This window comes from Mytilus edulis, chromosome 2 (assembly GCF_963676685.1).
Source record: "Mytilus edulis chromosome 2, xbMytEdul2.2, whole genome shotgun sequence".
Classification (NCBI taxonomy): domain Eukaryota; kingdom Metazoa; phylum Mollusca; class Bivalvia; order Mytilida; family Mytilidae; genus Mytilus; species Mytilus edulis.
The window spans coordinates 66,811,991-66,938,726 of NC_092345.1; the positions used below are offsets into that span (position 1 = coordinate 66,811,991).

A 126,736-nucleotide genomic window follows, 5' to 3' on the forward strand; every position below is an offset into this window, starting at 1 on the left:
CGAGTATCCACTTGCGTCTTTAAACGCAATTTGATAGTTGGGGCTGACTCTATAGTCAGACTGTTTCCGTTACAATTTTTTTCTCGAAATTTACAAGCAAACGACTGACTAGGTATTATTCAAACGACAGAAAAAGACTGAAAAAAGCTAGATCTTGAAATCATTTAGATTTTATATTCATGTTAATTTACGCTTGCATGGGTATTCTGTGGTAGTGGTTTTTTTGTTGTTGTGTGTTTTGAGTCGGAAATAATGTACATGTACAAGTTGGGAGACAAAACGAATTTGCCTTTTGGGGCCCTGAGGTGAGACATACTAGGAGTCGGGGGGGGGGGGGGGGGACCCGAGGAGTTTCAAGGTCTTAAAATGAGTTTTTAGAAAAAGTGAATAAATATACAATATATGTACATTGTCGGAAAATATAATAATGTATTTGTGCGAGCCTTAAAAAAAAAGCTTAAACCTTTCCGCTTGTTTGGTAGTACTAAGTAAGTACAAATACATTTTATATATCTGACAATGTACATAAATTGTTATATTGTTTATCCTACAATTTTTACCCCCTCCCTTTTTTACCCCTAGGATGACTGGGGAATAGAAATATGGTCACTTGGTCTTCTTCCGACCGGCAGTAAAATGCTTGCCAAAGTGGGTCGTCCGTTTGGCTGTGCGAGTGTATCAAATTTGCAGCCACGTTCGGGTCAGAATTGGGACATTAAATTCGATGCCTCGTGTAAAGAGCGTGCAATGCACGCTCTTTAAACATTAAGAACCCTTGTAACAATTCTTTGAGGGGTCCATAGGTAGCCTGACTGTTGCAAGACAAAATGTCTGTTCCTATCTAATATACCCTCATTTCCCAGTGTCTGACAGTCAAAATTTCTCCGACCATCATCCCGGATGCCATCTTTAACAAAACATGCCTATTGTATTTATTGTTAACTTGTTATCGTCCTGAACATGCGTAAAATATTTGCCACTGGGAGTTAAGAAACCAATAATCAATCAATCAATCCTACAAATTACACCCGTCACTCGAAAATTTAGTTGTTAAAATTTAATCATTGCCTCTAATTTTTCAAATAAATCGGCAAGGCAGACCGCGAAGAGGATAAAAAATAAACAGTTACGCAAAACGAAATATCTACGTTACCGCTTGCTCATTATGGAAGTGGGGTAACGTGAGACGTTATTTGTAAAAGTACAAGTACAAATAAAACAAAAAATATTTTTGTAAATGTTATTTGTACAAATGTTGGCTCATAGAATGATAAATGGAGATATGCAATATGCAATTTATAAAATAGCAACATCTTGGCATTTATAACTACATCAAAACCAAAGACATCAAGAAAATCGTGACTAATGCAAATAGGACGAATATCTTGTTTCTTCTAATGTGTCGTTTTAGTAAACGTTGGTCCCCTAAGTTGGAAAGTATGTGTACTTTAATTATCACAGGAACATATTTGTTTTACTTTAAGTCTCAAAACTTTTGTTCTTCTGGAGAAAATTCAAACTGTAATGAAATAAGGAGAGGTCGAAAATTGCCAATTAATCAACTTTCAACCAAAGACGAAATGACGGAAATATAAGCTTGCTTACATAGGTACTACATTTTAGATCTCCAAATTACCAATTCCATTATATAACTGCATTTTCAAAAATATGTACTATTGTCACCAAATTCCTAGTAGAGCACGTATCATCATATTGTTAAACCCGTGTCCGTTTGACCCTCAATCCCGTACTATAGGTAGTATATAGGGTTTAAACGACTTATTATTTAAGACTACAGTCTTTTTGCTTCTGCTTCTAAACTATGTACCTGGTGTTACTACTCATATTTAAGGTAAGCATCTCGTCTGGTTTTTCTTTTTAATTTGTTCATAACAGGTTGCTGGATTGGGTATTTTGAGAAAATATGAATGCACGCAGGGTATAGACTCCGGCTTACATCTTCTACCTTCATATTTCGCAGTTTGTTTTACTTATATAAAGAATGCATATGTCATCTCAAGATCAGTTTGTGCAATTTTGCATACAGTTTGGAAGGTTTGTCCGACTTGCTGAGCAAAAACTCACACATTTACACCACGCAGAGTACACTATATATACTAATGTATGTACCAAGTCAAGAATATGACGGCTGTTTATCCTCCTTATGATTTCGTCATTTGACAAGGGACTTTTTCGTTTTAAATTTTTCTTGGAATTTTGTTATTTTATTTTTTAGAACGTGTATTTTTCATACATGTGATGGAGTGTGAATCTCAGATCAGGAGATTTGGAAATTTTGGTCAGTAGATTAGGACTCAGATCAGGAGGTTTTTTATCGACATAAATTTTGTTGTAAATGTAACCGTATGATGTAGAAATTGTGTTTTTTCTTCAAATTTCCATCAAATTGTAATATGTTTATAGTACCCTTATTGCCTTTCTATTTGAATGGAAAAAAAATATTAAGAAGAATCTGTTTCTTGTTTTGTTATGTTTTTGATAATTGATTGTTCACTGCTTGCAAATAAATCATTATATGTATTTATCTTATCTGTACAGATTTGTGTTCATGTCTCCATCTCCTTATCATTGGTAACTGTATAGACAAATAAGAAAGAAATATGCTATACATGTATATTTGCAACATGATAAATTAATTAAAAAATAACAAACACATACAATAGTAATAAATGCATGGCTTTTAAGCATTATGAAAGTCATATCTCGAGAAAACTTTTAAAAGACTCAAACAGTGTAAAGTGTTTTGCTATCTTTAGCTTTAACAATAAAAATTTTATCAGGATCATTATGTCCCTACATAATTTTCACAACTAACCGAATGTTTAACCTATTTTGACTGGTGCATAAAATTTGTCTTTTATAAACAACTGTTTTCAAAATTGCATTGTATTGTCCCGAACATACATGAACTATTTGCCACTGGACGTTTGAGAAAAATGGAACAGGCAAAACAACAAATTCGCTTTATTGCCAGTAAAATTGCAATGTCTATAGAAATATGGTAGCTTGCTGGTTTTAATTAAGTTTTTTAATCAGAGCCGACAAAACAGCATATTTTCTATTTGGGCTTTTTTTTTGCCGTCCTCCTTTTTCCAAAATCCGTAATAATTCTACATTTGTACATAAAAATAGTAAAACAACATTCGTACACCAGTTTATTACACCCCCTTTTTTTAGTGAAAAAATGTGTTGCTTGTATAGGGAATCACTGAAGCATGACTAGAGCGGCCCCCGGCTTATGTTAGTCACGACCCCCCCCCCTTTTTATGAAAATTCTGGATCCGCCACTGTAATTAAAAAGCTTAAAGCTAATGACATGTTCGTACTAACTAAGAAGCAATTTTAAAAAGTACTTCCTTTTAATATTTTCCTATACAGTTTTGTGGTACTAGGATATACCACAATATTTCCCTCCAAAAATAGAACTACACGTGGTGCTGAAGAAAGAAATTATGGCAACGACAGGACAACTTGGTATAATTTATAAATATATTTGAAAGTTGGACATAACACATACTCATATTTTTTCTAAAACAAACCTCTGTTCTCTCAGAATATTAGAAAGAAGGCGGGTCTGAAAGTTGAAAAAAAAACATAAAATTATTTTCATCTAATTAGATATAAAATTTATAACAGGACTATTGGGATTCATTAATTAGTTTCCAAAATTTAAAAAAATATTGTGAACTCCAATCTCAACAATTAAATGTGTGTGTAGTAAGTCATAGGAGCCACCAGTAGCACAGGTAAATTGGGACATTGACCACTAGTAGCACAGGTAAATTGGGGACATATTGACCCTCCCCCTTTTTTGCATATAAAGGCTTTAAAGGTAAAATTTTCTAAAATAAAGTGTTTTAAAAGACATATACAAATCAAAGTACTAAGGCAGTCACCATTTGATTTTCTGGGGGGGGGCTATGTTTTTTTTTTCTGGACAATTTTTTTTCATCTTTCAAATGACCATTTTTTATGTATGAAGATTTTTTTTTTTTGTTATATTGTTTTTTTTTTCATTTTCTTTACCTTATGCTTAAAATTTATTAGCTTTAAAAGGATTTTTATTTATATAATAATCGGATTTGTAAGAAATCTTGATCGATTTATTTAACATAACTACCTGCATTTGTAAACAAATGACCCCCCCCCCCCCCCCCCCTTTTTTTCTCCAAAGACTGTTACGCGTATTTAAATCATATAATTATTTCTCAAGCATTGACAGACAAAAGATATATCCTCTGATTTTCTTTTTTTTGTAAACTGTTCAATAAGTCGGATACATAAATCATTTGGAAATGTTATTTATTTGTGGTGGAGTCGACAATATTCTACTTTCGTTTTTGACCTTGATTCTCTAAACACCACGTGGGCTTTGAAAATGAACTTCAAAAGATGCTGTTTTCCAGATTCTGAACAACGTGATCTACAACACTTTCTTTTATTTTACTGATATTATTCCATAACATAAAATTGTCATCCCATCTGATTGTCTTCACGTTCTAAAAGCCAAAACCAACGAGTTAATGACCATCGGAACGTCTCTATAGTTATCGTTTAATGACCACCGGAACGTCTCTCTTGTTATCTTTGAAAAGAAACGAAGTATTCTGACTTTAAATAGACAAGGTAAACACTGTCACTGATTTTGCGACAATACGTCTCATAGCTGCCTGTAAACATTTGAAGAAGATATTTTTTTCTTTTTTTTTATTTATATTTTTGTCAGTGAAGTAGCCGGCACTTGAAACCACCGTAAACAGCGGAAATCCACCATCTACTGGCTTCAATGGAAAGCCCTGGAATGATGAATAAATGACAGGAAATTCAACTGCACCGTAATAACTATTATATTGTAGTGATACAAATCAGTATACCTGGGACTATTATACTAATATAATAATAATAGTCCCAGAGTATACACTGGTTTGTTGTTATATCTATACTATTAAACGAGAAGACCTCATTTTGTGTGTCTTTTCTCTTCTTTCCCCAAAAAAATAATCAACATGCCTCTGTGTCCTTTAGGTTCAGTGCATAGTCGGATTTGTCATCCATTCATATGATTATTCAGATTTATTTATTTTGGGAGAAAAACGAGAAAAAAGGCATCCAGATATTGTTTCCGTCATTGGACAAAATTTTAAGTCAGATTAAACTTCCGGTTTGCGTTTTTCTGTATACTTTGAACATAAAATCTACTACAAATAAAGTGTATTTTCAGAATTCTATCTTCTATCATTTTCAAGTTTATCCACGGCGGTCACATAGTTTATTAAAAAGAGAGGGTCTGTATGATATATCAATGACCACCGATCGATTAGTAAACTTTATTTATATAGTAATGAATGTTCATAATATACAAGATCATACTGATAAGTACTAAAATTATTCATGTGAACTTTTGATACCTTTGCTGAAATTCTCCAGTCATTAAATCTTTTACAAAAAATAATTGATTACAAAAAAAAGAAGATGTGGTATGATTGCCATGTTGAGACAACTCTCCACAAAAGACCAAAATGACACGGAAATTTACAACTATAGGTCACTGTACGGCCTTTAACAACTAGCAAAGACCATACCGCATTGTCGGCTATAAAAGGCCCCGAAATGACAATGTAAAACATATTCAAACGAGAAAACTAGCGGCCTTATTTATGTACAAAAAAAATGAACGAAAAACAAATATGTGATACATAAACAAACGACAACCACTGAATAACAGGCTCCTTAATTGAATGTTCCTATCATTCATGTCATACAAAATATTGAAATTAATAGACAACCAAAAATTGGGAATTTTGGAAATAAAGGAGGGCTAAAAAACACAACATTTTCCTGTTCCCATGTACCTATGACTTTTGATACTTTTCCTGAAATTCTCCAGTCATTCAATATTTTACAAAATTCTTCCAACAACACTTTCAACTACGCTCTGAATGCCCACGATTTCGCGGGTGTGTTCTAGTATTATATAAATATAACAGTTACATGTTTATGTATATATAATTTTCATCCATATGTATATCATTCTATTCTACTATTCTAATAATAGTGCAGTGCAAGTGCATGGTGGATACTCTTCTGTAAAAATATTGGATATGATAAGCCGTTCATATTTTCCCACAAAAACAATTGCAGAGTTACTGGTCCTTGCCGGGAGTGTCGCAAACGTTCTTGAGTTATTCTTCCGCAAGCTTTAACACAAGTTTTTGGTACATCTGTATAGATATTATCAATGATTTTTTACTCTTATATATATATATATCTAATGACAACATTTTCATATTATTAATTTGTGTTTTAACCCTTAGACTGCTGCATTGATTTCTATTGTACTTTTGTGTAATGCTGAGTAAAATTTTAATCACTGATGAAATAAACATGTTCACTTACAATTGCTGTATCTTTGTAAATATTGAATATTCATCAATAAAAGTTATATAATAAAGTATTGTTAGATTCTGTATTTTTTATTTATTTTATTTTTGTGTGAGTCTCCGGTCATTTTTTACCTGTACAGGTGTGAATAGAGGTAAACAAAGGTAAACTTATGTTTTCATGTTTTATTAACGAATCCATCAATGTAAAAGTATCCATGACTTCAGAACTGAACCAATATAGTTAAAAATCTCTTTTAAGAACTAAGTTCCATTGTGATTATCAAAAAATAAAAGTTTCTTCTCAGACCAACGGCCTTTTTTATGCAAATATTTTCCGGTATTTCCCTCCAACTTTCACTGCGCCGACTTTTACTTCCATGTACAAATATATTTATACGACAAGTTCATTGTTAAAGCTTTCATCAATATATAATCTTGACAAACTTAAAGTTCGGGTCTATTGATGTGAGTCAATATTGATTCACATTTGAAAGGCGAAATGATAAACATCGCAAATCCCGTTTCATGTCATCCATTTTGAACAAGGTCTGGGAATCCCCGTAATTCTCGCTTTAAAAGTCTCCTGTTTGCAGTTTTGATAGAATGTTTCTATTTCTGTCTATTATATCTTCAGTTCTCGTTCAAATCCTTTTAATCGGCCGCCGCTGTTGAATCGTTATCATTGAAATACTTCTGAACGTGTTGGCCATTTCTCCAAATAATGTCCGCCATTTTGTCACTTTTTTCATCAAAAATTTTCACTTTCGGTTTATCGCTTATACCTCATTAAAAGTCAAGAGACATTCGAAAGAACGCAGATTTTTAACCAATCAGAATCCATACAAGTCGAAACTGCCGCAATCTCATGAATATTGACTCCGCCCATTCCATGGTAACTGTGTAAACAAACAAGTACGGAAAACGACTATAGTCGCGAGTAGCAGTAGCGGACTGTCTTATCGGAACGACAATAGTCGCGCGTAGCAGTCTAAGGGTTAAAAAAAATATTTATAGGAGTATCCATTGAAAAAATGAATTTAGAAAAAGTAATAAGGAATGTTATTTTGCACTAGGTAATGTCAGCGGATCTATAGATTTTAAACTAATACATGTATGCCCAATGGAAATTTAGTTGAATGCAATACATCAGAATGACCTCAAGGTCATCCCCATGTAAAATGTCTCCTTAACCCATACATACATGTATAACCAGCTGATTACAATACCTTTTCTCCTATCCCAAAAAAAAACAAAATTAAAAAAAGAAATAAAATGTACAGACATAACTTATAGAAATAATTTTTTTTATTGCTGATTTCTTTTTTTCTTTTTTGAAGATTTATGTTTCATCTGACATCAGATTGGGAACAATCTCCCAAATGAGGGATGGATATCATTTTAATAAGACTGTACCTAAGACAAGGGATTATTTTGCTGTTGTAAAAAAGAATAAGTTAGCATTTTAATTGAAAAAGGGGAGGGATTTCATTATGTTTGGAAAAAAATTGTAAAAGAGGGGTAGGGTCCTCTTAATTTCAAAATTAAAGAAGATCAAAGTCCATGAATATTCCAATGTATAAATCCAGTCTAACAATTTTGAATGTTCATACTAAAGTAAGCATGACATATTGTATAGACATGCTGTCTATTGTCGCAGCCATTTGTTTAACCTGTCTTTGGTTTTTGTATATTTAGATTACTTTCTCATTGATGTATTACCCCTTCTTTATGTAAAATAAACATCTAGTTTGCATTCTTCTGTTGTAAAATACAGTTGGTAGGAGTGACCATAAGATTAAGAAAGGATTTATCCACATGTAGAATTCAATAAACCTTTACTTAATGCATTTAGAATTGGGGCATACAAATATAAAATTAAATTAAATAATGCAAATGGGGACTATGTCACAGAGGCAACACCCAAAAAAAATTCCTGCACTTGGTGGATATTTATTCTGCAATGTAAACTCGTGTCATATAATGTATAATAAAAATTAATATTGTAGCTTTGTTGAGTGTATCAGATAAAACAGGCTTGGTAGATTTTGCCAAGAAGCTATCTTCTCTTGGATTAGAACTGATTGCCTCTGGTGGAACTTCTAAGGCTATAAGAGATGCTGGAATTCCAGTTAAGTAAGTACAGTAACTGTGTCAAGACTCATTTGTAGAGATTGGTGATCTGTAGTGATGCTCCAGGATGATTCTAGAAGGCCTACGCTCATTACTCAAGTCATTAAAACAAAAATGTGTGATCCCATATTAGCTTCATCAAAAATCTTTCTAATTTTAATGCCAAATTAGATTTTTTACCCCATTTTCATGGTCCACTGAACATAGAAAATGATAGTGCAAGTTTCAGGTTAAATTTTTTAGTCAAGATAGTTTTTGATGAAGTTGAAGTCCAATCAACCTGAAACTTTTTAGGGACGACATCAAAAGATCAATGTAAGATAAAAAAAACTTAATTCAAATAGTTTGGAGGTTGAACTGCTGCAAGATTTGGTTATCCGACATTGATTTTTACATATATCCATATGGGTCAATCAATTTTTCCCAAATTGAGTTAATAGGGGGGTAGGGGGGTCAGTGAAAAAACTATTTGAATTAAGTTTTTTATCCTTCATTGAACTTTTGATGTCGTCCCTTACATATGTTCCCTATGATATGATCTTTCTAAATTTAAATGCATCTGTGTACTGTGGACACATTCTTGTTTTTATTCTGTTTTGTGACTAAAGTTTGCCTCAACCAGTTAATGAATTATTTATGCACAATGCTAATAACCACAAAACTCAGATCAAGTAAAAAATTTGGGTGGCCTCAGTTTTACCATTCTTGAGTTATGTCCCATTATAACTTTAAATGTAAGCAGGGGTATCATCAGTGTCCCATGGACAAATTCCCCATTTATTTAATAATTTAAACATATTTTATTGTTTTAAATGACAAATGAATCAAGACAAGGTTTACAACATCAATTTATTTAATGTTTAATTTTAATTATTCGACATTTTCCAGGGATGTATCAGAAATTACAGGAGCTCCAGAAATGTTGGGTGGACGTGTCAAAACTCTTCATCCAGCTGTACATGCTGGTAAGTAGATACATAGACAGCTTAGGTCATCAGAATTCAATAATCAGGTTTGCCTATACACATAATATGTGTCATATTTTAATGTAGAATGTTGTAACATATATATTCACCAATTTTGTTTTAATATATTACCAACTGAACATTATTTTAACAAACATTTACCAACAGAAATCTTAATAACAATTTTTGATAAGCAAAGATAAGATGCAATAAAGACTTTTATCTGCTAGCAATGGCTAATAGAAAAGTGGAATTGCACAGATCGATAACGACAGTGGATTTGCATATATTCTTTCTAAATGACACTAAACACTTAGATTTTTGTTACCATTGACTATTCTTACAGGAATATTGTCAAGAATAACAGATTCTGATCAGGAGGATATGAAAAAACAGAATTATAAAATGATCAGGTAATTAATGGCTTCTATCACCACTATCAAATATTTTAATTGAAGGCTATAAACATGATAAAGATAACCTTATATTTTAAACACGTGGTCTGAGACAGTCACTTAGTTCACCTAAACCACCCCTGGCCTAGCTGTAACATGCATATGGACAAAAAATAGTTTCTGCTCAATAAACTATAATTTGATGCAAAAGAATTTGCACAAGACGCAACACCTTATGTCGATACTTCAGTGAACTAAGAAACACTTTAAATGCAGAAATAAAAGTTTCTATATATTTTTGTGATTCTTAAACTGACAACAATCTAAGAGTGATTTTGAATGCAATTCCTGATCAGCAGTAGAATATGTTGGTTATGGTCATTGGCCATTCTATCATTATTGAAGTAAAAATTGATAAAAACATTCTGAATCAAAAATATATTGTATTGTGAATGAAAACAGAACTAGTAACTTATCATGAAAGTATCATATGACTTTATTATTTATTTTAAGGATAGTGGTCAATAATTTATATCCCTTTGTGAAAACTGTAGCTGATCCAAGTGTACTTGTAGAAAAAGCTGTGGAACAAATTGATATTGGTATGTACCTATAATCATATTAGTAGTTAGTGTTTATGATTGCAGAGGAGTGATTTTGATACTAATATTAAAAGATAATGAATTGTCATTTCTCGATCAGGAAAACCTACAGGCTATTGTTCTTAAGCACAATGAATATATGCAAGAAATATTTATATCATAGACTTAAAAAATGGCACCAATTTTTGAATGACATGTCTGGTTATCACTTTCATACAAAGATGGTTAAGAATTTTTGGCATTTTATTAAATTCTATTGGATTAAAAACAATCTTTTGGACTCATGTTTGCGAAAAAAATTGAAATTTTTCAATATTTGGAATGATTTTGTTGCACTTCTCTCATAGCCTTCTGAATAGAATGACTATTTTGTCAGCAACTTGACATATGTCAAACACGTAATTCCAATGTTTATTAATTTCAACAGAGATCTGCTCAGAGGTCAACTTTTGAACCTTTCATGAAGAATATTTTTGAGGTGCTCCATGCATGTGCAGCATGAATAAACCATGTCTTTGTGTCTGTTTTTAAGTAATTAAATATTTCACTTGAAGGTGGTGTAACACTATTGAGAGCAGCTGCTAAGAACCATGCAAGAGTGACTGTAGTTTGTGATCCAGAAGATTACAATAGGTAAGATTATTGTGCCTAGCTCTATACTCATACTTGTATGCTCCTGCCACAGCCAAGGGGGTAAGTATTATCCTTGTCTGTACATACCATCCAAAATAAGTTTCCATTCTCTAACTGAAGTTTGCGTCAACAATTGTTTTGAAATTTAAATACCATGCAGCTGCTTATTATCACAAGACACAGATGAAGTTCAAAGTTGGGTGGTGTAACTTTTACTGTTTCTGATTCATGTCCCTTTACATTCTTATATGCAAGCTAGGCATCATCTATGTCCCATCGACACATTCTACAATTATTTACAAAACTATTTCTGTAAAAAAAAAATTATGGTTTATTAATATTCAACTGAGGTCCATTCCATCAAAACTTACATGGTTCACAGGAAAGGCACTTTGAAAATGGGGTTACCATCTATAGAGAAAATTTCAGAATTTTGCTTTACACTCGTCAAAAATTGAAAACCCTAAATTTCCTTCTCTATGTTTGATGTATGTATTTTTTGAAACAGACCTGAACCTGTGAAACCATAAATAATCGTACCATATGTTGGAAGAGATACTACAGCTTTAAATGATTATAAATTCATTGTTAATTTCATTCTATCAAAGGGTAATTGATGAAATGAAGAGTTCAAGTGACAAGGACACATCTTTGGAGTTGAGGAGAAAGTTGGCTGTGAAGGTATATATCATGTAAATTGATGAGGTCTGGTCAAATTTTTGCAAAGTATGCTTCATGTTTGTTTTTTCGTATGAAAATTAACGAACCTTGTTAATTTGAAAATTGGTGATATATAAAAGACAAAAAGATTGGGGAGTTACAATATGATTTATAGCAGCATACATAGGATGATTCCTTTACAGTTAATTTGATTAATTTAAAACCAGGCTATAGAGCTGTTGCTTTTAGAATTTTTGAAGGTTCAGATACCTGTATATAACTGATGCCGTTCTTGTCTACATTATATAAATAAACTCATCATAGATACCAGAATTGAAATTTTGTATTTGCGCCAGACGTGTGTTTTGTCTTCTAAAGACTAATCAGTGATGCTCGAATCAAAATGATAAATAAAAAAGACCAAATAAAGTACGAAGTTGAAGAGCATTTTGGACCAAACATTCCTAAAAGTTTGAATTATGCCTTAATTGATCATGTTAATTGTAATATTTATTTAATTTAAAAGGCCTTCAATCACACAGCAGAGTATGATAGAGCTATATCAGACTACTTCAGAAGACAGTATAGTGCAGGTGAATCGCAGCTAACATTAAGATATGGTATGAACCCTCACCAGAAACCTGCTCAGTTGTTCACTAGTATGGCCCAGTTACCTCTGAAAGGTAAGTAAATATCAAATGATCACAGTACATTTGTAGTACTATATCTCGGTTAAACCATTTCTAACAGAGTAAAATGTTGTAAAATGTGTTTGGTCTTTTATAATTGTGTTTTATTTACAATCATCCTTCACAGATTTTTGATACAAATTAAGCCAGTGATGATTGATCATGCTAATTCACACATATCTTTCATAATTTTAGTTGTTAACGGATCTCCAGGATTTGTTAACCTATGTGATGCCCTGAATGGTTGGCAGCTGGTGAAGGAATTACGAAAAGCCTGTAACAGACCTGCAGCTACATCTTTTAAACATGTCAGTCCAGCAGGTAAGGTTATAAACATGTCGGGTTAAGTGTGTATTTTTGTGAGATTGTGTTTTAACACTTCAGTTAACACAATCAAACATTTGAGTCAATCGAATTGAAAGATAAATATATTGTAAGCCACCCGAGAGCATCCTGTCCTATACTCGGTAGTTTACTTTAATAACACTTAAATACAGTGTGTGACTCATGTAGCAACTCTACATTTGTATTAAACTTCCCAAATTACTTGTCAGGTATGGTCTTCGGAATGTTTAATATGTATGTATTGAGCAATCCCTTGTATTCGAGTGTTACTGAGCTAATTTTGTTCCTAACGGCTTTCCATAGTTTTTATGTTTGAACGAGCGTCCTCCAACATCTATTGTTTTCATCAGTGTAAATTCATGTGCTTTTTGTATGTGTCCAAGTTCAATAAAATAAAGTTATCTTTCCAATGTTAACAGTTTTTATTTGTTCACTGTTAAAAGTATGTAACATTATAACATCGTAAAACTATATAAATAAACAGTTGCGTTCAAGTGTACTGAATCATAAATCCTTAAATACATATTTGTGGTGTCCGACGTGGTGGGAGATAGCTTACTGTACAAAAGACGGCTAATTAAATATCATTAAACTTCATTATGTTATCCTTATTCTCACCTAAAGGTTATTGTTGCTTTATTTGTTTTTCCAGGTTTGAACTTGCCGCCAGCAAAACTTTGGGCTATCTGCCATTGCTGAGTGCTCGCGCGTTTATATACTAAATTGTAATTGTCACGTGACATACTAATCCAATGGAAACTTGTCCTTTCCGGGAAGCCGGAACTATAAAAATTTCAGATAATGAAAAACATAATATACATATCATCTTAAGTTGTCCGAACATTGTCCTTATACATAAAATATCAAAACAAAGCTATAGCATCTAAAATATCGATAAAGAAGCTTGAAATAAACAATCGGACACCACTGCGCGCGCATTGATTTAGCAGACGATCTGCGTTATTACATAATACGTAAATAACATACAACATAGTTCATTTCAACCATCTAAATATTTACAATATATTTGTGTCCGGCAGGGTATACTTATTAAAAATCTTATCTGTGGTATTAAAAATACAATATTAGATCAAATGTCCAGGGGACGAATTGGTATTTAAAGACATCAAAACACATGTTTCGGTCCCCACAAAATGGCAGACGACAAAGTCTCCGTAAATAAACAATTCGATTGAAGTATTTCCCTATGTATATCAGGCATATTAGACGTTTAAATATGAATATTTGGTTACAAGAAATGATCCTTAATACGGGAATTACTTGATATATAGCATGTAGAAGGTAAGCCATGAGTAATTACATACATTCCCTGCCGTAACACTTGTACAACAAAAAATGTAAACAAATGAAAAATTCATTTCACTTCCAGTGTTTTACACATTAAAAATTTGATAAACTTGATAATTATCACCCTAGTACCAACATATGTACACACCTAACTTGTAAAACTATGTTTTAGCTAATGAAATGCTTCCCCCCTTTATATTTGGTAAACAACAAAATGAAACTTTGGCCTGTGAAATCCATACATAAAAATAGTAAATTAATGCCATATCTTTGATTAAAAAAATGTTTTACTTGCTCGTGCGAGCCAAGTTACTATGCGTAAGAACACAACCGTTATGTTTAAAAGAATAATATTTCCTTTTTCTGAATTTATAATATCATAACAAGTACTTCCAATGCCTTACACTTCCCCCAACTTCAATATATATTAATTCTCCTGAATTAAAAAAACCAGTATAACTATGTTATTTAAAAGAATTGTTCATAAATTGTCTTTCTCTTCATTGGTCTTCACCAAGTCTAAGTTGTACACCCACTGCATCAATTTTGTTCAAGATAATGTCTGTTGATGTGTCTCTCTTTGATGATGATGCTTCAATCATATCAAGCAATTGTAAGGTGGTGGGATCGTCTGTTTTACTCTTAATGATATTGGCAATTGCTTGGTACAGATAGTATCTAGACTTAACTGTCATTGTATTGCCCTCTGTTGATTGTGGGGTTTTCGTGCCTGGAAGTGCCAAAAAGTGATACTTTAATAGAAGCTCCTCCTTTGAAAATTGAAGCTGTTTCCCGGTGTTTAACTCCAATGCAATGCTAGCATACTCCCAATTGAAATATCTTTGTTCAGGGGTCATGTTTTTCCAGTTCTTCGGGGGCCATTTCACTTCAGCTGGTATGGTAATCAAAGTTACGATTTCTTCTTTTTCCCATTCCCTCCTCCCAGCTGGGAAAAGTGGCATCCCACCTCTCCTTAAAAGTTTGTCTGCTCTTTCACTGGCAGTGTAAAACTGTTCACTTTGCAGGTTCTCTCCTTCCTGTAGTCTCATTAGTTCTGCTTCATTTGACCTGGTTTCTTCTGCTAATCTCTTGGTTTCTGCCTCCTCCTGTCTCCTTAGTTCTTCCTCTTTCATTCTAATTTCCTCATCCTGTTTCTGTTTTTCCTGCTTCTTACGTTCTTCCTCCTTCTGTCTGATCTCCTCCTGTTCCTGTTTTTCCTTTCTCTTTTGTTCTGCTTCCTTTAGTCTGACTTCCTCCTCCTGTTTCCGTGTTTCCTGCTTCTTATGTTCTTCCTCCTTCCGTTTGATCTCCTCCTGTTCCTGTTTTTCCTTTCTCTTTTGTTCTGCTTCCTTTAATCTGACTTCCTCCTCCTGTTTCCGTGTTTCCTGCTTCTTATGTTCTTCCTCCTTCCGTTTGATCTCCTCCTGTTCCTGTTTTTCCGTTCTCTTTTGTCCTTCCTCTGTTAATGTCATTTCCTCATCCTGTTTCTTGTAATCCTTTCCTTTCTTTATTTTCTTTGCCTTCTGTTCCTGGTGGTTAGTCTTTTTCTTTCTTTTCTCTACATATCTCTCTTCTTCTTTCTCGGTCGTCTTTCTACTCTTCTTCTGGCTTGTTGGTTCCTCTAAAATCTCTGGTTCTTCATTGTCGCTGTCGTCTTCCAAAATGATATCAGATGTTGATGGTGTTTTCAGTGGTGATAGTTGATTTGTGGCGGCTTTTGTCTGTTTTCCTGGGAATAATTCGCATGATGTTTTTATATCCGTTATATACTCCTCCTTTATTGATAATTTCCTAGCCACTACAGGAGTCACTATAGATTTTAGTTTTCCGTCTATCGAGACAGAGAAGGTATGTGAGCCTGCGTACTTTGTGTTAACTAGTGCTGTCATCCTTCTAATCAGAGCGTCAAGCATTTTTTGGTCTCTAAGAACGGAGTCATTCAAATGGATCATATAAAATCTTATAGAAACTCCAAGGTCCAATTTAAAAAATGGCTGTAGAGTCCCCAAGTCCCAAAGTTAGTTGCTGGAGGGCCAGCCCTTCATAAATAGTGGGGCGTGTTGGTGAGTAAGATCCATTGGGTTTCTCCGACTCAACCTCTTCTTCTTGTGTACCTTTTACCATCTCCTTCGGACACTTCCACCCTAGAGTCCATTCCTCTTTCTTTCTGTTGGTGTTGTCCACCCTGTTTAAAAATTCCAGAACCTCAATCCTGGCTTTCATTGCTTCTTGAGAATTCTCATTTGATGGTAGGATTACCTTAGCATATGTCTCTGGGTAGTTTGCCATCCAAAACCCATTGTTTTCGCTCAGGAAGCTATAAGGCATCAGTTCTATTTTACTGCGGTGGTGAGCCATGACATGCTCCTTAAGGTCAACCATCCTCCTGTAGGACTTCTCTTCAGGACACCAAACACAAATGACCGAAAGCCTTTTGTGTGGGGCAGCTGCCAGATGATTTTTCAGTTGTCTCCTTGTCCTAAACGTCATGGGACACAGCCAACACTTTGCCTCAATTTGGGATGATGGTCTCATTCTGAAATTGAATCATCAATTATAAATCCCTCCACCATACAACATATATTAATACAATACATAATATCATGTAGTGTCCTGTAGTGTGACTATATTTGTTTGTGTGTTTAAAATCCTCCCCCCCATATGGCATATGCTGGTAGTAAATGGATCAAGCTAAGTTTCAGTCTAAAAATATGATATCCACCCCCTTGGTCTCCCTATTTCAAAAATCTCAAGCCTCCTCAAGACAGTAAGTTGTCGTTAATTGCTTTCCGCCGCGCAGCTTGCGCATACAAAAAAAAAACGCTTGGCAGTAGTTTAATCTGCCATTCCCCTGGCAGGAAGATTCATCCTTCCCTTACAGCCAATAATATGTCCTGAGAAACAATGGCCATTTGTCTCCCTTACATATTCTTCCAGAGTGGATCCAACTCTAGGAATTCCATCATGACTTTCTCCAGTCTGAGAAAAGTCAAACAGTTACTCTTAAACATAGTAACTCATCAAAACAATTAAAAACGTAACAACTTGTACAACTAATTTCGGCTATTCAAACAACGTTGAAAGGCATCTCAAACCTTCCTACTGGAGAACCAAGTGGGCGGATTCCGTCCTTGATAGGGCAGTAGTCTATCAATGTGGTAGACCTTCCCTGGCTGTTTCTTTGACCTTCTCACAAGGTAAGTGATGTCGTCAATTTTCCTTGTAACAACATATGGTCCTTTCCATTTTGATGTCAACTTATGACAAATTCCCTTTTTCTTCGATGCATCATAAAGCCATACAGCTTGACCTACTTGTAATTCGCGCTTTACTGCTTTCAAGTCATAGTGACGTTTTTGATACTCAGAATTCTGCTTAAGATGTTTCCTAGCAAGTACATGTGACTTTGACATTGCGTCCTGTAATTCATTTACATATTTATCTGTTTCAGGGGAAGTGGATTCGTTTGGTCCATCAGGACGTGGAATAACAGCTTCCATAGGAAGAAATATGTTTCTGCCAAACATCATCATGTTAGGGGTCTGTCCTGTACTGGCGTGAACTGATGATCTGTATGCCATCATAACCTGTGGCAAAATCTCATCCCAGTTTCTCTGATCATTTTGACAATAAAATGTTAGCATGCTTAGGAGTGTTCTGTTAAATCTTTCTACGCTTCCGTTGGACTGGGGGTGTTGACTTGTACTTCTAGTTTTGTCAATTTTAAGTAGATCACACAGATCTTGAAACAGCTTTGCTTCGAAAGACCTTCCTTGATCAGAGTGGAGCTGTAATGGTGAACCAAACCTACAAATAAATTCATTCACGATGGTACGGGCAATGGTCAGGGATTCCTGGTCCGGAATAGCATATGCTTCAGTCCATTTAGAAAAGCAGTCGCAAAGGACCAGAACATAGCGGTTTTGTCGTTTTGTTAACGGAAGTGGACCAAGAATATCAATCGCCACACGTTCCATAGGCTCGCCAACCAAGTATTGACCCAATGGAGCCTTGTTCCGCTTCAGTGATTTCCTAGCAGCACACTGGTCACATTCCTTGCAGTACCTTGTGATGGAGCTTTTCATAGCTGGCCAGTAAAAGAGTTGCTGGATCCTACTTAGCATTTTATCTGGTCCTAAATGACCTGCAGATGGAACGTCATGAAAATACTTGAAGACTGTCTTTTGGTGTGATTTTGGTACCAGGAGCTGCAATTTGAAGTTGTCTACATTGTCTTTATCAGAACAATAAAATTTTCTATAAAGCATGCCATTGTTTATTGTTAGCCTATCCCATTGTCGCCATATTGTCTTCTGGAATGATGTTCCTTTTGATACTTGGTCCCAGTCAGGTTTATTTTTCTTTTCTTGAAGATATGTCACAATGAGTGACATGTCTAGGTCTTCCAATTGGCATTGTCTGATACTATCTGGGTCCCATCCATCAATGCAGTAACCACTTGGTGTAGCACTATACTGATTTCCTGTCTGACTTCTTGTACATACTCGTACTATTTCTATTCTTGGTGTTGGTTCTTCATTTTCGTGTAACTCCTGGTTAACAAAATCAGTTTCTTCAAGTTGGATTTCGTCTGTTTCATCGTCGCTTGCGTGGTTTCCAGATTCTTGTCTCTCGCATGATTTACAAGGTCTTCTGGACAGAGCATCGGCATTTGAGTGTTTCCTTCCAGCTCTGTGTGTTACTGTCAAATTGTAAGTTCCCAGTTCTTCGAGCCATCTGGCTGTTTGACCAGTGGGTTTCTTTAGATTTTTCATCCATGATACAGCTGCGTTATCTGTGCGCAGCAAAACTTCCTGGCCATATAGATAATGATGAAATGTCTTTAGTGCTATAATTACAGCAAGTAGGTCTTTTCGGGTTACACAGTATGCCTGTTCATGTATGTTCATAGATTTGCTCATGTATGCTATAACTCGTTCAAGACCATCTTGAATTTGTGACAACACTGCTCCGACAGCCTTATCACTTGCATCTGTGTCAAGTATGAATGGCAAATTTGGCAGTGGGTAGGCAAGTACAGGTGTACTTGTTAAAGCGCTTTTCAACTGTTGAAATGCCTTTTGACACTCATCATTCCAAGCAAAACGGCTATTCTTTTCACAAATTTTGTGCATTGGTCTTGCAATTGCTGCAAATCCCTTAACAAATCGCCTATAGTAAGAGCAAAGTCCTAAAAAGCTGCGCACCTGTTTTGCAGATTTAGGGACAGGCCAGTCATCTATTGCTTTTGTTTTCTCTAGATCAGTGGAAATTCCCTCCTCGGACACGATATGCCCAAGGAACCTAACTTGTTTTTGAAAGAAAATGCATTTGGCAGGTTTCAATTTAAGATGTGCATTTTGTAGACGTATAAAGATTCTTTCCAGCCTCCCAAGACCCTCTTCAAATGTCGAACTTATTGATATGATGTCGTCCATGTAGAGTAATAGTTCTTTCCACTGTAGCCCTCTGAGAACATTTTCCATCAGACGCTCAAAAGTAGATGGTGAATTTGCAAGTCCAAAGGGCATGACAGTGAACTGGTATAACCCTAAACTTGTCAGAAATGCGGTCTTTTCCTTGTCTTCAGGAGCCATGCCGATTTGCCAAAATCCTGAATTTAAGTCCATTGATCCGAAGAATTTTCCCCCAGCGAGCGAGTCGAGGCACTCGTCTACTCTCGGAATCGGGTATGAATCTTTTTTCGTGACGTCATTCAAAATTCTGTAATCAACACAGCACCTAGGGCTGCCATTTTTCTTCATTACAAGGACTATATTTGATGCCCAAGGACTAGAAGATGGTTCGATGATTCCTTTGTCCAACATCCGATTGACTTCTGATTTTTCCATCTCTTGCTTTCCAAGTGGCATACGTCTAGATCTCTGCCTAAAGGGTACTGCATTTCCTGTATTTATTCTATGTGTTACAAGGTCTGTCCTCCCTATGTCATCATCTGTCCTTGAAAATACATTTTGGTACTGTGAAAGGAGTCTGGAGAGTTGTTGTCTTTGGTCCTCATTTATATAAGTTGAACTCCTTTTTAATAAGTCAGTAAGATGTTCTGGTATTTCTTCACTAGCTGTAAAGCAATCTTTCTGTAGTGTTCTAATCTTCTCTGGTTTCAAATCATGCTCAGTATATGATTCACATGTTCCTATTGTTTCCTTTTTATACAGTTTAACTTCGTCGTCACCATAGTTGACAACATTAACAAAGTGTACTTGGTCTTGTGTATTTATAATCCCAGGTATGGTTAATGTAGACTTGGCTGTTCCTGTCGTGCCCTCTATTAATCCGTATTCTGTTAAATGATTGACTCCCGGTATTTCTACAGGCATCATAGTACTCGTCATTGGAGGAATTGTCATGTTGTCCTTAATTTCTACTCTGCAAATCATATTTGCCTTCCCTCCAATCCAACATTGTATTTCCTGGTTGTGGATCGTGTGCAAGACCATGCGCTGATAATTTACTTTACTAACTTCCTTTAGTAAGAAATCCTGTCCAAGTATTCCATCCTGATTGATATTGCATATCATAAAATTTTGACTGAAAATTTCTTGACCAAGCATTAGTTCTAAAATGATCGATCCAATGGCAAAAACCTTATTGCCATTAACGTCAAATATTTCGGATTTGTTTGGTACTAAAGAACACCAAACATTTGAAGGCAATTTTTCGTAAACATCAATAGATAATATTGACGCTGTTGAACCACTGTCAATTAAAAAGTTGACAGGAAACCCAAAAATTAATCCATTTGTATAAAACCCGTTATCCCAATTATCATCTGTTTCCCCTATATGTCCTGTCCGGACATGTTTTTCTCCCTTCATATCAGGCCTTTTATCTTCTGTCACTAGCTCACGACCTATTGAGCCAGCGTTCTGTCGTTTCCCTGGTTGTGATTAAAAGAGGTATTTTGTCTTTGGTTGCCCTGGAAATTCCCTCTAGCTCTTTGGTTGTTTTTGTGTGGACAGTTCCTCATAAAATGGTCTGGGGAGTTACATCCGTAGCATCTGCCAGTATTTGCCCTCTTTGATTCCCGACTTCCATGTCCTTGTTCCAGCTTTGCTATCCTATCTTGTAATTCCTGCAAATTGCTATGGTAATCCTTTTCACTCATGTGTCCTTCGGTGTCCTTGGATTCCACAGCTCTGATCATTGTTGACTTCTTTTTGTCTTGATCCCCCAATATTGATTCATACCTCTCTATTACATCAACAGCGTCTGCTATTGTGTGGCATTCCTTGTCAATACAACGACATTTCATCTCCACAGTTATTACCTTGAATAACTGGTTTAATGCAAGAGACTCCTGCGCTGCTAGGTCCAGGTCATAGTACGCCTTTTGCGCTAGTTGCCTTATATCATCCCCCACCTCAGCTATGCTTTCCCCTGCCATGCGCCTGCGCATCTCTAACTTTGAGAGCCAACGATTTTTGTGTTTTGAACTCCCAAACCTCTGATCTAACTTTTGTGTTAGCATTTGATATGTGCGCCTGTCGCCAGCAGACAAGCTCATGTAGTATGTCCTTGCTTGGCCCCTTAAGCTAGCTGCCAAAAACAACAGTTTTGTACGGTTTCCCCATTGTCCCAATTCAGCGCAGTCCTCAAAATGCGACAAGTATTCCTCCCAACAATCCTTACCAGAGAAGGGCTCAGGTTTAAGTGTTACCTTTGGTGGGCCAATTGGTTGCATATTATGATTACCCCTACCATTCCTATCGTCAAAATCATGTCTCTGATATTCATCCCGTCCTTTATGTCTCTGATCTACTTCATCACCATGACCTTGTAAAATTGATTCCCTATCAAAGTCGTCATTGTCATCAGTGTGTATTTGATCCCCTTGTCCTAAGTCATCTAAATTTAAATCCCTTTCCATACGGAAATTTATTTCAGGGTCTGGGGAGTTCCTACCAGCATCAGCCATATTCTAAATAAAGACTTTTTATTTTATTTGTTGTTTCATATTTTATAGTTATAATAAATTTTTGTACAGTAAATCCACCACGTCGGGCTTAAACCACGTTTTTAAGTTGACAGGTTATTCCAAGGTTCGTATCCTGGATGCTAATTAGAATTTTAGCATCCCACCGCTGCCACCAAATTGTAAGCCACCCGAGAGCATCCTGTCCTATACTCGGTAGTTTACTTTAATAACACTTAAATACAGTGTGTGACTCATGTAGCAACTCTACATTTGTATTAAACTTCCCAAATTACTTGTCAGGTATGGTCTTCGGAATGTTTAATATGTATGTATCAGGGGCGTAGCTAGGTATTCAGGCAACTGTAGGCACAAATCGGCAGGGGGTCTTGGGGCCTCTTAAAGGCCCAAGCAGATCCAGGGCGGAGGCCTGGTAGGGGGTCCAGGGGGGGGGGGGGGGCGAAGGCCCCCGACGGAAAACGGTTTTCAGCGTTTTAGCTGCAAAAATTTTATGTACAAAAATATTAAATTTAAATGCATTGCGCGGCCAACAAAAAGGAGGGTTCCAACCCCCGAAACCCCCCCCCCTGGATCCGCCAATGAAGGATGATTATAATTTATCAAATCCATTCCGTTCTGATTGATATTTACGTTTTACTTAATTAATAGTACATGTTGACGATCCTACATTAAAAACAATATTCATGTAAACACTGTTACTACTATATAATAGAACTATCCCTTTGGCTAGACATCAACAATCAATCTTTTGAATCTTAAACCTTCACCCTAGCAACACAAACACATACAGACAAAGTCGATGTCTAACAACATTCAAGAAATTTGTATTTCTTTATATCCTCTACTGTAAAATCCCTAACTTCTTAGGAATTTTGAATAATTGTGGCCATTACACGCAGATTTGAGAGTACTCAAAATTACTGGAAGCCAGTTGATTGATTGATTTGTTTACCTCCAGGGGCAAATATTTATGCAAGTTCAGGACCGTTATTTTTTTTTACAATCAATACAACTTGGAGCTCGGTCCTGTTATAGGCGTCGTCCAGGACGAAGGTCTGGAAATTTAAAACTGCCATGCACTGGAAAACGAGGGATCATTGGATCGGAGCAGAAATTTTGCCTTTCAGTAGACCAACTACGAACTCCTCAAAGAGTTGCATTCTCTCTACAACTAGGCATCAGATTTAATGTCCCCATTCTGACTAGACGTGAATGCGTATTTATACATCCTGTACAGCCAAACGGGCGACCAACATTGGCAAGTCGGGTGAAGACAAAGTGGAAAGCTAGTTGAAAACTAACAACTAATTAAAAAAACTCATGTGTCTAAGTTGAGGTTCATTCAAGTTTTTGTTGATAGAAGTGAAATGATCTGAACCAAAGTTCTAGTTTATAGTTTCTATATAAGGTAAAATCGTAAAAACATTCAATTCTATCCAATATTCCATTCACTAAGGACGAGAGACTAGTGTACACATGACATTCGATAATTAAAGAGTTTTGAAAACTTCACCGGCTTCCATCTACAGCCTATGATAACGTTGTCTATTATTTTTTTTTAATAAAAACAAATATTTGTGAAAAAATTATGTGTAGGCACGTGCCTAAAGTGCCTAACGGCAGCTACGCCCCTGTGTATTGAGCAATCCCTTGTATTCGAGTGTTACTGAGCTAATTTTGTTCCTAACGGCTTTCCATAGTTTTTATGTTTGAACGAGCGTCCTCCAACATCTATTGTTTTCATCAGTGTAAATTCATGTGCTTTTTGTATGTGTCCAAGTTCAATAAAATAAAGTTATCTTTCCAATGTTAACAGTTTTTATTTGTTCACTGTTAAAAGTATGTAACATTATAACATCGTAAAACTATATAAATAAACAGTTGCGTTCAAGTGTACTGAATCATAAATCCTTAAATACATATTTGTGGTGTCCGACGTGGTGGGAGATAGCTTACTGTACAAAAGACGGCTAATTAAATATCATTAAACTTCATTATGTTATCCTTATTCTCACCTAAAGGTTATTGTTGCTTTATTTGTTTTTCCAGGTTTGAACTTGCCGCCAGCAAAACTTTGGGCTATCTGCCATTGCTGAGTGCTCGCGCGTTTATATACTAAATTGTAATTGTCACGTGACATACTAATCCAATGGAAACTTGTCCTTTCCGGGAAGCCGGAACTATAAAAATTTCAGATAATGAAAAACATAATATACATATCATCTTAAGTTGTCCGAACATTGTCCTTATACATAAAATATCAAAACAAAGCTATAGCATCTAAAATATCGATAAAGAAGCTTGAAATAAACAATCGGACACCACTGCGCGCGCATTGATTTAGCAGACGATCTGCGTTATTACATAATACGTAAATAACATACAACATAGTTCATTTCAACCATCTAAATATTTACAATATATTTGTGTCCGGCAGGGTATACTTATTAAAAATCTTATCTGTGGTATTAAAAATACAATATTAGATCAAATGTCCAGGGGACGAATTGGTATTTAAAGACATCAAAACACATGTTTCGGTCCCCACAAAATGGCAGACGACAAAGTCTCCGTAAATAAACAATTCGATTGAAGTATTTCCCTATGTATATCAGGCATATTAGACGTTTAAATATGAATATTTGGTTACAAGAAATGATCCTTAATACGGGAATTACTTGATATATAGCATGTAGAAGGTAAGCCATGAGTAATTACATACATTCCCTGCCGTAACACTTGTACAACAAAAAATGTAAACAAATGAAAAATTCATTTCACTTCCAGTGTTTTACACATTAAAAATTTGATAAACTTGATAATTATCACCCTAGTACCAACATATGTACACACCTAACTTGTAAAACTATGTTTTAGCTAATGAAATGCTTCCCCCCTTTATATTTGGTAAACAACAAAATGAAACTTTGGCCTGTGAAATCCATACATAAAAATAGTAAATTAATGCCATATCTTTGATTAAAAAAATGTTTTACTTGCTCGTGCGAGCCAAGTTACTATGCGTAAGAACACAACCGTTATGTTTAAAAGAATAATATTTCCTTTTTCTGAATTTATAATATCATAACAAGTACTTCCAATGCCTTACAATATGGTGTGTGTTCTAAGTATTAAAATGACACATTTTGTCTGAACCTAGTTGATCAAAGGCCCCTTTAATTTTTAGCTTGCCTGACCAGGAGGGTCAAGTGAACTATTCTCATCTCTTGGCATCCTGTCTCTTAAAGACTTTTGCAAGATTTCTTCTCTGAAACTATAGGACCAAATGGAACCAAAAATAGTTTATGTACTCTAATTTTATTTTGCCTCAACCAAATGTTCTGAAACTTATACACAATGCTTAAATTACCACCACACTTTTACACAGACTAAGTTGGAATTTGGGTGGCGTCACTTTTACTTGATATGTACTTTTACAAATTCAAAAATTGCTGAATTTTACATTTCGACACTTAACTTTACCTTGCCTCAATTAAATGTAATGAATTTATACATAATACCTATTTTCACCAAACATGGATCAGGTTCAAATATGGGTAGTGTTACTTTTACCGTTCTCCATTTATGTCCCTTTAGAAATAGAAAAATTGCTGAATCTGCCATACATTTACAAGCATGGTTTCTTCTCCCAATGGACATATTCTTTTTTTTTTTTTTTTTATTATCTTGAAAACTATTAAAGATAGATAGAAACTATAAAAAGAAGAATATTGATCAGCAAGATAAAATCTGCTAATAAATCAACATGGTTAATACCAATTTTACAGGTGTTGCAGTGGGAGGTCAGGGACTATCAGAGGCCGACAGGAAAGTCTGTATGGTAGAGGACATGGACAATTTATCTCCCTTGGCTGAGGCCTATGCAAGAGCCAGAGGTAAACAAATATTGCATGTTAAAGGGGCACTAGCTGTCAAATTTATGTTCACCAATTTAATTTAAAATCTCATATTTTATTTTATAATAATAATGTAAAACATTTATCAAAGCTATCAAAAGTCTAAAATAAATAATAAACAGGGCATGATCATGAAAACATGTAGCTTCGTTTTGTGTGTATTTTAGTCCAGACGCCATCTAATTAATTATCGAGTTGCATCTAATGTCATGTGATGCCCATATAAGCGATGTAAACATAAAGATAGTTATAAATAGATTAAGCAAACTCTTGCTGTTGGATTATTCTATTTAATTTCATTTTATAGATGAAAAATAAATGTTTATCATTGTTTTTACCTGTATAAAAATATTTTTGTGTGGATCGAATCAAGTCAATCAAATGATTTACCTTTGTTTCACTTTCAATGTTGACATTCTTTTCCTTTAAATAACTTTACACATACAATTCACCCGAGATTAATACAGGAACAAAAAAAGCAACAAAAAAAATATAGGTCAATGCGCTTGTTTTTGAGATATTAGCCATTGAAATTTTGGGCGGGAAAATGTGTTTTTTTTTATTTTTCATAGCTTTTATCATTGACAAGTTTTAAGTTCTCAAAAACTATTAAAAAATAACAAAGATTTTATAAGACTTTTACAGATGGCTGATATAATTATACATGTAAAAGATTTATAAAAAGAAAAATGGTGGTCAATGGGCAAAGTTTTTTAAGGCATTCAAATGGATAAAACCAGAGTATTCCAAAAATCTGACAAACCTTCAAAAACATGACAAGCGAACATCCCTTAGTTACATGTTTTAATGTGAAAATGACCACTAGATAACAGGATATTTTTAGTGACAATTTTAATGCATTACACAAGATTAAGTACAGGAGTATTGAATTAATGGTATAAGGGTTGTATGACTGAATATTTGTATGTTATTTCTCCAGTTTTCCATATTCTATCTAAATGTGAATTTAAGGAATTTAAGAATTGGTTTATTTGTATAATACAGAGTAAAAAGTTTCAGCTTCAAATTACACATTAGCCTAATGAATATTGTAAATTGTACAGGTGCAGATAGAATGTCATCATTTGGAGATTTTATAGCCTTGTCTGATACGTGTGATGTTCAAACAGCTAAAATAATATCCAGAGAGGTTAGGTTTTCAAACAGTTATTTACTGAAATAACAAATTTATTATTTTATGTTTTCTGTTTAGTAAACAAAACAGATTTTCTATTGGCTATTTCTGTAAATCTTAATTAGGGTTTCGCCTTTAGGCGGGTACCCTATAGTGATCAGTCTGTCCGTCCATCCGTCTGTCCGTCCGTCCATAACACTTTTGTGTCCGCTCCATATCTTGAGAACCATTATGATTTCATACTTTATACTTTACATGTTTATTAACCACCACCAGAGGACATGTCATGATGTATGTGCAACTTCCTAGGTCAAAGGTCAAGGTAAAAAAAACTTTGGTTTCAGTTGACAACCCTGTGTCCTGTGGTGAAGATCGTGTCCGCTCTATATCTTGAGAACCGTTATGATTTCAAAGTTTATACTTGACATGTATATGAACCAACACCAGAGGGTGTGTCATAATTTATGAACGACTGCCTAGGGCAAAGTCCAAGGTCAAAAACTTTGGTTTCAGTTTACAACCCCATGTCCTATGGTAAAGATTGTGTCCGCTCTATATCTTGAGAACCGTTATCATTTTGAAGTTTATACCTGAAATGTATATAAACCAATATCAGAGGGTATGTCATAATTTATGTACAACTTCCTAGGTCAAAGGTCAAGGTCAAAAACTTTGGTTTTAGTTGACAACCCCATGTCCTATGGTAAAGATCGTGTCCGCTCTATATCTTGAGAACCGTTGTCATTTCAAAGTTTATACTTGACATGTATATAAACCAACACCAAAGGGTGTGTCATAATTTATGTACAACTTCCTAGGTCAAAGGTCAAGGTCAAAAACTTTGGTTTTAGTTGACAACCCCATGTCCTATGGGAAAGGTCGTGTCCGCTCTATATCTTGAGAACCATTATCATTTCAAAGTTTATACTTGACATGTATATAAACCAACACCAAAGGGTGTGTCATAATTTATTTACAACTTCCTAGGTCAAAGGTCAAGGTCAAAAACTTTGATTTCAGTTGACAAACCCATGTCCTATGGTAAAGATACAATTTTTTAATGCACATTATTCACAGGGGGGCCCACAGAGATGGCTCCCATCTCAATGATATCTAGTTGATTATAAAATGATAATAAAAAAAAAGTTTCAGAAGCTTGAGGTATTAAATGCTTTTTGGCTCAGATGTCAGTATATTTAATGCACAAGACAGAAATTATGCTAAGAGCCATTATTTTACTCCTAATATTATGCTGCATTTTATACCAAAATAGATAGGATGTCGGGTATATACTTGCAACATTAGTAGTTTTTGGTGTAACTGAAATTCAGAAACATGTTGTAATTGACATATTTGACCAAATCCAGTTGAAAATTTTGTTGAAATTTCAGATAAGACCTGGTATTTTTCAGTGTGGGTAAAATTCAGGTTTAATTTATTTCTGACTCTTTTGTGTCTAACTCAATTGATTCTTGTGTTATTTGGGACTCATCCCAAATCAAATTCGTCCGTATGCATGGTATATGAAAAGCATACTTAAGAAGACATTAGCCTCATGTTTTCTGCGATGATAATATGTGTGTTGTTCCTACATTTGTTTGCTGAGAAAGTCAACAGTTATGAAATGTTATGGTTTCTAAAACTAAAAGCTATAAAACAGAATAAAATAAAAGCTACTATTACATTGAAGGTATCTGATGGGATTATTGCTCCAGGGTATCTGCCAGAGGCTCTAGATATCCTCAAGAAAAAGAAAGGAGGGAACTATTGTGTTCTACAGGTAAAGTATTTAAAAAAATAAATCACTCATTTTACAAAGGGTACATAATAACTTTCCGTTGTGAATTTTCAAAAACAGACTAGGAATACCAAATAATCAGATAAAGAGTACTGTGAAAGTACTTTTATTCTAGGGGAACCAATTTTTCGTGGTTTTTGTAAATGACCTTATCTATGAATTTTAGTGTGCAATGAAATAAAACAACCGTTGTCCAAATCAAGACATGGAAAGATCCCCATGTATGTTTCACTACTGATATGATCAAGAGATTATATTGAATATCGCCAAATCTAAGAATACTATAATAGTAAAGTCACAGGGCAAACACACTATGAACTACAACTGCAGGCAGGATTTTACCTATTTAATCTTTAAAAACCTTAACTGTACAACTTTTGATTTTTATGCCCCATTTATGGGCATTATGTTTTCTAGTCTGTGTGTCTGTTCGTCGGTCCATTCATTCATCAGTTCGTCCGTTTGTCCCACTTCAGATTAAAGTTTTTGGTCGAGGTAGTTTTTGATGAAGATGAATTCCAATCAACTTGAAACTTAATACACATGTTCCCTATGATGTGATCTTTTTAATTTTAATGCCAAATAAAAGATTTTCACCCATTTTCACATTCCACTGAACATTGAAAACGATAATGAGGATGGGGCATCTGTGTACTGGGCACTATCAAAAGCAAGCCCAGCATGAAATTATTATTTCCCATACTTACAGAATATTGAGGATATAAAATGAACACTTTATGAAATAATATCAATACATGTACTGGAAAGAATATGTCCCCAGTACACGACAAGAAATGGAAGTTTCTTACGACCTTGACTGGCTATACAGCCCTTGCATGGTCAGTACTCCAGTACACAAATGCCCCACCATTTCATGCTGGGCTTGCTTTTGATAAGAATTATTTTACAATTCAAAATACATTTATATAACAGTTTATGTAACAGTTTTCTTTAGGTTTTAAAACACCTTTGATGGTCTTAAATCTGTTGATCACTCTATCTCAGGTTATATTTCAGGTTTATTAGTGTGATCACTACGATTTACACAGGTCAATGTTTACTTTACAATTGCCTTCGATCAAGACAATTTGTAACCTTCGTTTGTAATGGCTTCAATTTTTCTTTTTTTTTTTAACTAAAATCCACAAGTTTTAAAACCCATGAACATGCAAATGTTGCTCAAACCATAAAAATTGATACCCACAAATTAAAGTACTTTCACAGTAGATAAACAATTAAATAAGTAAAAAACTTGACTTGTTGAAAATAGTCCGATGATTTAATTTGAGGAAAAAGGCATGAATTGAACAATAGTCAATTGGTGATAAAGTATGTGGATCATGTCTATCAATATTAAATAGTCTAGCAGGTTGAAATTTTAATTTTAGGTTTTACCCCCATGACAAAATGATTGCCATACCATTAATGCCGAATGTTAATAAAATAAAGGAGGCTTAGAAATTTGACCGAACAAACTTCCCTTTACCTTAAATTTTGAGGAAATCTTAGTTTGTACTTGGGTATGAAGAGGGGTAAACGTTTTACTTCAGCCCACAACTCGTATACATAAGGAAGTTAATTTTAATATGGTCTTTCTTTCTTTTTGAGGAATAAAAACAATTTTGATGACCTAGTAGCAGATATTCTGATATAGAGAATTCAATTTTATTTGATTTACAGATGGACAGTGAGTACGAACCTTCTGAAATGGAGACTAGGACACTATTTGGTTTACAAATGGAACAGAAGAGAAATGATGCAGTAATCAACTCAGATCTCATGAAGAATGTCGTCTCTAACAGAAAAGAGGTTAGTGGCTTGTATTTTTAAATTATATATATTTTTTCAATGAATTAATTTTTCAGTATTAAATTATTCGTGTTGTTTTTTAAAACCATGAAGTTTATAAAATAAGTTTAAGGTGGTACCTGACACTACAGGGAGATAAATCTGTTAAATCAGCTAAATGTTTTAATCCCATTGTTTTGTTAAGGGAATATAAAGCTTCTCAATGATCAAAAGTAGTGTTTGTCAAACTGCTATATAACCAGTGTATTTTTTCTGATAAAACGTTTGGCTCATTTTTTTGAAATTTTTATATTTGTGTCAAATGGTCAAAGTAAATACTTTGTCAAAATTTTATGAAAATTAAACGAGCCAAATTAATTTTAGTGAAAGTGTTGGGTACCACCTTAATAGACAATATTTTGACATATCCTGTGACAAATCATATGTGAATTTCCTTTAATTGTTTTATTCTTGAAGAGATAATTGTTACACTAGGGTCATACATAAATAATAATGCTCAAGGTATTTTTTGATGAAGTTGAAGTCTAATCAACTTCCATATGATATGATCTTTCTAATTTTAATGCTAAAAAAGGTTTTGACCCCAATTTCACAGTCCACTGAACATAGAAAATGATAGTGCCCACTTCAGGTTACAGTTTTTGGTCAAGGAAGTTTTTGATGAAGATAAAGTCTAATCAATTTGAAACTTGGTACACATGTTTCTTATGATATGATCTTTCTAATTTCATGCCAAATTAGTTTTTTCACCCCATTTTCATGGTCCACTGAACATAGAAAATGATAGTGTAAGTGGGGCATCATTCAGTGTGCTATAGACACATTCTTGTTTAATGTGCATTTTTAAGATCAAGCTAAAAATTAAAAGACGCTTTAATGCTCAGGAGAAGCTAATACATAATTTTGCCCACTTACCGGTATGCTTAAAGTTGATAGAACATGACAACCTTCTAATAACCTTCTATCAATATTACCTAAAAAAGATTTGTCAAAAAATACTCGGCTATAGTCGTTTAAGTTTTCTGATCAGGGGAAATATTATATAGAGTTACATAAGTTATTTATTTTTCCTGTAGCTTACTAAGGAAGCTGTTCAGGACTTGATTGTAGCCAGTATCACACTCAAGTATACCCAGTCCAACTCTGTGTGTTATGCCAAAGGTGGACAAGTAATTGGAATAGGTGCAGGTCAGCAGTCCAGGATTCATTGTACAAGACTGGCTGGGGACAAGGCTAATAACTGGTTTGTTTCCATAACAAAATAGTCATGTTTTTTTGTTGTTGCCATAATAGATTCTTCAATGCAAGTTTTGACGCCTCTGCGGTCTCATAATAGAATATTGACCTGGAGTATTAGAGATCATGGGATTAATCTCAGGTAGCAATACACAGTTAGGATTTTTCAAATATGAAAGTTATGGTGTAATAAAATTCATTTTTAGACAGCTGAGTACTAATTTAGCCTTTAAAGATGGTTTATAAGAACATCAAGATTATTTTTACATGTTTTATTGGCTGTTTTTTGTTTGACTCTCAGTATTTTCACAGCTAGACCAGCCATCGGTTCAGAAATTAATGTAATGTTTAAAAACACTTTTTTTCTACACAAAGTTTTTGACGCAATTTTACCAAAAAATGAGACGAAAGACATGATTTTCATTGGATTAACTGAAAGTTATATGTTAACAAATTCAGAAAAGGTATTACTTCAAGCGATTGAAATTCTACTTTTAGCCAAATTTTGGAGAAATATGTGACATCTTTTCCCCCCTCTTTGCAATATTTTATAGCAAATGAATGCAGATTGTTGCCATGGATACACCCAAAAAAAACTATATTTTACCATTTTTAACCGGATTTTTGTGACAAAAATGTCGGTTATTGATTTGGGGATGTACGGCGGGCGGGCGGTCGGTAGGGCGGGCGGGAATCAAATGTTGTCCGTGCATTAACTCATGAACCGTTCAACCAAAGCTTTTAAAATTTTAATATGTTGTTACTGACAACTAAATGAAGGTCAAGTTCAATAATGGCGATTTTGACTTTTACCGTTCAGGAGTTATGGTTCTTGAAAGATTGAAAAATGGAGTTTACAGTCGTGTCCGTGCATTTACGCATGAACTGTTCTACCTAAGCTTCCCAAATTTTAATATGTTGTTACTGATGACAAAATGGAGGTCAAATTCAATAATGGCGATTTTGACTTTTACCGTTCAGGAGTTATGGTTCTTGAAAGATTGAAAAATGGAGTTTCCAGTCGTGTCCGTGCATTTACGCATGAACTGTTCTACCTAAGCTTCCCAAATTTTAATATGTTGTTACTGATGACAAAATGGAGGTCAAGTTCAATAATGACGATTTTGACTTTTACCGTTCAGGAGTTATGGTTCTTGAAAGATTGAAAAATGGTGTTTCCAGTCGTGTCCGTGCATTTTCTCATGAACCATTCAACCAAAGCTTTTGAAATATTTATATGTTGTTACTGATGGCAAATTAAAAGTCAAGTTCAATTATGACGATTTTGACTTTTACTGTTCAGGAGTTATGGTTCTTGAAAGATTGTGAAATGGCGTTTCCATTCACGTTGTTGCATTTACTAATGAACCATTCAATCTAAGCTTTTAAAATTTTAAGATGTTGATACTGATGACAAAATGGAGGTCAAATTTGATATTGACGATTTTCACTTTCACCATTCATCAGTAATGGTTCTTGTGATATTGCTAGGACACAAATAAATATTAATAAATCTGGTTTGCTGTCGTTGTGACAGCCTCTTGTATATACTGGATATAAGATCTATGGAAGATTCTGATTATATACATATGCACATATTTGACACAAATAGTAAGCTTAATATTGCAAGAAAGCAATGGAAAGGGGATGGTAAAATTTTATGAGGGGAAATTGTTTCTAACTGTTTATTGCTACCTCAGGAAAAGGAGTAGGTCCAATAAGGGTTGATTTTGGTCTCAAAATTCAGGTTCATCTGATGTAAGATTTTGGACACTTATGACTTTTTAAACACTCAAGTGTCTTCTTCAGTCTATTCAATTACTTTAAGTGAAAGATTTGAACTGTTTTAGTCAAATTCAAGCTAAGATATGAAAAATCTATTGAATATGCCATAATATGTCACTTTTCAGATGGTTCTTGTCAAAAATGGAAGTGGCCACATCGGTGTTCATTTTCAACCTCTATATATGTTATGTATTATCATCAAATTATACAACTTGTATTTAAATATCAAGAATGAACACAAATGCAGCCACTTTCATTTTAGACGGAAACTGTCTAAAAATAAACCAAAATGCTAAAATTTCAAAGATTTTAGGAATTTAGCATGGCTTAATGATGCTAGAACCTGATACATGTGCATTGTATTGTCAAAAACAGTCCATATTTATGTAACAGAAGTATTCTACTTTCCAATAAATAGCTAAAGTTTACATTTTAACAATTTTGTATACAGTTATATTCTTGGGCCAAAAAGGGGTCTTACTGGGCCTTCTCCTTTAAAAAATGTATTAGTTGTTTTTCTGATGAACATCCAAAACTCCAAAACATTAAGGTGGAATTGCAATAATGAGGGGGGATGGAACTTCAAGAATGTTTATTAAATGGTCACTTCTAATTGTAAACAGATTTGGAATATATTTTTATCCCCCGCAAATCATGTTGCAGGGGACATGAAAATACAGAGCGTCCATCCAGCTTTGTTAGTGCTATCACAGGTACAGTTGTTGCCAGATATTAATAAAACTTATACTATAGGTTTATATCACCAATATTTCAGACAAGTATTTTCCTATTTCCATGTTACTAATTTAATTTTTTTTTAATTTATCTGACTACCGTCTTTTGATTTGTATTATGCGCATTTGTGTATAGTGCACACCCCCTTTGTGATCCAAGAAACGAGAGAAAAAAAGTTTATTGGTCATATAATACTAAACATTTTCGGAAAAGTTACAGCTCCAAAATCGGCAAACAGGAAAGTTTTTAAATGGACACCAATGTCGGAGAATTCCATACGAAATACGTAATTAATATGAAATTGAAAGTATTCTAACAAATGAATAAGAATTTGATTAGATTGAGATAAATCTTTTAATCCAAATTTAATAAATTGTTTGACTATCAAGGACAAGATTAAATGTCCAAATTATTGTTCTGATTCAAACAATAAAATAATTACGAATCAGTCTATTAATTATAATTAATGGCATTAGTGCTGTAATAAATTGTTTTAAAAAATCTCATTGTTTTTATTTTGATGATTCTAGCTGTTAATCTGGATTATCACACCTCAATCAACGGGTCTAATCGATGTCAAAACAAATCAGTGACAGGTTGACCTTGTTCCTAATTAAATTCGTTCAGGTTACAATTATGGGATTATCATGTTTTCAATCATAATTTCTTGAATGGTTTTAAACAGTTGTTTAAAAGTTGAAAAGTTACAAAGTAAAAACATATTTTTCCTAATAAATTTTTCATGGAGTAAATCATCACTTTACAATATTAAGTCACATGACTGACCCACATGACTTGTGATCACCTGATCAATACATTAGAAAAAATGGCGGTTTATTTTTTCAAAACGAGCGTGGTTTATTCAATTTTCATACACTTTTCTTCAACTCTCTATGATGAACACATACAAAAACAGTAAGTTATGACAACAAGGAACACAGAGGCTAATTTAATCGACAGCAAAAGCTTTATTAAGACTTGGCAAATTTCCGTATTCCAAAACAGATGGACAAATTTACACAATAAACGTAACAACAAAGATATAAAATGTATTTTATTTGAATAAAACGTAACAAATTAAGAACAGTACGATACATATTACAATTATAACATGTAAAACAAAAACAATTGAGGTTTTAGGAAAAATATTCCGTACTCTTCACTTCACTTGGAAATTTCTTTGTCGGAGTTTGGACCTGAAAAAAAGATTAAGAAATTGTTTGTAGTCATGTAAAACACGCACCCCTCTAACAAGAAACATGACCTAGGGTATAAATGTGCACGTTATCAGGGGCGTAGCTAGGCAATTTTGATGTGTACGCAATGCCGGAGAAGGAAGTCATATGGCAGGGGGTCTGGGGGTCCGCTCGAGGCGCCCTGAAGCTCGGGGGTAAATGGTGCAAAATCCTGCATTCTCGCAATTTCCAAGGACCGTTAAAATGACCTCACAGAAATCTTACTTTCAGGAGAAACGAGTCAACTTTGGAAATAAATAATCAGAGAAAAACAAAGAAACCCGTTGGCTTTACCTTAACAATTTGGTTTTTTTTCCTTATGTGTAGTGGGTTAAAATGGTTTGATTAGGAATATTTTATTTGTTACCGAATCATGCTGAACCCACTTTACGTTAGAAAACAAACTAATTTCTAAGCCAACACTGTGCAACTTATTTAAATGGGTTTTTTTTATTAAGAAAATCATGACATAAATAAAAATTTGAATCACATGTTTTATTTTATGAGTGAACAAGCAGTGTTTTTCTGCTTTTTTTTCTCTCTGAATTCTGAAAAAGCAATGCCCATTTCCTTTCTTTTTTTCTACTAAAGATGTCCAAAACCGTGTCTGCTTTCTTGATATATGTTTAAAAGACCGAGTCCAGATAAACGATTCGTTTTCATTGTATTCCTCATGTAGGTCTTCACTCTTCTCATGGTACTAAAATACCGGCGTTCTGCCGTCGCCGTCGAGACCGGCATACATGCATATACATTAGGTATCTGAAAGATTCGTGGGTATAAATCGGACGGATGCACAGACGAGAAAGCACAATGCCCATCTATTATCGTAGGTAGGACATAACAAAGTCAAATCATTTTTTTTCTTCAACAATATTAAATCAAATTTAAGATAAAATTTCTAACAAAATGCTAGTTAGTAAAGGTTAAAATGGTGGCATAGGGTGGGATGGGATGGTGGATCAGTACTTCGCGAAAAAAAGTTTTTTTATTCAAATTAGGATTACGGAAAACAAAAACTTTAAAACTGAAAGCATTGGAAATACGCACTTTATTTAAATATTTAAATTTGGGAACATGTAACTTGTTGAACGAAAGAGGCACCCGTCTTGCACTAAAATTAAAATAGTGAAAACACATTGAACGTCAAATGAAAAAAAAAGGTGAATACAGTTGAACGAAAATCGCCCTTTACCACCTCCGTTAAACTTAAGTTGCAGTAGACCGTGTTTAAGAAGACTTATACATACCTCACAGGAAATTCATAAGAATGAATTGATGTCCATGGCCTCTTAAGAATGTTGTATCTTATTTCATAAGTTATTTTGGAATCTTCAGAAAAGATGTCAGGGTAAGGAGGCATAGAAGACGTGACAATTGTGTTTTGACACACGGAGGACTCAGCCATATGCATTTTTAAATAGTTTGCATTAGCAACAGAATCACGATGCTGGTTTCGCAAATGAAAAGGGAAGACTAGTTTTCGAAACGGAATATAGCTACAAAGTTATCATTAACATATTTGTATATTTTTTTTTATTAACTTCATTACTTTAGTTTTATTCTTACTAGATTTACCATATTTTTATTTTTGTGAAATTTTCGATGTGTACGCAACTGCGTTTTGCGTACGGGTTGCTACGCGCCTGGTTATACATACCAAAAGACGGTATATATATAAAAAAAGTTAGAACTCTATGACCAGTACATGAACTGAGTTTCTTGTTATTTTTTCACATTTTTGATATCGAGGAAATAGAAATTGAATTTAATTTTTTTAGGGGGGGGGGGGGGGGGGGGGACAAAAGATGTGGGGGGAAATGCTGTTATATTTTATTTCAGTATGAAATTTTTAGAAGTAATGTTATTAATAAATAATTTAAGAATTATATTGCATCTTGACTTTACATAGGTGGTTAAGACAACATCCAAAAGTGATGAACATGAAATTCAGAGATGGTGTGAAGAGAGCAGAGAGGAACAATGCTATTGATCAATATGTTTTAGGAACAGTAGGAACTGTAAGTAACATTTAGTATATGAATCCAATTTTGTTATATCCCACCCAATGAAATTTTATAATGTTTTTTTAAAATTGGAAAATATTTATTTTGTATGCCCAACCTAGGATATATAGGATAGGGGCATTATGTTTTCTGGTTCGTTCATCTGGTTCGTCCACCTGTCAGGCTTAAATTAAAATATTGTTTGTTTGCAGTTTACCGACCGACCCTTGAAAATCCTCCCGACTGTGAAAATTTTATTGCTTTAAATTTGAAGAATTTTTTTTTAATACTTCTATTGACGCGATCCGGAACTTTGGGTCCTTTCCGGAAATGATTTAAAGTCTGGGTCAATTACGCATTTCAAGTTCGGTTTGTCTTAGCTTCCCGTCAAGCGTTCATGTGACCTTTTAATGATAAAGCACATGGAAATTGTTTACAGGTATCCATGAAGTCACGGAGGAGTACTTTACGCTGTCGTCTCGTGTCAATTTTAAGACAAATAACAAACAATAAAGTTTATTAGTATACTGTTTATACAGATTCAGGCACATGTAATGATGTGAGATGATATCATTGACGATGATGCAGCGGATATTCATAACTGACACGATAACCATTCTGTCTCAAACAAATCGGGTACAGAATCTGTGGAGCCTGACTTTATGGAACCAATTTCAGTGGTTAAATAATTCGACAGCAGCTTGAAGTATGGCATATTTTCTACAAATCGTTGTGAAGACTACAAAGATGAAACCACTCCTCCGTGACTTACATCTTCATGGATATCTGTAAACACGCCTGTACGGAGGAAGGGCTCATTTGAAATGTTAATGGATATAGATCATGCCAAATCAATAAGAAGCAACATTAACTACACAAAGATGTAGAGAAAATGAATGGTTAGCTTGAAAAATAAATATACTCTCTCTATATTAAATCTATCTTCGATTGCAATGAGTATGCTCCTTTTTGGATAAGGGGGGATGCCCCACTCATTGCAATTATTCTCTTTCTTACAATATTAAATATACCCAAACTGTGTGGCCTGTGTGAATTCAATTAAAACATGTCCTTAGGAGCTATGCTGCCAATTTTTTTTATGCATTAAAAACATTTCAGTACAGACCATTTACTTTTAATGGGGTGCTATGGATTTCACCCCAAACTTTAGATTTCTTTGGTTTTCATTAAAGCCTGGCAAAAATATAACCTTATCACATAATATGAGGCAGGCATAACCTGTGAATGGGGACGAAGTCTGTATTTTTTTATTTTTTTTTAAATTCAAACATGTTGATTAAAGAAACGGAAATACGGTAACGTTTCCGATATTGGTTCTGTTGTTAGGGATTTAGTTGTGACGTTATTTAAGCTATGACGTCATATTCAATGTAAACAAAGAAACTTTTTTTTCAGGTAACGTTTTTTCCATATCAAACAATTATTAAAAATGATTGGTCGTTAAATTCCTTCCTATATTTGTTGATATGTTGATAAATATACATTTTATTCAAAGTCTCATGCAAACAAGACCGGAAACGGAAGTAGATCTGAAAAAAAAGTTAACGATTTTGAGTTCATTAGTAGAATGAAAAATTCGGGAAGTTTTCCCGAATTTTTTATTTTTTATTTTTTTTATTTTTCTACCGTAATTGGGGACTTCGTCCCCATATAATTAAATATTGTTAGAAATATGAAAACAGTCGAATGTCTTAATACTTTTTTTCAAGTTGCCTTTTTTTCAATTGAGGAAGATTCAATGGTTATTTTTTTTATTAAAAATACACTCTTTAATACATTGTCTTATAAATCTTTAATATCTACATTTTTCTGATGAAATTACTCTACTCATGAAAACATTCTAGTCAAGAAGCATACATGTCTGAATATATTTCTTTAAAACAGTTCTAGTCATAATGACATTCCTTGTTTATAAGTGTTCCAGTATTTAATAATTATACCATATTTTATGTCATAAATTGGATAATGACACTATGTTAAAGTTTCAGTTTTGGTTAAAAAGTTTTTTATCTGAAAATGCCTGTTCATTTGATGTTGGTTTTCAGCATGTCCAGTGTTTGTTGTTTTAAAATGTTTTTTTTACTTCACAAGAAACTTGGTTTAGTGTAACTGCTTGTTTAAACTGTATTTTGGCTGATAAAATAAAATATTTTTCCTACCTACCGACCCTCCAGTCTGAAGGTACAGTCGGAAAACTGCAAACAAACATATTTTTAAGGTTGGCCTCACACTTTGGGTTTTTAAGTTTTTAATGAAGTTGAAGTCCAATCAACTTGAAACTTAGTACACATGTTCCCTATGATATGATTTTTCTAATTTAAAGCCAAATTAGAGTTTTTGTCCCAATTTCACAGTCCACTGAACATAGATAATGATAGTGCAAGTAGGGCATCCATGTACTAAGGACACATTCTTGTTTTTTAATAATTTTTAGAAAAACTGTTTTGAATATACATGATTTTATTTACTTTTAGCTGACTTAAGTATATAAAAGATGAATTTGAATACTTTGATATAATGAAACACAAATGGATGAACATCTAAAATTTTTAAAAATTTGCATTTTCCTGTTCTACTCAGTGATCATCCAAAATTAATATTTCTATTTGTCATTTTTATATCACTTAGTGGGTGGTACTTCATGCATTCAGTTTTGATAAACTTAAAAGATAAACCATATTTAGTAGCTTTTTATAAGCCCTTCAAAATTTTGACGGGACGTATTATGGTATTCAAATGTCCGGTGTCTGTCCGTCTGTCTGTCCGGTGTCCACATGTGGCACATTAACTTGAGAATCGCTTATTTAAATTTCATGAAACTTAACAGTTGTTTCTTATGATGGGCAAATGATATGTATACTTTTTGGTAAAAATAAGATTTAAACTTTTTGAGTTGCAGGACTTTATAACTATAACAGGGGTTTTTTGTCACATGTTGCGCCGTATCTCAAAAAGGATTTATGATTATTGCTTAAAACTTTTCACACTTCTTAGTTATGTTAATCTAAAGATCTGTATACTTTTTGGTGATAACTAAAATTTATTGAGTTTTTTATTAAACAAAAAGGGGGGTTTTCTCAGAAACTATTTATGACTATTGCATAAAACTAAACACACAGGATGACGGGCCTATCATGCGCCCATGGCGCAGCTGTTTATTTCATCTTAGCACTTCACTTGCTTGTTTCTTTGTACAGGACCAAGATAAAGAATCCTGGGATACTATGTTTGAAAGTCCTCCTGCTCCTTTGACAGAGGTACGAAATTTCTTTCTTTCTCTTTTATGTATCACATATTTTTATGTTATGACCACATTGCAAGTAAACTTAATTTGCGACCATCAAATCCCAAATTGATGATGTCTGAGCTTAAAATACAATATCATTATCTCCATTCTAATGAAACTGACAGAAAACAATGTCAAATCATACATTTAAAATTTGACATACGTCGACTGCGCATGCATAAAAGTTTTCATAGCATCAGTGGTAAGTTGATTCCATGAAATTTGGTGACATTATCCAATCAAAATGAACATTACAAATGATGTTGCATTAGAATGGTATTCAATATAGAAATAGTTTATGAAAAACAATATTTTTAAACTACTTTGCAGTAAAAGCCTTATTTTAAGTTACCTGTAGTGCAAAATTTTATAATGACTGCAATCATTTTTACTTTACAAATTTAAAAGTCTCTTACATACTCTTAGGATTTGAAGGAAGGGTTTGAAATCTTGAAAGAAGACTATATAAGGTTTTTTATGTTTTGTATTTTTGTTGGAGCTAAAATGCATAAATTTTTCCATTCCCCTTTTTCCACCTCCTAAACTTGGCCATAAATCCTGGAATTGTCTCTATTTAAACATTCAGGAGTACAGAGTATGAATAAGTTTTGCCAAAATTTTGACCCTAAAGAATGAAGAAAATACTTGTTTAATATTTGATCTCAAAACAAAAGATGTTTTTTTGTCGAGCCTGTGACTTTAGTTGCAGAAAGCTCTACATAGGGATAGTGATCCGGCGGCGGCAGCGGTGTTAGCTAACTTCTTAAAAGCTTTATATTTTAGAAGGTAGAAGACCTGGATGCTTCATACTTTGTATATGGATGCCTCATGTTACGAAGTTTCCGTCAGTCACATGTCCGATGTCCTTGACCTCATTTTCATGGTTCAGTGACTACTTGAAAAATAAGTTAAGATTTTTTGTAATGTTAAATTCTCTCTTATTATAAGTAATAGGATAACTATATTTGGTATGTGCGTACCTTACAAGGTCCTCGTGCCCGTCAGACAGTTTTCACTTGACCTTGACCTCATTTCATGGATCAGTGAACAAGGTTAAGTTTTGGTGGTCAAGTCCATATCTCAGATACTATAAGCAATAGGTCTAGTATATTTGGTGTATGGAACAATTGTAAGGTGTACATGTCCAACTGGCAGGTGTCATCTGACCTTGACCTCATTTTCATGGTTCAGTGGTTATAGTTAAGTTTTTGTGTTTTGGTCTGTTTTTCTTATACTGTATGCAATAGGTCTACTATATTTGATGTATGGAATGATTATAAGGTATACACGTCTAGCTAGCAGGTGTCATCTGACCTTGACCTCATTTTCATGGTTCAGTGGTCAAAGTTAAGTTTTTGAGTTTTGGTCTTTTTCTAATACTATATGCAATAGGTCAACTATATTTGGTGTATGGAAATATTTTATGATCTATATGTCAGTCGCACAGGTTTTATTTGACCTTGACCTCATTTTCACGGTTCATTGCTAAGTGTTAAGTTTTTGTGTTTTGGTCTGTTTTTCATAAACTATAAGCAATTGGTCAACTGTATTTGTTGTATGGAAGAATTGTTAGCTGTTTATGCCTGCCTGGCTTGGTTCATCTGACCTTGACCTCATTTTCATGGTTCATTGGTCTTTGTTTAGCTATCTTGGTTAATGTTAAGTTTATGTGACCGTTGTAATAAAGCTTTATACTTAGGACTATCAACATAATATCAATGATTATTAAAGAAGGCGAGACATTTCAGCGTGTGCACTCGTGTTTTTCTTTCTTTTGAAAATGCTGATTATGTATGTTGACAAAACAAGATCAATTTGGCATGTATTTTTTCACTGATGATGATGGAAGTGTTTAACGACCCTGACTGGATATACATCCCTCGCACAGTCAGATTTCACTGATTTATTTTTGGGCCATGAGTATCAAACAATAGTACTAGCAAAGACTTCAGGATGTAATTAGGTGAAATTTTAAAATCTAAAATTTAAAGATTAATACTTCCAGTCAGAAGAATACATAAACTCAAAATATTGATATGTTATGACACTCCTTTTCAAGATATTTGATATTTGAAAATTGGTGGGAAAAGTCTGGCTCAAACTTTTACTGTATATTTAGCGATTGCATTATATGGGCCCAAATTGTAAGAAAAGAAAAACTAGAATGTGCTTAAATTTTGGAAATTACCTTTTTATAAGCTGTTGAAGTCTTCTCTGAAAAGAGAAGTGGGTGATATGGGGCAAAATATTTTACCTTGTATCCTAGGAAAAAACCTATATATATATGGAGTCTGAACATTTGACAAAAATTCATAAACCTGAACCCAGTACATCTTTAATCGAAAATAATGAAAAGTTTATGATACTTCTCAACTTGTATGCACCCTGATGTAAAATGAGGGGGAAGCTCCTTGAAGTTTTAAAGAAAGTAAAACATTTGAATAAACAAGATCATTTTCATGAGACCATGTCTATTTAAAGGGAGATAATACATTTACAATATATTTTTGGGTAAAGATTGCTTGAAATGCAATCAAAACCCTAATGTATTGACGTGCTATCTAAACCTTCCAAGGTTTATCACTACATTTAAGATACACAAAATAAAGTGCATTGAGCATCATAATTTATGCATCCTAGGCTATCCAAACCAAACCAATTAAACTTGTACAAAGTGTTATTTAACAGCGCATATAGTGTTGGAAAAAGGGGAAGCCTTTTCTGATTTAATTTATATAAGAAATTCGGGGGGAAAATGAGGTAAATGTATTAAGATATGATGGTGTTTTGGTTATGGTAAGCATATTCTGTTTTTATAAATTTAATTTTCAATCAAAATTGGGCCTCCTAAGAATGAGCCTGTAAGTATCTTTGGTCAAAGGTCCAATGCTTAAAGTTAATTTTGAACCCTTTTAAAATTGTTTGCCTGATCTGTTGATCTATGGTGGTATAACTATCTGTAAGATGTTCCTTTGTCAGTCATGACACTAATCTCTATTTAACATAACAATATTTTTGTCTTTATTTGCAGGAGGAAAGGAAAAACTGGATTTTACAACTGAAAGGGGTTTCTCTGAGTTCAGATGCTTTCTTTCCATTCCGAGATAACATTGACAGAGCAGCTTTGGTAAGCATTATTATGATACTAGGAAAAGGGGCAAAATTGAATTCACCATGTCAGTGTTCGTTTAACAAATATTTCCATCACACTTTCATCAGGTACTTCTGTATGCCTTCATCAGCAGCTTAACATTAGTGAATAGTAGCTAGTGAGCACTTTTCTGATCTGTCCAATACTTGCTTACTGTTTGCAGGTACTTAAGATCTTTAAATATCTTTAGTGAACCATTTTAACTCTTCTCAAGTGCTACTGAACAGAATGACTGTATTGCTGTTCTTCATCTGAAAGTTATGTTGGAGCCTTCCATATATAGCTACAACTCACCTGTCTTTAAGTTTAAATTATCAGTAAAAACAGTTTGAGCTGAAATTTTAGCTTGATGTCTATCATGTTTCACCTGAGCCTTGAGTCCCAGCTTTGAAGCACAATTAATAAATTATATCAAGCAAATAAATTCAACAAATACTTTCATAAATTGCACAAACATCTCTTTGAAAAATCTTTAACAGTATAATATTTAAACAATCATGGAAAACTTATCTTTACAGGAAATAACATGAATAAAGCATCCAAATTATTTAAATATTGTACAAACATTAGAATTGACAAACTGACAAAAGCCAAAAGAAATTTGAAAAAGAATTTGTATCTACTTGTTAACTGCAAAAATGAGAATAATGAAAAAGAATATTGTAAGAAACATCTACTCCAATTCTAAAAAATTCCATGAAGGTTTGACTTAAGTTATTGATGATAGATTGATTGATTGTTGGTTGCTTTACGCCACATTAGGATAGATTGATTGATTGTTGGTTGCTTTACGCCACATTAGCACAACAAGGTAATATCGCAGCGAGAGCTTATTCGAATATTTTGTTACAATTTAAATCATATTCTTAAAATCAGACCAATTATTGATGATTGAAAGGTTTAATTGTATGTACTATAGTTTTATTTGGTTGAAAGCTTAGACCAAAGAGGATGTCGCAAAATACATGAAGACAACTCTTCAAATCTTTATCAGTTTAATGTAGCCTTGTAAAAAGTACATATCTAAGTAATTCAACATATCTCAATACTAACTTTACTTTTTGGAATTTTTTGAAAATTTTAAATTATCAATGTTTTCTTTTCAGAGTGGAGTGGAGTTCATGGTCTCACCTGCTGGATCAACCAATGACGGTGGAGTCATCCAAGCATGCAATGACCACAACATGGTATTTGTCCATACCAATTTGAGACTATTCCACCATTGAGATTTAAAATATTTATTTTTGTTTCAGTTTGGGACCAGTCTTATTTTCTTTGTTAATGATCTCAGTTTACAAATGCATTCTAATAGTATGATAATCTATGTAAAAATAAATATAATACTCCAATGTCTAGCACTCTAACTTCTCTATTAATTACAGATCAAAGTGTAGAATTTGATACTTTCTTTTACATTATCAGGTTGTTTTGGGAATGACCATTTAACTTCAAGGGGGGGTTATGCTTTTCTCCAAAAAATGTATTGATCCTATAACATGTATAACTAATGTGATAAAAACATTGTGGTCAAGCAGATAAAAAAAAAAATATTCCTCATACCTAAAAGTGTTAAATTTTGAAAAAAAAAATAATGCAATTGGTAGTAAAAAACTGAAGAAATGTTTGTTTGACCAAAACAAATCACCATCCCTCTTTTGAAGTTAAATGGTCGCCCCCTTAAAATATGAATATCAGAGCCCCTACAGGGCATTGTATATTCTGAATTAAGGTTGTTCGGTTACAAATGATTTGTATATATTTTGGAAGCAATATTATTTATGTAAGAGCTACATTCCTATTATGGGAGGAAGTTTTTGTCTAAATGAAGTAATTATTTCTATTCTATTTGACTGCCAATAGCTAGCATGCTCAAATAACTATGCATCTGATCTTCTGTATGTGCCATATTTTCAGAAATTTACTAGATGATATTTTTTTTATGAATTTTTGTATACAAGAATCTCATTTTGTGTATTTTGGTGCTCAATTGTAATTTTTTGATTTCATATTTTTATATTTAGGAAGTGCTAAATCAATTATACAATAAAAAGTTCAATTAATACTCACTGTTTCTTATTTGTATGCTTTATATTTGAGTGAATGGATTAGTTTGTACAAGTTTTTGGTTGAAGACTTGCAGCTTCTGAAATCCAATAAACTGTATCCCAATAGTATTGCAGCAGGCCCCAGTGATTTAAAATTTTATAACTTTCAATGCCATCTCTTGACACTGATGTGTATACATGATTCAGATTGGTTATCAGATGGTAGAATAGGATCTGAATAATTTATGAAACGAAAACTGAGAAACAAATGTACAGTTTGGTTTAAAAAAAATAATCATTAGTGTTCCTCTAGAATTTATAAACAAAAACAATTTAAAGTTCATCCATCTTCAGGCAATCAAAACCTTATATTGGCACTCACTTGATATCTATAATGTTCCAAACTTCCTGGAAATTTACAGACAGATGTGTTGGGATGTATGTATATAGAATTATAAGAAGATGTGGTATGATTGGAGACAACTCTCCATCCAAGTAACAATTGATTAAAGTAAACCATTATAGTTCATTGTATGGTATCCAAAACAAACATCAGGCTATATAGGACTGCAAAAAAGACGTGTGTAAAACTATTCAAACAGGAAAACCAACAGTCTAATCTATATAAAAAAACAAGGAAAAGAAACACTTATGAACCACATCCCTCACACTTTAGGACAGGTGCAAACAAATGCAGCAGGTTTAAACATTTTCATTGGTACCAACCTTCACCCTTACCTGAAACAAGTGTCACATCACAACATAGAAAGACATTCTGTGCATTCACTGTTTCAAAAAAATCAAAATGACTAGGGTTTTGTTCCAATAGAATTTGGTAAGGATGCCAGTATACAGTATACGTATGGCCAGGTCACACTTATTCCAGATCATTTGATGATAAAAATTAGAAATGTCAGTCCAAATGTCTGAAACAAGGACATGATTTCTGATATAAAATTTTGTGTTTTGTCTTGATAAATTTGAACATTTATAACTGGCATATAAAGGGAACCACAAAAAATGTTTATAATGAAACAAAGAACAAAATCATTTACACCAACTCCTGATTGATTGTTTGGTGTTGTTTACATCCACTCTCATCACACTTCTAAATCATAGTGGCCAGTTGTCTGCTCTATGGTCGGATTGTTGTCGCTTTGACACATTCCCCATTTCCTTTTCTCAATTTTATTGGTGTAAACTGCTTTCATTGTAATTCAAGTTATCCTTTTATGCATCTTCTTTCACCTCCGAGCTATATATAAACCCCTTCATTTTATGTTTTGGACAATATTGAACAAAAGTGTAAACAGAAAAAATTATCAGCAATACCAGATTAACAAAAAAGAGTTTTTGTCATTAATTATATTCTAATTCACAATGTTGGAGATGCACACGGAGCTAGGGGAGAGACAATCTCCGGCGCAGAGTTCATATCCGTTCCATACATGCTTTGCAATACTGCACTCAATATGCATATTGAGTGTAGTGTTACAAAGTATTGAACGGAACGGATATGTGATCTCTGCGCCGGAGATTGGGGGAGAGACACAGGATCTTTTGCCTCGAGTATCAGATACTATTAGATGTGGGACAACTTTATTTTGGTGTACGGAAGGATTGTAAGCTTTAGATATCTAGTTGGCAGGATTCATCTGACCTTGACCTGATTTTCATAGTTTATTGGTCAATGTTAAGTTTATGAAGTTTTACACATCTGTCTGCATGTACCTATGTCCCTAAAATGGTTTCTGTTTTTGTCTAGCTGGTAACGTAGACATGAACTATTTGTATCAAGCTTTATGTTTCAGAAAGAAAACAACCTGGAGGTTTATTACCTTTCATCTGACTTTGACCTCATTTTCATTGTTCATGAGTCGATGTTAAGTTTCAGTAGTTAGGAGGTCCTCTTACAAAATACTATAAGCAATAGGTCAACTATTTGATGCATGGACTATTGTTAAGTGAACATACCTGTCTGGCAGGGTTCATCTTAACTTTACCTCATTTTCATGATTCATTGGTCAAGGTTAAGTTTTCATGGTTTGGTCCGTTTCATGTACTAGTATACAACAAGCAGTTTGATGAATATATTTGGTTTATAGAATGACTAATCATTCCACAAGAAATTAATAGAATCTGGAAAACTGATAAGAAATGCATGATGAAAAGTAACCCAACTTTATAGGGTTAGTCATACACGCATGGCTAAAGGGGTTATAGTTAGTTCATACTGAAATATCAGTTCAAGTAAAAGCAACTTTATACTACCGTATTTAGTTGTTAGTTTTCATCATACTTTTCATTTCAATTTTCCAGAATTCTAAATTATTCCAGATTCAAATCATTCCTCATTTACATAGATCATTGTGATACTTGTATAAAACCTTTAATTTATCTCAGACTTTTAATATAACGAGCATTCTTTTTTACATAGTCCCCTACTGTCAGTGTCGGATCCAGAAATTTTCATAAGTGGGGGCCCACTGGCTGCCTAAGAGGGGGCCCGATTTCATCACGTCTCAGTGATTCCCTATATAAGCAACCAAATTTTTTTCTCAAAAGGGCCCCCCCCCCCCCTAAATCCGCCTCTGACTGTTTAAAAATTCATTGTTTCTAACTTGATCTATAAATTGTCATGGTGTAAACTATATGCCAATTTTCAAATCAATATCTTCAAGCATGACCAAAAAAAAGTGTAGAAAACTGATTATTTGAGTGTATTTTTTAAGTCCTAGAATCAATGGTTAATGTTGGTTGCTGTCTACCATATTAGTTTTTCATAAAAAAGAATTCTTTTAAGTTATTTGACATTTTGTAATGAATGCATTGGTCTTTATAGCTTGCTATTCATTACAGGTTTTATTCTCTTTTTGACAGTTTTAACCAGGTGCTCCGCAGGGTGCAGCTTTATACGACCGCAGAGGTCGAACCCTGAACAGTTGGGGCAAGTATGGACAAAACATTCAAGCGTGATACAGCTCTGAATTTGGATTGTGATCAAATTTTTTTACACAAAACAAATGTCAAGATTTTACAAATCAATTAAAGATTTCTTCTTCAAACTTTTTAAATCTAAAATTAAATAGTTGACACAGCATAGGTTTTTGACACAGAATGAATGTGGTCTAATGAACTTAAAATATTTTTTTTGCCTTTGAGCAATTCACTATGCTGTTGAATATTAATCCTCTCAAAAAAATGTTTGAAGAAATTTTCTTTTTATTTATGAAATCTGAAATGAGAAAAATTTAAACCCCCCCCCCTTTTTTTTCACATCCCCGTTTCCCTTTTCCAAAACTGATATCAACTCAAATTTCTAATGGAGTTTGCAACAATAACTACTCTTTTAAATACATCATAAAATATTAAAATGTAAAATAAAGTGCTTGTTATCACTGAATGGTAAAGATTGGTTGGTAGTAAAAGTGAATATACATTGTTTATTGTATAAAACAATAAAAAAAACTTCATCAGCAACATTTTATATTGGCAAATTTCCAATGAAGTTATTTACATAAAGTTATTGGCAAATAAAAATAGAAAATGACATCATAGTCATGTCTGGCAAATGTCCAACATACATTATCTAAAAACATTTTAGATAAGATAAGGAAAAAAAGCTTCATCAGCAACATTTTATATTGGCAAATTTCCAATGAAGTTATTTACATAAAGTTATTGGCAAATAAAAATAGAAAATGACATCATAGTCATGTCTGGCAAATTTCCAACATATATTATCAACTTCTATTCTATACAAAGAAAGATAACTCCAATTGAAAATTAATTGCTATTGCACAATATTGTGCAATTAGATATTTCTTGCTATTGTGCAATACTGTGCAATTGAAAATTTCTTGCTATTGCACAATACTTGATATGGAATCCTGATTTGGACCAACTTGAAAACTGGGCCCATAATCAAAAATCAAAGTACATATTTAGATAAAGCATATCAAATAAGCCCAAGAATTTAATTTTTGTTAAAATCAAACTTAGTTTAATTTTGGACCCTTTGGACCTTAATGTAGACCATTTGAAAACTGGACCAAAAATTAAGAATCTACATACACAGTTAGATTTGGCATATCAAAGAACCCATTTATTCAATTTTTGATGAACAAAGTTTAATTTTGGACCCCCATTTGGACCAACTTGAAAACTAGGCCAATAATTAAAAATCTAAGTACATTTCTAAATTCAGCATATCAAACAACCCCCAGGATTCAATTTTTGTTAAAATCAAACTAAGTTTAATTTTGGACCCTTTGGACCTTAATGTAGACCAATTTGAAAACGGGACCAAAAAATTAAGAATCTGCATACACAGTTAGATTCGGCATACCAAAGATCCCCAATTATTCAATTTTTGATGAAATCAAACAAAGTTTAATTTGGACCCTTTGGGCCCTTTATTCCTAAACTGTTGGGACCAAAACTCCCAAAATCAATCCCAACCTTTCTTTTGTGGTCATAAACCTTGTGTCAAAATTTCATAGATTTCTATTAACTTAAACTAAAGTTATAGTGCGAAAACCAAGAAAATGCTTATTTGGGCCCTTTTTGGCCCCTTATTCCTAAAATGTTGGGACCAAAACTCCCAAAATCAATCCCAACCTTCCTTTTGTGGTCATAGATTTCTATTCACTTTTACTAAAGTTAGAGTGCGAAAACTAAAAGTATTCGGACGACGACGACGCAGACGACGACGCCAACGTGATAGCAATATACGACGAAAAATTTTTCAAATTTTGCGGTCGTATAAAAATGATCACTTCATCACAAAAACTTAATATGGAACTGATTTATGTCATTTATTACCATTAGATATAATTTGCCAAGGATTGTCTAGTTCTTTTTCTTTTTCTAATACAAATTGATTATGCAGCTTCCACTTGATTAGCTTCTATATAGCTCGCTTAAATTTTTGTTTGTTGCAGACTAAACAAAAATGAAATGAAACCACCTTTAACTTACACAGGACAATGTTTTTATAATAAGATAATATGGGGACGAAGTCCCCTATTACAGTAGAAAATTCAATAAAAAAAAAAAAAAAAAAAAATCCGGAAAATTTCCCGAATTTTTCATTGTACTAATGAACTCAAAATCGTTCAATTTTTTTTTGTCGTGTTTTTTAATTTCCGGATCTGCGCAGAACACATAACTCTACTTCCTTCTTCCGGTCTTGTTGTCGTGAGACTTTGATTAGTCTAGTAAAATATAGGAACTCGAGGAACACAATACCAATATTTAATTTTTAATCATTCTTTGTCTTTGGTATGAATAAACGTTAGGCCTACCTGATGCATTGCATTTCTTTGTTTACATTGAACATGACGTCATAACTTAAATAACGTCACAAGTAAAATCCCTAACAACAGAACCAAAATCAGAAATGTTACGGTATTTCCGTATCTTTTTTTTTAACAAATATTCAAAATACAAAAAAAATAATTTAAACAAACTTCGTCCCCATTCACAGGTAATGCCTGCCTCATATTATAAAATAAGACTGATTGGTGAACCAATGCCTGTGTGAATACTTTTGATAGATAAGATAATATGTCAACATCCTACTCAGGATACTGCCACAATGAAAGTATATTTAAAGTCATAACAGCAGCATTTGAGGAATCATTTATTCAAGTTCACTCATCATGTTTACATTCATATGTTCCAACCTGTTGAAACTATTTCAAAACAATTTTATCACACAAAGATAGTTCCATGTATCGCACAAACTTTAAACATGAATATAATGTCATTTGTATTTCCGCTATGTATAAGGAAGAAAATGTGTCTACTGTTGTACAATATTACAAGTATGGTTTCATAAACATTTTACATAATATTTTCATTTTTTACATGAATAACATAATAACTTTACATACTTCTGACAGTAACATTTTTTTTTTTTTTTAATAATTCTTTACATAAGTACACGTTTGTTTTTAACTTATAACTTTTTCAAAGTTTTACATAAACATACTACACAATTGCTCACATTAATTGTAATATCATGAAATTTGATCAAAAGCTCACAAGTTTCACATATTATTAACACATTTATCCCATATGACATCATGAGTTCCTCATTTATTTTGCTATTTTTTTTATCATTTTTTTTATATTTTTCTTTTTTTTTTTACACACATTCTACATTTAAAATGTCAAAGTAATATAATTCCAAGATTATTTATTTACAAAATCTTTATTAGCAAGAAAAACAGACTGTTTTTTTTTTTATTTTGACTTAAAAAAATACAAAGAACTTAATTAATCTTAGAATTGAGTTGTAAATATTATTATTTTTTTTTTTTTTTTTATTGCTGAAATCTAACAAGCCCAGATCAAAATAACCAGCATTGTTTGTATTCCGATTTTTTGTTAATATCATTTTCCGTTGGTCCACATAAGTTATATAAATATGGGTGTGTATGTGAAATGTGTGTTTTTTCTTTATAATTTTTTTGAAGTCTTAGTGCTTATTTTTCTTAATCTTTCTGTTTGTTTTTATGGTGTGTGTTCTTTATAAGGCTGTTTTTTTTGGTTTTTTTTATTTAGTTGAATTTTTTAAAAGTGCATATATTCTTCTTTTTCTCTGTTTTTTTTTCAGTTAATATATATGCATATTTATTATTTGAATATTTTTTTTTGGTAATTTTCTAGAAGGTTAAAAGATTCTAAATCTTTGCCAGTGGTTTTCCTTAAAAATGCAACCTTTTTTGGACAAATATGGAGATAGCAAAAAATGTGTCTTTTCTTATCTTCCTAAAATTTCAAACCCCTACTTGACATTTTAAACTAAATTTTCTATTAATCATAGAAATTCTATAAAAATTAAGAGTGAAATTTTAAATCCATATTTGTTGAAAAGTTCAATTACTCTGCTAAATAGAGACACAGATTTCTTACAACAGTTAAAGTTAATGTTTACAGCACTTACTCTACCAATTTGCATTTTAGTTGTAAGAAGAATTTTTACTACAAGATTTTGAAGACAAGAGGATAGCAATATTTGTGTTGATAGGAGTCTGTTAACTATTCAATTGGTGGGATAGTTGAGTGTGCTGTCGAGTTTTCATGCATGACCTTTTTGCTGGAAATGGAAGATGCAAATTGTGTACATGTATCACTTTTCCTGCTAAGAATGTCAATAACTTTCTCCTGTTGTTTTAAATTAGTATTTTGATGTTGAATATTTTGAACCATCTCTTCTCTTTTCTCCTTAGAAAGTGAACTAAATGTATCTATAATGTTGGTTTGTTGTAGTTTCATCAATTTCCTTTGTAGATTGTACTGTTCAATCATACATTCTGAGTAATCTAACTGTGTATTGAACCCCTAAAAAAAGTACAAATTTTTATTAAAATAAGATAGTTATCACTTTTGTACACATGATTCCAGTTCAAACTTTCCAAGGCAAATGTGTATGATGTTCATCATATTCTACAGAATAAAGATTTCTTTAGATATGGAAATGATAACATGATTGTTTAGGTTTTGTTAGAATTAATAAATCAAATGAATAGTTGACAGATAAATGAGGTTTTCACAAGTTTAAACTAGTCACATGCTTTTTTTAACAGGTACCCGTTATCTGATTGATTCGAATTGAGAGAAAATCAATAAAGGATCATAATCAGCCCTAAATAATAGCTACATTATTAGGAATCAGTATAACTAAACTTTACCTCTCAGTAAAACATAGAATATAATGAAAACAAGCATTCTGTGAATATTGCATGGCAATACATAGTACTTGTCATGGTGTTAACTATATAACAAATATCAAGTCAATATCTTCAACATGTTCAAGCATGACGAACAAAAGTGTTCAAAACTATTTATTTCAGTGAATGTTCTAAGCCCAAAGAACAATACTCTGCACAAAATCAAGAGAAAAACATAATTTGGACTTGATCTGTAACTTGTTGTGATAAAACTATATATCAACTTTCAAAATAAATTCTTTAAGCATGACAAAAAAAGTGTGGAAAACTGATTACTTGAGAGAATTTCAAAGTCCAAGGACCATAACTCTACACAAAATCTTCAGACCAGAACAAAGTTTTAACTTGATCTGTAACTTGATAAACAATACACCAAATATCAAATCAATATCTTCAAGCATAAGGAAAAAAGTGTGGAAAACTGATTTTTCAGACTGACGGATGGACAGACAAACAGATGGAGAGAGCTCAAACCTAAATTGGATGTTGGAATTTGTACGGATTGATAATTTAGTCTTAGATGCATGATTTTTTAATTAGTTGTTAGTGGCTTTGAACTAGCCGTCAGTTAACTGCGAGTACCTTTCAGATCTGTTCCTAGTGTCTTTTTGTTGTTGGGATGTACAAGTACCCGGCCATGTCCACTTGTATTTTTGTCCATCTGATAAGTTAAGCCTTTTTCAACTGATTTTTATAGTTCGTTCTTATGTTGTATTGTTATACCACTGTGCCAGGTTAGGGGAGGGTTGGGATCCCGCTAACATGTTTAACCTCGTCACATTATGTTTGTATGTGCCTGTTCCAAGACAGTAGCCTGTAATTCAGTGGTTGTGGTTTGTTTATGTGTTACTTATTTGTTTTTCGTTCATTTTTTATATATATAAGGGTGTACAGTGACCTATATTTGTTAATTTTTGTGTCATTTTGGTCTCTTGTTGAGGGTTGTCTCATTGGCAATCATACCACATCTTCTTATTTATATCTACAAGCCACACTAACTGTTTACTTATTTTTATATAAGGTTTATGAAATAATATATTTTTATAGATACAATGTATTGTAGATTCATATATTTTCTTGGGTTCCAATTTCAGTTGATTTAGGAAAACTTACATTTTCGTAGAAATTTATATTCGTGGTTTGGCATATTCTACATATATTCCTGTATAATTTAATAATGCGTTGAAGGCTTAAATTTGCAGTTCTCCTGAACCACAATATGCACGAAAATTGGTATCTAACAAATAATAATGAATCTCAGAGTAGCACATATTTTCATTTTGTGAAAATATTAATCTTAAGTTACCTGTACTAATTCTTTTCTTCTTGGAATTGCAAATGAATTCATGTCAATATCCTGCACACTTTCTGCCTTTGATTTCTCTCTTTCTTTAATATAACCTTAAATTCAAATATAAAGGTTTTTTTTTTATCTCAAAAACTAAAACAGTTGTTATTTACAGAGAAGAGATGAAAATATAATGACCCATAGGCATTCTTTTCAAGTGTAAACTTAACATATTTAAGTCTGTGTTTTTTATGTTTAGTCCACACATGTAGATTAAGTGACCTTAAACAGATTTTTTAAAACCATAAAAAGGACACTGGCCACCCTTTCTTGACTTTAAAAAAAAAATATAACTTTAAAACCTACATCAGCATTGATCACAAAGATGAGACAGGAAAGAGAGTTAAGGTAAACAAATAGAGTTATCCCTCTTTGTACTGGCTCTCTCCTCTATAATGATTATTCTTATCATTTTTTAAATATTTAAAACCATCAGTATGTTAGATTGCATGTGTTGTTAGTATGGATATTTTAAGAATTTTGTGATTTGTATTGATTAATATACACTAAATTGGTCCTTTAGGGCATGAGATACAGTTTCAGGGGACGTAATGACGTTGCTGACATAAAATGTTATTTTCCAACTCCAAATTGTGACATATCGGGAAAAGATGCATTTTTCAACTGATTTTTATCATATTAACTGATTTAAATTTTAAACGGGTTAATCCACCCCTTTTTTTTTAAATGACATTCGGTTTGATTACATTTGAAGATTATTTTTACCAGTTTTCATGAGAAAGTCAGTAGTGCAATTTTTTTTTTTTATAAAAAAAACAGCGAAGTATGACTTTTTTTCTACGATCATAAATATTTGATAAATTTAAGTTATTCTAAACAAAAAATTACATAAATTTATAGGATACTTACATAAAAGAGAAATTATAAATAATTTAACAAAAAACAGCTTGTGTTTGTCTTTTAAAACAAAAAAGCTATGCATTTCTGTAGGAAGGAAAATTACGTCCACAAATCATAATTTTTAGCAAATATTTGAAATTTCAACCTCATTTTACTCAAAAAGTAGCACAAGAAGGTATATTTTTTACTGCATATTTGATTTAAGCATATAAAAAATAGCCTATTTGCAAATTTTCATCAAAATTTCATTAAGGGATTAAAAATGTATCGTATGCCGTTAAATTAAGAATAAAGAAATTTGACTTCTGGCATTTTATGCAATGGTGAGCCTGAAGCATATCATTTCTGCAAAAATATTTTCAAATTAATGAGAATTAACTAGATTAAGAATTTTAAAGCCCTATATACTCCTTACACCTCCACAGAATTTTTCAAAGTATTTAACATGATATACTTACGATATATTTCACCGTCTGTCTCTCCACCTTCTGCTCCATATACTTGTGTACCATTTTTCCTCATACATCCAAGTTGGTTTGATATATCTAAAATTGAAAGGAAAATAATGAAGAAACATGCATTACTGGTTGTAAATATATATTAACTCTTGAAAAATCAATTTTATAATAGTTCACAATATCCCTTAAATTTCAAAACTTATTATTAATGTAATTAATCTCCATTACTAGCTTCTAACTTCTGATATATCATTCTCAAAATAAACAAGCACTCAGCATATGTGCAATATAATTTCCCCTACCTGATATAACATTTACATTGGACGAGTTTACATGTATTTGGGACAAGTGTTTAAAAGTTGTTACTGATGTAGTTGGGAATTTGCATCTTAAATCCCAATCCATTAGTGTGCCTTTATATCAATGTAAAGAGTGCCCTTAAAAATGTAGTCCTTCCCGCAAAGGGTGTACTTAAAGTGTAGCCAGCTACCCTTAGAGTAGAGTGCCTTAGATTAAAAATTGCCCTGCCCTATTTAAAAGCTGCACCATTTAAAAAATCTTCTTCTCATAAACCTAACTACTGAACATCTTTAGATTTAAAACTATCCATCATGCGTAATAAAGACCATGGCATATCAGCAAAGGGACCATCACAATTTAGAGTGGCCGTCTCAATTCATTGCCTGAGTCACAAGTTTGCTAAAAAAAATGATATTGACTGTCTTACCCTTTTCTAGACATTGTTTAATATCCAGTAAGGTCATTCTTTCATCAGGATCGTGGTCTAGCAATTTTAAGATGATATGCCTTGTGCTACCTTGGACCACTTCTGGAATCTCAATTTCTTTTAGTCGCAAGCCCTTTATAATTGGTTCTTTCTGTTGCTCTGTTGTGTTTTGTGGAAATGGATGTATAAGCTCATACAAGATGAATCCTAAGCTGTAAAGATCCACTCTCTTGTCATATCTGCGACTGATTAACTCTGGTGCACTGTATGGTAATGTGCCTATGTAATCTGTCATAACATCCTCCATTACTTTACCGCCATTCATATTTCTACACAGTCCATCTTGGTACTGAACTACATTTCTAGCACTCCCAAAATCACCAATCTTGATAGTTTCATTCTTCAGGAAAATATTTTTAGGATTTAAATCTCTATGCATTACTCCTGCCTTGTGAATATATTTCAGTCCTTCTAATATTTCATTGAAAAATTTCAATTTTAATTCTTTTGACAAATCGGCATTGTCAATTCTTTGTCTTAAGGTTATATTACAAAATTCCATTTGGATGACTAAGAGTTGATTTCCATCTGTTGAATGGCTTTCTTCATCTTGCTGTTCACATTGAACATGTTGACCATCCTCATCTTGTTCAAACTGGATTCCACCATCTTCTTGTTCAAACTGGATTCCATCATCTTCTTGTTCAAACTGGATTCCATCATCTTCCTCTTCTTGTGAGTTTTCATCCTCTTCATCTGCTGCAGAAACTTCCTCTGTTAATAGCCAGCTAGCATTATAACGTACTATGTTTGGATGGTTGAATTGGCAAAATACTTTCGCTTCTTTTGATATCAATTCTCGATCTTTGCTATGATGAGGGATTACTTTGAGAGCATAAAAGTTGTTATCAACCTTATGTTTGCATTTAAAGACTGCTCCAAATCCTCCTTGGCCAAGTTCTGAAATCACATCAAAATCTTTTTGAATCCTTGCATTATTGGCAAATTCTTCAAGTGTTGGCAAATCCAAGCTCTGACTGCTGCTTTGGGAATCAGTATTGTTAGAGTTGTAAGTTCCATTGTTAGAACAGTCACCATTGGACAATGACTCTATAAAGAAAACCATATACATGTTAAGTTGAAAATATGTCTTAAAGTCATAAGAAACGAGTGACTGGTGAAAAGTAATGTTCATCCAATTCTTGAACCAATGCATGTATATATCATAAACTTAGTCCTCTGTGCACAATTTTATCATTTTTTACGCAAATATATCGTATAACCATCAATTTTTTTTCTATCTGTCTGTTATGATTTAACAAATATGGCTACTCATTAAATGCTGTGTTTTGAAGCCGAAGTTTACCGATTGTCACCTTATAGTAAATAATCAACAAAAAGCATGGGTATTTAGCACGTGTTTAACATATACAATCAGGTAATTGTTTATTTAAATGACAGATTTATGCGTATTGCTATCACTGGATTTTTACGAGGAGGGTCACGCTTAGGTCACTATGCATACGGAAAATATGTTGGTGAATTGCTTCCTGGCAGCAAGCAATTAAAAACGAGTAAACTTCTTCTAAATGTGGACAAATTAAAGAATTTTCCTCAGAAAAAAGTATATGTTCATAAGTTGTATAATCATGATAATGAAAACTATCCATTTAGTTTTAAAAAACATATGCATATTTTTTTTTTAATTTGAGGTTTCATATGACTTTAATAAGAAAAGGAATAAGAATAGTTTTATTTGTCAATCAAGACACCCACAAAGAGCAGAATAGTTAATACAAATTATGATATATACATATGACATTGATGTTATTGATTACAGTGAGGAAAAAAATATAACAAAAAGAAACAAAATTTATTATTGTCAAGAAATGCCTTAAAATCATATAAAATGTCCAGTGTCAGTGACCTAATTTTTGGATACAGTCTCCTTTCATGTTGTCTTTGTTATTTTAAAAACTAAAGAGTTTATATCTTATAAATATAAAATACATGAATCATGTATATTTGTTAATAAACTATATCAAGCATGCATATATGCATGTCTTAAGGTAACACAATACCGAATGGCATATCTCCCGATTTCCAAACTTTTTGGCACACGTGTTCTTTGAATTGAGTTACATCGGAATATGTAATAAAAAATGGGGGTCACCATTTTTGTTTTCTTGGTATTTTCATAGGAAAACGTCAATTTTGGCGACAAATTTACCTAGGTATATAGGGGAAATGCCTTTTTTCGGCTTAACTTTTTAGATTTTCCAATGGATGGCTATGATCTTATATACGGAGAAAAACAAAAAACTAACATAATATCCAGAATTGCATACTGAATCCATACACGTATAGAAACTCATATGTCACCATCCTTGTTTTTGAGATAAATGGCTTCAAAGTTGATTGATACCATTAGAATTGGACCGAAAACGTGTGACGTTATTGAATACAGAATGTAACGTTACGGTATTACTACTCAGAGATATTGAAAACAAAATATGTGTCGGGATCTGAATGGTGTTTATTTTTATTTTTATTTCCGCTGTCGGGTTTCGTTAATTTCCTAGTAATGAAATACACAATTCTGCTGATATAATTTATTTCGTTCTGCACCTGGAAATTTCACTCACATGAATTAACATTAATCTCGTCTGATTTTCATAACGAGCATATACTTGAAACTTGCTTGAACTGGTTGGTTCCACGTGAATCATGCATAAATCAGGTACACGTTGAATTCACGTAAATTTTCAAAAAAAGATTATTAAAAAATTTAATTAAAATCATGAAAAATACCTTCATATTTTTGTAAAGTTTACGTGAAAATATCATGAAAAATTTCACGTGGGATTCATTTGAATTACTGAGTTTTTAACTCCGTCATTTAAGACAATGGTGGTGTCGTTGCTTCATCCATGCAGAAATAGAGTACTTTTAAAATTTGATTGTTAACAGTTTTATAATTGATCGGTTTTTATAGTTTTATAATTGATCGGTTTTTGATGGTTCTTTAATGTTCAATGGCAAATAGTTCATGCATGTTCAGGACGATACAATACAATTTTGAAAACAGTTGTTAATAAAAGACACATTTGATGCACCAGTCAAAAAAGGTTTAACATTCTGTTAGTTGTGAATATTATGAGGGAAAATAATGATCCTGATAAAATGCACATTCTAAAAAATAAAATAACAAAACTCAAAGAAAAAATTCAAAACTTAAAAGTCCCTTATCAAATGACGAAATCATAAGCTCAAATACATTAAAAAAATGATAGATAAACAACGCCATATTCTTGACTTGCTACACACATTGGATTAGCGTGGTGTAAATGTGTGAGTTGGCTGCTCAACAAGTCGGACAAACCTTGCAAACTGTATGCAAAATTTCACAGTGTCATTTGTGGAAAATTATTTACGAACAAATCTTGAGATCATATGATATATGCATTCTTTATAAGTGAAACAAAATGCAAATACGAAATATAAAAGTTTCAGCTTGAAATTCCACATGTAGGAGATGTAAGCCGGAGTCTGCGCATCTTCGCTAGCCAAGGGTTACGATCAACTCCCGCTCTCTTGAAGAGAGCGGGGGTGGATCGTAACCCTTGGCTAGCGAAGATGGAGTCTGCGTGCCTTTTATATTTTATCAAAACGCCTAATCCAGCAACCTGTCATGAACAAAAAATAAAGAAAATCCAGACGATATGCACACTTTTAATATGAGTAGTAACACCAGGCACATAATTTAAACCTGAAGCAAAAAGACTGTAAACCCTATATACACCAAGTGCGGGATTGACGGTAGAACTGACGCGGAGAAAAAAAACATTCTATAATAATTCCGAGTAAATTTTCTCCAGAAGAACAAAAGTTTTAGGAATTAAACACATATGTACTAGGAGACTGAAATGTTACTGTGATAATTATACTTTCCAATTTAGGAGGCCAACGTTTACTAAATTTACAAATTAGAAATAAAAAGATGCTCGTCCAATTACAATTAGTCAAAACTTGCTTGATGTCTTTGGTTTTGATGTCGTTAAATGTCCAGATGTTGATATCTCATAAATTGCAAATTCCATGTCTCTATTTATCATTCTTTGAACAAATGACATGTTCCATATATTTTTTTCTTTTATTTGTACTTTTATAAATAAAGTTTCATGTTACCCCACTTCCATACTTAGCAAGCGGAAACGTAGATATTTCTTTTTGCGTAAATATTCATAAACTTTGTTGATTTCTTTGAAAAAAATAGAGGCAATGATTTAAATTTTAACAACTGAAGTTTCAAGTGACGGGTGTAAATTGTAGGATTGATTGTTGGTTGCTTAAACGTCCAGTGGCAACTATGTCATGCATGTTCAGGACGAGAATAAGTTAACATTAATACAATAATAGATAGGTTTTGTAATAGAGGCGATCCGGGAAGATGGTTGAAAAAATTTGGACTGACACTGGAAAATGAGGGTATATCATGTGAGCAATATGCCACCCATGACCTAAAAAGGCAACTATGTTAATTATCTATCAGTCATTTTGTCTCCGAACTTGTACATGTACATCATTTCCAACTCAAATCACACAAAAATATTTATAGATGCAAGTGGATACTTGGGACTGGCTTTAATCAGACTCTAACGGGATCTGGTTTTAATTTTTTTTAACTTTTGCCGAATCAAGTTCCCATGTATTTCTCAGCCTATGGTAACTTTCTCAGGCCTCATTCTGATGTTGCTGTCTGTCCTGTGTAGACTTGGTCTATGATATTACTAAGCTATCACTTTATTTTTAAAATGTTTCCGAAACTATATCAGATTTACTCTGTACAGCCAATGAGAATGTTTACATTTGGAACATTGGAAATGTTATTCGGCAAAATAACCAAGTTAAACCACTTTTCTACATTCCATACTAACAAACTATTTTCTGTATGAGTTTCAAAGTCTGCTTGTATTGTGCTTTTTTGCCTTATTCTATGCGTATTCTCATCCAGATAAATTTCCTTTTTCCATTTTGCCCGAGCGGTGTTTTTGACGACCATTTTAACACCAATTAATAGTTGTACAATTCCCCGTTTTTATAGACAAGATTTCTATTTTCAAAACAAAATTTCATTGGGATACGGCGTGCATCATGAAAAAGTTTTTATTGCAAAAATAAACTAAGAGTAAAATAAAGTGAAAAAACTCAGTCTATTTTGCATAAGAACATATATAGATAAATCGTGCAGATGCTTAAATATTAAAGAAACAGAATATGAATTAAAAGTAAAAGTAAAGTAATACATTTTTAAAGGTTAACAATGAGCAGAAGAATTGCCGGAAAACGATAAAACAATCTATGTCGAAAAGTTAACCGTTACGTATTGCATCAAAACTCTCGGCACTCTGCATCTAGAAAAAGTAACCGTTAAAAATGTCACATAGTTATGATTATCAAAAATAATTTTTTTTATTATGTAATCACAATGGCTTGTATGTGTGAACGTTATTCGATAACGTCAGGAACGATAACTTGTGGCGTAACGTCATTCGGTATCGTGTTACCTTAACAGAAGATGTTAATCAACATGGTGAACAGCTGTCCACCCTATGTTTCTTGATTTGAATACCAGTATGCTGAATTCAGTCCCATTTGCAGCATTTAACATGTTTAACTCAAGAAAAGTGTAAGACACTTTGATCATGCTTGAATTTATGTCAGGAGTCATGGGTGTTACATGCATTGGTAGGTCTATTATAATAATAACTTGATTTCAATGTTTAAGATAATAACTGTTTCATTTAGATACCATAAACATGTATACAGTCCTAAGTATGAAATTGTTCAAATTATTACGGCATATTGTTATTCTAAATTATTTCCCAAAATTGATCGCCCTGAAGATCATAAAAAACATTTTATTAAAATTAAGTATGTCAATAAAGGCTTTGATTTTGTAAATATTGCTGGTATATTTAACGTATATTTAACGACCATTCTGTTAAAGAACAAATTCCTGGATATTTTGACAATACTGAGCTACCTCTCATTTGTTATATTTACAAGAAATCTACCTGGAAATTTGTGTTTAATTATAGTCAATTGTGTAAAGATGTTAATATCAGTGAAAATACACCTACTTCATGTAATTGCAGTAATTCCGAATATATTTATGCACCCATTTCCCATGTTATAACAGGAGATCTTAACATCGTTCAAGACCGAGAGTTAAAATCATTCCTCAGTAAAGGACCTAAATATCGTCCCCCGTCAATTATTAATTGGAATGAGTGTCGTAATATCATCCACGACTCACTCCATACTTACTGTATAAAATGGATAAAACGGGAAAAAGCTGACAAAAAATCTTTGGATTCTTTTTTTAATTCAGTAATGAAGATAGTTGATATACGTATTCAACATTTTAAAGAACATTTTACTATAAACAATAACCACAATAAACCTATTTCTCGTATCAAACATAAACTAAAAGAACTAGCCAAGGAATTTGTTTTTGTCCCGGCAGATAAAGCTGCTAATAATATTATTATTGTTTGACGTAAATTTTACATTGAGGTTCTGAAAAAGGAAATCACCAATTCACCAACATTCCAACTGACTCCATTTTCAGAAAACGAAATCTGTAACAAACATAAACTTTTAGCCACCGCTTTACAAGCAGAGCCAAATACAATGAAAGTCCCAACTATGTATTGGCTTCCGAAGCTACACAAAACCCCTTACAAATATAGATTTATTTCGTCTTCAAGCCATTGTTCAACTACTAAATTGTCTATTCTTCTTACCAGCACACTTGGTACAATTAAAAACCTGATAATAAATTGTTCAAATAAGGCCTTCGAAAATAGTGGAATAAATTACTTTTGGAGTGTCAAGAACTCGTTGGAAGTACTTGATAAATTGCATGCTTATATTGGTGATTTTGAATCTGTTCAAAGTTTTGATTTTTCTACCCTGTATACCACATTGCCTCACATTCTCATTAAGAAAAAATTCACACACCTAATTAAATGGGCATTCAAAAAATCAGAATGTGAATATATATGTTCAAACTCTTTTAGGTCATTTTTTAGTAGCAATAAACAAAAAAACTATGTTAATTGGACATGCTTTGATACTATATATGCCCTTGAATTTTTACTAGATAACATTTTTGTTCGCTTTGGAAATTCCGTATATCGTCAGATTATCGGAATTCCAATGGGGACTAACTGTGCACCACTTATTGCGGACCTGTTTTTGTATTGTTATGAGTTACAATTTATGACAAAAATAAGCAAAGACCCATCGAAACAACATCTGATAAACAAATTTAATAATACTTGTAGATATTTGGATGACATTTTGGCTCTCAATAATGACGACTTCAGTATGTATATTAATGAAATTTACCCTGTTGAACTTACTTTAAATAAAGCTAATACTAACAATGACCACTGCCCTTTTCTAGATCTTGATATCTATATCACTAATGGAAAGCTGAATACTAAAATTTATGATAAAAGGGATGATTTTTCATTTCCTATCGTTAATTATCCGTTTTTAGATGGTGACGTTCCCTTGTCACCATCATATGGTGTTTATATATCTCAACTTGTACGATTCGCTCGTGTATGTAACAATGTTTTAGATTTTAACGAGAGAAATTTATGTATTACTGAAAAATTATTACACCAGGGTTTTTCTATATCACAAACTAGTCAAAACATTTACTAAATTTTATCATCGGTATAAAGACATCATTCGTAAATATAGCTCAACATGCAGACTTCTAATACGTTCAGGTATTTCACATCCAATTTTTTATGGTAATATTCTTTATAAAGCACAAAGGTGTCAGTATTCACCTCAGAAACTTACAAAACCTTTGAATAGACTTATTAAGAAGGGATATAATTACGATACTGTTGTCAAGTCATTAAAGATTGCATATTTTGGCGTTAATATTGAGTCACTGATAAGGTCTTTGCATCGGAACTAAACACATTTATTCTAAAAACAGTTGTTGGCATGACACGGGTTATGTTCTTCTCATATATGTTATGATGGTATGATACTAAACCCCTAACGGGAAGGATTGTGCCTGATGTTCATATGATGAAATCATAATCTTTCAGTCAGTTTAATTGAAGTCTGGAGCTGGCATGTCAGTTAACTGCTAGTAGTCTGTTGTTATTTATGTATTATTGTCATTTTGTTTATTTTCTTTGGTTACATCTTCTGACATCAGACTCAGATTTCTCTTGAACTGAATTTTAATGTGCGTATTGTTATGTGTTTACTTTACTACATTGGTTAGAGGTATAGGGGGAGGGTTGAGATCTCACAAACATGTTTAACCCCGCCGCATTTTTGCGCCTGTCCCAAGTCAGGAGCCTCTGGCCTTTGTTAGTCTTGTATCATTTTAATTTTAGTTTCTTGTGTACAATTTGGAAATTAGTATGGCGTTCATTATCACTGGACTTGTATATATTTGTTTAGGGGCCAGCTGAAGGACGCCTCCGGGTGCGGGAATTTCTCGCTACATTGAAGACCTGTTGGTGACCCTCTGCTGTTATTTTTTATTTGGTCGGGTTGTTGTCTCTTTGACACATTCCCCATTTCCATTCTCAATTTTATACAATGAATATATATATATTTATTATATACTTAGTAGTAAATACAGATAAATTGTATGTGTAATACAATCAATGGCAAGCGTGCTGTATCAGCCACCCATGATGATATCGATATATATATCAGCACGGTTGCAAAAGCTTTATCACACCTTTAATCTGTATGACGTCACGCCATCGATTGCAGTCACTGTTGCAAAGGCTTTATCAAATCCCTAATATGTATGACGTCATGTCAAACCTATAATCTGTATGACGTCATGTCACATTATAAAAAACATCTACTTGAGGTATATGTATATAATAAAGTGTATATGATATGGCTTTTTGAACATCACACACCGTATCAACCCGAGACACCAATATAATCCCAAGAGCAGAGCTCTTGGGATTATATTGGTGTCTCGGGTTGATACGGATGGATATTGAAAAAGCCATATGATATTCTCTATATATATATATATAATTTAATACATGTTCAAATTTTATTTACTTTGTTTATTTTGAAGACTGTATTTAAATATTTCTTGTGGCTGCCATTGGAACACCAAATGCAATGGTCAATCAAATAACGTATTATGGCTTTTTGTTGTGTGAGCATGGTATGTGTTCTATACCAATACCTGAATTCCATTGACATATGTAGAAATGACAATCACATCAACTTGAAACTTGGTACACATATTCATCAATGTTCATTTCTACATGTAGATACATTGTATGTCATGTATGTACATTGTACAATTAATACACTTACCTGAAGAATCATTGTCTAGGTGACAATTCCTGCCAAACTCCACATCAAAAGAGAGAGGAATCTCCTTTCTTGATGTGGAGTTTGGTAATCTTGTGTCTTCTGTGTGTTCTTTTAAACCTATAAGAAGATTGGTTCAATCAATACATAATGTGTCATGTACTCCTTATCCAACTAAAAAGGGACATGTCTGTAGTGCAAATTTTATTTGTGAGGCACAGATAGTATTAATTAGTAGTTGGGTGTTAGTTAGGGCCAATAAACATTTTGGAAATTCGTAGCTGACAGATAATTTTGGACAAAATAAATCATTTTAAAATAGTTATCATATTATACCTCTGTACACAATGGGTCTCATTGGGGTCTAAGCTTGTCTATGAATTGGCTGATTTTTTGTAAGCATGACATGTGAAAGTCAAACTATTTCCAACAAAGTGAAAACAGGAAACGATATCAGGCAGGACACATGAAATCAAAAGTGATATTTATGCAATGATTTGCAGGATACAGGATTCTGACAAAACAATTGTTAATTTAAGCTTCAAATGTTTTTTTTTATTCATAACTAGCCACTCCAAAACGAAACCCCCACAAAGGTACATGTATAATGGTTTAACTTTACTTTTATAAATTGTTATTTGGATGGAGAGTTGTCTCATTGGTACTCATACCACATCTTCCTATATCTATGTACATATCAGATTTAATTGATGTATATATCTGCTTTTAGAGGCCATTTTGAAAATTCAATATTTAAATTGAACATAATATTGTTCATTTCCAAAAAAACAAACCCAATATATAGGTAATTTCGAGAAAAGCTCTGTGATAGTCGAGTTTGGTAAATTTTTACCCCGTTATTGATAGGATTAATCATTTCAAACTCCTGTGATTTCCCTAGACTAATTAATCTTGCTAAAGTGAAAGTAGAAATATTTGTACATGAATTTTACTAAATAAACTCTGCAGTTAAAATTATAAATTAGATGAAAAAACATATAACATGGAACTTCAAAGTAGAAACTTGATAAGCTAAGAAAGAAATGTTATCCTGTGTGATCGTTTTACCTTCTCCGTCTCTATCGCCTTTTTCCATATTCAGACTTCATGATGATGCTAAATATTGAAAACGAACGAAACGAAACGTGGAAAAATTAAAACGAAACGAAATGAAAAATGAAATGACAAAACGAAACGAAAATGCGTAATGATATTTACAGTTAGTTTTTGTGTAGGTGACATCAAATAATGTGAATAAAGAACAGAGTTCAAATGTCCTCCAAAATGCACACATTTCTATCCACGTGTTTCTATCTACCCCAGGGGATAATATTAACCAAAAAAATGTGTTTACATTGTAAGACTAAATCATTGTTGAAGGCCGTACGGTTACCTATAGTTGTTTAAACACAGGCACTTGTTTCAGATTCCCCCTATATACCTAATTAATTTGTTAAAGTATATAGCATGTATTAGGGGGTCAATTAAGTGCCTGTGTTGTTAAAGGGGCACTAACTTTTTATAGCTGTCGAATTTGACTCAAATCTTCATATTTGACCTTTCAACATCCTTAAACGTATATCCAAATAAAAAAGTATAAAATAAACAATTTACGATGCATAAACCGAGTCGAAATTATGTATTAGCATTTCGTACATGTATTTCAGTCTAGACACAATCTAATTATTTTTAAAAACATATAATAGATTTTTAAAATAGATAGCGAATTAGTGCAATTGGATTTTTCTAGGTCTGTTTGATTCCATATTATAGGTCAAGTTAAAACAACATGCATATGACATGTGCAGTGGCGTAGCTGGGTCATTTTTACGTGTACGCCCGAACCTTGGCGAGGGATATGACAGATGCCACCCGCTCAATGTTAAAGCACATGCTGGTAGTTGGTTCGAAAGGGACTAAGCCCCCGAAAACTATCGAGAATGAGATACCATAATGATTCTTGTCAGTAAAAACCATTGATAGCAACATACTTTTGAATCTAAATGGTTAATTTGTTTTGGTTAAATTTTGTAATATGTTAACGTATTCATCGTATTAAACTGGAAGCTAGCCTAATGGTGATTGGTTTTAGAGAAAACGTCCAAACCAATATTACTTCTAAATAAGTTTAAAGGGTGACGTGAGTGAGCATACAATCGACAAAAGAACCTTTTAATAAACACTAAAAAAATAATTCTAAGAGGTGCAATATTTAAAATGTTCTGGAACACCTAGGATTTTTTTCCCACAAAAAGTGAATCAATTTATCATTCCTTTAAAGGGATTTAAAAAAAATCCAAAATTTTCTTTTTATACTTTCTTCTTGATCTGGGATATTTCACGACAATCTATGAAGGTTTATAAATTGAGCATGTAAAACAATTAATTGCGTAAAGAAGAGTCCGGCTATCTTTCTATCAGAAAAGAACAGAAAAATGAACGAAAACAAATGATTTCAAAATTTTAGCTTTAGACATTAGTCATCGAATAAGCTTCTTCGGCATGCATTTTTATAAAATTCGATGAAGGTTCGACAAGTAGTTAATGTAATTGAGAAATAACAAAATGTAAGCCCAAACTGCGACCACTTATTAATTACAGAAAGAAATACATTTTGTCCTTAAGATACGGGAAAATTAAAGGTATACTTGCATTATTATTATTGCTCTGAATACTCTTTTATCATAAAAAGTTTCTGTCCAACTCTCGTAAAATTTCACGGAGAGTCATTCAAAAGACTTTATGCACATTCGGAACCAAAATATCGACGCCGCTTTGTCTCGCTTTTGGGACATAAATCACAGGCTCGACAAAAATACAAACAGCATATCGAATCTGAGCAGGTAGTGAATTGCTTTAACTATAAGAAAAGTACGTAGAATTCATAGTAGATTCAAACTTTTACAAAAGATTCGAACACATATATTAAATGTTCTATTTTAGAAAATTTAGTCCCTTTTTATTCAAAATTACAATCCATTGAAAAAAGAAGCACAAGTCTGATGTGCATTTGACCAGTTTTTCTTATTCTATGTCGAAGATTTGTTTTATTTTCAAAATTTAAGTGTACGCCCGGGCGTTTTGACGTAAACGTAGCTACGCGCATGATGTGAATATTCGTTTTGACCTGTATAAGAATAAGTTTTTGTGGGTCGAATCAGTCAATTAAATGGTTTACCCTTATTTCGAATTCATGCGTAACATTGCAGGGTTAATTATAAGAGATTCAATTGAAGTCACGAGTCACATGAATACGAATTTAATGTGGTAAAAAAAAATCACTTGTAAGTGAAAAATTCATTAGAAATGTTTCTTTGCTAATTTTGACAAAACTGAACCAAAATGCTTGTTAAAATCGATAATTTTATCTCGCTATATCAGTAATTTACTTTCGTTAATGATTGAACAATATAATTTTTCGTAGCTAGTGCTCCGTTAATTTCTGTGTCATGTTGTCCCTTGTGGAGAATGTCCCATTGGCAAGCATTAAACATCTTCTTATTTTTATATTTAGGAATAAATACAATGCAATTTCCACTGATCGCCAATATAACTCATTTCAATATTTCACAGGGGCATAACTTGCTCTCTTAAAAATGATTTAATAGGCACTGATTTTCAAACTTGTCTGAGATATTTGTGATTGAAAATTATAATGATATATTTTTTTTCAAAATCTGGCAAGAATTGTGCACTCGAGAGCCCTATGAATAACATTTTTCATGTCATTAGTATTTCTAAGGACATAACTCTTTGAAAAATTGTTCAGATGCACTGATTTTATAACTTATCCGAGTAATTCCTGATAAATGCTATGATGTATAGTCTGAACAGGTCCTTTTACAACTTTCTTCATCGGTCAGTATAGTCTGAACAGGTCCATATAGCGTATTGACCTCGTCTCGTTCAAATGATAACACAAAAAACAACACATTTGTGTATATAAATATACACATTTATTATTTGTATAAGATCAAGACCTTTGGAAGATGTGGATTTTTTAAGGAGTTCAATCTAGCATCTTATTGATTTTCTGGCGATCTCCACAATGACAAGAGAGAACACGTGAGAATTTACAATCCCAAACAGACACAAAAAGAGACATGAACATTTGAGCTGGTAATCAGTTCTTTGATGCTAACAAACAAAGTTGTTGCGAATTAAAGTCTTTCTTCCCATCGCTCAATTTATAACAGTTGAATGAAGGCTATGGAAACGCAGAAACACTCCAGAATCACAAGACAAAATGGCACAAATCCTATCGAAACACATTTTCGGATCTTAAAATAATACGCCAGGTAAAACGAAAACATACTTCTGAAGTTGAAGATAAGTAGCCGATTGAAAAAAAAACGACAGTAAAATAACCAGTCCCAGTAGATTTATGTTGAATTAACAAGAACAACGACTGCAGTGTATTTTTTTCGGGCGATCTTCACGATACATCGTCATTTTGCAAGTTCGAGAAAAGAGTGCGTAACTGTGTATGCATAAGCACTAATACACTGTTCTCTAGAAGCCAAAATAAGTACTGCAGATGTAATATCACAGGAGGTCAAGTATCACACTTACTTTTTTTTCATAAAACTTGACAACATGGCAAGTAGGCAGAATCCAAAGACGAAAAAAGAAAGCAAGCTTTAAGCCAGGAATCTGTTATCAATGGAACTGTGCTTGTCGAAATAATAGAATCCATCGACGACACACTGTCTGGAACTGATTTCGTGCCAATTTTCAATCTTGCCGATCGCGCTAAATTGAACCCCTTATACAAAACATGGAGTTGTCATGCATAGAGGGAAGGATTGATGCAACGCATCTAAATAAATTGGAAACAAGCTGCCATTGCAGATCTGCAAAAATAGAAGCAAGGTAGATTTGTTTTCCTGCTTTTGAATGATGTTGATGAAGCTTTTAAACAGGCAACATCTCAAAAGCGTGAAAATAAAGACGTCATCATAGCAAAAAGAGTTAAAATAGTTTGATGATATATATGTTATGCTAAGGATAACTGTACAGGGACATTCAATAAGATCGGTGATTCTAGTGGGGCTAAACATCAAGACACAGTCCAGTTATATCATCAAGTTGAATCGCAGAACGCACTAACAATTTCGCAGCTATAACAGTTCAACTGTGCAACTCGTCGTTGAAAGGATACAACTACAACTTGTCCATCCCCAGCTGAGAGCCATTTATCTTGGTAGTTGCGGCACTGATTTATGTTGAAAGCCTTCATTGCGTGCCCCTGTTACGTATAATTATGTTTTATTACCAAGCATTACTCTTCAAACTGTTCTAGCAGGTTTTCTATGATGTGGCCTTCATCGTCATGACTATACGTCATGACTTGCATCAGAATGTCCCCAATATACCCGATGAAAATCAGGAGAACCACACTACCTTTCTAATCTGCATGCATACCTTCTATGGCAGCTAGTATAAACAAAAATCAGAAGCGTTTTATTAATCATTCCTTCAATGACAACTCTAACCTTAAGTTGTTCAAGGCGTACACTGTAAAATTAAGGGATATAGGCACGCTCGAAGATTGGCACAATAGCTATTCTAGACTGAGCCGTCGTTGTATTCTACTGTTTCGGCATACACAATTCGATTGATATCAGTTTCCAGACTTTCTGTCCGTGTCCTATGATTCTTTCTTAGTGCCTTATTGTGCAGTTTAAACAAACATTCAGCATGATACCGTGGCGCCTGTGAAATTAAATCTCCAGCACCGAGTTTGGCTTAGAGAACAATGGTTTGTAGTCAAGCACGTACTCCTTTGTTGATTATAAATGTCGATGCTTCGGGGAGATCGTCACCCCCACCCCACCCCCCAAAAAATAACTCCCTGCAGTCATTGTTCTTGTTGATTTGTCACATTAATGTGTCTGGTTATTTTACTGGAACTTTCAATTGGTTACTCATCTTCAATCTTAAAAATGTGTTTTCTTTTTTCCTGACGAAATATTTAGGGATCTGTTGCCTCGTGATGCCGGAGTGTTTCTTCAATCCATGACCTTCATCCCAAATTTCCAAGTGCATTCATGCGAGAAAGTAATTCAGTGTATTCTAGCATCAATTTGCCAAAGTGCTTATAACCAATGCCAATAACTTTGTCTTTTCTTTTGGTATCTGCCAGGAATTGCAAATCCTCACGTGTCCTCTCTTACCGTTTCATAATTCTTTCCAGTCTATTTCTGCATTGGATTTTTCAGCTCCTGTGATTTCAATATCTACATTTTTTATCCGTTTTGACTTAGTGTTGTCATAAATTATATTGTCTATATGTAATTTTCTATGGTTTAAAGTTATTTAAGCAAAACTGTTACAAAAGGAAATAATGTAATAGATACATTTATTTTGTCAACATGTACATGCCTGATTTGAAAACTTCGGGAATATATAACAATGATTTGCTAAACGAGTTGTAAATGCATCAAAACGTTAGTATAAATGCAAATATCAAATTATTAAAAAGGCGAATAATGATATATTGAAAATTCTTGTTTTCAAAATGTTCACCATTCAAGATGGCCACGATCACTTTAATGTCTGAAGTTCTCAGATGATAGTCTTTGTCATCAGTGGTTTTGAACCAAACTATTATCAAATTTAAATAAGGTCATTTATTATTAATTTTTTTTTAAATGATTACCATTGATTTTATGCCCAGAGCAGTCATTTTCATTTTTTATATTGGGTTCATTGCTTAAAATGTTTGCGATGACGTACTTGAACTAAAACTCTGCAAAGTGTGATGCTTTAACCACAGTCGGAACATTTGTTTCACAAATCAACTGGGCTATATTGAAAAGGAGAAAGATAACTAGACTATAACAGTCTCGCAAGTGAATAGTGGGAGCTGGTTTTAATCAGAATGAGACTATGATGACGTAAACATAATAATGTATATGATATGTATTCTAAACTATTCTTTTACATGTCATGGGATTTTATTGTAATGTGTTTCAAAATCCCAACAATGTTAAAGATCGTTAAAGAGATCTCAAGATTTGCATCCGCATATTTTTATTCTTCACTTTTCGAACCCATGTGAGACATCATGCAAGGCCCCTGAAAGCGTTGACTGAAGTACATGTTGTACAATTCGTCATCATTTAAATTTTATTTACGAATGCAAAACATACATTTGTCACAGTGGCATCAGGCAAACAGTGTGTTTTACAATACATGGAAAGTAACCAACATCACATACACAAATAAATAAAGGCAGTGGCTATTTGACCAGCACCGTCAAAATAGCAAATTTGCTATTTAGCCGGCATTGAATAAAACTGTTCATTAATGTGATTAGTAGAAAATAAAAAAACCTTAATAATAATTTAAACTAATTTTATCACAATATCAAGCATTAATAAAAATACAGTACAATAAAAAATACAAAAATGTCAGTATTCACCTCAGAAACTAACAAAACCTTTAAATAGACTTATTAAGAAGGGATATATAGTTACGATACTGTTGTCAGGTCATTAAAGATTGCATATTTTGGCGTTAATATCGATTCACTTATAGGGTCTTTGCATCGGAACTAAACACATTTATTAAAAAAAAACAGTTGTTGGCTTGACACGGGTTATGTTCTTCTGATATATGTTATGATGGTATGATACTAAACCCCTTACGGGAAGGGTTGTGCCTGATGTTCATATTATGAAATCATAATCTTTCAATCAGTTTAATTTAAGTCTGGAGCTGGCATGTCAGTTAACTGCTAGTAGTCTGTTGTTATTTATGTATTATTGTCATTTTGTTTATTTTCTTTGGTTACATCTTCTGACATCATACTCGGACTTCTCTTGAACTGAATTTTAAATGTGCATATTGTTATAAATGCGTTTACTTTTCTACATTGGATAGAGGTATAGGGGGAGGGTTGGGATCTCATAAACATGTTCAACTCCGCCGCATTTTTGCGCCTGTTCCAAGTCAGAAGCCTCTGGCCTTTGTTAGTCTTGTATTATTTTAATTTTAGTTTCTTGTGTACAATTTGGAAATTAGTATGGCGTTCATTATCGCTGAACTAGTATATATTTGTTTAGGGGCCAGCTAAAGGACGCCTCCGGGTGCGGGAATTTCTCGCTATATTGAAGACCTGTTGGTGACCTTCTGCTGTTGTATTTTTTTTCTCCAATCTTTATTCTCATAAACCATAAGGTACAGTGGTACAGAGATATACATACATATAGCAATGAAAACAAACTTATTTATAATAACATCTTATACACAAACATACATACACACAGGCATACACTATGTATCGTTAAATACACACATACACATATATCAGTATGTACAGAATATACAAAATGGGGGTTATGTTATTGCCTAGAGAACAAATGATTTATTTATTTGGCGTACAAGTTTTCATTTTATCCACATACAATAGTACAATGGAACCTACTTCTTACATCAGCAATCCTTTGTACAACAGTTGACGGCTTCAAAGACCAGATTTCTATATCTACTCTTTCACAAATATTCTAAAAACTGCATAACACACTGGGGTAAAGCTGATGACCGTAACTGCATTCACGGTCATCCCAAGATGTCGGATAAAAAATTAGGTCAGTTTCTGTATTGTCTGTTTAAGTGTTTCTATATCATTTTCTTTTCAAATCATACATTGAAACGATGTAAATTTATAAAAGAATCACTCGAAAATCACTAATTACTTCCGAGAAATGTGCATGAAACGGGAAATTCCATTTGAAAAAATCGTTAAGATGACCGTAAATCATAATCAAAATATTTTCAAGATGACCGTAACATAAAACAAGGATGACCGTGATTGGTAAAAAGATGACCGTAACTTGTAAAGGATGACCGTAATTTGTAAACAGGGCCGTAACTAGCCTCTTCAAATAATGAGGCAAAATATATCGCCGAGCGGAGCGAGGCGAAAAAATTTTGGTGAGGGGACTGGGGCTGCTCAAGGCCCCCATAAGCTCTGAGAAAACTAACGCAAAATCGTGTATTCTGAGCGTTTCCCAGACTCTTTCTGACATTGAATTGCAATTAATTTTTAGCTTTTTTTCGACAATATTCTGGTCTGAAAGCAAAAACATAAATTTATTGTATTTTAAGACTTTAAGGTTTTATGGTCAACATTAAAAGACCGATATGTAGGACAAAGCAAAATTCATAATTCTCATAATCATTAATACCGGATCTGTCTGTCTGTTTTGGTCTTGTATTGTGATTAGACTTTGGTGATATTTTTATGACTTGATTGAAATATAGTGACAGTGCAGTATTATGCCTTAAATACTAGTACTGCTAAAAGTCGACACTAGGGACACTTGACCCTGTTTTACGGTATAAATGATTCTTTTATTGTTGAAGACCCTCCAGCAACTTTGACCAAATGATTGATCATTAGTATTTTTTATGCATTGACTTTGTGTTCGATTAGGTTTCGTGCACATTTACTCCATATTCCTTTATTTTCTGTAAAAGGGTCTGAACATGACTTAATGCAAGTTTAACCCATCAATGGAAATGGTCATAATATTATGGCAATACATTATTGCTTTTTGTCAAATTATTTGATACCGGAAAATTGGTGACCTTACTTTCATTTAAACCATGTAAGCTATCTAGTTTTATCAACCAAAAGTAGCCAGTTGTGAATTCTTTGATATCAAATTCAATTCTCCATGCAGAAACGACCATTTTTTTCTGTGTCTTGTATATTCTTAAAACATTTTCTCGCACAATATCTGGACATCGATGGGCATGCAACATTGCAAAACCACATGTTTACAAATGAAAATCAACACTCAAACTATTGTCATAAAGTACGACAATAAATAAGCAAAAGACAAACCCGGGACACAGAAGTTCAAACAATAGACCATCAACTCTGAAAACTAAAAGTAAAAAAGAAACATGGATCACGAAAAACATGCAGGGACGACACCAGATAGTTAAGAGAACTTGCTTCTTGTTAGACACTTCTGTGAAATCAATTTGATATTAAGACAATCTTTTGTTTCATTTTTTTTTTTTTTTTGAAATTTCTAACATGAGGCATTTGCCTCATTTGCCTCAATGTAGTTACGGCCCTGGTAAAGACTGACTGTAATTTATATAGGACGACCGTAACTTTTATAGGATGACCATCAATTCTAAGAAATATCCGTATTGTATTCAAAGCTTTTTTGTTGAGTTTGTCGATCGCAATAGGGGCTCGGTTAGCGGATATAAATATGTTTCATAAATTCTTTTTTTAAACTATAATATAATTGGCCATATTTATGATTTATAACAATGATAGTAAATTGCATATTTCTCGTAAACAATGAAATATTTATTGATATCGACGTTAAAATTTTAACACAAATTGACAGCGATACGACGAAAATTTGAAGAAACATGAATGTGTCCCTAGTACACGGATGCCTCATCTACACTATCATTTTCTATGTTTAGTGGACTATGAAAATGAGATAAAACTGTAATTTGGCATTAGAGTTAAAAAGATCATACTATAGGGAAAATGTGTACTAAGTTTCAATTTTATTTAACTTGAAGCTGGACAAACAAACAGACGAACGGACGAACGTACGCACAGAACAGAAAAACATAATGCCAATAAATGGAGCATTAAAACATTAATAATACATACGAATATTTGGTAATCGAGCCCATGTGTATGGTTCCAGAGGAAGCAGATTAAAATCTTAATTTGTCTTGATATATGCAGGCGGAAACACTTTTGAAAGAACAAAAGAATCGAAGCTCTGTGTGTATCGAGAAAGCGATAAATGTTAACTGTAATGTTTGATATAGTAACAAAATTTTAACAAAAGTTAATAGAAACAAATAAAACGGCAATTTTCTTATTTTAAAAACACCATTTGCATAAGTTTTCAATGTATCTATTACATAGTAATGCAAAACAATAAGATATCAAGTCGACGACATGGTTCTTATCGGGGCCTTTTATAGCTGACTATGCGGTATGGGCTTTGCTCATTGTTGAAGGCCTTACGGTTACCTATAATTGTGAATGTTTGTGTCATTTTGGTCTTTTCTGGATAGTTGTCTCATTGGCAATAATATCACATCTTCTTTTTTTATATATAGTATCTATAAGTTGGATGTAGAAAATGCATAACCTCCGATTTTTTTTTTTTATCACGGACGGAGAACATATCAATCTTTTAGTTCAGAAATTTTCGTGTCTGCCCTTCCATTATGTGAATCAAGAAAAAAAATCCCCAAAACAGGTAACGATTGTATCGAAAAGAGAAAAATCGAGTGCACCTTTTTATGTTAGGGCATGTTTGTGTGTATATTTTGTCTTTAAAACGTACAAAGCAAGAGTATTTTATATAGCATCTCGCTTCAGATTCTATCATTATTATATATCAAAGCTACAGGTTGACTTTATAACGTAAAAAAATGACAGTACGAAAAGATGAAATATATGAGTCAAGTGAGATACCTATCTAATGAATCACAAAAACAGAGTAGGTGTGTTCGAATAGCTATTTTTTCTAAAAGTACTTGTCGACAGTCTTTTAATTTGGATGATGAAAATGGATATCTTCGAAAAAATATGATTTTCTTGTTTGTGATAACTAGGGTTTATAATCTTCAACCACTAAAATTGTTTAGTCTGCCCTTCCACGAAATATTTTATTAGAATTTTTTTAAATGCTTAAGAATTTTCAAAAATTCCATCTGACATCCGAACAGACAATATTTTTAAGTTGAATCAATGCAGACAAGATCATTAACTAATGCTCATTAGCTAGTGGATACATTTGTCTTTTAAAATATAACTGACATATAACGATCGATCGTAATGGTGCTATGTGGATAAATTTATCAGTTTTCAAGAGCAAAATTGGCAGAGCGTCATCCCTACAATGGCTTCCATTTCTACGATTGTGAGCATGAACTCGCGTAATGGGGAGATAATTTTGAAGAAGTGGAATCCTGACTGTATGAATAACATTTCTGTATACATTGTATATACAAATTGACAACGTTCCGCCTTGTGATACGCTTTTCGTACAATACTATTTTAAGGATCTACTTTGCTGGAGCTCACCTTCACTGATAAAACTCTCATATTAATATGTGTATACCAACACGATTAATCATTTGATACAAAAAGATAGTTATATAAATACGGATATTTCTTAGAATTGAGGGTCATCCTTTAAAAGTTACGGTCATCATTTACAAATTACGGTCATCTTTAAAGCAGTTACGGTCAGCCTTGTTATGAATCGCTGATTCTGTTACGGTCATCTCGATTGTGATTTACGGTCATCTTGGCGATTTTTTCAAATCGAATTTCCCGTTTCATGCACATTTCTCAGAAGTAATTAGTGATTTCCGAGTGATTCTTTTATAAATTTACATCGTTTCAATGTATGATTTGTAAAGAAAATGATATAGAAACACTTTAACAGACAATACAGAAACTGACCTAATTTTTCATCCGACATCTTGGGATGACCGTGAATGCAGTTACGGTCATCAGCTTTACCCCAGTGATAACATGTACATAGTTTTACCAAGAAATATACATAGGATAATAATCCACAAAAAAATTTAATTAAATCACTGTTTTATTTTTACTTATTTATTTTTGTTTAAGCACCAATATGCAATGTAACGTAATATTACGGCAAACTTATTTCTTTTTAAATTCATGAAATTGTAAATAAGCCACGCATGCAACGGCACGTAATAGACAAAGTTGTGACTGAGTGCGGAAATATGAAGATAGATAGATAGATAGATAGATTGGACATTAGACATTATTTTATTATACCAATCATGTCCACTTGATACAAAAACATCATAATACAATGATTATATAAACATTAGTGAAATACACAATAAGTAATACACAAATAATAAATTGATAATATGAGCAATGTAGGATATAACTATGGTAAGAGACATTGAGTGTAACGAGGCACATGTATCCCTTCACTGACCAGTTCACTGGCTTCAGTTTTGAATATAGACTAGAGTAGAGACTAAATGTGTACAAACCTGACATCTAACTATGTTGTAGAAAATGTTATTATCAATTCATCAAAAATATATACACAGAGAACAATATATTTCACAATACATATGCATTAATCCAAATTTACATCTCTTTGTACGGTCTCAATAGAAGAATTTCCCGCGGAAATGTCATGTGATATAAACATGGAATTGTCCACACCGATACAGGTGAAATACGTAGAATAACAATTGTGGACACAGCAATAAAATCAGATATAATGACCTTCATGAGCTCGGTGTAAAGTAAAGAAAAAGTAAAAATCAATTATTAGATAAATTTGCTCGATTAACCTTGAAGTTAAGACTAATAAAAATTTGCTTCTATCGAGTGAACCCCCTAAATAAAATAATACTGTGTTCTTGATGACTTCCCAGCGGGATGATCGATAGAAAAGATATTTTATTATATAGTATGTTAATAAGTCTACATAGTTTTTCTAATTTAAACTTGTTAGTACAACTCATTATTTCTTTGAATTTCAAAATATTTGACCTTTGCCACAAATTTTTATCAATTAGTTTTTTTCTGTTATTTTCAAATAATTTACATTCCAGAATATAATGATATTCGTCACCAATACAGTTATTATTACATTTCAAACATTTTCTTTTTTCCTTTTCTATACCATTCCACCGTCTTGTTTCTATAGGAAGTCTATGATTTGTGGTTCTAAACCTGCACAGCGTATAGATATCTTTATCTTCCAATATATTTAAAAAAACATTCAAACTGAAATGTCTCCTTAAATAATCTATAATTTATAGATTTCGGTGAATTTAACATAAGTGAATGCCATTCCTGTCTAAATTGATCATGTAGGCGCATCTTTATCGAAGGGATAAGCCAATCTGAGCTAGGAAAAAGCTGAGTTGTCCAAATATAGGAAAAGCCAGTATCATCAAACACGTTTCTTAAAAACTTTAACCATGGCGATTCAAAATGATTGTCGACCGACAATTTGTATAATAATTGATAAGATAAATAAGACAGTTTTGAATCCTTTCCAGATAAAAGTCGTGTCCAAAATGCAATCATTTTTAGTTTGATATCTAGTTGAACAGGAAAAATGCCAAGTTCACCATAAATCATAAAGTTTGGTGTGGATGATTTTAACTTAAGTAACAATTTACAAAATCGTAATTGTACCCTTTCAATACATTGAATATTTTTACAAAATCCCCATACTTCTGAGCCATACAAAAGAATGGGCTAAATTTTCCATTTTATTAAAAAGTTCTAGTTGACATTCAATTGCTAAATGATGAATGCGACCTCTTTTTAAAACCTCATACATTGCTTTTGTTGCCTATCTGCTTGCTTTTTTATTGCCTTACTAAAATTGCCGGTCCTGCTAAATAGTATACCAAGATAGTTAAATTCATGAACTATATCTATATCTGCCCCATTTAAGGAAAAATTTTAATCTGCACAAGGCCTTCCCCTGGAAAATACCATGACTTTGGTTTTGTTAACATTTACCTTCAGTTTCCATATATTACAGTACTCTCCAAATTTGTTTAATATTTTTTGTAAGTCTTCTTTTGATTCAGACATTAGGACCGTATCGTCTGCATATAGCAGAACAAAAAGTTTCAGGTAAATGTTTAACTTATCTTCTAGTAAATCTGAAATCACGTTAAGACCCTGAAGATTTTCCGTTTCTAAAATATCTTGCAAATCGTTCAAAAATAAGGCAAACAAAAAAGGCGACAAATTCTCACCTTGCCGTACACCAATAACACATGAGAAATAGTCTAATTTCTGTTTATTATATGTAATACAGGATTTAATATCTTTATACATATTTAAAATAACATTATATATTTTCCCTTTAATACCATTTAAAAGAAGTTTATACCAGAGAGCCTCTCTCCAAACCGTGTCAAACGCCTTTTCAAAATCGACGAATGCACAAAACAGCTTTTTATTTATATATTTCAAAATTTCAAAAAATGAGTATAGAGCAAACAAACTATCAGTTGTCGAGCATGATTTTCGAAATCCAAATTGATTTTCATTTAGCAAGAGTGTTTCTTCAGAGAAAAGACATAATCTTTCATTAAGTATAGCTGTAAATAACTTACTAAGGCAACTCAAAATTGTTATCAGACGGAAGTTTTTTTGGATCAAACTGGTCGGGTTGTTGTCTCTTTGATACATTCCCCATTTCCATTCTCAATTTTATTTCATAAATAAATAAATTATAACTTTATAATAATAATTAAAAGCACAATTTGTAAATTACATTATTAAATATATTTTTTTCTAAAATATTTATAAAATAGTTGATTTTCAAATCTGTGTAAAATCTATGGTTTAAATATCCTGCCAGTGATAAAAATAGTGTTATGCAAAACTACATCATAAAACAGACATGACATACAATATTAATAGTTGCTTGCTTGGTGTTAATCGTGAAAAATCCTGCATTCTCACAATTTCCTGGGACTTAAAATGACCTCACAAAAGTCATATTTTCAGCAGATAAAAATCAACTTTTGTAACTCAATATATATATGATAAATAAATTTGAAGAAAAAAATAATTAGAGAAAAACAAATTTCTAATGTGTATTGGGTTAAGCTAGGTTAATAAGGAACAGCGTCTGTGTAAATTCCATGATATTTTTTAAATGAGAAAATACAAAAATAAATACAATTACAATTTTAAGTTTTAATCTTTTTTTTTTCAACTTTAAATTCTCAAATATAATAATAAAAATCAAAGGACCATTTCCTTTCCTTTCTTATACTGAAAAAAAATGTGTCTGATGAAATTTTTATTATTTCACGGTTTATGTTCAGAAGACCAAGCCAGACAACCGCTTGATTATAATTGTATTACTCAAGTCTTCTCAAGGTACTGAAAGCTAAGACCATTCTGCCATTGCATCGTCAACACAATCACAATGCTGGTTCCGTAAATGAAAAGAGTATACTAGTTTCCAGAATGTAGTATAGCTACAAAGTGGCTATTATCATACATGTATTTGTACTTTTTACTTTTAAATTTATCTTATTACTTCACTTCTATTCTTAATAGATTCACCATATTTTTTATTTTTTTCAAATTTTCCATGTGTACACAAAAGTTTTTTTTAAATTTTTTTAGATAAGAAGTTTAAGTGTTTATATGAGCAACAGTAACAAAAGGTTTTGAATAAAAAAAAATGATATTTAATCATTATTCTTACATTTTAATGCCAGTGAGATTATTGAGATACAATTTAATCAGTGCTGGCTAAATAGCAAATTTGCTATTTTGCCGAAATTTGCTATTTTGCCGATGCCGGTCAAATAGCCACTGCCATAAATAAATGTTTGATTTTATACACATGAATCATAGTCTGGTGGAAGAAGTTGATTAAAAACTTGATTAGTTGAGTGACTTGATGTCTTAGCCTCATCTTTTGACATCTGTAATGTCCCTGCAAGTTTTTGCCAGAATAATTTCTCGGAATATTTTAGATATGTATAGGTTTGCAGGAAAAATCTAAGATCATAGTCTAACAAACTAAAGTCAATGTCTTCGATGAGCAAAACTAATAAGTGGCGTCGGTGTTTCAATGTTTGATGAAAAGCCTTCTGAAATTCCATTTGGCACCATTCACTTTCGATGAAATTTAATGACAATATAAGCAGTGTGTACCTGCTATTCTCAACGCTGTTGATGATATTCTCTGCTATGCATGCACCTGGTATAAAATCTTTGTGGTGCAGGCAAAGATTGATATCTGGTAACAACGATTTCAGTTTCGTGCACAATACATCGTACACCCATCGTTCATCTGACGAGCTGTATGAAATAAAAGCGTCGTAACATTTTGGATTATCTGGACAATGGCACTGATCGGTAGTTTTCACTCTATACAGTTGCTTAATTTTATATTTGTACTTAGAAAATAAACACGTGAAGACAATGGTTAGTAAAACTAGCGAAAATCCTATGAAAGAACATTTGTATCTTTCAAATGTTCCCTCTTTGACACACACTACACTATGAGTTTTCTTACACATGCCCTCGAAGGAAAATTCAGATATGTTTTTCAAGTTTCTATCGCTTTCTTGATCTAAGCACTGCATTGATTTAAGATATGTATATTGCCTCCATTTCTTGTCATTAATCTCTGCAATGAATTCGTAAAATAATTTTTGGTAGCATGTACATATAAGCGGATTTTCTCTTATGTTAACCTCATTTCTTAACCGAGAAAACGATTTCAACTTGTTCGTGTCAAGATTTGATAGTTCAGTTATTCTATTCCTTGTCAAATCAACGTTAAGATTACCATCGAAATCAAAATATTTGTAAAGAAAGCTAATATCCTCAATATTGTTCCTGGAAAGATCAACGTTCGAAAGTCTATCGATAGTTTGGTACATAGAGTCTGTGAACAAACTACTTGGTACCCGTTCTAAACCATTATTTGTCAAGTTGATAACACTTAAGGAGTTGAATATGCCGTTCTGTAATAAATCGTTAACCCTTACTTCAGCGGAGAATCTGTTAAGAGAAGATATTTCAACATACGTGAGATTGTCATGAGAACATTTCCTAAGCAGTCTCAGTTCATTATGATAATCCGATTTCAATTTCAATTCTTTTCTGGTATATTTAGGTCGCCGTTTCGGGTAATAATCGATAGAACTATTTTGAAAAATAAAAGTACGTAAAGTATTAGATATTTGACATTTCTCATATGCCAGTAACTTTCTAGAATTTTTCTGAACGTGGTTCATAAAAACTAAGCTTCTGTATTCTATTTTGCAGTTGGTAAATTTCAAATTTTGCAGTACCGACTCGATCGACGAAACTTCTTGTGAAAAATCATAATCATAATAATCGGTAATATAACAGTTCCTTACGGTTAATGATGTCATTCCCGGTAATTTAATTGGTTGCCTTATACTTATATTTCCACCACCATGACATTCTATTTCCAATGTAAATTGATCGTCTCCTAAGTAAGACTTCTTTTTACCGTTCATAAGTTCACGAAAACTGTCCAGGCACCATGTATCTCCACTGGTCACATCACAGATTACACTTGTAGGAGAAATATCATAAAAGATCTTACAGGATTGACTGACAAATCTTTGTCCATTTCCATACTGAAAATTCACTAGAATTAGTATATTAAAAATATGAATCCACGGCATTGTAAGTGTTCAGCTAGATTTTAAACGACAGAAAAAAATAAACAAATGTTTGTTAGACATTTACTTATATTGTCTCATCATTTTTTTTCAAACATCATCTCCCATTGTTATTGTTTAGCAGTGATCAGTATTCGGAAGGTTTATTGTCAACAAAAGCTAGCAAATGTCAGATATTATTTTGTATTCGTTAATATTAATATAATACAGAGGAAATGTATGTAACAATAAACAAGAGGTTAATTTCCTGTGTAGATACATTACTAATTCGCTCTTGTTGGTCCGACAAAAAAATACAAAAAAAGATTTACAAAATATCCTAGCAGTTTTATTTTCAAATATACATGTGATGTATTGATGACTTTTATGATTATATAGATTTCTATCCACTTACACACGAATTATTAATTATATTAAAAATGAATGCTTCTTTTTGAGATTTTATTTGAGATGTAAAAGTGTTTACCGAAGCTAATTTCAAATCGCCGCTTTATATATACATGTATATATATATATGAGTCTAAAAGATTGTGTAACAATACCGATAAATAGATGGAAAACAAAACACTAAAAAGTGTTGAATATCATCGCACAAAGATGGAAAAACTGAACAGATGATATAAATTATACAATAATTGCAAATATTTCGGCTCAACGAATGGCATATCAATTTTCATGTAACAATAAAATACTCTCGCTTTTTCACGTTTCGCTTGATAATTAAACAACGCCTGTTTGATTGTCTGATGCAAGATTTTAAATAGCAGATTGGATGATTTAGTTAAATCTTTAAGTGATACATATTTGGTTCAAAATGTTTGTTTACAGTATCACTTAATATTCTGCAATTCCAAGAAGTAAAAGACTGTAGTTTTTGTAAAAATGATATTGAAGATGAGTGGAATTTCATTTTAAAATGTCCCACGTTAAGGTCTTAGATCTTATTTTATTTTACCAGATTATTGGAGAAAATCTGATATATATTTCAGTATTGTTATAACTTGTGACACTTGAAAAAGGCCATTTGTTGAGCCGAAATATTTGTCAACACGATTTAATAACAACATTTTCGTATAATAACATCTTATACCAGTACCGTTGTGCAAATTTTTAGACTGATATATATATATATATGTATAAATATATAAAATTAACTTAGTTTCGAGCATGATAATGATAAAAAATTTCCTGTCGCGTTTACTACTAGATTAACAGACTAATCTCTCGGTTAGCCGAGTGACGACCGTCCGTGTAGGTGGCAACTCAATACAAAGCCATGCACAAATGATGTCAGAAGTCAAAATACAACACACAACAATGGAAACGTGTCTCTATAGTCAGCAAGCCGTTAGTTAGTGTGGACTCTGAGGTTGTGGAGGTTAGACAATTTAAATTATCACCCATGCATGCCATGATATCATACAATTATCGCCCATGAGTGCCATGATATCGTACAATTATCCCCCATGCATGCCATGATATCATACAATTATCGCCCATGCATGCCATGATATCATACATCCTATAGCTAGTCATGCATGCAATGATATCATACATCCTATAGCTAGTCATGCATGCAATGATATCATACATCCTATAGCTAGTCCTGAAAGTCAAATTATTGTGTCGTGAAAACGGGAAATGAGGTCTAGCGGGACCCGGGAAATGACCAAATAAAAAAAAGAGAATTGCTTACGTACATAGTGTAGGCGGTATACGGGAATCTGACAAAACAGTAAGCGGAATCCGGGATCGGAACCCCCAATGAGACGTCCTGTTTAATTGACATCGATTTTATATTTATCCTTATTGGTCAATCATTTTTTCCAAATTAAATGCAGAGGGGGTGTAGATGGGAGTGAAAAAACTGCCGTGTGAATTTTTTTTTTTTTTTTTATCCTACATTGAACTTTTGATGGCGTCCCTACTAGACGTTGATTTTAAAAGTATCGATCGTAAAACTATCAACTGGGTAAAATAAAAAAAAGTCAACTAGTTATAACTTGTATTGCCTGTTATACATATTTTCTAAATGTTCCAAAACATATTATATAACCAAGGATGTGTATAGTAAGTAAGATCTAACTATACAAATCCTTGATATCTATACTATTAAACCCTTCCCAGATAGCAAACATGTGTTGGGCCAATATTGGCGTTCCGTTGGCAACATTGTTGGGCCAATGTTGGAAAACTATGTTGGGCCAACGTCATTTTGCTCATCGGCCCTCAGTTGGCCCAACATGTTGGGTCTTTGTTGGCCCAACATGTTGGGTCTTTGTTGGCCCAACATCAGTATGGCAACAAGGTTAACTATTTGCCAACAATCTGCCAACAATGTCGACCATTTGCCAACAGTCTACCAACGTCGTCTAGTTTTAAAATTATGTTGGACCAATGTTGGTCGAACAGCAGTATGCCAACGATGGCTTCAGTCTGTCAAACATGTTATTCATGCATTTCATGTTATGTATTAAGAAAAATTTATCTCTAATATATAATAATTAATGTATCTTATATTGGCAGGTCAATATCGGCTGTCATGTGGAGAGTGTGATATTACACTCGTGTCAAATGAGCAGCTGAGTTCAGTTGATTAGTTTAACAACTTGCAGAAACTATATTCAAATTCTATTTGTTTTTTTGGGCTGGTTTTAAGTATTTTTTGTTTGTGCATAAAATTATTCAATCATTAAGATAAATACATTTAAATGACTACACAGATTTGAAAATATTAGATAAAGAGAATGAAGAGCACATTTTTTGGTTTGCACTTTGAAATAATATCTAAAAAAAAAATAAAAATCTGTGGTATAATATGGGGAGATAAGAACTTAATACGTTGGCATATTGTTGGCACAATGTTGGCTCATATTTCAATATTGTCATGAAATATCAATGATATGGTTATTTTTTTTAAAACAAACGACAACCACTGAATTACAGGCTCCTGACTGGGGACAGGAACATACAAAAATAATGTGGCGGGGTTAAACATGTTAGTGGGATCCCAAGCCTCCCCCTAACCTTGGACAGTGGTATAACAGTACAACATAAGAACGAACTATAAAAATCAGTTAAAAAAGGCTTAACTCATCAGATAGACAAAAAAATAACACCATAAAGGAAAAACATAGAACTCCTTTTGTCATAAGACACTGTCAAACATCCAAACATACTATCCACACTCATCTGTGTCCACACTTGTTTTTTTATAAATATACTGTTTTAAAAACTTTTGAATTATTCAAAATACTAAGAATTTTCTAGCTCTTGGCACAGACGGTTTAAAATAGCCCTATTTGGGAAGACTTTATTATTTGATTTTTTACTAAGTCCTCAATGCCCTTCAAACACAATCTATAGTGTCTATGATAACATAGAATCATTCAAATAAAGTTCGAATAAAATTGGTTCAGTAGTTTCAGTCAGAAAATCTTACACTGAACCAATGGATAACGTAAGTCAAATATCGTTGGGCAAGCTACTTTAAAAATAACAGTTGGTAGGAAAATGTTGGGCCAACATTGGGCCAATAACACCAAAATGACAGTTGGTGGAAAGTCGTTGGGCCAACAGGGGGCCAATAGTGTCAAAATAACTGTTGGCTGGGTTTTGTTGGGCCAACAAGGGGCCAATAGTGTCAAAATAACTGTTGGCTGAGTTTTGTTGGGCCAACGTCGGTTTCTTGTTGTGCTGCCAACGCCAACTATTTACCAACTGTGCCAACCAATCACCAATGTTGGCCCAACAAAGTATTGCTATCTGGGTTGATATCTTCTATACTATTAAACGAGAAGACCTCATTTTGTGTGTCGTTTCTCTTCCTTCCACAATAAATCAATCATCATGTCTCTGTGTCCTATAGGTAACATGCATAGTCGCATTTGTCATCCATTCTTATGATCATTCAGATTGAGTTATTTTGGGAGAAAAACGACAAAAAGGGAGTCCGGATATGATTCCGTCATCAGACTGACTTTTAGTCATAGTTAAGACTTCCGGTTTGAAACATGCACAAACACAACCAATCGTATGATAGATAACAAAAAAAAATGAAAAATAAATAAGCCAATCAAATCGTTCTCCATATCATGGTGTTTAGATCGCAAGAACCAGAACTATTATACCTCCTTAAAGAGGACAATTATTTTTCGCGTTTATCTACATGTAAACTACAATTATACTACTTTAATATATAGAGACTATGTATTCTGTCTACTGTTTTCTTTCAATTTACTATTTAAGGGGTCACACCAGTTGCATATATATTAAAATAAGTAAAGCATGTGACACATTTAAAAAAAAACAATCGTATGATAGATAACAAAAATGAAAAATAAATAAGCCATTCAGAGCGTTCTCCATATCATGGTGTTTAGATAGCAAAAATAACAATTATTATACCTCCTTAGATAGGACAATTATTTTTCGCGTTTCATTTCATGGTGTAAAGATCGCAAGCATGCGCGTAGCTACGTTTACGTCAAAACGCCCGGGCGTACACTTAAATTTTGAAAATAAAACAAATCTTCGACATAGAATAAGAAAAACTGGTCAAATGCACATCAGACTTGTGCTTCTTTTTTCAATGGATTGTAATTTTGAATAAAAAGGGACTAAATTTTCTAAAATAGAACATTTAATATATGTGTTCGAATCTTTTGTAAAAGTTTGAATCTACTATGAATTCTACGTACTTTTCTTATAGTTAAAGCAATTCACTACCTGCTCAGATTCGATATGCTGTTTGTATTTTTGTCGAGCCTGTGATTTATGTCCCAAAAGCGAGACAAAGCGGCGTCGATATTTTGGTTCCGAATGTGCATAAAGTCTTTTGAATGACTCTCCGTGAAATTTTACGAGAGTTGGACAGAAACTTTTTATGATAAAAGAGTATTCAGAGCAATAATAATAATGCAAGTATACCTTTAATTTTCCCGTATCTTAAGGACAAAATGTATTTCTTTCTGTAATTAATAAGTGGTCGCAGTTTGGGCTTACATTTTGTTATTTCTCAATTACATTAACTACTTGTCGAACCTTCATCGAATTTTATAAAAATGCATGCCGAAGAAGCTTATTCGATGACTAATGTCTAAAGCTAAAATTTTGAAATCATTTGTTTTCGTTCATTTTTCTGTTCTTTTCTGATAGAAAGATAGCCGGACTCTTCTTTACGCAATTAATTGTTTTACATGCTCAATTTATAAACCTTCATAGATTGTCGTGAAATATCCCAGATCAAGAAGAAAGTATAAAAAGAAAATTTTGGATTTTTTTTAAATCCCTTTAAAGGAATGATAAATTGATTCACTTTTTGTGGGAAAAAAATCCTAGGTGTTCCAGAACATTTTAAATATTGCACCTCTTAGAATTATTTTTTTAGTGTTTATTAAAAGGTTCTTTTGTCGATTGTATGCTCACTCACGTCACCCTTTAAACTTATTTAGAAGTAATATTGGTTTGGACGTTTTCTCTAAAACCAATCACCATTAGGCTAGCTTCCAGTTTAATACGATGAATACGTTAACATATTACAAAATTTAACCAAAACAAATTAACCATTTAGATTCAAAAGTATGTTGCTATCAATGGTTTTTACTGACAAGAATCATTATGGTATCTCATTCTCGATAGTTTTCGGGGGCTTAGTCCCTTTCGAACCAACTACCAGCATGTGCTTTAACATTGAGCGGGTGGCATCTGTCATATCCCTCGCCAAGGTTCGGGCGTACACGTAAAAATGACCCAGCTACGCCACTGGCAAGAACCACAACTATTATACCTCCTTAGAGAGGACAACTATTGTTCGCGTTTATCTACATGTAAACTACGATTATACTACTTTAATATCATATAGAGACTCTCTGTATTCTGTCAGGGACTTTCTGTGTTAGTATAGAAAGTCCCTGATTCTGTCTACTGTTTTCTTTGAAATGTTTACTATTTAAGGGGTCATATCACTTGCATATATATTAAAATAAGTTAAACATGCTCAACATCATCTAAAACTACCTCGACCAAAAACTTTAACTTGAAGCGGGACAGACGGACGACGGAAGAGGGCCCTCATGGGGTTTTTGATTATGTGATTACTTGGCCGTTTTTTTAATGATTATTTGATTATTAAGCCAAATATTTCATGATTATTTGATTACCTAGGACTGTATTTTTAGTTTATGATTATTTGATTACTAAAGATAAGCAAATATTTAATGATTATGTGATTATATTGGCAAAAAAATGGTGATTATGTGATTACTAGGACCCCCCCATGAGGGGCCTCACGGAACGAACGAACGCGCGGATGCACAGACTAGATATGGCACGCCGTTATTATATTTATTCAATTTCGAGATATCTTATTTAGTTAAATAAGATATCTTATAAACTAATTGAGATATCTTAATAACAAAATGAGATATCTTATGTATTAATTGAGATATCTGATTTATTAAATAAGATATCTTATATATTAAATAAGATATCTTATTAAAATGTTTGTAAAGATATCTTATTAAATATATAAGATATCTTATTTAAAATATAAGATATCTCTATTAATTTATAAGATATCTTATTAACTATATAAGATATCTTTTATATAGTTTATAATAGAGATATCTTATTTACTTAATAAGATATCTCCATAAGTTAAAAAGATATCTCTATTAGTTTATAAGATATCCCTATTAATTAATAAGATATCTCTATTAGTTTATAAGATATCTCTATTAATTAATAAGATATCTTATAAAGTATGTATTTAAAAGATATCTTTATAAAGAAGTAAGATATCTTATATACTTTTTAAGATATCTTATTAATTAATAGAGATATCTTATTGACTTATAGAGATATCTTATAAACTAATAGAGATATCTTATAAACTTTTAGAGATATCTTATTAACTTATAGAGATATCTTATTAACTTATAGAGATATCTTATAAACTAATAGATATATCTTATAAACTAATAGAGATATCTTATAAACTCTTAGAGATATCTTATTAACTTATAGAGATATCTTATTCAATTGGTTATAAAGATATCTTATTTAATATATAAGATATCTCCATAAGTTAATGAGATATCTCTATTAGTTTATAAGATATCTCTATTAACTTATACAGATATCTTATAAACTAATAGAGATATCTTATAAACTAATAGAGATATCTTATTTACTTTCAAATTAAATAAGATATCTTATAAAAATTAAAGATATCTTAATACTTAATAAGATATCTTAATACTTAATAAGATATCTTAATACTTAATAAGATATCTTAATACTTAATATTGTTAAATAAATAAGATATCTTCAAATTTGAATAAATATAAAAACGGCGTGCCATTACTAGATGGGGCATTACAATTTATTATTGAAAGTGAAAATAGTGATTTGGCAAAAATGAAAGTAAAGTAGAGATTAGAGGGAGGTATGACCTTTTTCGGGGCGTCGGGATCGGGTGTTTTGAAGCTCGGAATTTGGGGATTGATCCTTACGGAATCCGGGGATATATTTTTCGATTTCGGGATTTCGGGATATGAATTTCTTTAAATTATGCATCTCGGGATATCGGGATCAGGACCCCTCCGACCACCCCTCAAATTAGCCTTAGTCGGTCTTAGTCATTTATACAAGATTCATATCCTACCATTGGCATGTTAGTAAGGCTCTCAAAAGACAAAAGCACTGATGGATTGTTCTTGAAGCATATCTTATTTGACTTATAATGGTCTATATATAAGCAGTTACATTTATTTGATGTTTGAAACGGTGCAAATTTTTAATTTGATTTGACTTTTACCAAATGATGCATTGTAGCAAAGGAGAAGACTATTTGTGGTCTGAGGCCAGAAACACGAAAATAATTGAATTAAAAAGAAAGGAAACAAATATCGGACTTTGAAAAAAACTTGGAGAGGGCTTTTGATACCTTTTATGAAATTCTCCATACATAATAATATCTTTTACAAAAAATCATCCTATAACAGTTCACAAGCTGTATATGCCCGCGATTTCGCGATGCGCAGCAGTTATAGTAATCATCAAAAATCTGATGGATAACTGGATATCATAAGAAGAGTAACATAAATGATTTAATTACACAAACGCAGCACAATGACATTAAAAACAATTTTGACCTTTGAAGACCATAATAAATGTTTTTGTTGTTTGTTTTATTTTTTACACTGTACCCAGAAGCATACTTATATGTCTCTGCTGTAATCGATAAAATCAATGCAAATCATATATGCAGGCGCGGATCCAGAGGGGGGTTCCGGGGGTTAGAACCCCCTTTTTTGGGGCGATCAATGCATTTGAATGGGGACATGTAATTGGACCCCCCCCCCCCATTTGTCATGGGTTAGGAACCCCCCTTTTTAAAATGGCTGGATCCGCCCCTGATATGCATACAGTAATATCATAATTTGTAATCATGAAGTTCATGGGCGTCGTGATTTCTTCTACTTATCTCTCTTTTTGCGGACTTTAGATATACACTTTTTTTTTTTTTGATAAGTCACATGATAAGAAAATGGTAGACATGCAACAAATATTTGTTGGATTTTTAGTTTTCAAAATAGCTTTAATCTACGGGAAACCAACTGTTCATGATCCAGTGATTGAGAAATTGAAATTTTCATATGAATTTGACGCTTCTGAATTTGTTTCGAAAAAATATAACAATATAATTCGACCGAGAAACATAATCTCTTTCAAGAATACAATCGGCAGAAAGAATTTGAATACCAATAATGTTTTGAAAGACGGAGAAGTAATTCAGTTTAATCCAGGAAATACAGCTCCTTCTTTCACAATATGGGGATTAGATCAGAAAGTTGTATTTCCTTGTTTAAACTGCAAAAATTACTCAATTATAATTCATGTGTTTGATCCAAATTCCGGATTTTTAGAATCCATGTGGAACACAGATTCTTCGCTATCACCATTAGCAGATGAATCCATAAACAATACACATTTTATTTTTGTACCAAAAACAGCAACTTTAAATGAAACATATGGTGCCTTATGGATGAAAAGTAGGATTAAAACCGTGTTAAATAAATTCAAAGGAAGGTATTTATTATGTTTTTAATATGTTTGTCAGAAGTTCAGAACTATCAGACTATAAAACAAGTACAAAAACATATTTATAGATAGATAGATAGATAATTTTATTAACCAATCATGGTGCCCAAAATTTGAGCTATACAATCAAATGAATTACAAAATAAAGCACAGAAAATGATTAGAATGATTAAAGTACATTTAAACAAAAAACCACATGAATACACATTTACACTAATTAACCTGATATAAACCAAGTTATTGACAAAACATAGTTGTAATGGGTGCCACTGTGACCTGGAGAAATTACATAAATCTTTAGGATAGTTCTAGGTCTATGGGAGACAACTCCTGATCAATTTTATTTCCTATATATATATATATATATATATATATATATATTTTTCTTTTATTTTTTAGTTTTTTCAAACAACAATATTTTCTATAATTTTCTTTCGTTCTTCAAAAAGGGAGTGCAATAAATTAGATAAGTTTGAAGTAACAAACAAATCTCCAAACAAATTTCATTTCATCAGATAATCTTGAAAAATTTTTGAATTTAGAATTTAAATTAGATAGATGTTGAGATCGAGTATCTTTTAGAACAGGACATTTTAAAAGAAAATGTAGTTCGTCTTCAAGTGCGTTCTTACATAGCTTACACTTTCTGTCTTCAGCTTTAATTCCAATATACCTCCCTCTTTCGATTTCAAGATCATGACAGCTAGTTCTAAATCTTGTGATTATTTTCCTGTCTTTTTTTGAATTCATTTTTAAATATGGTTCAAACATAAAAATATTTTAAAATTTTCTGTAAGTTCTTAATTTATTGCCAGATTGTAAATTAGTACACTTCCCAGAATTGCTTTCTAAACTAGCTAACCAGCTTTCTTTAAATTTTTAAAATAGTTAAAGATGTTTTTATTTTTTTTAGAATATGGTTTTGTTTAAAGCTTGACTGGTTAACAAATAGATATTCTAAGCCTAGAAATTTAAATATACTAGTATGTTTAATGCTTCCTATCCAAGATTCCTGGTTATGTTTGTCCATATATAGAATGGGATAGATTTATGGCTTCCCTTAGAATAATATTTGAAGGTTCAATATCTTTCATAAGATAGATCCAATATTTTACCATATTCATTATTACATAATACAGTGTAGGGAGTGAACCTAGTTCTCCTCTACATGCCATATTTGATGTTTTTATATTAACTCCAAGTGAAAATTTACAAAACTTAGTATGAATTTTCTCTAGTACAAGATAATCAGTTTCTTTTGATACATGTATAAAGTTATCCAAATGTATTTGTTTCTTATGTGGTATATAACCCCAAATTTCAGATCCATACAACAAGATTGGTCGGATTGTATGGTTATAGATGTGTAATAAAGTACTAGGTTTTGGGCTTTCCACTGAAAAGGTCTTTCTTAATTTGAAATATGCTTTCATTCCTTTGTTATAAAGTTCTTTCTTTGCTATTTGGAAACTCCCAGATGATGAAAAATTTATACCTAAGTATGTATTTATATGTTATTGCCAATTTTGTATCTATAACTATTATTTATCACATATTAAGTACAAAATACAGCAATTTTGTATATCTAATAAAGGTTCTTTTTCCAGTCTGTATCACCTACATGTACCTACATGTACCCTGTATCGCATAGCTAAACCTGTATCGCATACCCCGTATCACATAGTAAACCCTGTATTGCATACCTGGCGTGACGTCATAAAACGAATGACGTCAACGTTTGATCTTTGACGTCCAGTTGCTGTTCCAACTAAAAAAATGTCCTAATATTATTTCAACTAAAATCAATATTTTTCAAAAAATTATTACCCGGTAACTTTACTAGAGATTTATATAAAAAAAAAATATAAATCATGTGTAAATACAATAAGATCATGGAAGATGTAGGAATGGCTAAAAAAAAACTGTAAAAAAAGGCAGCTGAAAAAATACAGGAAAATCATAATGTTCTTTTCTTGCTTATATTTTCGGACGATTAAAAAAAAAACAACGGATATTGCATGAATCTGATTCTGTGAAAATATATTATAAACTTAATAATACATGGCAAAATCCGTATTGCATGCTGCATCACCACTCAACCAATATCAGCCCTCGGGACTTTTTTTGGAAAAAAAAGTTTGTTTCCAGTTTTTGGAGAAAAAAATAATTTGTTCTTGATTCTGAGAAAAAAAATTGTTTGTTTCACCCTCAGCTGCCACTATATGTAATGCTAAAATTGAAAGAAAAAAATTGTTTTCAACTTGTCACGAAAAAAATAGATTGTTTTTCATGGCGAAAAAAAAAATTTGTCCAGAAAAAAAAAACATAGCCCCCCCAGAAAATCAAATGGTTGCTGCCTTATACATGGCTATTTGTTTGCCCTTATCTATCAATTATATTGCAGATTAACAAAGAAGGGATTCCTTTCTCTCATGGACAGGATGCACTTTTCTGTATTACCAGATTCTAAATTGGGTAACTGGATTCCATCAGTTCTGCAACAGTGGGAATGTGTAGATCATCTATGTGGTCTAGATCAAGTTGTAATACAAACATCATCATTCAAAGGTATTATATACTGTTAACAGGGATTTGCCACTTTGAAGGTTTAAATTTGGGCTCCTTCATTTCTGTATTCTATAAATATTTATATCAATTTCTGTATTCTTTATATTATTTTGCTTTTTATCCTTTAATTCTTTATTTGTAAGCCCTTTATTACATATTCTTTTTTTTGCCCATATTTCCCTTTTCTTTTATATTGTTTAGCAAATGTTTAGACATTTTTGTACTCATCAATTATTATACTCTATTCTGTAATTCCAGCCCATACCTATCACTATTAGTTAGTTTACTTACTTACCCTCCCTAAATAACTTAAGTAAAATTTTAGTAATAAAAGTGCTGATTTTTTCTTGTGGTCAAGTGTGTGACATAAATCAATTCATTACATGATATCCTCTTTTCCTTAACATAAATGTTCACTCCCTCTATTTTAAATGGTTTCATCATTTCGACATTCCTTACTTTGTATTCCTTAAGTTGATATGAGAATCCCTGCTTTGGTTTAATTTGTCTGCAAGATTTGCTAAAATTACCACCATCTTGGGGACCAATTTTAGGCTCATACATTTCATGCATTTTGTATCATTATGTTTTTCAATAAGAATTTGTTTGCTTAAGGTTCTTCTTGATGAAAGTGTACAGGAATAATACATATCTCTTACATATACATAGCCACAGAACCAATTAACATGTCATCACATTAGTGTGTCGAAACACAATAATGGGTCTTCAGAGAATTTAGATTTTTGACAAAATGTACAAATTGCTCAATGTTCCTGAATTGACATATATGTATTGTCTAAGGGGATTGTTGCTTTTCTTAGCCTTATATTTTATTTTATATGATTGTACAGGTACAAACTATCCAGTTGTTTTAAAAAGATTAGATGCCCGCTTTGACTGGTTACCAAATCCTGCAAGTATATTTGGTAATAAGACAGTCCAAATGGTAGTTGCAGAAGATGGTTGTAATATATATTCAGCTGTCAATCATTCAGTTGCTGTTGTATCTAGCGAAGGATGTTCATATTTTAAAAAAGTTTGTATATTAGTATATAAGTTCTGTAATACTGCAATTAGCCATATACAAAAATTTCTGGATAAAAAATTTTCACCTATGCTAGAGGGTCAATTGTTGGGGTTTGTTTGCAAAGAATCAATACCTGTTGTTTGTAATTTTAATCCTTTTGTACCCAAAGAACAGGTATTTTTGTTTTTACCAATAAGTTATTGTGGTTAATTATGTACCCAATTAATCAGTAATTTTAGTTTGTACCAAACATGTCCAACAGAATCAGTGATTATTTTTCTTTCATTTTAAACTGACTCATGACAACTTGTAAAGGCCTTCTTATTAAAATTGGTATCCAATAGACCACTTTCAAGTTCATCCGTCACTGGAAAATACTCGTCAATTAAGCGCAACTTTGCGACGTCATTTACCAGATAGAGGGGGTCGCCTGTATCCCTTCACTATCAACGTTCATCAAGTATCTAAGTGATCGTCATTGTGCAGGATAAACTAGAAATATTTTTTGTTTTGTAGGTACTTAAGCTCAATTCCCTAATGACAGCAGTGCTGATTGTCAATTATGAGAATTTAGTTTGCCGAATAAATCGTGCAATATAGTATTATAATTTTCCAACCACTCGCTCAACATTGGAATGGAAGTGACCTTGCCCATAAACACATGAATGATGTTCAGTAAAAACCAGAGTTTTTGACGGAAATGCATCGAACTCGAAAGTTGTCTTTTGAAAAATAAAAAAGAGTCACACATTGGTGGGAATGCATTCACAGAGGGAATGCATTTCTCGTGTCAGCAAAGTTTTTTTTGGAATCATATTATACTTTACTTTATTTTTTTTAAACTTCTATAAATTAAACATGTTAAAGGGAATTGTGGATTAGTTTTTCTAAAAATATCACTACCGTACTATCTTGTAGCAAAATTTAATTTGGTGTACTGTATTTTAGGTTTTAATGATGGAGAAATCTGGCGCTGTTGGTGTTGTTGTAGTGGCGAGCAAAGGACAAACAGTACAGGATATGGAATGCAAAGGAACAGATTGTAAGACTCAGCTATCCATACCAGCTACTTTTGTTGAGTATTCTGATATTTTTACACAGTGAGTTTTTTAAATTAATGTATAAAATACCTATTTGAACATTGATAACACACTGATAGTCATTTTTAGCTGTGAGCTATTGTTTTCAGCATTGAATCTGCCATCTGTTGTCTTTTTGCAGACTTAAAAAACCTTTTTACTCTGAAATTGCAGTTGGTTTTTTATCACTTTACAGAAAAGAAAAGCAAGACATAGGTATGCTGTTTATGGCAGCTATGGTTGCAGTGCCAGTATTGCAGTCAACAATGGAATAGTTTTTAATTAATAGGACAGTTTTTTGGGTCCCACTAGTGGTAGGTCAGTGATATTTGGAATGCAGTTGTATAAGCACTGGAACATCTTTTTTGCATGGAAATTGTTTGGCCTGCTCCTCAGTCATGGTTTATTGGAATATTTTGCATGATTGTATATGTTAAAGTATTGCTATTTTAATTCAATATTTGCATTTTACTATCAATATAAAAAAAAAGGGGGAGACATATCTCTGTGTGACAGTTCATTATTGACTTTGAAACTTTTTATTAGTTTCTATGTATTAGGAGTTTATGAGGAACCACTATTGGTAGGTCAATTATATTTGGTATGCATATGTGTTTAGCATATGCATTAGCATATCTCATTTCTATGGAGATTGTTTGGCCCTGTACCTTCAGTTTTGGTTCATTGAATATTTTGCATAACTTTACATGTTTAAGTATTGCTATTTTATTTTCTCTATTTGCATTTTACTACTGTATCAATATAACCTGATAACAATAAAGTGAGACATATCTCTGTGTCAGCAGTTTATTAAAATCAGCCTAAATCTTCCTTATTCTTCTGTTTCATAATTTGTTAATAGCTTCATGTCTCGAGTCTCGTGTCCATTACAGCTTTCCTCGAATCTATAACAGGGCCAATACAAAAACAGCAAGTTGATAAAACTATAATTTTACTTTCAGGAATGGTCAAATGAATATAACATTCCAGAATACTCCTACATCTAACTTCTTCATGGCTATAAATAGATATGGTAAATTGGCAGAAATTGGTTGGTTCTTGTATCCATCTATGAACTTTTTAGTTTGGCAAGCTCAATGGTATGTACAAATAGATATTGTTTGATAAATGGTACTGATTATTGTACTGTGTGTAAAACTTTTTGCAAGATGTTTTTCAAATTCATATCAAAGGTTTATATAAACAATGTTTTTGGAAAAGCTTAAAAAATCAGTGCCAATCAAATATTTTTTAAAAGAATAATGCTCCTTTGAAATATTCATTGTATTGGAAATTGCATTATATTTACTCTCAAGCCTTCATTTCTCTAAAGTATTTGCAAAAAGTTTTAAAGAACAAAATTGTCCGTTGAAAGATAAATACATGTATGTGCAAAGCAGAGGACATTTGAACTCTGTTCTTTTATACTACTAGATAAGAAGTTACATTTATCTAACAATTACCAGATTTACCCTTTTTCCTGCATATCACCTTAAAATCACCAGAGATACAGATTCAACCACCTAATCTTGTGCAATAAGATATTTCCACACTGTTGATAGTTAAATTTTCAATATTTAAATTGCTTGTCGAGCTTGCATTTTAACTTTGAAAATTTAATGGTCTCCAGTGGAGAAATATCATATCACAGTCGATTCAGGGGTAGAATCTATATGCATCAGAAAAATCAAAACAACTGTTATTTTTTTACAGAAGAGGATTGCATCTTTGAAATGCTTTCTTTATGTAAATCCAACTTAAAACTGGATTAGTCATTGAACTTAATAGAATGTCTTAAGATAGTTATGAATATTCACCTTGACCTTTATTGTATACTGCATTAAGGTATGCAGTTAAATTCAAAGAACTTTAAAATTATTCTTTTAGAATAGAATGTCAGTTGCTGCATAAAGTATGTTTCAGGACATGTTGAACAAGAATGCCCACAATATACGGATGGATGCCTCACTTGCACTATCATTTTCTATGTTCAGTGGACCATGAAATTGGGTTAAAAACTCTTATTTGGCATTAAAATTAGAAAGATCATATCACTGGGAACATGTGTACTAAGTTTCAAGTTTTGAAGTCGGACTTCAACTTCATCAAAAACTACCTTGACCAAAAACTTTAACCAGAAGCTTGACAGACGGAAGAACAAACAAACAGACGAACAGACAAACAAATGGACGCACAGACCAGAAAACATAATGCTCCTCTACTATTGTTGTAGGGGCATAAACATGGTGAAAAATTGTTTGTGGCTTAATATTTGAATTTTGCTTCCAGGTTTGATTATGAGGTTAATTTAAACAATAAATTGAATGCTGCAGAAAAGGTTGTTGAGATTTTTAAAGATAAAGTCATGCATGGGAGTCAGGGTGTTGTTGTGAATGTATCATTGCCTGAGCTGAAAGGTAATCAATTTAATACTGATATTTATTTGTTTATTAATTTATAATAAATGGTTCTGGGTGACCTACATTCATTTTTTAGTTATTTCAATGAGAGCGCAAATTGATCTATAGTTTTACATGTAAACCTTACTGTGTTAACATGTCTTTGCAAGTCGGCTGACTTTTAATAAACATAGGTCATCCTATTAATGTTAACTTATTTATTCACTGACTTTGGTTGAAGCTTACATCGGAGTTACTTTGAATTCTCTGATACTTTTAGACATACAATTCTTAAACTGAAATGAAAACTGTATTTTATTTTAAGTTTTTTGGAGTTATGCCCCTTTACAAATAGAAAAATTGCTGAATTTTTTTATATTGGTTCTCTTACTTAAGTTTGCCTCAGTTTTTGTTTTATGTCTAATAAATTTCCATCAAAAATAGACATTAGAGAACAACCATTAAACTTTTAAAGGGGTCCTGATTTTTTTTGTCATACCATTCAAGCAAATTTTTTTTTGTCATTCAAAGAGCAAAAAATATTGAAAGAACTTAACAGTAAATTAATGACGAAAATCTATGTGATCAAACTATTTGTTATATCTTCATAATCAATAATCAAAATATTATTTTAGAGAAAAAAAACTTAATCTGCCTGAGAGTTAAATGGTTGATCTGCTTTCCAATCTATCCTTCAAAGTTTTGAGGTTAAATTCTAATTCCCTTAAAAGATAAATGATTGTTCTAGTCTAAATTATAATTAAAGATGATGAAAAGAATATGAGCAGATGATAGTAAATTAAGTTATAAAAATAAATAAAAACTTTATATTTTTAAGAATTGCAATCATTTTCTAAGGTCGAGTTGGACATGTCCTTATCCTGTCCTGGTACAAAGGACACTACCTGTGGTCACTGGGACCATACAGTAAACCTGTATGTTTGTTGTGATAAAAAATCACCTTTATGTGGAATGGAACTAGGAAGATGGATAACATCATTCAGAAGGTATGGTTACTCCTTTCTTTGTTATAAAATATTAAAGATTTAAAGAAATGATAAATATAAGTATTTAAGGATTTAAGAGATAATCTGCCTAAAAATCAAGCAGTGGTATAAACATGCCAAACAAAAACTTGCACACAAGTTTACATTAATTTATGTTCAGAATGTAGAAGGTGCACAAATACAACATTCATTCTGGTATTTCAAGATATAATTTGGTAAAAATGCACCAAAAACAATCAACTAATGGGAGATAACTCTGTAATTTGCTATAATTCTAATCAAAAGTTATCTAGATATTACTTGAAACCAACCATGCATAAATGAAATTCCTTCCATTTCTAACAATGAGGACAACTTTATAATTAGCTGGTTAGTTTGGATGGTTTTTATCTGCCATATTTTGAAATTTTTCTGGATTGCCGGATTCTTAGAAAGACTGTCACTTTATGACTCAATTAAAAATTGAATACTTTTATATGGATGCTTTTTCCTATACATTTCAAATGTCATGTTTAGTGTTGATGTCTCTCTTCCTTTATATTTTTATATTTCTTTTAGGTAATGATTTAAAAGTTCATTGTAACATTTTGATCTTAAAAACATATGAGACCTCAAATTAAAAAAAATTATGCATATGTTTTTTATAACTAAATGGATGGTTTTCATTATAAAACTTATGTACATATACTTTTTTCTGAAGAAAGTTCTTTAATTTTTCCACATTTAGAAGAAGTTTACTTTTTTTTTAGGAAGCAATTCGCCGACATATTTTCTGTATGCAAGTGACCTTTCTCGTAAAAATCTGGTGATCGCAAAAGGCATGGACCTGTCATTGAAATAAACTTTTATCAGCTTTTTTATGTTATTCACATGCTCAATATTCATGCTTCTTTATTGATTGTTTACTATAAGGTGACAATTAGTAAACTACGGCTTCAAAACACAACAATAATATAACTGCCATATTTTCACATCATAACAGCAGGGAAAAAAAAATTGACAAGTATACGATATGTTTGTGTAAAAGATGATAAAATCGTGCACAAAGACTAAGTTTATGATATATGTATGCATTCTTTCACTTGTTTCATATGACTTTAAAATTATTTTATGTGGTTACAATTTTTGAGGATTGTTAATTTAAATTTTGTATTCTTTAATCTTTGAAGGAGGATAGGAAGATGGCTGACTGATATTTCTCCATTGCTACCTCTGTTCACAACAAACATTTGTACCTTCACAATGAAAACAGCACCCTGGGCAATGCCATGGATACCATCACTCAACATCAGATTTTCTCAACCGAGATCATTAGGCAAAGCAATTGAATTTTCCAGAAATGCACTTGATTTGAATTTAACCTCATAACTATCTATCTGTATGCATTAAAGATTCTTTAAGATATTTTTTTCTAAATTTGTATTATGACACTGTTAAATGAAGAGGAAAAAGTTCTTGAAATGTTCATTTTTCACATGAAAATTCAGGGGCGGATCCAGCCATTTTAAAAGGGGGGTTCCTAACCCAGGACAAAGGGGGGGTTCCAACTATATGTCCCCATTCAAATGCATTGATCGTCCAAAAAAAAGGGGGGGTTCCAACCCCCGGAACCCCCCCTCTGGATCCGCGCCTGAAAATTCTAAAAAAAAATCCCTTGTGAAAATTTGGTAGTTAAGAAAGATTATAATCATAAACAAGAACAATGTGGAAAATAAAACTTCACGAAATGTTCAACAAAGAATAAGTTTTCCATGTGCTTGTAAGAAAACTTTGACAAATTCACTCAAAAACAATTATAAACAAACTTACAATTCATGAAAAATAAATGAAACCACAGTACTACAAAAGGTGAGTCATCATAGAATCATTGCCAATCATTGTTATCTTATGTTTTCAGATGCATCCTATCCAGCACATATTTCTCCACTATATTTCCCAGGAGCCACATTTGACAAGAACTACAACAGTCACTTTAAACCAATTAATTTTACTGTACCAGATCTTATTACAAAAGTAAGTAGTAAGCAACTTTTAAATTTCCTTTAATTTCAACTTAATTGTCATTTCTCTACTTTTCATGCTATTAACACATTTCTCAATCGATGTGAGAAAAATATTTCTCAACTTTCTTGACCAATTTGTGATAGTCATTAAAAAACTTGTGCAGTGTTGATTTCAATCCTTCTTCCTCTTTTCCCTGTTGAAGCAGTTTTTGTTAAAATAAAATAAAAAGGGGTGGGGGGGTATATGTTGGAACATCCCCTTTATCCTGAGTTCAGACCCCCCCCTTTTTTTTTTTAAAGTGGCTTGGTCCCCCTGCAATATCAAGGGAAAGATCAAGTTAATGAAGAATCATTCTTCTTTTAAAATTAGTCTCCTTAATCTCAAGTTCACAAAGATATTTTTCTTTTTGTACAGAAAGTGCAGTATGAATTCTGCTTCATATCACTACATAAACAAGTCTCCCCTTGTGGTGCTCAATTAGTATTCATTGGAATACAGACTGTCTGCTGAAATATCAATCCACCAAACTCAATAATTAGGTTGTTGATATAAAAAAAAGTCAAGCATTTTGATGCTTTCATCTTCGGTGTATTTTTTTCTCAATATTCTATGAAATAAAAGAAATTTTCTATTTCAGTTGTCCGAAAAGCTTATTAATTTGTGTTATAAATGTTGAAATCCTTCTCTATAATCAATTATATGGTTTTGGCTATAAAAATGAAAGTTTGTAAGAGATAGGAATCCATAAAGTCAAACAAGATACATATATTTTCTATCATAATAGTATTTATTAGTGCTCATATATCATATATTGATATATTGTAATAATTTGTAATCTTAAGGATGTACTAAGGTGAGGTTTTGGAATTTGTGTCAAATGTTCGAAATCCTTAGTGTTTTTCCATACAATACAAGGTAAAATATTTTGCCCCATAACTCCCCTTAATTTTTTCATATAAGACTTAATAGCTCATAAACGTTCATATACCAAAATTTTAGAAGATTTTTGATTTTCTTTGTTTCGTTTTGAGATCCAAATAATACCGATGCAAATGTAAGGTAAAAGTCCAAGTCTGCCTTTTCCCGCCATATTTTAAATCTCAAATATCTCGAAAAGGAGGTCCATGACCTATCATTATTTTTAGCTTATTTTTATCCTTCACGAATGCTCTACTGTCTTACAGTATCAATTTTAAATTCTTGATTTATTAATTTTCACCTAACCTCACCTAAGTACATCCTTAAGTTGTTATAGACAAGTTGTAAAAGCTTTTATTAGCTCACCTGGCCCGAAGGGCCAAGTGAGCTTTTCCCATCACTTGGCGTCCGGCGTCCGTCGTCGTCGTCGTCCGTCGTCGTCCGTCGTCGTTAACTTTTACAAAAATCTTCTCCTCTGAAACTACTGGGCCAAATTAAACCAAACTTGGCCACAATCAATATTGGGGTATCTAGTTTAAAAAATGTGTGGCGTGACCCGGCCAACCAACCAAGATGGCCGCCATGGCTAAAAATAGAACATAGGGGTAAAATGCAGTTTTTGGCTTATAACTCAAAAACCAAAGCATTTAGAGCAAATCTGACATGGGGTAAAATTGTTTATCAGGTCAAGATCTATCTGCCCTGAAATTTTCAGATGAATCGGACAACCTGTTGTTGGGTTGCTGCCCCTGAATTGGTAATTTTAAGGAAATTTTGCTGTTTTTGGTTATTATCTTGAATATTATTATAGATAGAGATAAACTGTAAACAGCAATAATGTTCAGCAAAGTAAGATTTACAAATAAGTCAACATGACCAAAATGGTCAGTTGACCCCTTTATGAGTTATTAACCTTTAAAGTCAATTTTTAACCATTTTTCGTAAATCTTAGTAATCTTTTACAAAAATCTTCTCCTCTGAAACTACTGGGCCAAATTTATCCAAACTTGGCCACAATCATCTTTGGGATATCTAGTTTAAAAAATGTGTGGCGTGACCCGGCCAACCAACCAAGATGGCCGCCATGGCTAAAAATAAAACATAGGGGTAAAATGCAGTTTTTGGCTTATAACTCAAAAACCAAAGCATTTAGAGCAAATCTGACATGCGGTAAAAGTGTTTTTCAGGTCAAGATCTATCTGTCCTGAAATTTTCAGATGAATCGGACAACCTGTTGTTGGGTTGCTGCCCCTGAATTGGTAATTTTAAGGAAATTTTGCTGTTTTTGGTTATTATCTTGAATATTATTATAGATAAAGATAAACTGTAAACAGCAATAATGTTCAGCAAAGTAAGATTTACAAATAAGTCAGTATGACCAAAATGGTCAGTTGACCCCTGAAGGAGTTATTGCCCTTTATAGTCAATTTTTAACCATTTTTTCGTAAATCTAAGTAATCTTTTACAAAAATCTTCTTCTCTGAAACTACTGGGCCAAATTAAACTAAATTTGGCCACAATCATCATAGGGGTAACTTGTTTAAAAAATGTGTGGCGTGACCCGGCCAACCAACCAAGATGGCCGCCATGGCTAAAAATAGAACATAGGGGTAAAATGCAGTTTTTGGCTTATAACTCAAAAACCAAAGCATTTAGAGCAAATCTGACATGGGGTAAAATTGTTTATCAGGTCAAGATCTATCTGCCCTCAAATTTTCAGATGAATCCGACAACCCGTTGTTGGGTTGCTGCTCCTGAATTGGTAATTTTAAGGAAATTTTACTGTTTTTGGTTATTATCTTGAATATTATTATAGATAGAGATAAACTGTTAACAGCATTAATGTTCCGCAAAGTAAGATTTACAAATAAGTGAACTTGACTGAAATGGTCAGTTGACCCCTTTAAGAGTTATTGCCCTTTATAGTCAATTTTTAACCATTTTTCGTAAATCTTAGTAATCTTTTACAAAAATCTTCTTCTCTGAAACTACTGGGCCAAATTAATCCAAACTTGGCCACAATTATCTTTGGGGTATCTAGTTTAAAAATGTGTCTGGTGACCCGGCCATCCAACCAAGATGGCTGCCATGGCTAAAAATAAAACATAGCGGTAAAATGCAGTTTTTGGCTTATAACTCAAAAACCAAAGCATTTAGAGCAAATCTGACATTGGTTTAAATTGTTTATCAGGTCAAAATCTATCTGCCCTGAAATTTTCGGATGAATCGAACAACCCGTTGTTGGGTTGCTGCCCCTAAATTGGTAATTTTAAGGAAATTTTACTGTTTTGGGTTATTATCTTGAATATTATTATAGATAGAGATAAACTTTAAACAGCAATAATGTACAGCAAAGTAAGATTTACAAATAAGTCAACATAACTGAAATGGTCAATTGACCCCCTAAGGAGTTATTGTCCTTTATAGTCAATTTTTAACAATTTTCATAAAATTTGTAAATTTTTACAAAATTTTTTTACTGAAACTACTGGGCCAAGTTCATTATAGATAGAGATAATTGTAAGCAGCAAGAATGTTCAGTAAAGTAAGATGTACAAACACATTATCATCACCAAAACACAATTTTGTCATGAATCCATCTTTTTCCTTTGTTTAATATTCACATAGACCAAGGTGAGCGACACAGGCTCTTTAGAGCCTCTAGTTTTTTTGTAGGTAGAACTATTTTCTGTGATAACAGGACATGGCAGTGATGAGAATGGCTGTGGGGAATTCTGTGTGACATCACATTTTCTTAATGTCAACAATGTAACAAACAACATTACTTTCTCTACTGCTGGTAAATATTATTCAAAGTTTGACTTTTTTACTGCTCAGAAACTTGTTTTTTCTTTTTCTTTATCTTTTATCAAGGGATTCAGCTATCCTAGCTAGTATTAATGATTAAGCTAGTTGACCTTTTAGCAATTAAGTTTGTATTATTATAAATCATGTGAAAAGAGGCAATTTTCAAATGAATTACTATTCTCATTCCACAAAACAACATGTCTGGCATGGTTAAAAAAGAGCAATTAGGAAAAATTCAATTTCTATAAATTTCTCATAAAGTCATTACCATTAAAATGACAATGTTAATTTTTTGTATGTGATTTGATCGGCTATCATCTTAGAATTATAATCGATAAAAAAAACTTGTTGATTTTTGACAATTTTTAATATTGTATGGTATAATATTTATGGTCTGATCGTGTGTCTGTTTTTCTGCCAAGTATCAGGATAAAGTTTTGGTTTGAGATATTTGACCCTGAAGTTATGGTAGTATTAATTTGAAACTTAGGCAAGGTTTTTTTTAACTTGTTTTACAGATAAAAAAAATGATTTTGAAACCATTTGTAATTAAAAATTATTCTACATAATATAATTCTAATACAATTTAATTATTAGTGAGCATGATTTTTTATGGTCAGCTGGATTGAAAATGCACAATAAATGTAATTTTTGCTCAAATTGATAACACATATTACATAGTACATCTATTTTCCATGATGTGCACTTTTTGAAATATATGTATAAATATACAATAAATAGGGTTTTGACTAAGGGGGATACTTGCTCCCTCTACACCACTTAGATTTGCCACCGACCTTAGTCCATATTCTACATGTGATGATGTAGCTTTTAACTAAGATAATGATGTATCTTAAAACTAAGATAATAATGTCTTATTAAGGTCTTATTTTATCCAAAGTTTGTTCAATACAAATTAACATTTTTTTCCCCTAAAAGCTGCAGGTGGTTATTATATATTAAAGGGTATGCTGAATGTAATAGCTCTTTGAATATTTCAGAAGTACAAAAAATGTAGTTTAATATAGTCATAGTTTGATCTATGAATATTGATAAAGGTAGTTTTTCACCAATATTTTAAATAATTTGTTTACATGATTTTAGTACAATCAAGGTCAGTCACTGTACAGTACTAGTATTATGTATATTGATAAGTGTCAATTTCCCGGATTACGTGGGTGCTTGAACAGATAATGTAAAGGATGTCCTGAGAAAACTATTAATGTTATCCTCAGAACAAACATATTATTGTTCATATAATGTCACCTGGCCGAAGGCCATATGGCATAGGGCACAAACACCACTCTTTCCCTATAAAGGGAAGGGTAAATCCTGAGTCTAAGTAGTATAATCCTTTGAATACAATCATATAGTTATTGTATTTTTAATGCAACTTGGCTGAATGCCATTGTATTTTTTATGCAACTTGGCTGAATGCCATATGTAATCAAACTTTTTACACAACAACATTTTTATGGCCCTGCAACAAAGTTGTTGGTGCCAAATAGTTTTACCCTTGTCCGTCATTCCGAAATTCCGTCATTCTGTCATTTTGCAACAAACCATTATACTGAGTTTTTTTCTAATGCCTTCAGATATTGGGCTGATTTTTTGTATGTGAGTTAACCATGATGAGTTACAGATCAAGTTTAAGTTTCATTCTGCTCCCCTAATTTTTGCCGAAATTACAGGCTTTGGACTTTGAGAAATTGTTGAAAATCACAGTTTTACAGACTTTTTTTTCTTAACGCCTTCAGATATGGGGCTGATTTTTGGTGTGTGAGTTAACTATGATTAGTTACAGATCAAGTTTAAGTTTCGTTCCGCTCCACTAATTTTTGCTGAAATTACGGGCTTTGGACTTCGAGAAATTGTTGCAAATCACAGTAATACAGACTTTTTCTAAAGGTTTTCAGATATTTGGCTGATTTTTGGTATTTGAGTTAAACATGATGAGTTACAGATCAAGTTAAAGTTTTGTTCTGCTCCACTAATTTTGCTGAAATTACTAGATTGGACTTTGAGAAATTGTTGAAAATCACAGTTATACCGCAGACTTTTTTCTAAACACCTTCAGATATTGGGCTGATTTTAGGTATGTGAGTTAACCCTGATGAGTTATAGGTCAAGCTTAAGTTTGGTTCTGCTCCGCTAATTTTCGCTGAAATTATGGACTTTGGACTTTGATAAATTATTGAAAATCACAGTTATACAAATTTTTTCTCTATTCCCCTCCAGATTTTGAGCTGATTTCTGATATGTGAGACTACCATCATGTTTGTGTCCACATGTTTATATTGAAATTGCAGATTTTTCAACTTTTTGGGACTGGGCCATTCGTGTTACTTTGACACATCTAGCTTTTAACATTTTTATTAGCTCACCTGGCCCGAATGAAATTAAGGAAATTTTGCTGTTTTTGGTTATCTTGAATATTATTATAGATAGAGATAAACTGTAAACAGCAATAATGTTCAGCAAAGTAAGATTTACAAATAAGTCACCATGACCAAAATGGTCAGTTGACCCCTTAAGGAGTTATTACCCTTTATAGTCAATGTTTAACCATTTTTCGTAAATCTTAGTAATCTTTTAGAAAAATCTTCTCCTCTGAAACTACTGGGCCGAATTAAACCAAATTTGGCCATAATCATCATTGGGGTATATAGTTTAAAAAATGTGTCCGGTAACTCAGCCAACCAATCAAGATGGCCGCCATGGCTCAAAATAGAACATAAGGGTAAAATGCAGTTTTTGGCTTATAACTTAAAAACCAAAGCATTTAGAGCAAATCTGACAGGAATAATCAGCAATAATGTACAGCAAAGTAAGACCTAAAAATAAGTCAACACGACCAAAATGGTCAATTGACCACCTAAGGAGTCATTGTCCTTCTTAGTCAATTTTCAACAATTTTCATAAAATTTGTAGATTTTCACTAACATTTTCCACTGAAACTACTGGGCCAAGTTCATTATAGATAGGGATAATTGTAAGCAGCACGAATGTTAAGTAAAGTAAGATTTAAAAACACATCACCATCACCAAAACACAATTTTGTCATGAATCCATCTGTGTCCATTGTTGACCAAGGTGAGCGACACAGGCTCTTTTGAGCCTCTAGTTTATAAACCCTCAGCACAGAGGGGTTTATGGTAATGCATATGTCTGTCTGTTCATCCATCTGAATTTTGCCTTCTATATGATAATTAAATTGACTCTTTAATGACCAAATCTTATTAACTTTAAACTAATGACATTGAACACAAAATTTAGGTCAAATTGGTCATTATGGTTTTTGCTGAGCGTGCAACTTTAGTTGCAGAAAGCTCTACATAGGGATAGTGATTCAGCAGCAGCGGCATTAAATTACTTAAGGTGGTACCTAACACTACAGGGAGATAACTCTGTAATATCAGCTAAACATTTTAATTACGTTGCCTTGTGAAGGCAATATAAAGCTTCTCAATGATCAAAATTAGTGTTTGTCAAACTGCTATATAACCAGTGTAATTTTTCTGATAAAACGCTTGGTTCAAATTTTTTGAATTTTTTATATTTTTGTTAAAGGGTCAAAGTAAATACTTTGTCAAAATTTTATGAAAATTAAACGAGCCAAATTAATTTTAGTGAAAGTGTTGGGTACCACCTTAAAAGCTTTATATTTTAGAGAATGGAAGACCTGGATGGTTCATACTTTGTATACAGATGCCTTATGTTATAAAGTTTCCATCAGTCACATGTCCATTGTCCTTGACCTCATTTTAATGGTTCAGTCACTTCAGTGACTACTTGAAAAAAAAGTTCAGATTTTTTGTAATGTTAATTTCTCTCTAATTATGAGTAGCAGAATAACTATATTTGGTATGTGCATACCTTGCTAGGCCCTTATGCCCAGCAGACAGTTTCCACTTCAACTCAACCTTATTTCAAGGATCAGTGAACAAGGTTAAGTTTTGGTTGTCAAGTCCATAACTCAGATACTATAAGGAATAGGTCTATTATATTTGGTGTATGGAAGGATTGTGAGGTGTACATGTACAACTTGCAGGTGTCATCTGACCTTGACCTTATTTTCATGGTTCAGTGGTTATAGTAATGATTTTGTGTTTTGGTCTGTTTTCTAATACTATATGCAATAAGTCAACTATATTTGGTGTATGGAAATATTTAATGATGAACATGTCAGTCTTGCAGGTTTTATATTACCTTGACCTCATTTTCATGGTTCATTGCATTGCTCAAATTGCATTGTGTTAATACTTTAGTTTAAGTACAGCTTCTTTTAAAAAAAATGATAAAAAAATATAGGTCACAGATGAGTTAAAAAAGATATTTCAATTTTAATTCAAAAATATGGCATTATTTCACCAAAGGGAGATAATTTGGAGCTTTTTAATGTCTGTAAATGATATAAACATTTTTAAAGTCATCTTGGGCCAAAACAAATTGATTTTTCTGGTTGATTTTTGTACCATATCATATAGAAACAACTTATAGTGTAATAAGTAAAATTTGTAATGTAAATTTTTGCAGATTGTTTTGTACCCTCAAGCCTCCAGCAATAATTTTGAAGAGAATTGCTCTAAATTAGTTTAAATATTGGAAAGATTTTGGATTATGTGATAGTTAAATTATTTATTGTCAAATCTTTTTAAATTTTAAAATATAATGAACTAAAAAATACCATTCAATTTGATTTAAAAAGATTTAGCACTTACTGTTCAAGAATTATATTCCTTGAATTTCTTTCAAATAGATTTTTGGTGGAAGAAGACTTCAAGTCTTCTGAAGGCCAATGGTGCCGACTTTAAAATCATTGAATTCTCTGTATGCGTATTCGTTTCTGTGTATTACAATTTCATAACAACTTCTGATTTCTGACACCAATTTTTACACATGATTAAGCATCTGAATCATTTAATTTGTAAATTAGGATTGAAAAACAATCACTATCGAAAATATGTAACTTTTTATTTATGTAAATTATTAGATTTCATCTCATCTACATGAACGTTATTTATTTACTTGTAACCGGATGTTTTTACTGTAGATATTTGAAGTACGCATGCCTGTATTTGGTATCGAGACAACTCGCCCTGTTTACATGTTCGCCCTTAAAGTTACGAATTTGCAGACAAAAAGATTTTGTTTCTAATAAATAGAAAGGATCTATTTCTTATTAAATTGTTGTCTTTATTCATTGTTTTCCTTTGTCATGTGAATTAGATGCCCTTCTACTTCAAATGGTTTGAATCTATTTATAAAATTATTCTGTTGGAAGAATTTTGATTAAACTCTAAATGCTCATAGAATAAGAAATATAATCTAAACTGAATGTACCTCCTTCTGAATAATTTATTGCAATATAAATATAAATTCCTTTTGACAAGAGAAATCTGACTTTTGTCAGAAATATTTGTTTCACATGTGCAAAGGTAATCAGTGTAGCGGCCATATTGGTTTGTTTACAAATATGTGAAGAAGCCTCTAGAACCACGACCTAAACATAAATAGTCTTCAGAAAACCGTAAACTTTATGCAATACTATTTAATCAATCATGATTATTTTCATAAATTTAAATTTGATTATTTAAAGAAATAAAATTATAACAATTAAAAACCAATTGTTCAGAGAATAATTGAAGGTCTTTCCACCAGTTAATATCTATTTTGATATTGAAATATTAAAAATCAGTCTAAAATGTCAGTTCATATAGCTTTATGATGTATAGATATGAATTTAAAGCAAAGGTCAAAATCTAGAACGTCATATTGACCTATGACCTTGACCTCAATTTCAAGGTCACAAACTGAGGAGCTCAAATCCAAAGACCTTAGGTCTCTAATATGTATGGTTAATAAGTTATATCACTTTACACATAATTCTAGATATGATAGGGGCTAAAACTCCCATTCATTGTTTACGCACCCTTTCAACTAAAATTATTTAGTTACCACATGTCAAAACTAACAATTTATACAAAATAATTTGTCGATACCTTATAAGGTTAATGAAAAATGAGTGAAAATAAGACAAATTCAAAAATTAGAATATGACCTTGACCTTTGACCTTGACCTAATTTTCATTTTTTTGGACCAAGGACCTCAAATCAAAAGATCCTAGGTCTTTATCACTTATGGTGTTCCAGTTTAATATACATTTCAAAATTTCAAATACAAAAAGGGAAATAACTCTCATATGGAGCTTTCATATTGTTTCGGGTGAAATTGGACAAATTATGCGAAGGATATAACGAGCAATTTTATAAAATAAATTTGTCGTAATCTTTTACGGTTGCGAACGAGTTGTGATCACAAGGAAAACAGTGTTTGGGGAGATAACTCCTACAAAGAAAAGTATTCGGTTACGCAGGGTAAATTTCAAAAGCGCATAAACTGTTCGATATCATATACCAAATATCTAAGCGACATATTGCGAAACAAATGTTTATCGCAAGAACAAAATTTGGCGGAAGAAAAAAAAAAAATAATCAGAAGAAAAACAATAGGTCTTTCCACAGAAAAGTGGAAAGACCTAAACACGATTTTAGATTAGAGATTCTACACAGACATGCTTTGATCTATTTATAGCCAAATTAGTTTACCTGTGTGAAAATGAAAATAATGGTCTAAATGGATATTAATTTGTTTACTAAACAAGTAAAGACAAACTATGGATGGAAGATAATAATTCACATAAATATTTCAGGACATTTGATTTATTTTAATAAATATAGGATTTAAAAACTGCAAGTGCAAACAAATTTAATCTTCTTCTTCTTCTTCTTTGCTTAAAACTTTACATACTTCTTTGTTATATTAATATAATTACATTAGATGTATGTTTCATTATGAAACGTTATTCTGATTGGCTAACTGCACATCACATGTTATTCCTTAAGCAGTTGTATCACACAATAAAACTTATCATTCATAATGACACGAGGTCCCATAATAAAGTGCACAGGTAAATTAAATAATTCTTGATTTTTATTTTTTTAATGTATGACATGGACTATTTTTGGTTTGCCGTATGAGCTTATGTCATTTGGAGATAGCAGGCTTCATATGTTCTACTTATTAGACACACATATTTTGTTTTTGATTGCAGGAACACCATTTGGATGTGCTGATCTAGTCAAGACAGGAGTAGAACCTAATGAACATGGAACATGGCTGTATGGTAGGAATGGTTGGTGTGATGGCAGAAACGTTTTACCATGGGTCGTTGATGTAACAAAGCAAGTGACAAGATCTGGATTTGTCAACACAATCGAATATCATGGTTTTTTCAATGGAACTGACCCAAATCCAAAACAAAATCCAGGAATTATTTATATTTATTCTTATTTGATATTTTATGAGAAACATCTGTGATGTATTGTTTAAAAATCTTTCCAACAAGCATTTATTTATATCTCACCATTTTTCACACGTTTAATAAATTTATATTTATATAAGTATATTTTGTACATAATTTGACTTTATAAAAAAATGTGAAATCCAAAAATTAAAAAAATCTAAATAAATGAATCAGTTTATCATTTTTTTTTTTAGTAAATTAGGAATCTTTGAACAGTGGTCTTCAGAAAAGCTGATATGAAAAAAGGATATTTTGGGTAAAACTTGAAGTTTGTCATTTACTACAAGTCAAGCTTTATCTGGTGAAGAAAAGTTTGTACTGTTTATGTTATTATAGAGTCTAAAAAAATTGTGAATAAACATAACAGAGACTATCATAGATCTGGCATCTGTTCAGTTTTCTGTCTCGAGAAATGCACACAGGTATAATGAGGGGTTTGAACTAGTTTCTTAAGATTTCAAGCTCTCCCTTTTTGTCATGCCTGCATTGACAGTTTTAGAATAAGTGACATAGGGATTACCATCTGACTTTGGCAGTGTAAAATATCATAAAGCTTATTATTTCAGAAGGAAGAAGAACTGGATGCTTTATACTTTGTATGCAGTGCCTTACTTTACATCTGTAATATGTTCATTGTCCTTGACCACCTTTTCATGGTTCCATGACTGCATGAAAAAAAAAAATATTATGTGAAATACTCCTTCATTATGTGTAAAAGAATAGTCATATCTGTTTTAAAGGTTCCTTGCAAAGTCTACATGACCATTAGACAAGGTTCACCATATCTCAACCTTATTTGATGGATCAGTGTTCAAGGTTAAGTTTTCATAGTCAAGTTACTATCTCAGATACTATAAGTAATTGGTCAATTATATTTGGGGTGTTGAATGATTTCAAGGTGTACATGTCAGACTGGCAGGTTTCATCTGACCATAACCCCATTTTCATGGTACATTGCATGGTCAATGTTCATTTTTAGCTCACCTGACCTGAAAGGTCAAGTGAGCTTTCCTCATCACTTGGCGTCCTTCGTCCTGTGTCCATCGTCCCTCGTACGTTTTCCGTAAACTTTTACAAAATTCTTCTCCTCTGAAACTACTGGGCCAAATTTAACCAAACTTGGCCACAATCATCCTTGGGGTATCTAGTTTAAAAAATGTGTCCGGTGACCCAGCCATCAAACCAAGATGGCCGCCATGGCTAAAAACAGAACACAGGGATAAAATGTATATTTTGGCTTATATCTTTAAAACCAAAGCATGTAGAGCAAATCTGACATGGGGGTAAAATTGTTGATCAGGTCAAGATCTATCTGCCCTAAAATTTTCAGACGAATCGGACAACTTGTTGTTGGGTTGCTGCCCCTGAATTGGTAATTTTAAGGAAATTTTGCAGTTTTGGGTTATTATCTTGAATACTTTTATAGATAGAGATAAACTGTAAACAGCAACAATGTTCAGCAAAATAAGACCTACAAATAAGTCAACATGACCAAAATTGTCAGTCAACCCCTTACATGTACCAAACAAAATGGCCGACATGGCTAAAATTAGAACATAGTGGTAAAATGCAGTTTCTGCTTTATATCTTTGAAACTAAGACATTTAGGGCAATAATGTTCAGCAAAATAAGACCTACAAATAAGTCAACATGACCAAAATTGTCAGTCAACCCCTTAAGGAGTTATTGCCCTTTATAGTCAATTTTAACAACTTTTTCATCATTTTTTATAACTTGTACAAAAATCTTCTCTGAAACTACTGGGCCAAATTTGAACTAACTTGGCCACAATCATAATTGTGGTATATAGTTTAAAAAATGTTCCCGATGACCCCACCTACATGTACCAAACAAAATGGCCGACATGGCTAAAATTAGAACATAGTGGTAAAATGCAGTTTTTGCTTTATATCTTTGAAACTAAGACATTTAGGGCAAATCTTTCAAGATTTAAATGTCCATCAGAATAAGATCTATCCCCTCACAAATTCAGATGAATCCTACAACTCGTTGTTGGGTTGCTGCCCTAAAATTGGTAATTTTAAGGAAATTTTGCAGTTTTTATACGACCGCAAAAATTTTAATTTTTCGTCGTATATTGCTATCACGTTGGCGTCGTCGTCAGGTCGTCGTCATCGTCGTCGTCTTGTGTCGTCGTCGTCGTCCGAATACTTTTAGTTTTCGCACTCTAACTGTAGTAAAAGTGAATAGAAATCTATATAATTTTAACACGAGGTTTATGACCACAAAAGAAAGGTTGGGATTGATTTTGGGTGTTTTGGTTCCAACGGTTTAGGAATAAGGGGCCAAAAAAGGGCCCAAATAAGCATTATTCTTGGTTCTCGCACAATAACTTTAGTATTAGTAAATAGAAATCAATGAAATTTAAACACAAGGTTTATGACCACAAAAGGAAGGTTGGGATTGATTTTGGGAGTTGAGGTCTGAACAGTTTAGGAATAAGGGGCCAAAAAGGGGCCCAAATAAGCATTATTCTTGGTTTTCGTACCATAACTTTAGTATAAGTAAATAGAAATCTATGAAATTTTAAACACAAGGTTTGTAATCATAAAAGGAAGGTTGGGTTTGATTTTGGGAGTTTTGGTCCCAACAGTTTAGGAATAAGGGGCCCAAAGGGTCCAAAATTGAACTTTGTTTGATTTCATCAAAAATTGAATAATTGGGGTTCTTTGATTTGCCGAATCTAACTGTGTATGTAGATTCTTAATTTTTGGTCCCGTTTTCAAATTGGTCTACATTAAGGTCCAAAGGGTCAAAAATTAAACTTAGTTGATTTTAACAAAAATTGAATCCTTGGGGTTTTTTGATATGCTGAATCTAAAAATGTACTTAGATTTTTGATTATTGGCCCAGTTTTCAAGTTGGTCTAAATCGAGGTCCAAAATTAAACTTTGTTTGATTTCATCAAAAATTGAATAATTGGGGTCAAATCTTACTGTGTATGTAGATTCTTAATTTTTGGTCCCGTTTTCAAATTGGTCTACATTAAAGTCCAAAGGGTCCAAAATTAAACCAAGTTTGATTTGAACAAAAATTGAATTCTTGGGCTTTTTTATATGCTGAATCTAAACATGTACTTAGATTTTTGATTATGGGCCCAGTTTTCAAGTTGGTTCAAATCAGGATCCAAAATTATTATATTAAGTATTGTGCAATAGCAATAAATTTTCAATTGCACAGTATTCAGCAATAGCAAGAAATCTTCAATTGCACAGTATTATGCAATAACAAGAAATTTTCAATTGCACAGTATTGCGCAACAGCAAGAAATCTTCAATTGCACAGTATTGTGCAATAGCAAATATTTTCAATTGCACAGTATTGCGCAATAGCAAGAAATATCTAATTGCACAATATTGTGCAATAGCAAGAAATTTTAAATTGGAGTTATCTTTCTTTGTCCAGAATAGTAGTTGAATCAACTTAAATCATTGTTTTATACAATATACAATTTATATTCACTTTTACTACCAACTGATAAATTAAAACAATCTTTACCATTCAGTGATAACAAGCACTTTATTTTACATTTTAATATTTTATGATGTATTTAAATGAGTAGTTATTGTTGCAAACTCCATTAGAAATTTGAATTGAGATCAGTTTTAGAAAAAAAGGAAATGGGGATGTGAAAAAAAAGGGGGGGGGGGGTACATTTTTCTCATTTCAGATTTCATAAATAAAAAGAAAATTTCTTCAAGCATTTTTTTGAGAGGATTAATATTCAACAGCATAGTGAATTGCTGGAAGGCAAAAAAAATATTTTAAGTTCATTAGACCACATTCATTCTGTGTCAGAAACCTATGCTGTGTCAACTATTTCATCACAATCCAAATTTAGAGCTGAATCCAGCTTGAATGTTGTGTCCATACTTGCCCCAACCATTCAGGGTTCAACCTCTGCGGTCGTATAAAGCTGCACCCTGCGGAGCATCTGGTTGGATATTATCTTGAATACTATTATAGATAGATATAAACTGTAAACAGCAATAATGTTCAGCAAAGTAAGACCTACACATAAGTCAACATGGCCAAAATTGTCAGAGAACCCCTTTATAGTCAATATTGAACAACTTTTTCGTCATTTTGGTAAATTGTACAAACATCTTCTTTTCTAAAACTATGGGCCAAATTTAACAATTTAAATCAAAGTGTCTAAGGCAGCAACCATTTGATTTTCTGGGGGGGGGGGGGGGGGGGTGGCTATGGTTTTTTTTGGAAAAAAAAGTTTGTTTCCAGTTTTTGGAGAAAAAAATAATTTGTTTTTGATTCTGAGAAAAAAAAATTGTTTGTTTCACCCTCAACTGCCACTATATGTAATGCTAAAATTGAAAGAAAAAATTGTTTTCGACTTGTCGCGAAAAAAATAGATTGTTTTTGTCCAGAAAAAAAACCCATAGCCCCCCCCCCCCCAGAAAATCAAATGGTTGCTGCCTAATGACCCCGCCTACCAACCAAGATGGCCGACATCAGTAAATACAGTAACAGGTGAGCGACACAGGCTCTTGAGAGCCTCTAGTTTTTTAGTTTGAATTTTGATGGTGTCAACTTTACCGTTCTAGAGTTGTGTCTGTTTACAAATGGAAAGAATGATGTTTTTTTTTAGTTCACCTGGCCCGAAAGGCCAAGTGAGCTTTTCTCATCACTTTGCGTCCGTCGTTGTCGTTGTCCGTCGTTAGCTTTTACAAAAATCTTCTCCTCTGAAACTACTGGACCAAATTAAACCAAACCTGGCCACAATCATTATTGGGGTATCTAGTTTAAAAAATGTGTGGGGTGACCCGGCCAACCAACCAAGACGGCCACCATGGTTAAAAATAGAACATAGGGGTAAAATGTAGATTTTGGCTGATAACTCTGAAACCAAAGTATTTAGAGCAAATCTGACATGGGTTAAATTGTTTATCAGGTAAAGTTTCAGACGAATCGGACAACCGGTTGTTGGGTTGCTGCCCCTGAATTGGCAATTTTAAGGAAATTATATCGTTTTTTGGCTATTATCTTGAAGATTATTATAGATAGAGATACACTGTAAACTGCAATAATGTTCAGCAAAGTAAGATCTACAAATAAGGTACTATGACTAAAAGGGTTAGTTGACCCCTTAAGGAGTTATTGCCCTTTAAAGTCATTTTTTACCAATTTTCGTAATTTTTATGCCCCACCTACGATAGTAGAGGGGCATTATGTTTTCTGGTCTGTGCATCCGTTCGTCTGTGCGTCCGTTCGCTTCAGGTTAAAGTTTTAGGTCAAGGTAGTTTTTGAAGAAGTTGAAGTCCAATCAACTTGAAACTTAGTACACATGTTTCCCATGATATGATCTTTCTAATTTTAATGCCAAATTATAGTTTTGACCCCAATTTCATGGTCCACTGAACATAGAAAATGATAGTGCGAAGTTTAGGTTAAAGTTTTTGGTCAAGGTAGTTTTTTGATGAAGTTAAAGTTACATCAACTTGAAACTTAATACACATGTTCCCTATGATATGATCTTTCTAATTATAATTCCAAATTATAATTTTGACCCCAATTTCACGGTCCACTGAACATAGAAAATGATAGTGCGAGTGGGGCATCCGTGTACTATGGACACATTCTTGTTTCTAATCTTTTACAAAAATCTTCTCTAAAACTACTGGTCCAAATTTAACCATACTTGGCCATAATTATCATTTAGGTATCTAGTGTCAAAAATGTGTGCAGTGACCCTGCCATCCAACCAAGATGGCCACCATGGCTAAAAATAGAACATAGGGGTGAAATGTAGATTTTGGCTTATAACTCTGAAACCAAAGCATCAAGAGCAATTCAGACATGGGGGTTAAATTGTTTTGCAAGTCAAGATCTATCTGCCCTGAAATTTTCAGATGAATCCGACAACTGGTTGTTGGGTTGCTGCCCCTGAATTGGAAATTTTTAAGGAAATTTTGCTGTTTTTGGTTATTATCTTGAATATTATTATAGAGATATAAACTGTAAACAGCAATAATGTTCAGCAAAGTAAGATCCACAAACAAGTCAACATGACCAAAAAGGTCAGTTGACCCCTTAAGGAGTTATTGCCCTTTATAGTCAATTTTTAATAATTTTGTAAATTTTGTAAATTTTTGTAAATTTTAACAAAATATTTTCCTCTGTAACTAAGGGGCCAAGTTCATTATAAATTGAGATAATTGTAAGAAGCAAGAATGTTCAGTAAAGTAAGATCTATAAACACATCACCTTACCAAAACACAATTTTGTCATGAATCCATCTGTGTCCTTTGTTTAATATGCACAAAGACCAAGGTGAGCGACACAGGCTCTTAAGAGCCTCTGGTTTTGGTTTCTGTTCTGTAACTCTAGGCAACCTCAACAAAATGTTATGAGACTTATACACAATTACTTATTATCACAAAACTCATATCAATTACAAATTTGGGTAGCATCACTTTTTCCATTCTTCAGTTATGTTCTTTTATAAATTTATATGATATGCAAGCAGGGGCATCATCTTTGTCCCATGAACACATTCACCATTTATTTATAATTAGGTCTATATCTTAGCATGGAAGTATTATATTCATTTTTACTTCCATGATCTTAGATACTACGCTATAGTTGTATTTAATACTATATTTGGTGAATGGAATGATTACATGGTGTTCATGTCTGTCTGGCAGGTTTCATCTGACCTTGGCCTAATTTTTCTGATCATTTGATCAATGTAATGATTTCATGTTTGGGTTCGTTTATTAGATACTATTATCATTTTGGTGTATAAAATAATGTTAAGGACGTGTTTTTCAACAAACAATCTGTGTTCCCATTGGAACCAACCGTGTTCCTCTTCTTGCCAAATATCTCCTTTATTTATATCAGGCTGACTTCATACATTAACTTCTAAGGGAGCTACCATTTAATTTTTATGGCGGGGGGGGGGGGGGGGGGGTTAGGATTAAATTTGAAAAAAAGGCAGGACAGGAGTTTTAAGTAAAAAAATAAGGCAGGATGAGCAACTTTGCAAAAAAAAAAGAAGGCAGGATGACAAATTATGTAAAATAAGTAAACCGTATAGAGAATGTAAATTCATTTTCATCTTTTTGCACGCCTTTTCAGTACGGACGTATGATTTCATATTGCTATCAATCAACGTTCCAGCATAAATAATACTTTGCTTCATAGACCAAATTCATACTTTGTCTCATTATGCTTTATAGTAGATTTTGATGGTTTGAAAAGAAGGTGACTGCTCTTAGTTGCGTTGTATTTCAACCGCTATGTATATGCATATTTATTCACAACATTCAGCATTTGTTGTAAACCAGATTTTGTGCCACTAAGTAAAGTGGTATCGTCCGCTAGTAAAATTGTAGGTATATGTATGTGTCCAATCATTAACCCACAGTTTTTTTTCTAATAGTTAAGTTATTTTAAAAATCGTTGATAAATAAGGTACAACATTGTTAATATTTTCCAAAAGCTTTTGAATACGAGTCAAAAATATATTTTCTAAAAGTATTCCTAAAACTGATGTTAATGTCACAGCTCTGTAACTGTTCGGTTTAGTTTTATCATAGATGTAATACTACATCTATGGTTTTATCTCTAGAGCATTTAATGGAAGAGAGGAGAATCTCTCAACATCACCTTTTGATAAGTTATCAGAGTTTGTCTCAAAGTTTAAAAGTTTGTTGATTTCGGTTTGATACATCTTAAGTTCAAAATCATCTGCTTTTGACCATTTCAATGTCTTTTTATTTATGTTGTATGCGTTTGACGTCCTACTTAGCAGATCAATATTCAACTGTACAAAGACTGGATAATGATCAGAAACTTCATATGGACAATTTGATTTAATCTCTAAGGTAAAAATATCATTTGACAAATATTCAGGTATACAAATATAATCTAATAATGTTTTTTTGGTAAAATCTTTACTTCTAAAAGTATATTTAGGACCAACTCTGCTATGCAGTAATGGTGCAGGACATAAATTTCTATCATTTAAAAAATTTGTAAAGCAAGTTAATTTACTACTTGTAGCATTACGTGTTAAATCAATATTACAGTCACCTCCTACAATAGTAGTACAATCTTCAGAATACATGTCATAGCATGTACATAACTCATCAATATAACTCATATAAACCTTGTGGAGGGGTAAAAGTACACATATAAAGCACATGTCATAATATTTCTCTAAACAAAGTTTTACTCCACACATTCTATCATTTGTAATATTAAGATTTTGTATTTTTAAATTCAATGATTTTCGTACTAAAATTGCCGTTCCACCGGAACCTTTAATTGTAATATTATTACAGTTTATACCAATACTGTATACCAAATGGAAATTATCTGCAAAAGTGCTCAAAAATGAAATATTGTTTTCGTTGAACCAATGTTCTGTTAATAGACAAACATCTGATTCATTTAACACAGACTGAAAGTATGAGGTACCAAACATTGCACCTCTCATATTCCATGTAGAAACCCGAAACATATGAGTAATTACAAAAAGTATAAATATTAGTCCCATTTTGAGTCTGTTGGGTTGTTGTTTATATTTGAGCTGTAGGGGACGTAATCCCTCCAGTATATTCCCTTTGGCCAGAACTGGTTGTCCGTTTCAATTTTGTTTAAAAAGTCATCTTCATTTATATTCATGCGCATTATATACGTAGATTTACCTCTATTTTCACGCTTTTTCAAAAGTTTTATAAACGTAATATGTACATCTTTCTGTTCCGCATACGTTCTCACTGCACTATTTACTAGTTCGTATGGTTTGTCGGCAATAACATTATACAAAACAATTCGTTTGGTTCGTTTTCTAACAACACCTCGAAATATAGCTGTATCATTGTCGGTTACCTTTGTCTCTATTGGTCGCACCAGTTCACCATATTGGATGTCATTTGTTAGTGTAAAACTTAGTACTAGTAATCAACGTAGTTTTTAGACTCAGTGTAATTTTTGTTGTCTTCTTCGCAATTATTGCAATCATTTGATTTACTTTCGTGAAGGACGATGTTATTGTCACTTGTTACCGGTTGCTTACTGATAAACATAAGGTCTGTTGTTGCGTCATTTTTCGTTGATTTTTTTTTTCTGTTGCATTTTGTTTCTCGTGTATTTGGATTTGTAAGTTTGTTATTAATATGTCTTTCTCATATAACTTGTTTTTCAGAATTTTTGTTTCATTTTCAAAGTTTTTGTTGAGCTTGTCAATTTTGTCATTCATAGGTTTCATATTATCAATAATCATCTGTTTTATTTCCAAGAACATTGAAAGCACAATAGTATTTTCATTGTTAGTACTATAGTTGTTTTGCTTGCTAATTTGTTAACGTGACTCTGTACTTTAAAAGATCCCGTCAGTATGATATTGTTCTATTTTATATCATTATGATATATTTCAATTATGAATTACAAAATACGTTGAACCATAAACGTCAAAATCATTCAATCGCGTAGTGGAATTAAACTATTTGTGGATTCTTATAAATTCTTTATATAACTTTTGGACTATTTTCAATCTTAGGTCTATTTCTGAAATTTATTCTTACATACTTTTGATTTTTTAACCCTATATGCTAACATTGCCTATGTAAATTTTAAAATTGTTTGTAAGTTATGCACATTGAACGACAAATCTATGTGGCGTATAAAATTTTCTGACGTCAGACACACAAATCAATGAATGTGTTTGTAGATAGACGTTTTTGTGTTCTGTTAAATTCTTCCTTTAAAAATTGTTATACGATGATGACTGATGTACCCATATTTTGACTATTTTATTTATTGTGTCTGTTTAGTTAACGCATCAATGTAAATATAACGGAATTTGATGAGACTGTCATCAAAGTGAGAGGGTTAGCGCTATAAAACAAGCGTTTTCTACATTTGAAAATGCCTGTACCAAGTCAGAAATATGACAGTTCTTGTCCATTCGTTTTTGATGCGTTTTGTTATTTAATTTTGCCATGTGGTTATGGACTTTCCGAATTGATTTTCCTCTAAGTTCAGTATTTTGTGATTTTACTTTTTGTTAAGAATATCGGACATTTTAGAATCTGTTTCATCGGATTATAGTAGCTATTCTTTTGCTCTTTGACATACATTGTCTCAACTCAGAAGCACTATTAGCTCCTTCAAGATACTGATAACTGACATATATATGTCATCCGCTATTTGTTCACCTAGTGGCTGACCATTGTCACGCTGTGTTCTTTCTATTAATTTTGTATCATTGTATGTTTGTTCTCGATTCCGTATTAAGTCAAATAGAGAATTTCTAATAGGACGAAGATCGTCTGTGTCTGTATGTTTTAGGAGGTCGTGTTTAAATGTGTTTCTATCAAGTTGTCCAAAGCTGGATTTTATTAAGTTAAACATGTCTTGGTCATTAAATTGGCAAAATCACAAAAATGTTGATTGGACGAATTCAACGTCATTTTGTATTTTGGGAAAGTTGTCTGAAAAAAAAATCTTATTTCCATTTCATTCTAGTAAATACCGCATACCTTGTATCATCTTTGTTTTCTTACTACTGAATTTGTATCAAGAACTTTTTTTTTTTAAATGTGAAAACCAAAACGTGGAGATGACACAGTTAAGAAAATATTATCAACAGAGGCGGATTTAGGAGGGGGCCAGGCCCCCCCTTTTGGGGAAAAAAATGGTTGCTTATATAGGGAATCACTGAAGCGTGACTGGAGCGGGCCCCCTCTTCGGTCAGTCAGTGGGCCCCCACTTATGAAAATTTCTGGATCCGCCACTGATCAATTCTCGTCACATGGATGCAACAACATTACGACTTAATCATGATATACGACTGTATATTGTTTTTTTTTTAATTGTTTAATTATGAATGAAATAATTTCTTTTCGAAATGAAATATATCATATTCATCAGCATACATGTCAAAAATGTCTTGTTCCAGTTCACGGGTATAATACTTCAGTATTTTTTCCTTGGCATTTCGTGCATGTGGTCTTGTAGCAATAGACACATTTTTGGATTGAAGCCATTTTTCAACATTATCATTCCAGGCTCCAACTTTCTTGAGAAGTAACATTGTAAATGATTTTATGTCGGACATATATCCAATGGTTATATGATTATAGAAACACCTTGGTAATCTAACTTGTGACTCCCAATGTCGATCTTTACAAGTTTTTATCAGCTTTATGAATTCAGACAGAGACTTTACTTTTTTCTTACAGAAATATTTCATGAAATGATCGTCCAGACCTTTGTCCAGAAAAGAAGAGAGTATTCGCTCTCTTGGCTCTCTTACGAATGCAACTTTTGTCCAAGAGTCATTGTTCATAACTGACAAAACTTCAGAATCTTTGAAATGTGTTATTGTTAACAGACCATTTTTGAAGGCATGATGAGCATTTTCTTCTGTCATTATCATTTTGATTCCTTGGATATATTGAAAAATT

General features: G+C 32.6%; 4 protein-coding genes across 4 annotated transcripts; 2 read left to right on the forward strand and 2 right to left on the reverse strand.

The window, feature by feature from the left end:
- The first annotated feature begins 3,369 nt into the window (after window positions 1–3,369).
- On the forward strand, window positions 3,370–46,262 carry LOC139512729 (bifunctional purine biosynthesis protein ATIC-like). Its single transcript, XM_071300595.1, has 18 exons — window positions 3,370–3,495; window positions 8,411–8,537; window positions 9,423–9,499; window positions 9,846–9,912; window positions 10,408–10,496; window positions 11,051–11,129; window positions 11,738–11,810; window positions 12,316–12,472; window positions 12,674–12,799; window positions 25,877–25,984; window positions 27,070–27,155; window positions 28,831–28,920; window positions 30,619–30,747; window positions 31,824–31,990; window positions 37,651–37,759; window positions 40,963–41,022; window positions 44,083–44,178; window positions 45,309–46,262. Exons 1-18 carry the CDS (start codon window positions 3,474–3,476, stop codon window positions 45,426–45,428), a joined length of 1,782 nt encoding a protein of 593 aa, XP_071156696.1. The 5' UTR covers window positions 3,370–3,473; the 3' UTR covers window positions 45,429–46,262.
- Window positions 46,263–51,878: 5,616 nt separating this feature from the next.
- Window positions 51,879–67,996, reverse strand: LOC139512730 (interferon-induced, double-stranded RNA-activated protein kinase-like). The gene is made up of 6 exons (XM_071300596.1): window positions 67,842–67,996; window positions 66,777–66,893; window positions 57,381–58,490; window positions 56,654–56,740; window positions 55,293–55,387; window positions 51,879–53,597 (listed from the first exon to the last, which is right to left on the reverse strand). Exons 1-6 carry the CDS (start codon window positions 67,867–67,869, stop codon window positions 53,295–53,297), a joined length of 1,740 nt encoding a protein of 579 aa, XP_071156697.1. The 5' UTR covers window positions 67,870–67,996; the 3' UTR covers window positions 51,879–53,294.
- Window positions 67,997–81,590: 13,594 nt separating this feature from the next.
- Window positions 81,591–85,199, reverse strand: LOC139512732 (toll-like receptor 2 type-2). The gene has a single exon (XM_071300597.1). The coding sequence runs from the start codon at window positions 84,999–85,001 to the stop codon at window positions 83,169–83,171; it is 1,833 nt and encodes a 610-aa protein (XP_071156698.1). The 5' UTR covers window positions 85,002–85,199; the 3' UTR covers window positions 81,591–83,168.
- Window positions 85,200–93,524: 8,325 nt separating this feature from the next.
- On the forward strand, window positions 93,525–115,372 carry LOC139512733 (uncharacterized). Its single transcript, XM_071300598.1, has 11 exons — window positions 93,525–94,091; window positions 96,508–96,671; window positions 97,523–97,707; window positions 98,647–98,798; window positions 99,740–99,877; window positions 101,067–101,194; window positions 102,015–102,183; window positions 103,353–103,498; window positions 104,081–104,196; window positions 107,782–107,905; window positions 115,029–115,372. The coding sequence occupies exons 1-11, from the start codon at window positions 93,550–93,552 to the stop codon at window positions 115,292–115,294; spliced, it is 2,130 nt and encodes a 709-aa protein (XP_071156699.1). The 5' UTR covers window positions 93,525–93,549; the 3' UTR covers window positions 115,295–115,372.
- The last annotated feature ends 11,364 nt before the right edge of the window (window positions 115,373–126,736 follow it).

Bases quoted from the DNA above. Each gene is read 5' to 3' on its own strand.
- LOC139512733 (XM_071300598.1), top strand. From the start codon at position 93,550: ATGGTAGACATGCAACAAATATTTGTTGGATTTTTAGTTTTCAAAATA. The intron at 97,708-98,646 runs GTTTGTATATTA...ACTGTATTTTAG, and splicing joins GATGTTCATATTTTAAAAAA to GTTTTAATGATGGAGAAATC. The intron at 99,878-101,066 runs GTATGTACAAAT...TTTTGCTTCCAG, and splicing joins TTAGTTTGGCAAGCTCAATG to GTTTGATTATGAGGTTAATT.
- LOC139512732 (XM_071300597.1), bottom strand. From the start codon at position 85,001: ATGCCGTGGATTCATATTTTTAATATACTAATTCTAGTGAATTTTCAG.
- LOC139512730 (XM_071300596.1), bottom strand. From the start codon at position 67,869: ATGGAAAAAGGCGATAGAGACGGAGAAG. The intron at 66,894-67,841 runs GTAAAACGATCA...ATCTTCTTATAG, and splicing joins AGGCGATAGAGACGGAGAAG to GTTTAAAAGAACACACAGAA. The intron at 56,741-57,380 runs GTAAGACAGTCA...TTTCAATTTTAG, and splicing joins TAAACAATGTCTAGAAAAGG to ATATATCAAACCAACTTGGA.
- LOC139512729 (XM_071300595.1), top strand. From the start codon at position 3,474: ATGGCAACGACAGGACAACTTG. The intron at 11,130-11,737 runs GTAAGATTATTG...ATTCTATCAAAG, and splicing joins GATCCAGAAGATTACAATAG to GGTAATTGATGAAATGAAGA. The intron at 41,023-44,082 runs GTACGAAATTTC...CTTTATTTGCAG, and splicing joins CTCCTGCTCCTTTGACAGAG to GAGGAAAGGAAAAACTGGAT.